At 40.7% G+C, this 144,179-nt stretch overlaps 1 protein-coding gene across 4 annotated transcripts; it reads right to left on the reverse strand.

Annotated features, from left to right (window-relative positions):
- Nucleotides 1-43,311: 43,311 nt before the first annotated feature.
- Nucleotides 43,312-119,831, reverse strand: SLC1A3 (solute carrier family 1 member 3). Of its 4 annotated transcripts, XM_058564217.1 has the most exons (10): nucleotides 119,731-119,831; nucleotides 117,911-118,182; nucleotides 97,451-97,588; nucleotides 60,460-60,664; nucleotides 57,609-57,651; nucleotides 54,288-54,580; nucleotides 51,701-51,934; nucleotides 50,954-51,148; nucleotides 47,458-47,592; nucleotides 43,313-45,652 (listed from the first exon to the last, which is right to left on the reverse strand). In XM_058564217.1, exons 2-10 carry the CDS (start codon nucleotides 118,089-118,091, stop codon nucleotides 45,448-45,450), a joined length of 1,629 nt encoding a protein of 542 aa, XP_058420200.1. In that variant the 5' UTR covers nucleotides 118,092-118,182; nucleotides 119,731-119,831; the 3' UTR covers nucleotides 43,313-45,447. The 4 variants fall into 4 exon arrangements, with proteins under 4 accessions (XP_058420202.1, XP_058420203.1, XP_058420204.1 ...); XM_058564219.1 differs by lacking the exons at nucleotides 97,451-97,588; nucleotides 117,911-118,182; nucleotides 119,731-119,831 and adding an exon at nucleotides 97,005-97,071 and having other exon boundaries at nucleotides 43,312-45,652; XM_058564220.1 differs by lacking the exons at nucleotides 97,451-97,588; nucleotides 117,911-118,182; nucleotides 119,731-119,831 and adding an exon at nucleotides 84,915-85,497 and having other exon boundaries at nucleotides 43,312-45,652.
- Nucleotides 119,832-144,179: the final 24,348 nt, after the last annotated feature.

Here is a 144,179-nt window from a genome sequence, read left to right on the forward strand (position 1 = left end):
GGAAGTCAATTTATACAAAGTTTGTTATCACGTTTGGTCACAGCTGTGGCAAACTGGGGCCTGATCCTTTTGGGACCATCTGAGAGCCATGAAGAATGCATCTCAGAATTGTCCACTCAAGGGACACAAGTTGGGCAGGCGTTCACAAGCTCCCGTCCTTGACTGCCCCCAGATGTTAACTCCCTCCCACTGCCAGGTTTGCACAAGTGCTGGGTGGTTCCCACAAGGGTCCCAGGCCATGTCTGAGAAGCTCAGGCAAGATGCAGCAGAGGTGAGATACACTCAGGAAAATTGGAGTAAAAGGTTAGGTCCAGAGTATGTAAAGTGGACACGACCAAGTCCAATACTGGAATCAAAAGAAATGCCAGTTGACAGAAAAATGGGCAAGTCTGCTTCTCCCTTCAAACCTCAGATATCTTCCCTGTTTGCACAAGTAACCACTGGAGTATTCTTCAATTGCTTCTGTGTGGCGTTGGGTAGCCTCACTGGTCTCTTGGTTTCCTGAACTCTGATTGCATGTAGTCTCAGTAACTTAGCACTTGATGACATATTCTCTTCCTTGTCCTCCAATTTCTTTATATGTTTTAATCATGTCCCTCTTCCCCACAAGAGACATTTGTCTCCTAGGGTAGCTTGGGATTGAGTCTTCTAATTCTTTTTTATCCTATCAGCATCTAACTGCTCAGGAAAAACCTGTTGACTTGAACTCACTTTACAGATGATAAATCCTTTCTCTAGAAGCACAATTATGTTTTCAGAGGCCTGTGGAGTCTTCCACTCCCTGACTATATTGAGATCCTCACCAATTAATGGGGCTTGGAAAGCAACATCTTTAACGAGGGGCAGGGAGCTGGGAGCACGATGGCAGTGCCTCCGGGTGTTGTAAGGTTTTCATCAGCAATTCATTCTGCACTCTTTGTATTTGGTTTTATTCCAATTGCTTCACAGCCAGTAGCACTCAGAAGGGACATATATTTAGACTAGACTTCAGCCTCTTGTTGAAGCTTTCTGTATATAATGAAACACAAATGCACTGGTCCTTTCTCTGCCTATCCTTTTCCCTCTCTGCTTTAGCCCTTCCCAGCTACAGATCCTGAGCTGGGTATGAACTGTGACTAGGATCTGGGGTGGATCAGTAGGGAACGAGTATTTGTTGGATTCTTTTAGATGGCAAAAAAAGGAACATATCTAAAAAGGAACATATCTTCAGTATTTCTTAGTATGAACTTGGAGCCACTTACATGAGAAGTATTCATGGTTGCCACATTTAGCTGGGCAGGTTGTGCACTGCACAACTCTCAGGAGGCATTCCATCATAGTCAATATGAATGTGTCTCTGGGGGTGTGTGGTGAATAACCTGTGTGGCCACTAATAGTGGCCCTATCTGAGGCCCCATTCCAGTTCTACTGAATCAGAATCCCTAGGGAGGGGGACCAGGAATCTGTCTTTTACCAAATTTCACTGATTCCTATTAAAACTAAAGTTTTAAAATCACTGATTAGGAGATAGATTTTAAGATAAGCATACACCAGAAAGAAAAAAATGTGGGAAATTATCTTAGCACCTATGCCGTCACTGGATCCTGTGCTTCTTAGGCTTAGCTGTTCAGCTGGCTTCATGGATAACTCAGTGAATCTTTGCTATTCAGAGTATAACAGCCCTGCTGGTGATCTGATCATCTTTTCATCTCCTTCCAAACAGCCCTCTATTGCTTTCTTTTCTGTGTGTTTTTACATTCCAGCTTCCCCAGAGAGAAGTTCTGATCAGGCTGGGTTGTCACCACCTAATATGGAGTGCTGCATTTAGGTAGCATCTCAAGTCAAGTTATCTCCTTGGCAACAGGTCTTGCTCATGTTCATCTTACGTACACATGTATTGCCTTTGGCCTGGGCACTGATTTTTGGTTCAATGACCAGCAGCTATGGTGTCTTAATGAAGAGAGAACTACCCATGAGCACTTTCCTCTGAAGGGAGTTGTAGGCATGGCCAGCATCTAGTGCTTCATTGTTTGTTAGGACAGGAAAGGGCTGTAATTATTCAATGCACTATCCAGATGCCATGTCCCATAATAATGAGAGCTAATATGTATTGGGTACCACCTTATGCCAGACATTTTTCTAAGCACTTGACTAGCAGTCATAATTTAACTTTCAAAAACAACTTTGTGTGGTAGATGATATTATTATCTTCACTTTACAGGTTGAGAAATTGAGGCATGGAACTTGCTCAACAGTTTGTATATGGCAGAGCCACAATTGGAACCTTCCCAATTTAGCAATGAAGCCATTGCTCTTTACGACTATGTTGGGGTCATGACAAAGGATCATTGCGTGTATGTGTGTGTGTGTCTGTGTGTGTGTTGGGGGTAGGACAGTTATAAAAGGGAGAATGCAAGGCACAAATTAGGTCAGAAAGGCAAGAATATGCAGAAAGCTCCATTGGTGTGTGTTGGGGGAGGTAGTTGGAAGACAAAGACAGATAGATGTCACAAAGCAATAAGACACAGCTGGGCTTGCCTTGAGGGCCAGAGAGGATTCTGGCATGAGATCCTGAGGGGTTTCTCTTACTCACTTCTTCTCTGACTTCTTAAAAAGGAGTAGAAATGGCATTTAATTGTCCTTGGTTCCTTTTAAAAATAATGCCGTATTAAATACCTTCCTTTGGAGCCATAAATCTCCACCCTAGCCAGTACCCGCTGGGGCCTGGTGCTACTTGATAGACAAGCTTTGAGTATTTAGGGTTAGACAGGAAAGTTTGAATTTGAGTGCGTTTAAGAAAAGAAGGTGGAGGGCGCTTATCTGTACATTGCCAAGGAGCATAAAGTTTGTGGTAGGAATGTGGGAATGGACCACTACTCCACCCTGAAGAATACTCTTAAGGTGCAAGCCTGGAGCAGCTATTCAGCTGTAATTCAGTCTCCACTAAAGATTGAGGCAATTATTCCAGTAATTCAGGAGGAAGGGGGATATTGAATTACTAGAATAATTATCTCCGTTTTTTTCTTCCCTTTTTTGTTTGCGGAGAGAGATCTGGTCTGCTCACGTTAATGCGTGCCGCATTGCTGGGTGGGGGCTGTTTCCTAAATCCTTAACTTTTTAGTAAAACACAGTGATGATTAAAATATCATTTTTGGGGGCCCATGTGGGCCTTGGCGAGATCTCCTTGGTACTTCTGAAACTGAAACTTTTTACCTTTCATTAGCTACTTTTTTCTTTCAATCAGTGGCTTAGGAAGTAACAGGGAAAACGACGAAAATAGGAGAAAATAGCTATTTAGTGCCTGCCATTCTCAAGTCACAATCAGTTTCTTGGGGGTTGAGACTGATTTTGCAAAGTTCTGATTGAAGACAGGGGGATGGACAGGATGGTCTTTGCTCTCCCCAATTCTGAGCAGGCTGGTGGGCTGTGCAAGGGGTAGGTTCTGGCCAATACTTGGCACACTGTGAACTGGGTATTTATATACCCAAAATCAATAGGTCTTGGTGCTGAGAGCAGTATTTGAAGGAGGGGGTTGTAGTTCTCTGGGTCAGTTGTTCCTCTGAGAAACACTCACAAAAATGTTCTCTGTTTCAGGTAGAACGATTACTCCAGAGACTTTAGGAATTTCAAGACAACTGACTTCAAGATAGGAAAGGGGAAATCTTAGAGAAGATAGACTGTTCATCCCTACTGGGAGTCTTCTGTAAGGCACATTGTTGACTTCAAGGCAAGAAGCCATGAAAGTGTGCCTTTCCTTGAGACAGTGAACTCTCTGTTTTCTTAAGTGAATGGAAAAAAAGGGGTGTTTTGGTTCCTTATATCAGTTTCCAGAAATGAGTCAGTTGTACAATGTACTTCAATCTACAATGCTACCTCGTATAACTTACTGTTACTCAGATGATTCAGAAGACCCTCTGGGATCTCATCAAGATAAAAAGCTAATATTCTGCATTGCAGCTGTGTGGAGAAGCCATTTCCCAGTGACTTCTAGCAATGAGTCAGAAAAATAAAAATAAATACCTTTCTCTGTTATAACATATTCTAAACCAATCATTCAATCAGTTGGTATTTATAGTTTACCGGTAACTGTCAAGAGATTACATAGGTATGTGGGGAGTATAAAGATGTGTAAGCGGTGGACTTATTGGCTGCAAACAGAGTTACGTCTACATAGATTCTTAAGACTAGAACCCAGTACTGGGGGTTTGTGGTGGGTTTGGTAGATCTGCCCCCACTGTCCACTCCACCTACCTTCTAACATGCCTTCCTGCACTGTAGTGGCTGGAAAGCCAAATACCGCATTTCCCAGACTCCCCTGCTGTCAGGGCTCTGGATGTGATTTACGTCCAGCTGTTACATTGCACTGGTGCAAGGTTCGGAAGGCAGATATGAGGCAGAGGCCATGCTCTTGCTGCTTCTGCTTTTTCTTTAAAAGTTTGGTCCTGGAGGTATTTGCATTTTCTGTGGCAGCATTAGCAGAAGTTGGTGGGTGTTGAAAGGCAGGTCACAGGGAGGCCATCCTGCAGGTGGGGATTAAAGCAGGTGGTTTGGTGTGGAGCCAGCTTCCTGTCCGTGAGCGCCTCCACACCGTGGTGGCTTCCTGACTTTGGCAGTTGTGTGTTTAGGAGGTGGCAGTTTCCTAATATTGGGATAACCAAGAGCTCCCTTGGTGACCCAGGTCTACTATGTGGCTTTGGGAGTTATTTCTGAAATCTTAACCTAAGTCTGTTTCCCTGGTTCTCCTAATGATTCAGTGAGCTTTTGAATACCCTATAATAAATCCTTTCATGCTTCAACTTGCTAGAAATGCTTATGTTCTCTGCAATTGAACCCTGTCCATGACTGTGATTGGTACAGGAGAGTTATAGGCAACAGACTCTAACGAAATTGGAAGTCTGGATTTGTTTTTTCTGACTTGATTAGATTTTTTTTTTTTTTGCTGAGGAAGATTGGCCCTGAGCTAACACCTGTTGCCAGTCTTCCTATTTTTGCTTGAGGAAGATTTGCACTGAGCTAATATCTGTGGCAATCTTTCTCTATTTTGTGCGTGGGTCGCTGCCACAGCATGGCTGCTGCCAAGTGGTGTAGGTCTGCACCTGAGAACCAAACCTGGGCTGCCAAAGTGGAGAGTGCCAAACTTAAACACTAGGCCACGGGGCTGGACCCTGGACTTGATTATATTTGAAAGGAGCAATGATTATGCCAGCATTAGAATATGGAGCACTGGCAGTACATGACATGGAGTGGTGAAACAGTTACTTAAAATATTGGTCACTTGGAATGAAGTGCCCAGTGGAGGTAAGGCTTTGGTGGACTGAGTGCCTGCTGCCCATTATGGTGAAATAAAGAATACAAGCACTGTGGAGCTGGGTGGCTATTTCTACCTATATTAGAGAACTTAAAGAAAGAAAATAATATGCTCAGGATTGTAAAATTACTGGCATGAGGCACAATCAGAGGATCAAAGAGCTCCTATGAATTTCTAGAAGAATCATTTATTTCGTGTAGCTGCAGGGCTGATACCTTCTAACATTAAATGCCATCTCATCCTGTGGGTTGATGATTAAAAGATAATCTGAGCTCATAAAATCACTTGTTCTCTTATGCGAAAGTTCAAGTGTTGATTGGGGAAGAGTGGAACCCTGAGAACCGGGACCATTTGGGTGGGTTCAGTTGAACCTAAGTACCAAGATGCCCACAACTCCATTGAACCTCCGTTGCTGGTAGACGCATCTCCTCCTCCTGTCTGATAAGGCTGGTCCAGCCTTGCTTCGAGACTCTGTAATGACCTTGCTGAGAGAGTTTCCTTGCAAGGGGATGCCAGTTTTTCTCCTGTCTCCATTTCCCACCGCTTCTTGTTCTAGATCTATAACAGAAGGACAAGTACAATGTCTATCTTATTAGGCAAAGGTTTACACACCTGAGGAATTGCAAGAGTTTTCTTATTTACATTAGCAAAAACATAGGGAATAGGTGTGGGAATGGATTACAAAATCTAGGCCAGAGAGGAAGAAATTTAATTTTAAATCTTAGTTTATTGGTGTGGTGCATTTTCTAAAGAGTCTAGATTCATTGTTTCAGTTGGTGCAGCTGGGAGCGGTTGTAACTCTTGGCCTGTCTGATTGACTTGAAATGGTACTTAATGGTAACCCAGTGGAAGGAGACTGCAGTGTCAGAAGTTCATAATATAAGGTAGAGGGAGGGATCCAAACAATTAAGGAAAAGGACTATTGAAGTAGGCATGTCACGTATGACCCAGTAACACACTAAGGGGGCCCACAGGATTGAGAAATAAAATTTTGAGAAGTACGTCCTTGAAAAACATTGCAGTGGAGTCCCCTGTAAGTCAGAGGTGAAGGTAAGAGATGCTGCTTTTGGAATGGACATTTTGATTGCGATGGGTCTCTTAAGATCCTGGAGTGTCAGAGAACGGGTAGCAATACTTAAACGCCAGAAGCAAGGTGGAAGCAGCTTCTGGCAGGAGAGCCAGACGGCAATCTGATCATTGCTGGTAGTTAATTGATCATGAGTCTTATACGGATGGATAGATGGCTGGTCTATATCCACTTGATAGATACATAAGAAAAAATACCGTATATCTGGAAAACACAGGCCCAACTTGAGTCACAATAGTGGAAAGTCAAAGGCCTTCACTCAATTTCCAGACCAGTTTATAAACCCAGAGCCATCAAAAGAGGGGGAGACCAGGATCCTGAGATTCTATCAAGAAAACGACTATAAATCTTCCTCCTAGCCTTCCTCAGAGAAACCTGTAGCTATTTAATAACTGAACTCTGCACTGGGAAAAGAGAACCACCAAGACTTTTGAGGGCTTATTGGGTTCTAGCTTTCATTAACGTTAATCTCCTAAGACTCAGAATACTACTGTGGTTCTCTAGAGGTGATAAATGGAATTTGGGTCTGAGTTTATCTCTCAGTGGTCCCAGCGGGTTTGTGAAGTCCTCTTGTAATGATTTCCCTTACTCTTAAATGCACAGTTGGAGCAGGCATTTCAGCAACTAGAGAATTGCCACATTGGCTTTGTGTAGTAAAGTCTATTAACCACGAAGGGTCAAGTGGAAGCTGGAACTACCCCTGCCTATCAAAAATAGTAAACCAAAAACAATTCCGTAACCCTGAGGAAATCACAGAGAGTAGTCCCATCACAGATGGCTTAAAAAAAGTGCCGGGATGGTGATTCTTCTCATATCTACATTTAACTCATCTATTTGGCCTCTACAGAAAAACTATGGGTCTTGGAGAATGACAGTGGATTACTGTAAACTTAATCAGTTGGTGACTCCAATTATATTTGCAGTTCCAAAAGTCAAATTAACACAGTTTCTAGCACCTGGTATGGACCTGTACATTTGGTAAATACTCTTTTTTTCTTTCCAGTAAGTACAGACCACAAGAATTAGTTGTCTTTACCTCATGGAGATAGTAAGATACTTCCCTATCTTATCTCTGGCCTATGTCAACTATCAGATTCTCTGTCATCTTTCAGTTTTCAGGGGCATTGATCATCACATCATGCTATACAACATCATCCTGCTCCACTATATTGATGACATCATTCAACTGGGCCTGGTGAAAAAGAAGTAGCGTGAGTTCTTGGTAAGATGCATACACGACAGAGGATATTTTAAAAATCATAAAAATATAAGGGTCTGTCCCCTCAGTAAAGTTTACGGAAGGCCAATGGTCTCAGGCGTTTTGGGGTATCTCATCCACAGTGAAAGACTAGTTGTTGCACTTTCTGCTAAGAAACAAGCACAAGCTTGGCAGGTTTCTTTTGGAGACAGCATGTACCACACTTGCGTGTGCCGCTCAGACACATTTACTGAGTAACCTGTCAGGCTGCCAGTTTTTTGTGGGGCCCAGAGCATGAAAAGGCTTTTCAGATGGTTCAGGCTGCAGTACAAGCAGTGCTGCCACTTGGCCCTAATAATACAGCTGATCTAGTGGTGACTTGTGAAGTGGTGACTGGGCGTAGGAAAAAACCCCGTTCTTGCCAACTATGTGTTTCTTCCTTGTGAGTCTCCTTTGCTTTTACATGGACACTTCACTTCTGACACTTCTGGTTACCAAATGTGGGGAGGTTTTTTACCACAGCAAGCAATTCTCTGCGACACCAGCTGCGTGTTCTACAATTTAAGTCAATTCTGACACTATCTACCCAGAGATAACATCAGGTCCCACAGATTGCCAGCTCGATCCCACAAGACTGCCCCCAAACACCCACTTCAGATGTCAGTCGCAAGCCCGGGTTGTCATCTCTGCTTCTGACCAACTGGCCATAGATGGGAGATTCCAACGACCCCTTCCTTAGGTTTGATTAATTTGCTAGAGTGGCTCACAGAACTCAGGGAAACGTTTATTTATGCTGAACAGTTTATTAAAGGATATGATGAGGGGGACAGATGGAGAGCCTGATGAAGAGATACATAGGGTGAAGTCTGGGAGGGTCCTGAGTGAAGGAGCTTATGTCCCTGTGGAGTTGGGGTGTGTCACCCTCCTGGTGTGTATGTGTTCATCAGCCTGGAAGCTCTCCAAATCCTGTACTATTGGGATTTTTATGGAGGCTTCCTCACATAGCCGCGATCAAGTATTAACTCAATTTCCAGCCCTTCTCCCCTCTTTGGAGAAGTTGGGGATGCAGAAAATTCCAAGCTTCTAATCATGGCTTGGTCTTTCTGATGACCAGCCCCTAGCCAGGATCCATCCAGGAGCCCATCCAGAATCACCTCATTAGAACAAAAGATACTCCTAGCGCTCTTCTCACTTAGAAATTGACAAGGGTTTTAGAAGCTCTGTGACAGGAACTAGGGCAGAGACCAATATATATATTTTCTATTATCTCACATAACTGGAGTGTCTTTATCAGATGAGGATGGTGCATGGATCCTGTAGTAAACGTTTATAGGAGTACTACATTACATGTCCCTAGGGTTTTGGAGTGAAGTCACGCCCTATATGTCAGTTGATTACTCTCCCTTTGAGAAATAGGCCTGACTTGCTTCTCATGAAACACCAAATGACCATGTGACCTGAGCTATCCATCCTGGGCTGGATGTTATCTGATTCACCATGCTATAAGAATGGGTCTTCTCCTTCTCCATTCTTCAATACTTCATCATTAAGTGGTCTTGAAGGCACAAGTATGTTGCATGAACAGAGTTCTCACACTCCCAGGGCATTACCTATTGCTGCATTGCCCTCTCCCTCAACCAATACCTATAGATTCTTGGGACCCAATGAACGAGTTACCTGAGAAAGAAAAAAATCAAGCCTGGTTTATGGATGCGTCCATATGATATGCTTGAGTCAGCTGGAAGTCAACTTCTGTAGCATTACAGACCACTCAGTGGTGATCTTGAAGGACAGCAGGAAAAGAAAACCTCTCAAAGGGAAGAACTTGTCAATGTTGCTTGAAAATAAAGATGTTCAGAGGTCCAGGTCAACACAGATTTGTTGGTAATGGCTAATGGGCACTGGATTAGCTGGGTGGTCAGAGATTTGGAAGGAAAAAGATTGGAGGACTGGTGTCAAGAAGAACTGGGGAAGAGGTATGTGAACAGAACTCTTAGGATGGGCACATAATATGAGGATATGTGTGACTCGTGTGTTTGTTCAGCGTGGGCATGTTTTGAGGAGAAGTTGCTGAAAAATAAATTGGACACATTGACCTGTTTTGTGGATGTCTGTAAGCCTCTCTTTCCAGTCTGACAGATCATTTTCTCATGATTAGATTCCAATTATGCACTTTTGGCAGGAAAACCACATAACTAATGTTGTGTCCTTCTCAATCAGAACATCAGGAGGCACATGATATCAATTTGTCCCATTCAATTGGAATTTGAGATTGCCATTCACCATTTTGGGCACCTCACGCAAATGAACCAACGGGCCAAAGAAAGGTTATTACTATGTCAACTGGGTGATTAAGCTCAGTTATCAAGAGGAAATAGGATTGCTGTTGTATGATGGGAGCAAGGAGAAGTATTCTCGGAACCCAGGGGATCCTCTGGGGCATTTCATGGTAGTGCCATGTGCAGCGGTAAAAGTTATATTAAATTATGTATTTAATGTGTATATTTATTTAATTTATATATGTAACATTAACTTTTAATGGAAGACCACAGAAATCTGGTATAATCAGATTATACCAGGAATAAAGGAATAAAGATCTGGGTGACTCAACCAGCTAAATAACTTGGCCCTGCTGTGATGCTGACTAAGGGCAAAAGTAACCTGGAACAGGCTGTGGAGGAAAAAAGTCGTAAATGCCAACTATTGACATGCAACTGAAACTAGAACTATCATAACCACGAATGATTTCTTCCTTGCTCTGTTAGGTATATTTTATATATATTAACCATTTTCCTTCATCCCTTTCCCTTGTCCTTACAATTTTATGAATAATTTACTGATGGTAGTTAATTTTTTAAGTTAATTTATATATTATGGAATATCATGGTAGAATTGTGACTGAACTAGAGAAGGAATGAATATCACCCAAAGATAAAATGCAGAGACTTATGGAACCTTGGGTCTCCCCTTTTGAGGGCAGGTAAGTATATTTTTTTTGGTACAGGGACAATTATGTTAATATTGTTCGGAAGTTTAAATACAGAGAGAAGGTAAATATGGATGTTGAATAGCTGGAGGAACAGTCTATGGCATTTATGGCAGATTGGTGCTCAATATCCATTCAAGCTTTCTTCTGTGAACTTTCCTGATCTGTAAAAGTTAGAAAGTAAAAAAATTATTTTACCCAGACTCTCTTGCAGCTAAGATTTTGGATGTCATTTAGGCTGAGCCAGTCAAACACACTTGTGCAAGATTTCAAAGGCAGAAGTGGAATGGAGGCTGTACATCTGCTGCTCTGGCTTTTTTCTAGAAAGAAGTCATGGAGTGATTTTTTTTTTTCCTGTGGCAGCATTAACATAGATACCAGTGTCTAAACTCAGTTGGTTTGAGTACTAAGAGGCCGAGTGTGGGGCCTCCCTTCTGTGGGTGTGTGTCAGAGCAGGCATGGTGCAATTTCCTGATGTGGCAGCTTCCTGATCACAGTGGTGTAGTGTGATTCTGGGGCCAGCTGCTTCCTGATCACAGAAGAGGCAAATCTCCTTTGGTGACCCATTTCTACATTGTTGCTTTTTGTTCCTGAAAGCTTGACTTAGAGGCTATTTCTTCAGCTTTCCCAATGATTCAGGAAGCCTTTACAGTAAGCCTGTAATAAGTATTTTTTCTGCTTAAACTAGCTACAGTGGGTCCTGTCCTTTGTAAGTAAGCCCTGATCAATGTAGAGGGTTAGGAGCCCACTGTCCTGTGACAATATTACATGAGGAGCAAGCAAGGTGCAGGTGTGGCTTCTCTACCACTGCTTGTTATGCTCTCTGTTTATTCTGGAGAGAAATCTGTCAAAAATTACATGCCAGGGGCCAACCACGTGGTGTAGTGGTTAAGTTCGCGTGTTCCACTTCAGCAGCCCCAGGTTCGCAGATTCGGATCCCGGGCTTGGACATATGCACCACTCATCAAGCCATGCTGTGGAGGCATCCCATATACAAAATAGAGGAAGATGGGCACAGATGTTAGCTCAGGGCCAAGCTTCCTCAGCAAAAAGAGGAAGATTGGCAACGGATGTTAGCTCATGGCCAAGCTTCCTCACACACACACACAAAAAGCAAAAAAATTACATGCCAGTTTATGTCTTTTATTGCTTTTATGTCTTTTATGCTTTTATGTCTTTCATCAGCTTTTGATTCTGACAGGAAACAGTTGTGGTCTGAAGAGTATGAGACCAAAAACTGTCAAGACATTGAGGAGTTAATGAGGATGTATGTCACACCTTCTATGTCAGTGGCTCTCAAACTCACCTGCACATTAGAATCATCTGGGGAGTTGTAAAAATTCCTGATTCCTGGGCTGGCCCTAGACCAATTAAATCAGAATCTCTGGATGTGGGATCCAGGATTCAGTATTTTGAAAGCTCCCCAGGTGATTCCAATGTGTATCCAAGGTTGGAGAACCACTGCAGCCTGGGAAGAGAGGTGAATTCTCAGGTTACATATGAGTTGCAGTTGGGGAGAAATAAAATACAGTTATGCACTGTGTAAGGACGTTTCAGTAAAGATGGACCGCATATACAATGGTGGTCTCATAAGATTAGTACTGTATAGCCTAGGTGTGTAGTAGGCTATGCCACCTAGGTTTGTGTAAGTGTACTCTGTGACGTTTGCACGATGAAATACCTAACACTGCATATCTCACAATGTATCCCTATCGTTAAGCGACGCATGCCTGTACTAGTAAAGTAGCAAATTTACCATCGCACAGTCAGAAATCCAAAATGGGCTCCCTGGGCTAAAATCAAGGTGTCCGTGGGGCTGGGTTCCTTCCTGGAGACTCTAGGGGAGAATCTGTTTTCTTGACTTTTCCAGCTTCTAGAGGTTGCCAGCATTCCTTGATTCTTGTTTCTCTTCCACCTTCAAAGCCAGCAAAGGCTGGTCGAGTCTTTCTCATGATGCCATCTCCCTGGTTTTGACTCTTCTGCCTCCCTCTTCCACTTTTAACTACCCTCTTATTACACTGGGCCCACTAGGATAATCCAGGTTAATCTTCCCATCTCAAGGTCAATTTATTAGCAACTTAATTCCACATTCAACTTTAATTCCTCCTTGCTGTGTAGCCTAACATAGTCACAGGTTCTGGAGGTTAGAATGTGGATATCTTTGGAGGCCATTACTCTACTTATCATAAGGAAATAAGGGATGAGGGCCCTGGGAGAAGACATCCTAGGGATTCCTTCTCCATACTTTTTGAATAAGAAGAGGCAATTGGAGAGGCCAAGGCACTCAAAAACTGGTAGACTAATAATTCAGACCTGAGAAGAAGCCCAGTACATCGTATACTCATACTTCTGTAAGAACCAGAGTTAGCCAGAATGGATTGCTAAGAAGTTAGGTAATAATTTGAGATTGTTTAGTCTTGCCACTTCTTACCTATTTGCAAAATTATATTTAAATGATTTGAAACTTCTTTGCAACTACCTGGAAGCCTGGCTGTAGATAACAGGAGAATACATACATGCAAACCTTTCAATTTGCTCATATGTGGCCCCTTGTTAGGAACCAGGAGGGGCCTACCACAAACAGATGGTCCTGCTAGCTAAATATTTTCCTCTTTTTAAGAGCCATTTGATAGTAACTATTCTAAAATGAAAATTATTCTTTTGGCAGATGTCCTCCAAAATTTATTGCTTCATCTCTAGTAACTGCTGCTGCAGGCTAATTCACCCAGTTCCTCTAGGGGCACCTGGTGCAGCTGCTTCATCCAGGCAGGGTCACTGGGAAGCTGGTGCTCATGAGGGTATTTCTGAGATTTTGTTTTTTGACCTTGTTGAATGATTGGTAATGGCTGCTTTAAGCATAGTCCATGCCAAGTGTATCAGAGCCATGATCCATGGCATAGAATTCCACAACCTTAGCATTTATCTGTTGCCATGCTAGATTGGACCCTGTATCTCGAGAAAATTCCTGGCTTGGTCCACGGGGACCCTGCAGATGCTCGCTTTGCCACTTGCTCATCTGATCCCAAAGGCATCTGGATCCACTCTTGACCAGCATCTCACACTATCTACACACCGGGGCCTTGACTGGAAACTAGTGATCTGTGTCTTCCTGGGGCCACACTAAATGGGGATGGGGGTGGAGTTAGGTTGCAATAACAGGAGCAAAGTAGGGGATCTCTGGCTCACTGGCTCCCGTGGTCCAGACGCTCAGGCGTTCAGCCTCACCTTTAGTGTGCTGTTGCCCTACAGTCCTCCGTGTGAGGCCAGTGGCTCCTGCCGTTCCCTCCTCTCCGGGCCTGAGGTTGGCCTCCTGGGCTCTGGTTCCTAGGTTGTTGCTCTGGCTGCCTGGAAATTTCTCTCTGTAGCTAAGTTTGAGGGACAATTATAGGCCTTATGTAAGCTTTGTCATGGGCTTTCCTCAGTCTCGACTTTCTATTTTTATTTATATTGTCCCTGTGCTGATTCTTTATTCGTAGTTTATATTATGTCATAATATTATTGTAGGTGTTCTTGTTGAAAAGCTCTTCAAATCCTCCGTGGACTAATACAGGACACAAATAAGTATGTAAAATATTAACTCTGACGTCCCTCTCCCCATCGAGAGATTAGTGATGAATGTCAGCAGTGCATTTTACTCCTCTACATCGAAAGGGCTGGGGGGATGGTACAAATGTCGCCTATTTCACTATGTGGATCAAGGGAGGTCTTGGTTGCCTGGCTCAGAAGACAGGAGCTTTACCCAATCAGGCACATTTCCAGATATTCCAGATAGGCAAGTGGTCTATGAAACTATAACACGCCAGTATTTAATCTCAGGACTGAGTAGGTGGAAAAAATTATCACCAGGGTCTTTCATTTTTGAAAAAAAAAAAAGGAAAGAAAGAAACTAAATATAGCTAACTGAATTTCTAATCTTGGAAAATGTTTTCTGACATAAAAAGTATACAATTTTAGCTCAATTGGCAGCATCTAATAATCAGATAAAAAGGTCATTTTGGATTGTGCATCTAGAATAAAAGTTATCCTGAGGAAGACTTGTAAAACTTGTCTGTCTGATTCTTGGTCTCTCTTTCTCTCTCCCTCCCCGCCTCTTACTGTGCATTCCTCCTCATTTCTTCTCCTGCCTTTGCCTAATACCTGAAGGAGTTTCCATGGGGGCCCCACTGTTGTGCTAATAATAGCGAAAGCTGCTATTTATCAAGCCTTTACCACTTGCCAGGCTCTGTGCGAAGCACCCTGGATACATTACCTCACTTGTTCCTCCCAATAGCCCTCCAGGAGGATGGGCATAATTGTGTAATGAGCTCGGTCATACATGGTGTTTAATAGCTCCATTATGTCCTTTGTCAGCGTGCCAAATAACAAAGTTATTGGTATTCTTGATTTTCCTGCTTGGCTTAAAATGTATTGGTAAATATGATGCTGGCTACAGAAAGGAACTAGCAGGCAGACTATGGGGAATTGGAATTATGCTTTATATGTTTTTTTAATCCTTTCCCTGAGCAGCAACTACTGGTGGTAAATGAAAATACTGGGAGCCCTTATTTCGTATTAATTTAACTGCTTCCTTCCCTGCAGTAAAACAAATACTGGTGAGATTGAGCAAGGATTAAGAGCCTAAAATGTAAGAAAGTACTAAGTTTTGAACTTAACTTCTCCCGATAGGCTCAATATTAACCATCATTTTCAATGCTTAACCATATGAGAAAACAAATACCAAGTCTCTGTACTGCATATTCTGCAGGCAAGACATTCCAGGCTGTCTCAGAAAGGTCTGACCTTTGGGGTTGGAGCAAATGAATCAGGAGAAGATGGCAGGTCAGTGAAGGCTGGGATTTTTTTTTTTTTTTCCCACCTCCTGGAGTATACAGCACCTTCCTACCGTCCTCACTGTCTTAGTGAACCCACCTGTGTGCACTGTTCTCCAGAGTTCTTCGGCTTCCCAGGTAAAGCCCAATAGGTTGCTTTCAAAGTCAGAATCTGGGGCTCCAGGGACGTGCAGATGTTCCCCAGTAGGGCAGCCCGGTTCTCACACTGGGGCACAGAGCCAACTTGTTGGGGCATGAGGACACCGAGGGAGCACAGTCTTGCATCAGATGCCGAAGGTCTTTCATCACATTGCTCTGACAATGAGGCTGGAACAGCCGCAGTTGAAAACTGATGCAACAGGACGGAAGGGGCTGGTAGCACTGGGAGTTGTTACCCTTGCGAAAGACAAGACGGAAAGGAAAATTAAAAACAATATCTTGAGGTGCTGAATTTAAATTACCAGCTGCATGTTACCTGAGACCATCCCACATCTTTTAAGATGACCTTAAAGGGAATATAATTATGTCACTTAGAGAGAAAGTGATGAGGGATGTTAGAGATTCATCAGAACGTTAGCCTTTCTAAGTTTCATTAACATGAATAAGGTCTGGACAGCAGTTTTATTCTTGTTCTTGTCACTAATTTGTGAATGAAATCTTTAATGTTAAAAAAACACAACTTACTGTAGTGGGCTAAATAATAGCCCCCAAAGATATCAGGTCCTAATCCCTGGAACCTGTGAATGTTTCCTTGTTTTGAAAAATTCTTTGGAGATATGATTGAGTTAAGGATCTTGAAATGGAAGGATTATCCCAGGTTATCCAGCAGGCCCTACGTAATCACAGTATAATCCTTTTGAGAGGGAAACTTGAAATACATAGAAGAGGAGAAGACAATGTGACCGCAGAGGCAGAGATTGGAGGGATGTGGTCACAAGCCAAGAAATGCTAGCAGCCACCAGAAGCTGGAAGAGGAAAGAACAGGATCTCCCCTAGAGCCTCTGGAGGGAGCATGGCCCTGCTAACACCTTGATATTGGCCCAGCCGTACTGATTTTGGGCTCCTCACATCCAGAAGAGTAAGAGAATATAAATTTCATTGTTTTAAGCCTCCAAGTTTGTGGTAATTTGTTACAGCTGCTGTAGGAAACTGATACACTTCTTAACTTGAACCTAGTGAGTTAGATTCTTAAGTCGTGAGTATTGGTCTCTCTACTGAAAAATATGTCAGTACCTATATGTGCTTGTAGAGAAGGAGACACAAGAAATTGGCAGCCATGGTTGCCTCTTGGAAGGAGCACCAAGAGAATAAAAGTCTAAAGTAAGAGGCAGACTTACTGTTCATTTTATACACTCTGATTTCACTTGAAATTTTTTCAAATGCATGTGTTTCTTTTTTCTAAAAAATAAACTTTTAATTTTAGGATAGTTTTAGATTTACAGAAAAATTGTACAGATAGTACAGAAGGTTCCCATATACCTACACCCAGTTTCCTCTATTTTTAGCATCTTATATTAGTATGGCACATTTTTCACAATTTGTCACAATGAACCAATATTGATATATTATTATTAACTATATAACTATTAATAACTATTAATAACTAATAACTATTAACTATTAACTAAAGTCCATATTTCATTCGAATTTCCTTAGTTTTTTTTTTAATGTCCATTTTCTGTTCCAAGATCCCACCCAGGACACCACATTACATTTAGTTGTCATGTCTCTTTAGGCTCCTCTTGGCTGTGACAGTTTCTCAGACTTTCCTTGTTGTTGATGATCTTGACTGCTCCGAGGAGTATTGGTCACTACTGACTACTAGTCGGTAGAATGTCTCTTAATTGGGATTCGTCTGATGTTTTTCTCATGATTAAACTGGGGCATGTATTCCTTTTTCAATTAAAAACTAGTTAATAGAAAAGCAAATATGTTATTAGTACACTAAACATACTTATGTAGATTATTGTGAGGATTAAAAGAGTATATGTGTGTGTATATATATATATATAAAATTTAGAAATTGTTTAGTGTTTAGTACATGCTGCATAAATGTTATCTATTACTACTACTGCTATTATGAGGTTATGAGGTTAAAAGGTTAAAAGCAAACACTAAAATAAATGTTTGGATGAAAAGATGTTAGGTAGGATAATGTGGTGAAGTCAGAAAGATCTAGGTTACAATCTCAGCCTCATCACTTGCTAGTTCTGTGATCTGGGGCAAATAACCTCTCTGAGCCTCAGTTTTGAAATCTGTAAAATAGGGATAATAACACCTGCTTAATAGGGTGCTGGTGAATATTAAGAAAGAAAATATGTGTAAAACTCAAATGCAGCTACAATAAATTTTGTATTGTTCTTAAGGTGAAGATTGGAAGATAAACTAAAAACAATGGATTGTAACTAATTTGCTTGTAATACAGGTAGTGTACAAATAAAGCAGCCAAGTTATTGCTTTAAGTTAGCTGTATTTATCAACATCTCTGCCTTTCTAATGGTAATGATTTATCCATCAAATACTTACTTAGTGTCTACTAGAGGTGAAATTCTGTGCAACACAGAGTTATACAAGACACCGTGCTTGCTTACAGTATAGCAGGGGCAGAAACAAAATGACTCATAAGCGAAGAAGAGGAAGGGGTATTCCTGGCAGCTGGGGCAGATTTGTCTTGAAATAGGTGGCTAGAATTTTTATACTTTATCTTCTCTTGATTATCAATATATTGGATGCACACTGCAGAAAATTTGGAAAAGTCTAGATAAGTAGAAGGAAAATATTCAAACATAATTCTATTTTGGTATAGTTCCTTCTGTTGCCTTTAACTGTGATTTAAAAAAAAAAATTGCTGAGATTATATTATATATACAATTTAGTACCAGTGTTTTTCCACCTAATATATCATAAACATTCTTTCATGACATTCAAACTGCTTCTTAAAGAATCATTTAAAAGAGTGGCATAATATTTCCTTGTGCTAACAGGAAATAGGTTTGGATGTTGTGAACGAGATACAAAATGATAGTGGCTTAAACAAGATAGAAATTTGTTTCTCTGCTGTGGCAGTCTGAGCCAGTGTGATGGCTCTACCTGGTGAGGTTGCTGAGGCTCAGGTTCCTTTCTTGTATTGTTCTGCCATCCCCAGGTGTGGCCCTCATCTGCAGGGTCCAAGATGTCTCATCACCATGTTTGTGTGAAAATCAGAAAGGGGGAAAAGAAGGTGGGGAAGGCACACCCCTAATCTTTAAGGACACAACCCAGGTAGTACACCCATCATTTCTGTTCACGTTCCATTGCCCATACCTAGTCATGTGGCCATAACTAGCTGCAAGGAAGGATGGGAAATGTAGTATTTACTCTAGCTAAAACCAGGGTTCCTACTAGTACTTTAGAAGGAGAAGACAGATATTGAGTGTCAGCTAGCAGTTTCTGCCACGCTTTGTATGGCTGTCTTCCACTTATATAAACCACGTACTGTTGCTACCATTTTCTTTTGCTTTAATGATAAATCTTTAATGTTTTTGTGTTTACCAAGTGTCAGATGTTTTACATATTAGATCATTTAAGCCTCACAATAATCTTATAGGAAAATAATATTATCCCTATTTTGACTTGAGGGAAGTGAAGTTAAGGAATTTGCTCAAGGTAATACAATTGGAGTGCAGAGGATTTGAACCTAGAGTCCATATTCTATAACCACCACAATATGCTTGTCATCTTTGACCAGGTACTGATGATTTTCTTAGAGAAGATTTCTAGAAGAGGAATCACTGGGTCAAAGGGTTTGGACATTTTTAAGGCTTTTGATGTATTTTTCCCAGTTACTTTATAGAAAATTTGTACCAACTGGCCATTCTCTTCTATGAAAAGGAAAGACGTCCTCCAGTTGGTCCAAAATAAATCTTCCCACCTGGTCCCCTAAGTCATCCTTCCAGCATCTCCCTGGAACTGGCCAACTTAATCAACTCTTGTCACACTAGGTGTGATTTTTCCCCTCACTTTTGCCTTCAAACCTGATAGTGGTGCTCGTAAATGGGCAGTGGTTATTTTACACACATTGACGCACTCCATGGTGTCCAGCCAAGAGTGAAGGAACTCATCGCATACTTGTTGAATGAACTTAAGTGACACATACTCCTGTGGTATGTAAGCCCAGTGCCTGGTCATGGTAGGTGTACAAAAATACTTCTTACGTGAGTTTACAGGCTCTTCCCATGTTGAAAGGAATCTTTCCTTGCCCCTGCTACTTCCGTAAGCAGCTACCCCATCACAAGCCTTTCTTTCACAGCCAAATTTCACAAAACCACAGCAGTAAAATTTTCAGCACTCCTTCCCAACCACCCCCCAACTTCCTGTCATCTATCTTCCAAATGCCCTTCAAAGGAGAGTTCTTGGAGTCTCTATGTCAATATCAAGAGAAGGCAGCACTGTATGTTTAATCCACCACTGCATTCCCCTAGCCAAGAGTAGATTCCCAGTAAATATTTATTAGATGAATGACTATATCTAGTGGCCCCTTCTTAATTATAAAATCATGAAATCTTTGATCTAGAAGGAATTCAGCAGCCCAAAGCATGGTACAGGCTTGAAACATAAATTGCTTTAGGGAAATGCACATATAGTTATAACAGTGCTGTCAGCGGGGTGGGGAATGAGATAAGGAAATGAAGGCAATTTCCATGGTTTACTCTGTACGTTTCCCTATCATTCAAATCTTTTACAAGAGAGTGCATTCATGTACTATTTTAAAAAAACATGTAAAATGTGAGAAAGAATTTAATATATCTCTTTAAAATAATTTAGAACAAGTAATGGCTGCAGAACCCAAAACGGTTTTTCTAGCATATTTCTAGGATATAGTTTTGATTATTTGAGATTGACATGAAGGACCAGAGTCTTCCACAACACAGCACTTGATGTCATGATACCATCATCAGACACCCAATATTAGACTATAATGGACCGTGTGGGTCTTACCCAGTGTCGACGTAAATAAACCATAATCAATCTATAAATCAAAGTTGGGGTGAGTTTATTATGAGCCAACTTTTGAGGACCATGGCCCGGGCCTTCCTTCCGTAAGGAAGGAAGGGCACCGAAGAAGTGGGGTGTACTGAGCAGCTGTATACCGTCAAAGAGCATGTATCACATCGGATTGCAATGTCCCTTTTACAAGAGCCACAAGATTGTCCTGCCAGATTGTCCTGCCAGAATAGCTATTGATGGACACAGTGGGGAGCAGGTCTGCTGTCTCGATGGGCATGGCTGGTGTCAGGTCTGTTGTCTCGAGCTGGGTGGTCACAGGATGAGTGCAGCAGTCAAATCCTAGCCTAGGGAGAAATGCTTATCCTTAAGGAAATGTCAATGTGGGGGAAGTTACATCCTTGTCTTAAGAGCATTTACTCTTCTCTTTGGGACACAGGAAAGCAGATACACAATGCAGGCGACAGGCCCTTTTGGAAAAACAAACCCAGGCCGAATTAGTTTTACCCCAAATGGCTTCCTCATGTGCTCCAATATATCCTACTGCTTGCCATTAATTTATCACCAGGATGGCCATTTTATTGTCAAATACACGTTTATTTCAGATTTCTAACACTAATACAAGCTCCTCCCTTCTTTCTTTCCTTCCTCCCTCCCTTCCTTCTGCAACAAGTGCAGGGCTGTACTAGGTACCACGTGGGGTATAAACAACATAAACTCAGCTCCTGCTTTCAAAAAACTTACATATTGGCTTGGGAAATAAAATAAATGAAAAGGAAGCAGATGAGCTGTTATATAAAAGATAACACTGTAAGCCCAATACGTATGTGATTAAGTTCTAAAAGTGTAAACCCATAGGGAATGTTACGAGGTGTCACTACCGATGCAGATTAAAACAGAGCTGACCACACAAGTGGAAATAAAGCAGAACTGTACTCAACTCTTTTTACTCCCTTGATTGTTCTGAGTGGTTGCTTCAATGTTCGTTACCACCATTTTCAAATTGTTACTATGAAATTAACTGGCAAGTGTTTATCTTTAACATAAGAAGTGTGAATGGATTCCTACCAAGTGATTTTGCCAATAGTTCCCATTTCTGCTGCAAAAAGTGGTATGCTCAGGCTTGGGCTGTAACATGTCCACACTCACCTGTCATTTGGGAATGCCTTTCTTGGGATGCGACGTGCCTGATATCATACAGCCAGTACGAGGCAGAGTCAGGAGTTGAACCAAGCAGTCTGCCCTCAAAGCCTGTAGGCTTAGCCACTGCCTTCAGGAAAGGGAAGGGAAACTAACTCCTGTTGAGTATCTACTACTAACAGAGTAACTCTACTAACAGAGTGCCAGGCACTCTGTTAAGCACTTTCGCATACAGTATTTCATTTAATCCTCAAGAGAATACTTAGAAATAGCTGTTATAATCCACAGTTCTGTAGATGAAGACGAAAACAGGCTCAGAGAGATTAGGTAAGTTGCCTAAGGTCACACAGCTGGTAAGTAGTAGAACTAGGATTTGAACCCAAGTCTTTCTGACTCCAAAGCACATGCCTGTTCTATCATTTCAGGTAATAATGATAAATATCTTTCAAAACATAGTGGTGGGAGACTAATAAAAAATGGTGTTTGCCGACGCTGGGAATCTACAGCCTCTGCTAGTCTAACTCCATATTGGGCTTGTGTTTGTCAACAATTCCACTCTGACATTTCCCTCCAATCCCTGTTATTTCCCTGCTGGGGTCCTTTCCTACCCTGTGGTCTGTTTTTTCTTCCACTCTTCAGCCATTCAAATATTCTTGTTTTTAATTTCCGTTAGTAACTCCTTGAGCACCCCCATAGCTCTCTCATGATATGTCTCTTTGGCACTGTAACTTGTATTAAAGTGGTTTTGTAATGTGTATTTGTTTGGCTTGACTTCCCCACTGGTTGCTCATAGAGTCCACTGCAATGCCTCCTCGCCAACTTCATTCCTTTTGTACCACCTCTCCCAGTTCCCACTCTTCACTATCAACCTACGGTGTCCCGAGCTCAGAGATAACTCAAACTGCCATGATGGCCATGTCCTGTATTTGTGCTGTCCAACATGGTAGCCACTAGCCACAAGTTGCTATTGAGCACTTGAAATGTGGCTAGTGCAACTGAAGAATTGAATTCTTAATTTCATTTAACTTTAAATAAAGTCCACTAATTAATTTCAATAATTGACTTAATTTATTTAAATTAATTTAATTTTAAATAACCACCACCATATTGATAGCATAGGTCTCCAAACATGGAACAAACAAGCTTCTCAATCTGAAGCTCAGACTGGAGAACAGGCTTTTGCAAGCATTCCATGGAAGTGTGTCTTGAGTACAGAAGTGAGGGCTGATGGAAAGCTATACAATTCATCTCCAGGCAGGTTGTTGCTCACGTCTGTTCTCAGGTTGTCTTGAGCAAGTTATCATGCAATCAATCCATGGACTAAATGTGTAGACACCACATTGTCTGTTGTCTATAGGGTGGCAGCTCCATTAAAATAACACTCCTGTCTGTAGGGTAAAATGGGGAGGATTCATAAGTGGTCTGTTATTGAATTGCCCTAAAATCCCTTGAAAGGCATTGAGATGCTAACTGGAAAAAATTCCTTCTTTTTTCCTCCTTTTCATTTCCGTCAAATTTAATTTTCTTGTTTTCTCTTCCTGGACCTCTAGTAGCTGTCAAAAATGTATTGCTGGGAGCCAAATTTGTCATTTCATCTTTGGCAGTGGCAGAACTTTGATTTTTCTTTCTAGGGGCAATGCATTTCCACTTAGAGGATAGCTAAGTGAAAATGCACTTCTGAAACAAGATTTATTCTGCTGGCTACCTTCAATTTGTCAAAAAGACAAAAATCTCACCAGCCTCACTTTATAATAATGCCCTGAAATTACTTGGAATCATCTTCCACCTACTTTTCTTGTCTCTGTTATCTAGTATATGTGGCACGGAAGAAGAAAATGAACACATTTACAATTTAATGTTCTGCTTACACATGTATTGTCAAGGCTAATTGTTTTAAGGAAGGTGTCTTGTCTTTCATTCAAGTGATCAGTGCCCATGAGCACAAAAGAAACAATAGTAGAGTTTCACAAGTCTTTTTCATAACAGAGTTCCATCCTTAACCCTTTCATGTGCTGACACCAATAACTAAAACACAAGTCCTGACTTCAGCAATGATTATCCTTCAAAATAGAAAGATGAATGGCACATTCATTAATAAAATTCTTTGAGGTTCCTCCATACTCTACCCAGTTAGAAAGACAGGCATTTTTTTAAATCTTCATTTACAAAGAAGGAAACTGAGGAAATTAAGGATTTTTGCTTTCCCAATCCAACTGGGTATCAGCAACGTTGAATATTCAACATAACTTTTAAGTCTCCTAAATCCCAGCCCCATCTTCAAAGCACACAGGCATCTCTTCAGGCTGGCCATTTGCTCCCAACACAGACCTGAAGTCTACTGCTTGTATATGTGATGTGAACAATAGATAATGAGAAAGCAGAAAGAGATTTTTATTGTCTGCACTAAGTAGGTCAAGTAGAAAAAGAAGAATACTACCTCATCCTTGCCTTGGCAACGTGACCAACATTTTCTTCTCTCTGGATTCTTCCTCCTCTCCTCACCTTTCATCCGTATCATGGGCAGCCTCGTCATGACAACGCTATTACTGGGCAGCTCAAGTGCACTGTCACCCAAGAGGGTCTCCTGGAGCTCCTACTATGGACCAGGCGCTTTCCAGAGCTGATCTTCAATCCTCTTGTCAAACCTGATAGCAGGTGGCATTTCCATTTCGCAGACAAGGAAACAGGCTTAGTGGGATGCAGTGAGTAGCGTGTGATCCAACTGATAAAAGGTGATAAGAGCTGAGCTCAGAAGTCCTGTCCTTTGATTCTAAAGCACCACACCATGCTGCTTTACTGTAGAGAATAAAGGCTCACTTCATGGGTGTGGAGCCCAGGCCTCATGGAGATTCCAAGTACCATCCTGTTAGAGAAGCAGAACCCTAACCTGGAAAACCCTGTGTGGGAGGAAACCTGGCCTAGGCTTATGTGGTAGGCTGAATCATGGTCACCCAACAATGACCATGTCCAATCCCTGGAACCTGTGATTATGTTACCTGACATGGTAAAAGGGACTTTGTAATGATCTTGAGGTGGGGAAATTATGCTCGATTATCTGGGTTGACTCAATGTAATCATAAGGGTCCTTATAAGGGGGAGGCAGGAGGATTGGAGTTAGTGGTAGGAGATGTGACAATGGAAGCAAGTGATTGCAGTGATGGGAGGATGGGCCATCAGCCAAAGGATGTGGATGGCATCTAGAAACTGAAAAAGGCAAGGAGATAGATTCTCTCTGGAAACCCCCAGAAGGAATGCAACCCAGCCAACACCTTGATTTTAGACTTCTGACCTCTAGAACTGTAAGAGAATAAAAACTGTAAAAGAATAAATTTGTGTTGTTTTAAGCCACTAAGTTTGTGGTAATTTGTTGCAGCAGCAATAGGAAAATAATATAGCTTATTAACAAAAAGAAGACAGTCACCTAGGGCTGGCCTGGTTGCATAGTGGTTAAGTTCAGAGTGCTCTGCTCTGGTGGCCCGAGCTCGCCAGTTTGGATCCCGGGCGCAGATCTACACCATTCATCAAGCCATGCTGTGGTGGTATCCCACATACAAAATAGAGGAAGATGGGCACAGATGTTAGCTCAGGGCCACTCTTCCTCAAGCAAAAAAGAGGAAGATTGGCAACAGGTGTTAGTTCAGGGCCAATCTTCCTCACCAAAAAACAAAAACCAAAAAACAGTCACCCAAAAATTGAGTTGGCCAATTGCTGTCCTCATTCATTGGAAACAATGATTCCTGCCCTTTTTTTTGCACAACATCCCAGGAGGGCCTCTTATATCAAAAGTGTCCTGAAGTCCTCAATTTTTAAAAAGTTGTTGACTTGTTCTTGTATTAAATATGTTTGTTTAGATTGTATATACATGTATGTGTATATATATAATATGTGTATACAGATATATACACACAATATCAACTACACTGCTCAAAGACCCAGAAGGTAGTACAAAATTAAGAGAGTTTGGTTTCTGTGATTTCATAAATGAAAACAGTATGTTGCACAATATCATGTATCTTATAAAACAGAACACAGTGCCAGGCTGGGAGGAGCTTACAATGACGGATAGCTGACAAGCAAAGGTGTTAAAGAGAGAATATCAGAATTCCATAAACATTGTGAATGCCTGATTCAGGGAAAGTATATTGCATCTAGAGGAAAACCACCTTTCAGCTACACTGGTTCTCAACCAGTGTAGGAAGGGTAAGGTACTTCCTAGGGGCCGTTTTGAAATGTGTGAAGGTATTTTTTGTTGCCACAGCAACAGGGATGAGAGGGTTGGAAATGAGGAGAGGTGGTGGGGAAGGTAGAGGAGTGGGGAGCAGCCAGCACTTAACGTCCAGGGGTCAGGGATACCCAATGCCTATATTTCTCAGGGCAGCCCCACCTGATGAACCGTCTCACCCAAAATGACTGTAACACCTCTACTGAGAGACACTGCAAGGGAGGGGATAGTACTCAAATAGATGGTAACACTGGCCATTTGGACTTCATCAGATATATACATATATAGTGTTTACTCTGTGCCAGGTACTGGGTACAATGGTGGAAAAGAAACACTTTTTGCCCCCCTCAAGAAGCATATAGTTTGGTGGGGGACAGATCACATTCTGCCATGACAGCAATAACCCAGGAACAAGGGGAACAATGCAGAGTTCCAGGAAGGCTTCCTGAAGAACATGCTGCCTCCCTCCAAGTCAGAGTTGGAATCAGCAAGGAGAGGGTGGGCAGAGTAGTTTGGGGTTCTGGGGGACAGCGGGGTAAAGAGATGAGGTTCCAGGCGAGGAGCAGCATGTGTAACTAAGGCCTGGAGTTAAAGAGCACAGTGCATCGGGGTAACACAAGAAGTTCAATCTGCTGGCCACCTCGATTCTGATCTGGGGGAGGACTGAGACACGAGTCTGGAGAGGGAAGCAGGGGTCTGATAATGAAGAGTCCTGAAACTCTTTTTTGAAGTTTGGACTTTATCCTGGGGTTATGAGAAGCCATTGGAGAGTCTAAATCAAGGGAATGACACCCCAAGTCAGGGATGGCGCCATTGAATTGAGACCTTTGTTAGTGTCAGTTCTTCTGTCACCTGTCTTCAGACACTGGACAGGAAATCCACTGAGAGTTACCTGGGCTTTATCTGTTTCTCTCTCCTTGTGGTTGCACTCCTGTACAGTCACAAATGCTCCCTCACCCACTTGGCCATGATCACTACCACCATCATCAACCACCTGGTGACGGAGTGCCTTCTGTGAGCAGAGGCTGCTCTGCCTTCGAGATCACAGGCTAGTCTGGGAGGCTGGCACTGTGTGGAGGAGCGCTTATGACCAAAGACTCTAGAATCAAACTATCTGAGTTGGAATTCCAACTTCACCATTTGTTAGTTTTGTGACTCAGGCAAGTTATTTAACCTCAGTTTTCTCATCTGTAGAATGAGGATAATGATAACTATCTTATGGGGTTTTAATATAGATTAGATGAGACAATGTATAGAAAGAGCTCAGCACTTTATAAGTGTTAGCTATTGTTATAATGGGAGGCAAAGAGGCAAATTTAGCTCATAGGTTAAGAGTGTGTCCAGTGGACCCACACAAACTATTGAGTTTAAAAATTTAGTCCCACGACTTGTGGCCTTGGCAACCTACTTAAACTCATTGCATCTCATTTTCCCCTTTTCAGTAAAATGGGTGATGATAATAGTCCCTATTTCAGAGGGCTGATATGACGATTTTAACCACGCAAGTCTCTTAGAACACTCTTAGATTTCTAATTTACTAGAACGCTCTTAGATTTCTCTTAGAAATCTCCTGGTGTATAGAAAGCTCTCCATAAATCTTCGTTAGTATTATTATTATTATTATTTTGCTGAGGAAGAGTGGCCCTGAGCTAACATCTGTGCCAATCTTCCTCTATTTTGTATGTGGATCGCTGCCACAACATGGCCACTGATGAGTGGTGTAGGTCAGGGCCAGGAAACTGAACCTGGGCAGCAGAAGCGCAGCACCCCGAACTTAACCACTAGGCCACGGGGCCAGCCCCTTCGTTATTATTTTAATAGAGTAAGCCAGGCAAGCAATGATGGGAAGGAAGTAGGACTCTAGGCTTTGAAGGACAACTAGTGAGTGTGTTATATAAAATGATGGAAGGAGGAAGAGAACCAATATTTTTTGCATGCTTAATAAGTGTCTGGAACTTAACATCAAAGGAGTTGTCTTGAGGGTTAAATAAAATAAGATACCTTCACATCCGCTGTACGTTGTTGTTTTCTTATCCTGATTTTGCAGCTGAGTCTTCCAGAGTTTAAGCAGTTTGCCCAGGATCTCATGATAGGTGATGGACCCTGGCTCTGTTTGATTCTAAGTCCCTGTTCTTTCCCTCCACCTTGCTGCAAGGAGAAGGGAGGTGATCCAGGAATGGTGTGGGGACATGAGGAATCAATTCAGCTGCAGTCAGGGTTGGTACCTGTCCCCAGGTTGATGCTCTCCTTTAAGTTCAAGATACTGGGGTGCCGGCCTCTTGGCGCCCACCAGATGTCACTGCTAACAAGGACTTTCTCCCCTTGGTTCTGTTTCCAGAGCTAAGAGCCAGAGTGCACTTACTTCTTCATTAGGCAAGCAACACAGGCAGATACAGCTAAGAGAAGTCTAACCTGGTTGTGGAGCCCACCTTCAAATTCACCCGAGTGGAGTGATTTTGGAGGCTGGGTCAGAGGAACACACGTTAGTGGAGCCCAGAACTGAACTTGGACAATGTGTGGTGGTAGAACTCTTGGCTCTTTAAGGTAAAAGTCCAAGTCATCATTTCCTATGGAACAATTTGTATTTGGAAGATGAAAGTTCCTTGAGGGTGGTCAGCTGGGGAAACCAAAAGGCACTCAAACCCTTGGATTCGCGAGGCAAAAAAGTCATTGATTGATTATTGGTTATTGATCAGCAAATGTTTGGAACTGTAGCTTTAAACTTTTTAATCATGAAATGTAATTTACTCACAATGCAAGCCTATACACACACACACTTAAAATAAAAATTTCCTGAAGCAATACTTTACTATAGGTGAGGCACTCTGATGTTTTCTATTCTATTCTATTTTTTCATTAAAAAATGCTAGTTGGGACCCACCAAACTGACGACCCACAGTTTGAACAGCACTGACCCAGGAGGTTATCCCATAGTGTGTTTTAGATGAGGTCCTGGGTTTGTAATGCTTAATCAGAGTTCATTTCCAGGGTTAGAATAGTCTAAGGGGAAAACTGTTGCTGTGGGTGTGAATCTGAATAAGCTACCTATTGTCTGAAGCTCAACTTTCTCGTATATAAAATGGATATAATAATGCCTCCTCAAGGGACTGTTGTACGGTGCCTGGATAACAGGCTTTCAGCATATGCCTTCCCTTTCTGTTCTTGAAGGCTTCTATAGTATATGTGGTTAGACAACTTCACAATTTAACTAAATGAGGGCATTCTGATGTGGAAGGGGGATTAATACTAAACCAGTGACTGGAAATCCTTAGGAATAGAGTAATCCTGTGTGTGTAGTTCAGGGGTAATCTTACTCAACGGCAGAGTGCTGGAATAATGTCTCTTCGAGGTGTGGGGAGAGGGAGACGTGTCCAGTTTACAGCAGTGCTTTCACTGGAATTCCCCTGTCTGACCCTTTCCTAGTTCTTATCACGTAAACTTTATTACTCATTTAATGATTTTCCCTGCTAAGATCTATGCTTGGCTGGTAAACAGTAGGTGCTCAAAATACTGTGTAATTATGCACAATTGTAAATGAACTTGGGACTAGTGGGTCAGACATCCCATATGGAGAATTCTAGCCAAGGAGCCCTGTGAGGTGCTGAAGGAGGGACAGGGAAAACTGACTTTAAAATTTTCAAGGTAATGAATAGTGATCGTTGGGGTACTGTAATTTGTTTTATAATGGAGCTGCTTATATACATTTTTTTCAGTCTGCGAGAGCTTCATACTTACGTTACCTGAGGAGGAGATTGATTTCCTAGCACTTTAGCTCCTCTGGGCTCCTGGCATAATAATCCATACCACTGTTGGCATTGTTTTCTTGTGAGGTATTTATATGTCTCCTCCCCATTAGATTGTAATGCCCGTGAACCTGATTTATGACAGTAATGCCCGTTGTTTGTCATTACCTGCTGTATGTGTGCATAAGCACCTACCATCGCAGCTATTACGGCAGGGTAGGTGCTGTTGTGTCTCCATTTTACAGATAAGGGGACTGCGGCTCAGAGAGGGTATAAAACTTACCCAAGGTCACACAGTTCACAAACAGTAGAATCAGGATTCAAACTCATCCTTCTAATGCCAGAGCTGGGGCATACCCACAGCGCTCATGGCACCTCCCTTCATGGCCCAGACAGCTGCTAACTCAGTGCTCGGCATGTTTGCAGCACTCCATACATATTGAAGGTTGGTTGGTTGACAGACCCAGAAATTTGCAGTGTGATTCCCCACAGACAAGTAGGAGTCTGAATTGCCATGTCCACGTTGGAATTGAGTGTTCCAGCATCCTGGGCCTGGCCTGCAGGGGCATTGCTTCAGAGCAGAGAGCTAGGGGGTTAGTGGTGCAAGTGATGACGCCTTAGGGGGAATGGAAATGGAAAGCCAGTAGGCTATCTGAGTCCTCAGTCTGAGGGCTAGGGAGACAGAGAGAGAGAGAATGGGAGAGAAAGGGAGAGAGAGAAAGAGAGAGATTACATGCAATCAAGAGAGAGCGGAGGATAGAAGAGAAAGAAGGCAGGGAAGTGGAGAAACCCTCTGAACCTCACGAACAGCCCTAGACTTCCTAAAGGACACCTGCAAATTCCCACCAGGATGGGAAGGAGCAGGGAAGGATGCTCCTCCTGGCTCCAACAACTGCTTGTGTTACAACTCAATCCAATTTGGCCTGACTCCATTTCAGCTATAGATCATCTTCATAGACGTGTGAAACTTTAGAGCTGGGAAGGACTTTAGAGATTATTTGCTGCCATCCTGTGGCAAGATCTGTCTCTTTCCAGTTAAAGCCACCCTGGACACATAGTGTGAAAACAAAAGTGAAAATAACATCAATACTCACAATAGCCAGAGGTGAGAGTAAAAATACTTTACAATTGCTAAAGCGTGGATGCTGACTAATCAGAAATGACACAGCAGTAAATAACTGGTGTGCTGTACTGTCGCACTGGTTTTCAGCCCTGGGAATAGCTACAGCTTATTGAGCATGTGTATGTGCTGGGCATGAGATAAGTATTAGCTAACGAAATCCCCGTAAAACTCTGTGATCCCAATGATACTTCACCAGAGGAGGAAACGTTAGGCTGGGAGCACCTGATGGCAAAGCTCACGTTCAGGCTTAACCACTCTGGGGTGACTCATTGTCTCATAAGCACATAGCTGGGACAGGGTGGGAACCAGGAAGCACCTGCTTGGGGTCTGAGAGTTTGAGACATGTGGGTAAGGGAGTCTTTTCTGTTCTGCTTAGATCAACTCCTTGATTTCCTCCTCTGAGAGATGGTTATGGCCATCCTGGTCTCTGATTCCCCTTAGGGCAGACAACGCATAGTAAATGGTGATCTTTCCTATGTCAAGGTTTTCCTTGATCTTTTTGAGAGTGGATTTGAAAAACACTTTCATTATTTTTACTTCAAGCCTTCTCTCCACTTCAAGAGGACTCTTACTTGAGCAGAATGGCTGGACTGGACCAAGACATGACCTTCAGGGCTAGAGGCCCTGGCCTGGGTTCTTTTCTAGTATCTGAGCTCTACGTCTCCTCAGCCCTTTCTCCAACGGGGGTCCTGAGTCTTTTCTCTCATGGGCCTCAAAGTGCAGCGAAGAGGTCCAGCGTGACCTGGCAGCGTGAACTGGGGCAAGTCGCAACCTCACAGGAGGGACAAATGGAGAACATTGAGGGGAGAAAAGCCTACGCCAGACATAAAAGCCCCAAATAGTTTGAATTTCATAAATGAATACATCTCAAAGGGAGAAATAAGGACTTCTTAAGTAGAAGTGAAAAATCAGTCTTTAAAAGACACTGGAAAAATCCATTGAATGAAAAAGAACCACAGTGAAGGTTTCCCTGCCACTAGGCCTCATTTTTCTATAATAATAATATTTATTATAATAATTACATAATATTCTGGTGGAAAAAGTTGACATGATTTTCTCTTTTGCTTCTCTGAATATACTTTCTGCCAAGGGCCCTCATCTGCCTCAAGAAACTGGGATAATTACAGCAGAAAGAAATTGATAGTATTTATCTTCTGATTCTCAAAATAGGATCTTATTTCAAGAAAATAGACTTGAAAGCAGGCATTGTGAAGAGCGAAGATTTTCTAAATTCTCTCATTTCCTTCCTTAGCTTATCAAGACCTGGGCCAGGTGAACCAGACCCTACGATTTTCATTGGGAGATTCATGCAGGAAGAGAAGTGGGTGGTAGAAAACCCATTCCTTCCATCCATGAGGTGGCTGGAAAAAGAAGGGAGGCCATGAGACAAGTTTTCGTTCAAGAGGGCAGGTGTTTCATAAGCTGGGAGAACCCCACAGGCAGAGAGCTCTGACCCTCTCCTTTATTGTGCGTGGCTGCCCTGCACCAGCAGAGGGTGTGGTTTGCATGACTGAGACCTCTCTCATTTCCTGTGTGGTACGGACATCAGGTTGAGAGCCAGCAGGTCTGACAGGAGCCCTGCCTCGGTGGGAGTGAGTTCCAGGGCTGGATGAAGAATGTGGAGAAGAGGGGCGGGGGCAGAAAGTATAAGGGATTACACTGAAGGATGCCCAGCTTTGATATGGAAATTAGTGAGTTACCCAAAGGAAACCTATTTAGATGGGCAAAGATTGGGATTGTCAACCTGGAGGATGAACAGAGAAGTCAGAGATAAACTAAAGGATCTCCTGCCTCACAGGCCCCCAGCGGCATCCTATCACACCTAGAAAAAAATCCACAGTCCTCACCGTGGTCTGCAAAATCCTACCTGAGAACCTTCCCTCAGCACCTCTCTGAATCACTCGCCTTCTCCAGCCACCCTGGCCTCCTGGCTGTTCCTATCATGCAGTTCGCTCCTGAACCTCGGGGGGTGGTCTTTCCACTGGCTTTTTCTTCCCTTCTAATCCACAGCCTTGATCTCTCACTCCATTCAGGTCTCTCCTCACGCAGAGCCTCCTCAGGAAGCCTTCCATGACTACCCTATTTAAACAGTACTGTAATCTCTCTCCAGACTCTTACTGGCGTTATTATTCTTCATAACAACGATTACAACTTGACCCTATGTCTTAGTCATCTGAGGCTGCCATAACAAAGTACCAGACTGGGTGGCTTAAACAACAGAGATTTATTTTATCACAGTTTTGGAGGCTGGAAGTCTGAGATCAGGGTGCTAGCATGGTCAGGTTCTGGTGAGAGCTCTCTTCCTGGCTTGAGTACTGCAGCCTTCTCCCTATGTCTTCATGGGGCCTTTCCTTGGTATGTGTGCTTGGAGAGAGAGAAGGCCGCCAATCCTGTTGAATTAAGTCCCTACCTTTATGACCTCATTTAACCTTAATTACCTCCTAAAGCTCTGTCTCCAAATACAGTCATGTTGGAGGTTAGGGCTTCAACATATGAATTTTGGAGGGGACACAATAAATATTCAGTCCATAGCACCCTTGGAATACACAGTTATTGGCATGTAGCTCCATGAAGGGAGGGACTTGATCTCTACATTACTAAGTCTACATTATCCATTACTGTGCCTGGCACACAGTAGGCACTCCACAAATATCTGTTAACTAAATAGAGGAAAGAACTGCATTTTCTCTGTATATTCCAGTGGTACTGTGAACAAATTTATGACCCTGTTATAATAACACCCCAAACAAGCACCATTTGTCAAGCAGGTACATATGTCAGTGACTTTACCTCTGTTTCTGATCAAAGCCTCAACAATCCTAGAAAATAGGAATGATTATCATCAAGATGGGGATGAACAAATTGAAACATGGAGAGGTTAAGTAACTCATCCAAGGTCACACAGCTTGTAGGCAAAGCCAAGATTAGGACACCAGTCTGTCAACTCCAAAGTCCATTTCTTTTTAGACCCTAAATCAGTGGTTCTCAGACTTTGGTGGGCATCAGAACCACCTGGAGAGGGCTTTTTTTTTTTTTTTAATTTTTTTTTATTGCAGTAACATTGGTTTATAACATTGTATAAATTTCAGGTGTACATCATTGTACTTCTATTTCTGCATAGATTATATCATGTTCACCACCCAAATACTAATTACAACCCTTCACCACACACATGTGCCGCATTATCCCTTTCACCCTCCTCCCTCCCCACGTCCCCTCTGGTAACCACCAATCCAATCTCTGTCTCTATGTGTTTGTTTATTGTTGTTATTATCTACTACTTAATGAAGGAAATCATACGGTATTTGACCTTCTCCCTCTGACTTATTTCACTTTGCATAATACCCTCAATGTCCATCCATGGTGTCACAAAATGGCTGGATTTCATCGTTTCTTATGACTGAGTAGTATTCCATTGCGTATATATACCACATCTTCTTTATCCATTCGTCCCTTGATGGGCATTTAGGTTGCTTCCAAGTCTGGGCTATTGTGAATAACACTGCAATGGACACAGGGGTGCATGTGTCTTTATGCATTGGTGTTTTCAAGTTCTTTGGATAAATACCCAGCTGTCGAATAGCTGGATCATATGGTAGTTCTATCCTTGATTTTTTGAGGAATCTCCATACTGTTTTCCATAGTGGCTGCACCAGTTTGCACTCCCACCAGCAGTGTATGAGAGTTCCCTTCTCTCCACATCCTCTCCAACACATGTTGTTTCCTGTCTTGTTAATTATGGCCATTCTGACGGGCGTGAGGTGATATCTCATTGTAGTTTTGATTTGCATTTCCCTGATAGTTAATGATTTTGAACATCTTTTCATGTGTCTGTTGGCCATCTGTATATCTTCTTTGGAGAAATGTCTGTTCAGGTCTTTTGCCCATTTTTTAATTGGGTTGTTAGTTTTTTTGTTGTTGAGATGCATGAGTTCCTTATAGATTTTGGAGATTAAGCCCTTATCAGATGTATGGTTTGCAAATATCTTCTCCCAATTGTTAGGTTGTCTTTTCGTTTTGTTGATGGTTTCCTTTGCCGTGCAGAAGCTTTTTAGTTTGATGTAGTCCCATTTTTATTTTTTCTATTGTTTCTCTTGCCCGGTCAGACATGGTGCTTGAAAATATGTTGCTAAGACCGATGTCGAAGAGCGTACTGCCTATGTTTTCTTCTAGAAGTTTCATAGTTTCAGGACTTACATTCAAGTCTTTAGTCCATTTTGAGTTAATTTTTGTGTATGGTGTAAGGTAAGGGTCTACTTTCATTTTTTTGCATATGGCTATCCAGTTTTCCCAGCACCATTTGTTGAAGAGACTTTCTTTTCTCCATTTTATGTTCTTGGCTCCTTTGTCAAAGATTAGCTGTCCATAGATGTGTGGGTTTATTTCTGGGCTTTCGATTCTATTCCATTGATCTGTGTGTCTGTTTTTGTACCAGTACCATGCTGTTTTGGTTACTATAGCTTTGTAGTATATTTTGAAATCAGGGAGTGTGATACCTCCAGCTTTGTTCTTTTTTCTCAGGATTCCTTTAGCTATTCGGGGTCTTTTGTTGTTCCATATAAATTTTAGGATTCTTTCTTCTATTTCTGTGAAAAATGTTGTTGGAACTTTGATAAGGATTGCATTGAATCTATAGATTGCTTTAGGAAGTATGGACATCTTAACTATGTTAATTCTTCCAATCCAAGAGTATGGAATATCTTTCCATTTCTTTGTGTCTTCTTCAATTTCTTTCAGCAATGTTTTATAGTTTTCGGTGTACAGATCTTTCACCTCTTTGGTTAAGTTTATTCCTAGGTATTTTATTCTTTTTGTTGCAACTGTAAATGGGATGGTATTCTTAATTTCTCTTTCTGCTACTTCATTGTTAGTGTATAGAAATGCAACTGATTTTTGTATGTTGATTTTGTATCCTGCAACTTTACTGTATTCGTTTATTACTTCTAAAAGTTTTCTGGTGGATTCTTTAGGGTTTTCTATAGATAAAATCATGTCATCTGCAAATAGTGACAGTTTCACTTCTTCCTTTCCAATTTGGATCCCTTTTATTTCTTTTTCTTGCCTGATTGCTCTGGCTAGGACTGCCAGTACCATGTTAAATAGGAGTGGTGGCAGTGAGCATCCTTGTCTGGTTCCTGTTCTTAGAGGGATAGCTTACAGTTTTTCACCATTGAAGATGATATTAGCTGTGGGTTTCTCATATATGGCCTTTATTATGTTGAGGTACTTTCTTCTATCCCCCTTTTATTTAGAGTTTTTATCATAAATGGATGCTGTATCTTGTCAAATGCTTTCTCTGCATCTATTGAGATAATCATGTGATTTGTATTCTTGATTTTATTAATGTGGTGTATTATGTTGATTGATTTGCGAATGTTGAACCATCCTGCATACCTGGAATAAATCCCACTCGATCATGGTGTATAATCTTTTTAACGTATTGTTGTATGAGATTTGCTAGTATTTTGTTGAGGATTTTCGCATCGATGTTCATCAGTGATATTGGCCTGTAATTTTCTTTTTTTTGTGTTGTCCTTGTCTGGTTTTGGTATCAGGGTAATGTCGGCTTCATAGAATGAGTTAGGGAGCTTCCCCCCCTCCTCAATTTTTTGGAAGAGTTTGAGAAGGATAGGTATTAAGTCTTCTTTGAATGTTTGGTAGAATTCACCAGGGAAGCTGTCTGGTTCTGGACTTTTATTTTTGGGGACTTTTGTGATTACTGTTTCGATCTCCTTACTGGTGATTGGTCTATTCAAATTCTCTACTTCTTCTTGATCCAGTTTTGGAAGGTTGTATGATTCTAAGAATTTATCCATTTCTTCCAGATTGTAGAATTGGTTGGCATATAGCTTTTCATAGTATTCTCTTATAGTCTTTTGTATTTCTGAGGTGTCTGTTGTAATTTCTCCTCTTTCATTTCTGATTTTACTTATTTGTGCCTTCTCTCTTTTTTTCTTGGTGAGTCTAGCTAAAGGTTTGTCAATTTTGTTGATCTTTTCAAAGAACCAGCTCTTGGTTTTATTAATTTTTTCTATTGGTTTTTTTAGTCTCTATTTCATTTATTTCTGCTCTGATTTTTATTATTTCCCTTCTTCTACTGATTTTGGGCTTTGTTTTTTCTTTTTCCAGTTCCTTTAGGTGCATTGTTAGATTGTTTATTTGAGATTTTTCTTGTTTGTTGAGACAGGCCTGTATTGCTACAAACTTCCCTCTTAGAACCGCTTTTGCTGTATCCCATAAATTCTGCCATGTCGTATTTTCATTTTCATTTGTCTCCAGGTGTTTTTTGATTTCTTCTTTGATTTCTTCGTTGACCCAGTCGTTGTTCAGTAGCATTTTGTTTAATCTCCACCTATTTGTGGCTTTTCTGATTTTCTTCCTATAGTTGATTTCCAGTTTCATACCGTTGTGGTCAGAAAAGATGCTTGGTATTATTTCAACCTTCTTAAATTTATGGAGACTCGTTTTGTGGCCTAATATGTGATCAATCCTGGAGAATGTTCCATGTGCATTTGAAAAGAACGTGTATTCTTCGGTTTTTGGATGGAATGCTCTGTATATGTCTACTAGGTCCATCTGTTCTAGTGTGTCATTTAAGGCCAATGTTTCCTTATTTATCTTCTGTTTGGATGATCTATCCATTGGTGAAAGTGGAGTGTTAAAGTCCCCTACTATTATTGTGTTACTGTCTATTTCTCTTTTTATGTCTGTTAATAATTGCTTTATATATTTAGGTGCACCTACATTGGGTGCGTAGATATTTACAAGTGTTATATCCTCTTGTTGGATTGTTCCCTTGATCATTATGTAATGCCCTTCTTTGTCTCTTTTTACAGTTTTTGTTTTAAAGTCTGTTTTGTCTGATATGAGTACTGCTACCCCAGCTTTCTTTTCATTGCCATTTGCATGGAGTATCTTTTTCCTTCCCTTCACTTTCAGTTTGTGAGTGTCTTTAGGTCTGAAGTGTGTCTCTTTTATGCAGCGTATATATGGGTCTTGGTGTTTTATCCAATAGCCACCCTATGCCTTTTAATTGGGGCATTTAGTCCATTGACGTTTAAAGTAGCTATTGATAAGTATGTACCTACTGCCATTTTTTAACTTTTTTTCTCAGTGTTTTAGTAGTCCTTCTCTGTTCCTTTCTCCTTCTATACAGAATTGATGGTCTCTTTAGTTTGACCTCTGTCTGAAAGCTCTGCTCTTTAACTCCCCTCCTCCCTCATTTTATGTTTTTGATATCATATCTAACCTCTTTTTTGTGCATTTGTATCCATTGCCCTCTTATCATGGAAATAGATAATTTTTCCTATTTGTGGTCTTCTCTTTTCCCCTTAAATCAGTGAGAGGGCTTGTTAAACAGATTGCTGGGCTCTACTTTCCCAGTTTCTGATTTGGTAGGTCTAGGGTGGGATCTGAAAATTTGCATTTCCAATAAGTTACCCGAGCATGCTGACCCTGCTGGTCCAGGGACCACACTTTGAGAATTACTGCTGTACGTTTCAAGTTCCTTTTTCCTTCAGACTTCTGAACTATTTTCTGTCTCTATAGCTTTTGCTTGAGTCCATCAGTAACCAGTTTCCAGTAAATGCTCTGTGTTTCCATGCAGTCTGGTCCAGTGTGGCTGTCAAGAGCCTGGAGAAAGACCTTTGCCACAGGGTGGCAGCAGCATCCCAGGTACAGAGTGTTTGGCCTTGCGCTGGGGACAGCTCATTAGCACACCATCGCCTGGGTTCCCACAGAGCAAGGGCCTGACTGCCTCTCCCTTTCCCCTTGGCAGCGAGGAGGATGGCGGAAGGGGGCCTGGCGGAGGCGGAGGTCGTTGGCACACAGAGGGCCAGTTTTGTTCTCTGGGAGACGAGGGAGTAAACTGGGTGGTCTCCTCAGAGTGTCGAATTGTGCCCTTCACAAAACCACCATGCAGTGCAGGGCTGCTGGGAGAGCCGAGCCGGACAAAAGGCCCCGGAGAAGACTGGCAGAGGCTGCCGGTCTGCCCCGGGCGCAGAGGCCTGGGCCCCTCAGTGAAGAGGCCTGGCAGTTTCTCATGATGCCCGTTTCCAGGGGTGACGGGCCTCTGCAAAGCCTCCCTCCCAGAAGATGTAGGTCTGTGGCCTCCTCGGGGAGTTCCGTCCTGCTCACAGTGGGCCCAGATGGAGCTGGGAAACGCTCTCCCCTCCTCCAGCATCACCCCCACACCCCTTCCTCCTTCATTGAGCTGGTTTTGTTCTAAATATCTTAAGAATCTTCCTAAGTGCCAGGAACCGTGCTGAAAATTTTACATTATCATCTCTTTAATTCTCATTACACCCTCATGAAGAAGATATCATTATATTCATTTATGATGAGGAAATTGAAGTTTAATCCATCATTTGCCAAGCTTAGTTGACCACAGAGCCCCACTTTAACACCTCCTCCAATATATGGACACCTGATGTGAAAATTGGTTTGGAGATTGTGGGCTTCATCAACCCCTACATGTACAGATGAGGACTCTGAGGTCCAGGGAGGCTGAGTGATTAAGCCAAGGTACTACAGTCGGTTAAAACCAAGTGAGAGACGAGAGCTCATCTTCCTTGTCTAGGTCTGCTTTCTACTCTACCTGCCCAGTGGAGCTGTGTTCAAACTACCATCACCACGAAGTCAATAGATTAAGTTCTAGGGTTAACCAAGACGGTCCAGGGGCCCCTGATGAAATTGTCAAGAATTCAGGTGGAGGGCCGGCCTGTGGCTTAGCGGTTAAGAGCTCACGCTCCGCTGCTGGTGACCTGGGTTCGGATCCCGGGCGTGCACCGACACACCGCTTCTCCGGCCATGCTGAGGCTGCGTCCCACATACAGCAACTAGAAAGATGTGCAGCTATGACATACAACTATCTACTGGGGCTTTGGGGGAAAAAATAAATAAATAAAATTATTAAAAAAAAAAAAAAAGGAATTCAGGTAGAATAGGTGTGGATTCAGCCCAGCACTGTGTCCAAGTTTGGATTCACCCGCCACTCTGAAGCTGAGGGCCTCTAGGTTTCAGGAAGCGTGAAGCTATTTTTAGTCTAGCTGTGTTAGTTTTCTACCTCGTGTGTAGACTTTCTCGAATTTGTTTTCTACTTCTTTGGCTAACAGCTCATCATCAGCTTAAATGAAACAATGCCTCACAGAGGCACTGTAGTGCCAAGGCACTGGAATTTGGTGACAGTTTTCAGACTCGTGTTGCTGACAGAATCTTTGAGTGCTAAGTTCTCTCCAGGGCAGACCCATCATCAGTTCCTTTTGTGGCTGAGCTGACTCCTAGATGGTCTTTATTTTCTCCTGCTCTATCTGCAACCTCTGGCTGGCTGCCTTCAGGCCTTTTTCTGATCCTCTGAACCTGCAGAGTTGGAAAAGAAATCCAATAGTTGTCAACTGACACCATCTTCTATGAAACTCACTGCTCTCTTTAACATGACTGTATGTATGCAATTATTGGGAAAGAGTTTATGATTTTAAGGGGCATATTTTGTACTCCTTCTGTGGTAACAATTGGGCCCGGCTGTTCATATCCTTCAGCCTTGGCTTAAAGAAGAGGCTTTTGTGGGAATGATGCCCATCCATGGAGACCGGAGTTCCTTGAGGAGACTTTGAAAAATGCCTCATTCCCAACTTTATGACGACTGGAAAAGGATGTTTTTTGAATAGCATGATATGAAAAAAATATGGGTGCTTTTCTAAAAGGAGCACCCAAATGAAAAAAATGTGTTCATCCTTGGAAAACAATATGTGAATGCCAAATTTTTCAGCCCTGTAATGCATTACAGAAAATATTTTATGTTTGGAGTGGGGAGGGAGGGCAGGAGTAAGGAGTGAGAAAAGGAAAAGAGAAAAAATAGAAGAGAAGAAAAGAAAAACAGATGTGAATCTTAAAATATTTCAAGCATGGATAAGTGAAATGCTGTTTAATTTATTAAAGACTGTTCTATGAAGTCTTGAAAGTGATTGATCAGGCTTTTAAAGTTTAGCCGCAAGATTTAAAAGCACATAATGAGTGATAACGTCCCCAGAGCAAATAAATACTAGGCAATGTCCCAGATCTGGACTGCCTTTTACAGCACGTTTTTGTCTGCAGAGAGAACTTAAAAATTAGGATGATTATTTTTAATCACACAAACTCTTTCACCTATAATATCTACTTCATGGGAGGCAAACATAAATTGTCTTGAATTCTTCATTTCACTTGTATGTAGGGTTGTCAGATTAACAAATAAAAATAAATGTTGCCTCTTGAGATATTTTGGGACATACTTGCACTAAAACACTATGTGTTATTTAATACATATACTAAAACATTATTTGTTACTTATCTGAAATTCAAATTTAATTAGGTGTCTTGTATTTTATCTGGCACCCTTTCTTGTATGTGTAGATTCAGTAAAATGTGACTGTTTCCAAATTGAAGGGTGAGACGGCAGTTTTGTGGGCATAATGAGGGAAGATCAGCTGGAAAATGTTACCGTGCCGCTTTCTGAGTACCTGTCTGTGCCTGGGAAACATAAGCGATGGAATGGGAAGGTGAAAATCCAGAACAGGATGGCAAAAAAGGAGGTGGGAGCAGGGAGAGGGAGGGCACTCTGGGCACAAAATAGAATACCCAGAAAGGAAGGGGCTCCTGGGAAATATTACTGGAGAAACAGGATGACCAGAGGGAAAAGACAAATGGGGTAACTGAAGAATTTTAAACTGCTTGATGACTTTCAGATACTGATCCTCCCTCTGTTCTGCAGGCCTTCGAATTCCGTAAATGCTTATCCAAGAGAATTTTCTTTAAGGGGAAATTCAGTCCCTCCCCGCGAAGAGCCCCGGGGTCCCTCTGGTGGCTATTGTGGGTATCGCTCTCCCAGACCCTGCCTCATGTATACAGAAGGTTTCTCATCGCCTACTTTCTCGCTTAAAATACTGCCCATCAACTTCCTTCGCTCTTTCTTCCTTGCTCTTTTTCTGTTGGCTTATTATTCAGAGCCTGCCTTCGGCGAGACACCTCCCAGCTGCTCTGGCCCTTGGTAGCAGGCCACATGGAGCTGGTCATTGTTGCCGCAGTTCAGGGACCACCCGGGTGGGAGAAGGGGCAGCGCATCGCCGGGGAGGCCGGATGACTGACAGCAGCCTCGGGTCAAGTGCCCAGCTGGCTGCCTGGAAAGAGAGCTAGGCTCCCCGCCTCCCGCAGGATCCTCCTCACTCCGCTCCCATCCAGCGGAAACGAGCCCTTCCTCCAAGTTCCCTTCACCTTCAGACCCATGCAATTAACAGCACTAAAATCTCTGTTTTCAGCGTGATGTATATGAATAAGGGCTTACAAGAAAGGATTTTACTGAGAAAGTGCGACTCCAGCTTGGGAAAGGGAATCCTGCTCGGGGTGGGACAGTGGTGCTGAAGGGATAAATATGGAAGGGGAGCACATAGACCCCCAACTTCTCAAAGTGTAGGATTTAAAAAATTTGTTAGGAATGTACTTACTTAGAAACATTTAAAGAAATATTATACGGAAAAATTTTCATAGTTCCATTTGTGAACAGATCTGTGACTACCACACATAGGGATCTATGCTCCCTTCCCCATCATCTTAGTCACACCCTGGCAAAACTGTCATGTCCCTCAACCATAATGCAATGCCATCTCCACAGATCTTCCACCTGCTGATGACCAGCTTCTCAGGCCTGCACTGTGGAGGGAGGCAAAGTCCAGCGTCGTAGGCTGCAGAAGGAAAGGAAACTGGTGACTGCGAAAGGAAGCCCTTCCTAGCAGTGGATTGATCTTTTGTGGCACTTCCTTGAATGCTTCCGTGTCCAGAATGTCCCACATATGTGCAGATATAGATCCCCTCAGGGTGGCCAGAGCTGGCTGGTTTGGTTCCCTCAGGCTGTGAGCAGCCTCCTGCCATTTCCCCAATCAGCCATTCGAATATCATAGACGCCTTGAAAAAAGTTAGGATGGATTGATCAAACAGTGATTTGTAAAATCTTTTGGTCAAAAGATGGAAATTAAAGTTTTGTACTCTGGAAAAAGGCAAATGCACAAAACTTTCCCCACAATGTCAAGGGCTATATGAACTCACTGAAGTCTTCACATGGATCACGTAGGGTTTGTGGATCCCACTTAAGAGCCTCCCCGCCCAGTGGCTGCCACCTGCAGGTAGAGGGTCAGATTAAAGGGTCTCCAGACACAACTTCAATCTGGGCATTCCTTGATATTGCCTGCCAATTCTTTATTAATAAGCATGATGGAGTAAGTTGTTCTTCATGAACAGAATGGTTCACTAGCACAATGGCTGTTTCTGAACTATCCCTTGAGATCTCAGTCAGCTCTTTTCACAGATGGCAGTAGTAATCACATAGATAAATCTACCTAATTTGAAGGTCAGACAGGAAATTACTTTTTTGGAAGAACCAATGGAGGCATTATACTTTTCTAACCCCAACATGGAAATGATTCAATTTATCTGAGCAATATGAATCTGATGTGGACAGGTAAGTGCAGGCTGTTACAGTAAAATGCTTCCCTCACCAACTCCTGTTTCTAGCTCCAGTCCTGGGAGTTGGGCAGGGAGAGCTTGTCCTTACTTATTTTCTTGTGACTGGCTCCTCCATCCTGTCCTTCCAAAATTTTACCTAGTAAAATCCAAAAAAATCTGCATGGTATTCTTCTTGACCATTGCCCTGAGCTCATTGCAATAACTTTATGAATGGAAAATTAATTTTCCTTCAGGGAGAAGAATAACAACAACACGCAAAGGTATAATGTAAAACTAATTTTTTTCTTTATTGAAAATACATCTACAAAGTAATGCTTCTCAGTCCACACTGGGTGCATACATATGCAGAACCCGTGATGGGCTGGCGAGAGGATCATCCTACAAGGCCTGCTTTCCATGAGAAATGGTTAGTATAAAAAAAGATCACATCGTGTAACAGAATTAATTTGACATGATTAATTTTTGCTCTACTGGCGTCATAAGATGACAGCCATGTACATTAACTTGTAGTGTATTTCCCAAATAGAGCCTTGACATTAAATGGTTACTCCACCACAGCCTACTGTTAACTTTTGTACACACATAATGCTCAGGATCCCTATAAAAATATCCCTAATTGTATATCAGAGGACGTCGTCTAGATTTTCAGTCTGTTAGCATAATTAAGTTCATTCTTCACCATTTTTAGTCAGAAACTCAAACCGTAGCTGGTACTGTCTGACAGCTCCCACTTCACGTCTTTGACTGGATACTCCTTAGGAGGTAAAAAATTAATCTTCTCTAAATTTGGGAGCTGCCTCGCCGGAAACTAATGCCCCTGCTGTTCCTTTCTTGGAACCACACTGCCAATGTCTTCATACTGATTCATCTTCTACCATTTCTCTCAGGGACATAAACAAAACAAAACCAAACCCCACTCCAGCTGAAGGTTTTGAATGATTTGGTAAGTGGAATTTCAACACAAAGAAGTATCTTGTTTCTCTCATTCTAAGAACTTTTGAGTATAGTCAAAAACCTTTTCAAATAAGAGACCACCCACCCAGCTCACAGACCTCTATTAGAGAGAGAGATCATTTATCTGACTTGTTTAAAACATATAAGACATAACCTTATATTTTGATATGCAGACTTCCTGGGGGAATAATTTTGAACTGAAGAGAAAAAAATGTTTCTGGTTTAAAAACAATGAACCTCTCCTTTTTTCTTCTTCCTTAAAGATGACCTATAATCTTGGTGTTTTAAAATCCTCTCTTTATAATGTTAACCATGCTCCATTCTTTCCTCGCTGGCTCTCTAGTGTTCCATAGTAAGACCTTGAGCACCCTTGCTAGTAGCTAGTCTTACGTTTTATTTTCTAAAAGTCTATCACCAGCTGAGGAGTGGTGGGAGACATCCTTCCCAGTGCAGTCCCTTCAGTTTGGGAAGAGTAGGAAAGAAGGGAATACTTCATCTGTTGGGAAGAACCGAGCAGAGTTTCGTGAATAATTCCACTCCTGGAAGGGCTTCCAGCCTGGTGACTCGTATAACTGACATTTTGGACACAGGACCTGATAAACCACACAGCCATCCTGCTCCTACTTGGAAATGTTCACTCCCAATAAATGTCCTTTCTGAAAGTCCCACACTCCCTGGAATGATACTTCCTACAGGATATTCCGAGGGAAATAGAGGGCAGGCTCTTCCATGACGCCATAGCATGTCTGGGCTAGAAGAGGCTATGTAGGCACCCAGGGAACTTACTCATTTTATAGATGAGAACACTGAGGCCTAGAGATGAGACGTAACTTGCCCGTGGCCACGTGGAAATTTCACTTTATGTGCCTCCTCACAGCTGTGCTAGGTGTGTATTCATCTTGTCCTGCTACTAATAAAATAAAGGCACAAATCAGAGGAGAAAGGGAAAAAACCCTTCTCCTGTCCAACCGATAACCGATTGTAGCTTATCAAGTTGTTTGATTTGGATACTAAAACTGAATTGTATTCCGAAGGATTTTTAAATTTTGAAAGTTGATTTAAAAGCATGTTTTTAGCTTACTCTTCATTTGACTCTTTAACTTATTTAAAAAAAATCACATTTATAGGACTGTGTGCCCCATAAACTTGTAAGATCTGATCAAGACTATTTTTGATCTCCGTACCTTATTAGATAAGACTAACATGACATGACTTAAAAATTTCAAATGTGGGATGAAGACTATACTTTTTGGCTGCTGCAAGATCTTCCCTTGTTTTTGTATGAATACTTCCCAATCCTATCAGAGTAGGGAGGAAAAGGGGGGTAAGGGGTTTACTGGAGAGAATGAGTTGTAACAAGATGGAAACATTTCATAATGGTTTTCAAACACCTGGTACTCAAGACAGCATCTCTTTCTGTTAGTCTACATCTTGGTTTCACTGTCGATGGGTTTCTCAGTTTCGCTGTCCTGGGCAATCAGCTGATATGGTTTCTTCATTTCGTTCTCTTCAATCACTGAGTTACCCATTTCGACATCTCGGTTCTTCAGTTCATGTCGTGACAAGTGCTCAACAATGCCGGCTCCAAGGGAGTCTCCTAGCACATTGGTGGTGGTGCGGAGGCGGTCCCTGAGGGAAGGGTGGGGAGGAAGGAAAAAAAATCCTGTGAACATCACGTGATTTCAGCTCAGATTTTGAACCACCGGCTAAATCTTTGGAGGCATCTCTTAAAATTTTGCTTGGTGTATCCACCAACTGCATGATTACATAATAGACATATAACGTTTGTAATAGTAGTTATTAAAAGTTATAAGGACATATGTAGATTATGAATTTTCGCTTACTAGTTAGAGTACCAACAGTGGGAAATGACCCTTCCTTTTCTCTTTCTATTTAAAATTTCTCTTTCCTATCACTTACCTTCCTTTATACCAGCAGTTCTCAAAGTGTGGTCCAGGGACCCCTGGGGGTTCCCTGAGGTCAAAACTATTTTCATAACAATGCTAAGATGCTATCTGCCCTTTTCATTCTCATTTTCTCATGAATGTATAGTGGAGTTTTGCAAGATTAAAACAGAACACAAAAGATATCGTGACAGATTGAAAGCAGAAGTAGTCAGCAGACTCCAGCCGTCTTGTATTAAACCAGACATTAAGGAGATTTGCAAACATGTAAAATGATGTGATTCTTTTCCCAAAAGTTTTGGTTTGGAAAATGATATTTTTTCATAAAAATGGTATTTATATTAACATGTAGTGAATTTAATATTGTAACCTTTAAATGAAATGGAAATATTAAACATTTCTAAGTTTTTCCCATGTGATAAATATTGACAGATATAACCCACATAGATAAAAGCTTTTTGAATCTTCAATAATTTTCGAGTGTAAAGGGGTCCTGAGACTAAAACCTTTAAGAACCACAGCTTTATACTATAAAGTGCTCACATCAGTTGAGTGTTGACCAGGGGCCAGACAGTGGGCTGAATGCTCTCCATGCATCATTGTATTTAATCCTCACAGCACCACCAGGAGGTAGATGACATTGTCATCCCTGTTTTACAGAAGAGGAAATCGAGTGGTTGGGTAACCTGCCCACTGTCACACAGGGAAGGGACACAAACACAGATTCAAGCGACTGTGGAACTCCTGCTCTCCACTGATTACCCTCCCCCTACGTATCATGCCTTGAGCATACTGTTGGACTCCTCATGGCCATTAGATCTAGTGAAGTCAACATGTGTTGACTCCAGCACCTTCTGTGTCTTTCTAGGCACTGGCTTTGGGCATCCCGGGGAGAAATTTTTTGAAAGTGGAAGGAAACTTGTGAGAGCAAAGAGGCAGAGACTATCAGCTGGAAGGGTGAGGGAAAACGGCAGAGGGACGGGCCCTAGAGGTCAGAGGTACTTTTCTTGGAACTTTCCCCAGAGCCAAAAATCAATTCCCAGACAGTGACACTAGCTTTCTTCCTACAGTCTGCATGGCCGCCCCTCTCCCTGTTGGGTTCAGATGGGAACATCTGGGCTGCATTACGCCATTGGAATGGGAAGCACAAGGAGGAAGGGCCTGAGCCATCGTGTGAGGCCTGCTGTTCTGTTCAGCTGCCGTGGGGTTGTGTTGTGCAATTCAGAAATGGCCTTGCTGATTTAGGTTGACTGTGCAGACAGGGGTTTCCCAATCCTTGAATGGCTTTATGGAGTGAGGAGTGTAGCAGCCAGATGTGCCCCACGGGCTGATAAGGAAGTGAGTGTGATGGCGTCTGGGGCTTGGTCTCTAGATAATGGCAGAGACCAAGCAATGAAGACAATTTAATTACAGTCTAAGCTGCCCCTCCTGGCGGAGCTCTTTTGGCAGGTGTGCCAGGCTGCCTGGTGCCCTAGAATGACAGTGGGGGCCCCTGTAACAGCGAGCCGGGACGCAGCTGAGCATACTCACAGGAACCAGTCCACTGCGATGATGAGCGTGATGTCGTCGGTGGGCAGGCCCACAGATGTCAGCACGATGACCATGGTGACGAGACCGGCCTGAGGAATCCCAGCTGCCCCAATACTGGCAGCCGTGGCTGTGATGCTGTTAAAAGAAGTCCCGGAACAGAAAACATTTGTAGAAATCTCCCCAAATACACAGTATACCCTACAAAACATGCCTGGCGGCAATGCCTGACTTGCCAAGTTAACAGAAGAAGATGTGCTTTAGAAAAATGTAAATGTGATTGTAAAAGACCCATTGAGCTAATAATCATATTAACTGATATACATCAAGCGCATATTCTGTGCCATATGATATGCTGAGCATGGCTTATCTCATTTGATCCTCACAGCAACCCTTAGGAAGTTGGTCCTATTATTTTAACCATTTTTGAATGAAGAAATGGGTGGCTACATACTTTTCCATGTACTTGAAAGTATTTTATAAGGTCTAAAATGCTGTCAAGGGGCCGGCCCCATGGTGTAGCGGTTAAGTGCACACGCTCCGCTGCTGGCAGCTGGGGTTTGGATCCCGGGCGCGCACCGACACACTGCTCGTTAGGCCATGCTGTGGCGGCGTCCCACATAAAGTGGAGGAAGATGGGCATGGATGTTAGCTCAGGGCCAGTCTTCCTCGGCAAAAAAGAGGAGGATTGGCATGGATGTTAAGCTCAGGGCTGATCTTCCTCACACACAAAAAAATAAAATAAAATAAAAATAAAATGCTGTATAGTTACAATAATAATTTGTCTCTAATAATTTCTCTATCCAAGTGGAGGATTGTCCAGACACTGAACTTGTATGATTAATGTGGTCAGAAATGAAATCAAATGTATTAATTCAGAAACAAAATGATTGATGAACGAAGTTCTCTAGCACTATAAATATTTTTTCTGGAGGCTGTGTGGACCTGGTTTGTAAGACACATAATCTGTCTGGGACTCAGTTTGTTAAACACCTATTTGATAGGGGGATGTGAAAATGTGAAAATGTTTTAAAAATAGTAAAATATTACCTAGATATAAAGTGGCATTAATAAAGTCCTAAGTCTGTGGCAGAGACTGTTCCTGGCTCCCCCATGTTGTTCCCATTCTCTGGTACTAGAATTTTTAGCTGGTATGTGGCTGCACAGAATGAAGACTACATTTCCCAGCCTCCCTTGGAGCTTAGACTAAGTTCTGGCCAATGAGACATGGATGAAAGTGATCAAGCAACTTGTAGGCTGTGCCACTCCTCTTCTTCCCACTGGCTAAAATTTGGAGGTGATGATGAGCCATCCTGGACCACGTGGATGAGGGCAACACCCCAGGGATGATGGAACTGCAAGCCTTGGTCCCTCACACCGTAGAACACCTACAGCCTTGAGGATTTGTGGAGCAGAGCTGCTCCACATGAGAGAAGTACAGTTCTATCTTGGTTAAGTCAGTGTTATTGTTATTAATATTTTTTAATTCTGTCACATGCAACTGAACCTTTTTCATACCTCAGGGGTTTTCAAGCAGTATGCCAAGGTATGCCCACGAATGGGTTACAAGTGAGCTGAGGTACTAATCTCCCAGCCCCAGTGTAGCCAGACTGGGCCCGGGGCCCCTAGAACCCCCAGACCAGTTGTCTCTGGCCATGATTGGCCTCATCTTTTTTATCCCAATGCATTCTACAACTATTATCATTTTCCAATAACACAAAACATATATAGTCTAACATACCTTATTTCTAAATAAACATATATACACATACAACAAAATGTGGGGAAGCTGATAGAGATTAAAAATGACTAAAGTGACATCAAAACCAAATGCAAGCCATAAGTCTGGATTTGATCTTGGTCTGGGGAAAAAGCTATGAAAGATATTTTTGGGACAACTGGGGAATTTGAATATAGGCTGGACAGTTTGGAAGTATTTTTAAGATTCTTACTATTGTAGTTATGTAGAAAAGTACCCTTATTCTTAGGAGATGCATGCTGAATCATGTACAAGTGAAATGTCATGAAGGCAGAGGAAGAGAAAGGGGAAACAAAAATGGCAAAAAGTTAACAATTGTTGGATCTAGGTAGAGGATGTTTGTTATAATATTCTTTCAACTTTCCTATATGTAAGACAATTTTTATAATAAAAAGAAGCTTTGAAAGAACAAAAAAAAATCCAACTTATTTTGATCTCGAAAATAAATTGCTAATAATAATTAAAACACATACATGCACACAATGAAGAGCAGGGTCTGATCTGGACGTGAGGTTTCAACTTTCCATTACACTTATTTATTGGTCTGTTGTGCATACTGACTTGTAGTAAGTAAAAAGAGGGAATTCTATTCACATATGCACATGGATATGCATCGACTATCTCTAGACAGACATAAAAGAAACTAGCAAGTAACAGTGGTTGCCTCTGGGAGAAGGAAACTAAGAGATTAGGGGAAGGTATGGGAGGGAAAATTACTTTTCACTAGACACCTCAAATATAATAGTTAAAAAAATAGTTCAAACACACAAAAAATAGTCCACAAAAATCAAATTCTCAGCCTATTTATCAGTGTGGTCTTTCATTTATTTTATACTGCCTAGAAATTAACCCAAGAGAAAATGTTAATCCAGTTTTTCAAGTGTATTTTTATTTTCTAATACTGTCAATAAAAGCTAACATATTTCAATGCCTTTTAAAATTGAAGTACAATCTAACATTTGTTAAAAAGAGAAATATCCATACTATGTATTCTGCAGATTTTAAAAAGAATGAGTTAGTTATACTTTTAGATGGTATATTGATAAATAAGCAAATCAATCAAGTGGCAAGCAGTATGTATGGTATGATTTCATTAATTACAAAAAAAAAGTGTGTGTGTGTGTATGCATGGGAAAAGGTCTTTATACACCAAAATTAACAGTGGTCACCTATAGAAAGATGGGAGTGATGGTGGTAGACACGTTTCACTTTTTACTTTACACACTTTCATTTATTAATGAATGTACACATCTGTATTTTTAAAAAACCAATAAAAATATCTAAATATCAAAAATAAAACTATTCCCACAAACCCCAACCTCCTGTTTGTGTGTGATCCCCTTCCCAACCAGTTGCTTCACCCAATCCCTGATCACCATCTCATTGTTTAAAGTCATTCTTTTTTCTTTTTTTTGTGAGGAAGATCAGCCCTGAGCTAACATCCATGCTAATCCTCCTCTTTTTGCTGAGGAAGACCGGCTCTGAGCTAACATCTATTGCCAATCCTCCTCCTTTTTTTTCCCCAAAGCCCCAGTAGATAGTTGGGTGTCATAGTTGCACATCCTTCTAGTTGCTGTATGTGGGACGCGGCCTCAGCATGGCCGGAGAAGCAGTGCGTTGGTGCGCGCCTGGGATCCCAACCCGGGCCGCCAGCAGCGGAGCGCGCGCACTTAACCGCTAAGCCACGGGGCGGCCCTAAAGTCATTCTTAAGAAAAAGTTGTGTAGAACTTTCCTTGTACCTGATGGTAATAATCTGTCCAAAGTTCAGGTCAAAGTTGTTAACTTGAGCAATGAAAATGGCGGCCAAAGCCTCATAGAGGGCAGTCCCATCCATGTTAATGGTGGCCCCTACTGGGAGCACGAATCTGGTGACGCGTTTGTCCACACCATTGTTCTCTTCCAGGCACTTGAAGGTGATGGGTAGGGTGGCAGAACTGAGAACAGTAAAACAGGGCAGGTCAGCTGACATCCTGATAGTTCAGACAGCATCTGTGAGTTTGGTACTTCGGACAGAGAGTTCCTTCCTCTTCCCTGTCCCAATTTAAAGGGAACTAAGTCAGCACTTATATAAATAGGAGATCAGGGTTAGGGACAGTATGGGTCCCTTCACTGGGTCATTTGGCACCTCTCCTGCTTCTGGGTTCCTTCGTGAGGCATCACTTGTGATTATTTCCCCATCACACAGCCTGTGCTGAGTCACTGTGCCATCTCTCCCTCAGGCAAAAGTCAACTGGAAGAGGGAGATTAGAAAGGACAGGAAAGGATAGCAGATTTCCATTTTGTCCCCTAAAAAGGTGCATAGCCAGGTATTCCCTGAATCCCAAATAGGTCTGATTAGCATCAGAAGTGAAAAAGCCAATTCATACGCCTGGAAGTTTAAAACTCAGAAAAAATGCCTCTCCCTATTCCCAACCTGAGGGTTCTGGTTCAAAGCAAAGTCTGAGATACATTTTTCCGACAGGAGTAAACCACACATACGTACATACCTGGACGAGGTTCCTAGAGCCGTGATGAGTGCTTGTAGCAACCCGCCGATAAAAACCCAAGGGTTTTTGCGTGTTACCAAGAAGTAGAGGAGGGGCAGGACAATGACTGCGTGAATGAGTAAACCCACGATGACTGTCACTGTGTACATGGCAAGCTGTCCCCCAATCACACCCATGTCTTCCATCTCAACAATTTTCCCTGCAATCAGGAAGAGGATGCCCAGAGGGGCGTACCTATGTAGAAGCAACACACGCACAATTGGAAGTCTGATTTCCAACAAGCTATTCCACAGGAATTATCAAGTGATAAGAAAAAGTGACAGAGAGTTGATTTCCAAACTTTTCTGCCCAGGATACTATCAGGACTTGTAGAAACTGTAAGACTTTTTCTTTTCTTTTTTAAATATAAATATGGCAGAATTAGGCTTCACTCTTACTCAGAATTTCTCTGGGTCTCAATTTTTTCCTCCTAAACCTGTGAAAAAAGGCAGGTACAGAGATTGTTACCCACCTCCTTTTTCCTAGATAACTCTCCTTTCACCACACCTGGGTCTTTTTTCTGGTCCTCAGATGCCACCTACTCCCCCTGCTTCCTGCTCCCCTGCTAAGTGCTTTGAACTGCCAGAATCCACTGAACCATCATCCAGACTTCTGGGAGCATTTCCCACATCAAAGCTGGTTCCCATGTTAAAGCAAGATGCACACAATGCCATTTCAGTGTTTTAGATGTGCAGTCAGCTCTCTTACTGAATGGCCGGTTTTATTATTTTTTCCCATATTACATACCACTTACAATATTACTTAGTGTTAGTCTTCAAATAAACGCTTTTACTTAATTTACTCTGAGGAAATTTTATGTTATAGTGCAAATGAAAAACTAGTACCATTTGCCATAAACAGAAGGCAACCATAAAATAAATTGAGAGCTATTAAAGTTAACAAGGTACATGTATGTACTACCACAACCAGGACATAGGGGTTCTAATTAAGTTATTACTACCGCCATTAATTACTACTGCTACCGCCATTTGTGATCTTTCCCCTGTGGACTCAGTAAGAATGAACTACTGAGACACAAAATGACTTGTACATATTGAAACAACCTCAGTTGCTTAAAGGCCGGGCTGCCGGCTTTCAACTCGCTTTGTCTGATGTCTGCTGTAAACTACAACCTAACTCATGCAGCCAAAAACAGAGAGGCCAATCCCCCTTAAGGAGAAGGGTCTGCTGGGAACTGTGGAGGATTTATTTCAAATTGAAAAATACAATGCTTCTTTTAAAAGTCCTTTAAAAACAGAGGCCAGGAAATTATAAGAGTACCTGTTTTCAGAAATGTAATAACTCAATGTTGAAGGTACAGCTAGAAAAGCTACATGTGAGGTTCATTCAGCGGCCCTGAATGGGCTTCTTTCATAAAAGGGGTGAAAGGTGGAGGCATTTTAATAATATGAAGATAAATGTCCACTTTCAGCCCTGCCAGGATTTCAAAGGAGGGCCCTCAGGATTTCAACTGGGGGCCCCCGTGGAGACCACATTCTGATCAGTCTTTGCGCCCAAGTTCATATCCATCTTGTACAAACTCCTGGAAAATGGATTTCTCTGGGCTTTAGTGGCAATAAAGACAAAGGATATTTTTAATCATGTTGGTGAGTGTTTTTCTTAGAAATGGATGCTTTCCTGCCTCAGGTGCCAAGAAGGAGTCGGGATTAAGAATAAAGGAGAAAGGGAAAGCAAATCCCACGCGAGGCCTAAACCAATCAAACGGTTCTCTCTCTGCTGGGGGGAGTTTACTTTCCAAGGTCAATGTTCCTCTTTGGATTTAGTCTTTTCCTTTGTCTCTTGCTCTCAATTTTATTTGAAGGAAGTTTTGTTATAAATTGTGGCTTGATACTTCCCATGAGTCCTTTAGGCATGCAGCAGAAATGCCTTTTACATATTTTTCTTAGGGCTGAAGTGGAGGAGAAGAGATCTCAGTTTTTCTGACCGTCTAGGGGCCTCTATGTTTGTTTTTCTCTCTACTAGAAACACTCTTCTTTTGGCATTTTGTATGGCTGCCTTCTCCTAGTCATTCAGATCTTAGCAAAAAATGTCACCTCCTCAGAGGCCTTTGTGCACCATCTGTTTTATTTTTTTTCACAGCACTTGGGACTAACACATATGGTTGATTTGTTTATTTTATGTCTCCTTTAAAAGAATGTAAGATCCAGGACATCCTTGTATGTTTTCTTCATTGCTATATCCATAGTGCCTGGTACTATATGCTTGGTTATAGCAGACAGTCAATAAATATGTATTGAATAAATAACTAAACAGATATAAAATGGAGGAATGAGGAATGGGATCCCATTAGCACTGGGGTAAAGGAGTTGATACTTTTCAAAAACAAGAAAGCAAACTTATTAAGAGAGGCTAGTAGATAGGTTCAAGGCCACTACAGGCCCAGGAAGTCATTGATTTTCTTGTGCTTACCCACCTGAGAGCATTGCAATTGGCCATCCTGCCTGGTGGCATCTTCCTCAGTACAGAACACATGCTAATGGCAACAAGGATCTTGTATATAGCATACATAGCAAACGGAAATACATACCACATTATCACTGCTACCAATCTCATGATGGCTTCGTTAAGAGAATCAAAGAACTCTCTCAGGGCTTGCCCCTGCTCCTTCATGTTTCCAATCACAAAACCGAAGCACATGGAGAAGACAACTAGTCCCAGGGCATTGACCCCATTCACAGACCCTGGAACTGGGACCAACTCTTCTGTGATCCTTGTAAGGGTCTCCATGGCCTCTGACACATTGTTTATCACAGCACCCAGGAGCGTTTCGTTGGACTGGATGGGCACTGTAAAGCTTCTCTTCTCATAGTTGGTTTTAAACTTAAAAGGAAAAGGCACAACAGGGATTAAAGGTGATTTTTGTTTTCTTCTTTGTACTTTCCTGTTGTTCCAATTTATTATAATGATATACATTATAATAGTGAGAGAATAGTGTTGTAGAAAGTATCTGTCTGTCTATCTATCTACCATCTATCTAATCTCTGACAAACCCCTACCACTTAACTCAGCACAGACACACATACACACTGAAATACATAACAAATCACAATAGAAAAGTGCTATCTGGTTGAAGATGCTGGACTAAACATATACAAGTGCTTCTGCTTTCTTCTGAAACCTCCAATAAAATGACTATAATGAGCCTTAAAAAAACTATATTCACGATAGTCCATTTACTCTCTATGGGATCATGCTATAGTATCAAGGACAAATCACCTAACATCCTTCTTCTCATATTCCACAGCTGAGAAACAGGGATAACTGTGCTGGTTCTACCTTAGGGTTGTTGTGACAATCAAATTAAACAGAATACATGAGAACATATTGTAAATTTTAAAGTACTATACTAAGGTTGGATAAGGGTGCTCAGTAACAAAGCCCTTCAGGGACTAGACTTAGTTGGAGTTTCAATAGATATTAAAAATGAAAAATCCCCAAACAACAGTCTTCAAGGCATTCCTGATAATATCAATTCTTAAGAATAGGTGCTTGATTAATAGTTGATGATAACAACCCATGTCTCAAATCTATAGAAAAGTTTCTCTTCTTACTCAAGAAATGGTCTTTTCCCCATAGCTCCTGCATGGACGCCCCAGACAGAAGATGCAGAGTATATTACTGTGGCCATATGAAACAATTAAGCCCATGCCTCTATGATTTTTTTTTGTGTGTGTGTGAGGAAGATCAGCCCTGAGCTAACATCTGCTAATCCTCCTCTTTTTGCTGAGGAAGACTGGCCCTGGGCTAACATCCATGCCCATCTTCCTCCACTTTATATGGGATGCCACCACAGCATGGCTTGCCAAGCGGTGCGTTGGTGCGCGCCCGGGATTCGAACCGGCGATCCCCAGGCCGCCACAGCGGAGTGCGCGCACTTAATCGCTTACGCCACCGGGCCGGCCCCTTCCCCCTCTATGATTTTAACGAGAGCAGCATTCCTGGTCTTCATGTTGGCGGTAGTAAAGCATCAAAGAGAATAATAATGTATGGATGTTGACTGGATCTGGAGTCTAGGGGAAGAAAGCACAGCTGTACGTGAAGTGCTGGGTCGTTTCTCTACCAAGAGTAAATGGGAGACTTTCTTGTGCAGTGGGAAACAACTATTCCCAAACAAGGACTCAGCTAGCTGTCAATACTGTGGACACATCCCTGAATAATCAGGGCTACTGCCGGTAATTTTAAGTAACAAAGAAACTGGCCCCTCTTTGTGTCCTAATTCAGTCAACTCTCCAATCTCTATTCCATTGCAGTGCTCATGTATTTTATGGATTATCTAGGGTAGATTTTCAATCCTGATTAGCTTTTCCTATGCCTCCTCACCTTTCCCCTTAGACACAGTTTGTAGCCTACGCAGAAATTGCAACCTCATTTGCACTCTGATCTAAGACAAATAGATCTGGGAAGATACATTAGCTTCTCCTTCAAAATCCTGTAAATGCAATCCAAAACCAAATACAATAAATCTGCTCGAGTCAGCACTTTTCATAGTGCTGCTAGAAATCAGCATTTTTGATGTTGTCCAGTGCCAGCTGACTAACTGGAATAGTCAGCACTATGGTGCTGGGGTTGGCTGGTCAGATTGAAAGGGGCTTATTATTTACGGTTACAGTTGTTTTTGAATAAAGAAAGTTAGATTTTGGCATCTTAGGCTTTTTTTTTTTTTTTAAAGAAAGGATTCTGTTTGAATTTTGCAGTGTGTGCTGCATTATCTATTAAAAATAGTCAATAAAATTTTTAAAAAGGGAAAAAAAAGGGTGACATATATATAAAACTTGGTCCTCCACGAGGTCGAGGTATTGTTTTATTTATTTTATGGATCCTAAGCTGAAGGGTTAGGGACTTATGACAAGGGTGAAGTGGCACCAGCTGGAGAAATGTTGGGGAACTATTATTTAACCCAGAATGTTTGTTTCTCTTTTAATATATTAGGCAACAACGTCTTTTTATTCAAGGGAGGTTAGAATGAATTTTACTAATTTTATCCCCTAATAGTAAAATGTATTTATATTCACAACACAGGAGCCAAGAGTTGCTTGGATATGGGACTAAAAGGAACTGGACCTCACTGTAGCCTCCAGGTAGGTGTCTCTTCCCCCTGGATACCCCTTTCCAGGAGGCAGAATGTTGGAGCAGAAAGCGGATAGAATTTGGAGTCAACACAACGGATTTGAATTCTGAGTCTGCCATTTACTGCTTGTGAGATCTTGTGCCTGTTACCTAGTCTCTCTGAATTATCACAGATGAGTTGCCTCATCAATGAAATGAAGATAATGGTACCCATCATATTTAGGTGAGAACTACATATAACATTAGTGCTTGGCACATAGCAGGCATTCAATAAATGATGATGCCATTCCTTTCTGATATGGTTACTCCTTTAGAATCCACAAGACCCCTTGCAGACTTCTAAAAAACATCCCATTGATTCTTAAAATCAAACCCAGAAACTTGAATAATCTCCCTAATCTTTAAAGCAAGTTGTAAATGTATCTGATATTGGAGTTTGCTTGATTGGTGGGTTTTGTGTGTGGGATGTAAGGGCAGGAAGAGGGAGGGAGTCTCCTGATTAGCCTTCTTAATAATTAACACAGACTCAGTGAGCTATTCGTATGTAAGACATACAGTGTCTGGCAACTAATAAGCCCTCAATACAAGGTAAGCCCCACCCTTCCCCTCCCTGCCCTAAATTCCCCAGAAAACCCTAGCGCTTTCTATCTGGTTGGCAAGAGAGGTGTTTCTTACCGCAGAGAAATGGAAAAAAATGAAACAAAATAAAAAAGGGGTTCCACATTGTTTGGTATTCCAAAGAAGAATTTCAAAGGTGAATTAGTGGCTGTGGAGTGTTTACCTGTTTAAAGCAGGCTTCCACCAGATTTGGAGGGAACATATTCCTGCAAAGAAAATGACGGTCACTTGAAAAATTTCCCAAATAATAAGTTTGCTCCTTAAATACTTTTTCATTGTGTCTAAGGTAAAGAGTGCATTGAACTAAGCAGCAAATGAAAAAAGAGAAAGATTTTGGTGGATTTTATGACTTGAAATGGGACATATGGTCATCCCCAAGTATGGCCCATGTATTTTTTTGGGAAGTCCCAAATTCAACTCATCTGTCCTCTCGTCAGACGATGGAATTTTTTGTTCAGACGTTATATCATCAACCCTGCTCCTAGGAAGAATCAAAGTGAGAACAGAAATACCTTTTGTCAAAAGTATTCTGGTTAACTGAGGTATTATTCAATAGTGGGCATTTTGGTATTGTGCCATGTGTCTAGGGACCAAATGTTACAAACCTAATATCACAGTAGGACTGTGGAATTTTGTTCTCCACAAAGTCCTCTCAAAGGCCCTCTGGGGGATGGGATCTTGACTGTGAATTGCTTGAGCTTTTGAGGCTCTTTGGTGACCGAGGGGGAGATGGCCCACAAAATTTGACCTTGAGGCCCTTGTGGCAGTGTTTGTCATTTCCTTAGAGCAGTATTTGAGTTTATGGAGTTGAGGGGGATAAGTGGCAACACTCTAGTTGGGGAGTCTCTAACCAGCTGTGTGACCTTGGCCAAGTCATGGCACCCATTTATGTCTCAGATGACTCATCTGTTAAAGATGAGTTTCGATTCAACTATCATTAGGGCTCCAAGATTGAAGACTGCGGGAGAGGGAGACAGGACCCAGACAGTTGTACAGCCTGAGAGTCCAGCAGTTGTACTCTATCAAAGTCATATTTTAAGGTTATAAACTCTTGTCCCTTTCTTCCTACTGCCTAGACCATCCTGTTTCCTTTTCCTTCCCATCTATGCTCTATGGGTCTGTTTCTATAAACTCCTGAGTTCAGGAGATTCCAGGATAAATGCTTAAGCCAAGTGACTGGGTGGCAATAGGTTAATCATACAGGTCACTGGGGCAAGGGGGAGCAGAAACACACAGCGCTCTGATGGATCAACCAGACAGGGAATGACAAGATCCCAATTCTTCAAACAAGGAGTAGAAATTATAAAGAAAGAATATAATAAAATACTCCTAATCCAAACTACCTGAGGGTAAAGTTCACGAAAAAATGGTGAAAAGCCTTAATTGTATGAACTAAATAAAATCATAGTTATTGGGTGACAACTTGGTATGAAATAATGTTATAGGGTGGCTTGTTATCTTCAGATAAATGTGATTAACTCCCTGAAAAAGGCTTTCCAGAAGAGGCCCTGTGGGGCTGCGCTACGCTTACATACAAAGGGTACAAAGTCACCCATGGGGGGAATTGAGAAGTGCTGCTGAAGGGACCCTTTGTGCCCAAATCTCTCTTGAATCTACTTGCCACAGACCCATTTCTTGAGATGGCATGTGAAATCAAGTACCTAGGAGGAGTTTCTTTCAGAGGATCAATGCGGAACCCTTTAGAGTAGGTATCTAGATTTGGCAAACCAGTCATTTTGCAAGTAAGTTGTAAAGAAGGGAGGAAAGGGCTAGGTTTGAGGAGGACAGGATGGGTGGGGCTAAATGGTGGGAGAATGCTAAGCAGGAGGGGATTCTAGAGGCCTGAGCTGGGATAGTTTCCATTTGTTCTTCTAGATCGACTGTTCATCCTGCTCTGCAACCTGGGAGGCTGACCCCTTGGAATGTAGCCTGTGGGTTCTCTTGCCTTTTGGCTTCTGTTGGGTTTGTTCAGTAGGATGTGCTGAAAGAAGAGAGAGTGGATGTATATATTCTTCCAGCTCTCTCTTTGACAGGTTGGACAGCAGCTCCCTCCCTCCAAACTAGAGCTATATCTCCTAACCTCAGGGCCCTTTCCCAAGGCTGTAGCTCTTCCCGAGTTCCTGTAACAGCCCATTCCTTTGCCCCTCAGAGCTAGGGGTGGCAACAAAACAGCCTCCTATTGCTGTTAGTCCCCTGGTGCCTCACCATCCTTCGTAGGTTCCCTTAACCCTACTCGTACCTTTGCAAACCCTTTTCAATGATCCTTTTGAAAATGCAATATGCTTCCTGCCAGGACCTGACTGATGCAAGGGCAGGGGTGTAGAGAGAGCAAGCAGGAAGGTGCCAGGATTGAACTTTAGCTTACTCCACAGTTCTGTTTAAGACCAACCCTATCACCAAGTCTGTTTCAAGCATTAGATAAAACTCATTTGTAATCAGTGTATGGTTTGTACATAAAACAATGCTAAAGAAGCCAACTTTTAATATTTTATTACTGATCTGCCAAAACCTTTCTTCAGAAATAGTACAAAAGGAAAACCTTGGACCAGGTATGACCAGACAATCTCTAAAGTCCCTTCTGGAAATAAACTGTTGTGTATAATGGATGATGATACAGATCGCAAGTTCTGAATTAGAAGGATCCAATGAACAGGCTATACTTGAATAAAAACTAGCTGTAAAGAGAAAGATTTGAGAAAAGTCAGTTAAGAATTATTAATATTCCAATGTGAGCTGCACAGTTGAGAGGAGAACTGTGTAATCAGATTCTGAATCCTAAAAGCAAGGCTCTCAAAATCTATATCCTCTCCTTGCTCTTCTCACCTCTTTCACATGAGGTCAGAAAACGGATCCTTACTTTAATTTCTGTCAGAAAGAAGTAAAGATGTGACCTTCATTTCAAGCTTGGCAAGGCTGGTTCAGTAGGACACCTCTTCTGGGTTTGATTAGCTCCTCAAAATAAGAGGGGTTGGGTGTTCAAAATATACCCAAAGGATGGGCTTGCAAGGACATACCTGATCAAGTCCAGGAAGGCGTCTGCAGCTGTCACTTGTACAATTTTGCCTTCTCTGTGCATATTTTCCTTTGAGCCCTTCCCAGGATGGATGATGATGACAATGATTATGCCAATCACCACGGCAATGATGGTCGTAGTCATGTAATAGACTACAGCTCGCATTCCCATCTTCCCTGATGCCTTACTATCTAGGGCCGCCATTCCTGGTGAAGGTAAACAGAAGGAGATTTTCAGGGAGTCAGTCCAGGGAATTCTCCAGTGGAAGGTAATGGGAATAGTATTTCCGTCTACACTCCCTTACCCCTAGCCCACCCAGCAATGGGATTTTATACACGTTATGAGAACTTGGCACCAAATTTAATCAGGGCATCACAAAAGATGATGAGAAGTGAAGAGAAAAAGCCATAGAATGGCTAGGCATCAGCTGTGTCAGTGAACACGTGATCACCCTTTTCTGTCCCAAGAGTTAATTTCACGTGACTCTCTATTGGTTTGAAAGGGCAATCAAATTCTTTCCTAGCTTACTACTAGTTGGAGAAGCTACGAGTGCGAATAGTGAGTTTTGTGTGTGTGTGTGTGCGCGTGTGTGTATAAAGAGATACTTTAAAAAAATTTCTAGCAACATAATCGAAGCATGTCTCAAGTTCAAGCACAGTGGTGACTCACAGATTAACTGCCATTAAATTCTTTCAAAAGAATTATTATTTTATACATGTTCTTGGGAATCTTTTTTTGATGTTTTTACGTAAAATTTAAGCTATTGTTCTGATCACTTACGGATTTATCTTCAATTTGCATTTAAGGTAGACATTGGGTTATAAGGCCAAAGTTCTCACATAGCTTCTCTGCTGTTTCATTTCATCTCACCTGATCAAAATTTTTAAGAAAGAATTATTTTGGTGGGGTTCTTCCCCTTTTTGCACCCTGCTTTCCTCCACCTTTTCCCACAGGCCTGGAGTACCTCATCTCATGTTAAACATTCTTCTTCCCTTCATTTTCAGGACAGCTTCACAGTCTACCTCAGGCAAGGTGTTATCTTAGGTAAGAAAGGAGGCACGGCTTTGAAGATTTCCCTAATTGCTCTAGCAAAGGGAACACATCTCAGAGCCTCTTGGGATGGAAAAAAATCAGAAATGACACAAAACTCTCAAAAGATCAGATTATCTATGTTAATATGGACTCTTCTGTTTCATTAGCTATTTCTTCACTTTTTTTTTTTTTTTGGTGAGGAAGATTGGCCCTGAGCTAACATCTGTGCTCATCTTCCTCTATTTTGTATGTGGGACACCGCCACAGCATGGCTTGATGAGCAGTGTGTGGGGCTGCACCCAGGATTCAAATCTGCGAACCTGGGGCTGCCAGAGTGGAGCACATGAACTTAACCACTAATCCACAGGGCCGGCCCTATTTCTTCACTTTTCTTCCTTTTTTCTCCTCCCTAATCTCACTAAAACTAAAATCCAATCATAGTATAATCCAATTATAGTTAAATGGACTATTTTCTATTTAAAATTGTGCTTCTATAAATGTATTCAAAGGTTACATTGTATTTTAATGATCTGTATCAGATTCTAATAGTGGTTTAATATTTGGGTAGTGACCCTGTTCATACCAACATATTTAGAGCAAAGTAAGGTATTGAAAAAAAAACAGTGCCCACGATTGCCAGATAACTGGCTGTGTTTGCCCAAAAATCTTGATTCGATGGTAATGAGCTTAGATGGGAACTGAAGCCAGGACATTCAATTTATAATTTCATTTGTATCTGAATCATATCATTCATAATTTTCATAATAAGCACATACTTAGTACCTGTTACGTTCTTATTTTTAACAACCACCTATAAGGCAGATTTCAAAGCACTTAAGTAACGGTGTAAGGTTTCAGTTAACAGTAAGTAAAAGGGAGTGGGAACTTAAACTCAGATCTTATTAACTAATTTTAGTGTACTTTTATTTTAGTACATTAATTTCACAATAGTGAAACAGTGACCATTTTAGTGCACCTTCTGCCCCTGAGAAAACCAACTGCAGCCCGCACAAAGGAGGAGGCCAACTTTGGCTTTAATGCATGAAATTAGCTTCTTTTATCCTTGCCCTGGGTTTCTTGAAACCCAGGGTTAAGTATCCATTTATTGGGATGGTGCCACTTCAACGCTTCACCAACATTAAAAATGGGCTAATCTGTTGTCAATCAGTGTCCCATCCCCCCATTTTCATCCTCAGATCTGAATCACATCTTAAAATATCTTGGCTTTCCAGTACTTGACATAATTTCTCTCAGAAGGGGCCCACTCTCTTTCCCATCATTGCCTGAGCTCGTCACCACTGAAGCCTGCAATTCTTCGGCCGGTGAGTGGTGTGGGCACAACAGGCCGGATATCTCTGCTAGGGGGTACCAGGCAGCAGTATTTTCTTCCTCCGAGATGCTTTCTTTCCCTCTCGCCTTCTATTCTGTGGTGCTGTTCCGTTCTCACGCCAACTCTTCTCTGACGTTCCTGCCCACTATTCTCGACCTATAGCTATTCAGAGACAGCGCTAAGTGGTCAAGGCAGAGCACTGAAACCAAAGTGGCAAACAAAGAAGGAGGCTTCAATCTCCCTCCCTCCCACCACCGGGGAGAGAGGAGGGAAGTTGCCCCAGAATCAACAGCTACAGGCAATCAACTCTAGGAAACAAAGTTTATAGGTGTGTGTATGTTTCTAATGAAAACCAATCTGAAAATATTTTCTCCACACTTTCTAACTGTGAAATAGCTGAAGACAACCATTGAGGCATTTTTTTAGCAATGTGCCCAGAAGGAGAATCAATAGTGAAATGAGAGGCCTCACCAACATCTCATTTTCCTCTGAAAGAAAAGTAAGCAACAGTTGCTACTATTTCAGCGAAGGAAGAGGTGGGAGTATCTTCATGAAACAATTCTCCATGTAGGTCCTTCCACTAAAAGGGGTCTGGTGTCTACCTCTGCTCTCAGTACTCCAGCATTCCCCTCCCGCCTCCCTCCAACTCTAACCACTCCCCTTTTCACTGAGACAGGCTTGTAAAACCAAAAGGACCACCAGAAACAAGGCCACACACTGTCATCAGGGCAAACCAGACTCTGACCATCTCCTTTCCCCAGCTTCATGAAATTTGAGACAAAGCTCTACGCCAGAGACTACACATAAGTGTCAGAGTATCCGGGGGCAAGGGTAAAGTACTAAATCAGTTTGTAGAAAAGGGAACTTTAGCAGGAAGTGCCCTAAATGTTTGGGAAGGGGAAAATTTTCATTGAGGCTTTCACTTTAAAATATGTGGAATAAAAGGGCCTTGGGGTAATAGGGAGATAGGAGGTTACTTGGGTCTGCAGGGCCTTGTGGGAGTGTGTTACAACTATGCATTCATCAAAATACATAATTGAAAAAAAGATTCCAGAGCAAGTAGTACAGATAATGATCTTGCCTGGTCTCTTTTCCTTCATTTGATCTGGGCTTAGCTAAACAGCCCCATTCAAGACATCCTGACATCTTTATTATGAAAACAATCTACCATCAGAATCGAGACCCTCCTGAAACCAAAAGAAATACTATACTGTACTATCATTACAGGGACCGTGATGGTTCTTCCAATTACAATGACAGGTTTTTAAGCTTTTATGTTTTGTATATTTTGAGTTAACTTTTGTGCTGGTCCACTAACTCACTCACTAAATCCTACCTCTGATCAATGACATATTCATCTAATTTCATGACAACTGTATGTTGTAGATATTGTTGATACCATTCTAAAGGTGGAGATACAAGATGCCAGAGAAGTTAAGTAACTTGTCCAGTGTTGCATAGCTAGTAAATGGCAGTGGCAGGATTAGAACCCACACTCTCAAGGGAGTACCCTTTCTACCATATCTCTCTTATGGACAAGCTAGGAGTCACCCACATTTCATTTGATTGTTATCTACACTAGCTTTCTCTAACTTTCTTGCATTGGAGTGTAATATTGAGATGAGCCATCTGGCTGGAGGAAAATTCTATGGAGAGAGGGAACTGTGGAAAAACTCTGACACTTTCCTCAGCATTCCCCACCCTAAGGGGAAGTGGGTAACATTGGTCACCAGAAGGACTAGTTGGAAAACTGATCAATCATTACAAATTCCTCATCATTCCTAGAAAAACAGCCCAGAGCATGTTCTAATGGAGTGTGGAGGGCCATGGATACTTGCTGGCTGTGGGCACATAAGCCTTATTTTCCTTTCTAAAATCAATCCATCAATAACCAGTCATCAAGAAAGCAACCCATGAATCATTTCTGCAAACCTATCACATATTCACCAATTAGTTAAGCATCTATAGGAGACTGAACAAGATGTTTTCTAGAATGTAAAAGATTAATATTTTGCTCCAAATAGCTGGCAGCAGTCACTCTGAAGAGAGAGGAAAGAAACAAAAGAGAGTTTCTCGATGCAAATGGGTAAATATGCATTTACCTTTTTATTTACGAAAACAGTCTTTTGGTAATCAGTTTAGCACAACAAATATGCACCAAATTCATGTTTGTTTTTTTTTTAAGGGTGGGGGAGGGAGTGTTTCATAAATATGTATGTGGAACTCTGTAAGTCTGTATTGTAAATTAGATTTCTTTTGGTATAATATTTGGTATGACTTCTTGAATAAATGAAATATGTATTCAGCCAAGTATTAAAGGATAACATAAATAATGTCAAGTTCCCAAGGCTCTATTATTTGCATGGATTTTATTCTCCCATCTGCTAAAAATCTATGTCTTATACATTAATGTGTCTCACAGTATACTTCTCCCAATAATTCCCATCTCTGGTTTTGCAACAAGAACTCTAAAGAAGAAGTCTTCTGTTACAAATTGTCTTTCCACTCATCCTCATGTTGCTTCATTGTTTTTCCAGGACCACTGGACCAGGCCCAGAAAGAAAAGGAAAGGAGTGATGGCAACTGCTGATTCAAGAATATTGTTCTGTTTCAGCTTTTATTTTATTTTAGATGTACTCATTTTCCAATGGGCTTCACAAAAACTCATCTAATGAAAGCCGCCTGTTCTCAGCCCTCCTAGAATTTCAAGATGGGCAAATTTACAACAAGGAAATCAAGGATGAGGTCTAATATGTACCGTATTCATTTGAATACAAAGTGATGATTTTTTTAATAAGAAACAAACTCTAAAAAATACAATATACTTCATATGTGCAGATTGAAAAATGGGCTCTCGTGTCCTAAGGCAGCTGCCCACTGCTGGAGCCAGGGCACAGTGGAGCCCTCATAAAGGAGAGGGAGCGAGAGTGCCAGAAAGCTCAGGGGAAAGGCGGGGGTGGGGTGGGGGGTGAGTATGAAGCAAATCACTTTAAATTTCTGTCTAAAACTATATTAATTTTTTTTCACTAAAATATTTTCTTTTGGCCCCTTTATAGACTAGATTGTAAAAAAAAAAAGTAAAGTTCTATGATTCTGTGGGTTCTGGAACAGAAAGCAAATCTTTAAAAGTTAGGTTAGAAATTGTCAGTAATGAATGATTGTATCACAATTTTGAGTCACAAGGATAAGCAGGTTATAGCCTCAGAACTTAATCTAAAAGACAGTATTTCAAACTACTTAAGGCCAACCTCAGGCATTTTTAGAAGCACATTCTTTTTTTAAATTATGGCACAGTGATTAAGAGTTTGGGCTCTGAGGTTAGAATACCTGGATTCTATTTTTGGCTCTGGTACCATATGACCTCTGTAAGCCTCAGTTTCTTCATCTGTAGAATGGGAATAACGGAAGCTCCCTCATAGGGTTTTCACCGGCATTAAAGGGTCTTCCATACTGAAGGCACTTAGCATAGTACTTGGCACATAGTAGGCATTCAACAAATGTTAGCTATTATTATTAATTAAGCAGACAAATAATAAACGAGCTCCTTACTAAGTGTTATTTGACCTCTCTAAGCCTCCATTTCATCTAGACAAGAAGCTAATAATACCGACATTGCAAGCTTAGGGAAAACTTACATAAAGAATCTGTACAAAGTAGGCCCTTGATAAATGCTAGTTAAGATCATTATATGCCTCTCTCTACTGGAATTTTAGTGCAAAGAGAGCAGAACCACCTGTTTTATTCATTAATGTAGCCTCAGTTCCTACAACAGTGCTTGCACAGGAAGGCACCCAATAATTATTTGTTGAATAGTCATTCTTAGCACCATTATTATTGTTATGCTGGTAGAGGTCACACACTTTTTTTTTAACATTTAAAAAAAGGTTAACATTTTTTAACATTTATATTAGGTTGCTGTATGAACGACAAGTACTAAAAAGTTGCCTTTGTTTAAAATACTCTGAAATTCTGACTCACCAATTTTGGTTGCTCTTCCCCCAATTAACCCAAAATAGTGAGGGTCATTCTATCTTGGAGAATGAGAGACAGACAGTGGGGGACGAGTGGTCCAGAATCACCTGGATCTGGGAGGCCCTTCACAGCACGGTGTCCCTGCTGGTCAGGAGGGGCAGGAGGCTGGAATCCCTCTGCTGAGCCCCAGCAGGAGCACCCACCCTCTTTCCCTTCCCTCTCCCTCTCCCACTCCTATTTTATTTTCCCTCTTTTGCTGACATGATTCACTCTTGCAGATGAGCCTATATAAGTAATTGCTATAGTCCTATCTGTCCACATGTTAACAGAAGAATGAGTGAATACATGAAAAAAGAAACTCTGAGAAGGGAATGGAAGAGGCAGTGGGGTCCAAGTGCTGATGACACAGGTCATGAAATCAATGTAGGGGGTCATGATTAGTATTTTTTATTTATTTACTTATTTATTTATGAGAAAGATCAGCCCTGAGCTAACATCCGATGCCAATCCTCCTCTTTTTGCTGAGGAAGATTGGCCTTGGGCTAACATCCTCTATTTTATATGGGACACCGCCACAGCATGGCTTGATGAGCGGTGCATCAGTGTGCGCCCGGGATCTGAACCTGCGAACCCTGGGTCAGCTAAGCAAAGCACGCGCATTTAACCGCTATGCCACTGGGCTGGCCCCATGACTAGTACTTTTATCTATTAATGAAAGAGAATAGACTAGGAAATATTAGAGTACATCACCTGTGGTAAAGGTAAGTATTATTTTGTGAAACTTTTTTCAGCTGTGTGTGGCCAGGTTACAATGTAAAATACATTTCTATTTTATTTGTAAGTTCTGGCAAAAAAAACAAAAAGTTTGCAAATGCAGGTATATACCCCATTCAGTTAATAGCAGAGACTTTAAAAAGGAACTATGAGCTGCGGTCTTCTCTTTCTATCATCTTCGCTTCCTAGGACCTTGGGCTGTCCACCACACCCAAGAACTTGTTTCATCTCCCTAGTGGAGACCAAGGGAATGAGGGTGCTGATCTCTGGTATCTGGTCAATTTATGTGAACAAAAATTCTACAGATATTGTAACAAGGGAAAAAGTTTTAGAAAAGGTTTGCTTCATGGAATTTTAAGCAAAAAAGGCTTTTACTTTAATCAGTGATTCTTAGTGAAGAGAGTCAGACCATCTCCACAGAGAGCTGAGAGCGATTTTGTGGAATTCACAGTCAATTAAATCACAAGTATTTTCACATGGGTTTTCATCCTGGCCAAAGTTTCCTTCCCATTACGGCTGTTCATAATATCACAAAATTTGACATTTCATTTGCCTATAACACCCCTTAGTTTTATGAGGTTATATTGCATGAGAATAACAAGGAAGCTTCCTTTCAAATTTACTGCTTGTGGTGGCGTATAATTTGTCAGGCAAACTGATTTTTTGATTTCACTCTTAAAACTTGTCAACAAAAGTCTTTCTTTAAGCTCCAGTGTTCGCTACGAAAATGAAGTGTGGAAAGGAAAAAGAGAAATGTTCTCTTTTGAAAGATTTAAATAGAAAAATCAGTGGAGCAGACAATATTAGTGGCAGAAAAAGTCACATAAATCACCTTTTATCCTCAGTCTGGTAGGACTAAGCAGACAATCCCTTTTCCCTGGCTAGAGTCATCCTTTCATCCTTTTCATACAGTTTCTCCTTCACCAGTGAGGAGCAACTGAGGCCCATCTTCAACTGCTGCTACCTCTAATATCAGAGCTTCCAGCGGCCTTCTCCTTAACCTTTGGGGTGGAGACTGCTTCTCCTGGGTGACCAGCTGGTGAGGTCCTCTGAGTGGTCAAGCTTTGCTTTTCTCCTCGCTAGTCTTAACCATCCAATAGACTCCGATTACAGCCGAAGAACACAGTCTTACAATCCTTCAGTAATGTGGTCTGCCAGAGGACCCGCCACAGGGACTTCCACTCCCAGCAAGGTCTCAGGAAACTGTCAGATGGGCCAGCTCTGAAATTCACTTCTCACAGGCCCACAGCTGCTGGCGCAAGACCCACTGAGAGGTGATTCAGATACCCATTTACCCTTCACATTAGCCCATCCTTTGCTCACGGTATTGGAATGCGCCACACAATATGCTTTTTTGAAGAGGAACCAAGGAGTAATTCATCTTCTTTATGTGTGCTAAGCAGAGCAAGAGGGAGAGGCAAGCGGGACCCATGATGAGCTGAGGAGTAGTGATTAGTAACAGCTGACAGCCTCAGACCAAGACCCTTTCTTTGGTTACCTCATTGTAACAGCCAAGCACAAAGGAATGACTGTCCTCTCGCCAAGATTTAGAAACCCAGGACCACAGAAACTAGCAGCTAAAAGAAAATACGTGGGTTGGACAGTAGGGGAAAGGGGCTGATCAGACCCTGCCTTGGTTATACCTATGAAGCCTGGCCTTGACAAGAAACCTCTATCACGTGAGACAATGCGCCAACACGCGATGGGCCACCAACAAGCACCCACCAGGAGCACTGATGTGAATGGGGAAAGTAGGTGACTTCACCCACAGTAGAAAGAGCATGCAGAGAGCAGCAAATTGCTTTGGTTTAAACAGAGGAAGTTCTTTGAGGGCCAGAGCTCCAGCCCCCTGTGCCTTTTTTCCCAGAAGAATCATGATTTACAACCAACCACTGGATGAGTGGTTTCCAAACAGCCTTCTTACTTTGGATTGTGTTACTTGTTGTGGAAAAGACCTTTATGTTCTGGGCCCCCAGCAACTTTCTCAGGAAGGCGATGATCAAGACAGCATGTTTCCTAGCTGGCAGAATGCTGAATGGGACCAAATTCCACAACTGGGCCAGACTTGTCCGAAGTTAATCAAAAGGCATCTCAAGTTGACTGCAGAACATGTCAGACTCAAGGGGTGCCCTTTCTTCCCAAGGGAAGCCTGTCCCTCACAGAAGAAAAGGAATTGAAAGCCTCATAGAAATTGAAGGCAACATATAGACATTAAAAACCAATTCAACCTGGCCCTGATTCCTAGAAGAAAAGTTGAAGCAGGAATGGACTCTAGGCCTTGAAAGGAGGCTGGGAAGCAGCGAGTATTCCTGGGGCCACACTGTGTGACCCAGTGTCCCCTCCCACCCCTCCCTCCTGCCCCATTTCTTGCCATCAAAAGATTCTGGAACTGTAACCCAGCCTGAGAACTCTGAAATGAACTGATGTTAAGTTTGTTTCTTGAAACTAAAATTAAGATCATTTTAAAAGATATATATCTTACTAAAAAAGGAAATATTTGAGAATAAAACATATTCACCTCAGCTATTTTCTAAACTAAATCCAGAATGTAGAATCTTATACACTATATAAAAGAATAAATTTTTAAAAATTCAAGTCCACCTTTTGGCCAGTTAAGAGAGTGTGTAAAATTCAGTCTTTGGGGATAGAGTTGGGTTGAAGCGAGGAGGAAGAGAAGATTGTGGAGATACGAGAGTTGAGAGAATGACAGGAGAAGAGAGAAAAGAGAAAGGGAAAGAAAGGAGACTAAAAAGCAGAGAAGTATGGAATGGAGAAAAAGTTCAGTAGGTGCTTTTATCTCAGTCAGCATATTTCTTGGACTGTGGCCAACACACCCTTTTCAGTTCTGATTAGTTTTCTCAGCATTTAAAAGTTCATCAATTGTTCTTATCTAATCTATAAAGGAATAGTTGCACCCAGGGAGTGGGAGACTATGCTTCCAGCTACCTGACCCAAACAATAAAGCAGTATCACTTCACAGAGTCAAAAAGACTGTTGTAAACTTTGGAATTGGTTGGCTTCCCTCATCTCTGCTTTATGCATAGTAAGAGAACATTCTCTCATTGGAACATGAAAAGCTGCATTTTTGCCCCCAGAGCCATGGAATTGAATTATTACTGATAGATTCCACAAGTAGTGACACAACACTTTCACAGCTTTTTTCCATCTACCGAAGGGAGATGTTTCTGTGTATTCTACTTTAGTTTTATAAAATCTATGTACATAGTTTCTATGTGCTTCTCAGTTTTATATTTTGATGTCTTTTTCAAGCGGTATTTAGGAATTCCCAAAAATTCTCCAAAGAAAATTATGGGCAGCTCCTTACATCAAATTTCACTTATCTTGAATAGACTTCAGGGATCCAGCAGTGTGTCAAAGAAAATATGTGGAAATGGCATTTGGTTGATTTGAGACTGATGTTGCATGGATTGAACTGGTTCTTTAACTTGGAATTTAGGAACAGGGTGGGTAACAATGCAGTCACCAGTGTTTGGAAAAAACACAACTAGTGGATGGGTATCTTCGAGTAAAATCTGGTAATACTAAATGGCAAAAAAGAGAGAGAGGGAGAGAGGGAAAGAACTGGAGACATTGTTGTTAAAAAGGAATATGGGATAAAAGATTTATAAATAAGGCAAAGGAAAGCAGGGTGCAAAGCACTGATTTCAAATGAATGAGTCAAATGTCCACGACTGTCCCATCACAAATAATGCAAAGAGGCGGTAATGTAGTGAAGTTATATTAAGGGTAACTTGCTTCTTTTAAAAATGGGTATATTAACTGCTTCTAGAATTAAAAAATTTTCACTTATTCATGCATTCATTCAGCTTTTATTAAGGACCTTCTCAATATGCTGGCCAAAGACATGATCATTAGGGCCCTCATGTATTTAGTATAAGTAAGGCAAAATATATTATTGTGAAACAAATGAAATTATCTAGCAGAGAGATTTGGAATGAAATTGGGAGGAAACTAGGGAAATGGGTTGGTATGTATTGAAAGGAAATGGTTGTAATAAACTCTACGTTTTGCTTGCTTTGAATCCTGGCTCCCCCACTTATTAGCTGGTGACTGGTCAAGATACATAACCTCTCCGTGTCTCAGTAAATGAGGGATAACAATATTATTTATTTCATAGGCTTGTTCTGAGGATTAAATGAGTTCAACGTGTGATGCTTTACAACAATATCTGGCACATAAAGTTAGCCGTGACGATGGTGATGTTTTTGTTTTTGTTTTTTCAAGATACTTTTAGCTCTGAAGGGCTCCTTGGAACACCACTGTAAAATGCGAAAACTCCGTAAGAAAAATTAGACTCTACACTGCCAGGCACACATTAAGTGCTTTATCTCATTTAATCCTCCCAAACAACCTGCGAGGTTGGGACTAACAATGGTCAATCCCCATTTACAGATTAGGAAACAGGGGGGTTAAAGCCTTTGCTCAGGATCACACAGTTGGTAAGTGGCATTGCTGGCATCTGAACTCAAGTCTTTCCGCCTCCAGAACCTACTATTTCATCCCTACACTCACTGCCCTGGAGAATCTTTGTAAAATAGTCTTCTTTGCATTGGACTTGTATCAATTATTGATTTGCATTTGATTCAACTCATGGACATTCTACATCAAAGAAGAAAGATAGAAAACTCAACCACGGATAATTACACATTGTAAAGGCCTTGGGTAATTCCTAGAACTTCCAGGTCTCTTGGTGAAGCTGCAGCATCCCCTCCCCCCAATTCTTTTTAGAGTATCAGTTATCAAACTTCCTCTGAGCCCATCCATGATGGCGCTCACCATCACCTAGGCTAGCTCTTCATGGTTGGGCAGCTTTGATTTTTAAAAAATGGTACTTAGAAAGAACTGAATTCTGGCTCCTTATGACACTTTTCCCCCTGAGATAAATTTTTGCTTCTGGAGGAACACAGAGCAAATCTGGTTCACATTTATCAGAGGGACATTGGTCTTCTTTTCTCTAGACTAAATACCCATCATTTCTCCATTGATCCTCATGTGTCATTATTTCCAGATGCTCACCAACCTGTAATCCTTCCCACTGCCTACCAGTCAGTGCCCTCATGCTCTGGTCCATACTTTCTTTTCTCAGCTTAATTTCCTAGTAAGGCCTACCCTATTCTTCCAGGCAACCTAGACTACTCAGTATTCCCTAGACGTGCCTTGAGTTTTCCTGTCGCTGCGTCTTTGCTTTTAAGGCTTCCTCTGCCCTCGTCCTCATTTCCTGTGGAAATTCTACTGGTAGTCCAGCCCCTGAATTCCCACAGCACTTTCTTTGTGCTTCTTGGCTTCAGAGTCTGCTTTGTTTTACAGACATGTATGTACCTGTCGAGCTCTCCATTTAAATTTTCAATTCCTTGACGCCAGAGACTGGCAATGTCTCTTCATATCTTTATTCCCCACACCGATTAGCACATTGCCTGTCCAAAACAGGTGTCCAATAAATGTGTCTTGGATTGGATCAATACCCTCTTAGTAACTACTCTGCTTTGTCAAAGTCACTCTTGAATGTGCTTGGAAATAAACAAATTACTCCTGATGCAGTGTGACCAGCTTAGAGTACAGTGAACTATTAATAATTCTACAGAGGAAGCACACGACTGTATTCATTCTTTTTTAGCCACCACATCCTACTGTTGGTTCATATTAAGCTTTTAGTCACACGAACTGCTGCCAAGCTCAGTCTTTCGCCATCCTGCAGTTGCACAACTGCTTTTTGAATCTAAAAGCAGAAATGTACATTTGTCCCCCACTCAACTTCATCTTGTTGGTATCCATCCAGCATTGCAGCCTATTGAAGTCATTTTGAATTGTAATCATAGGCATATTTGGTAGAAGCCATTCTTTTTGGGCTTACATCACCTGAAAACACAATGTAGGTGCCTTCTAGGTCTTTAAGTTGTTGATAAAAACATGGAACAGGACAGGGTTTTTAAAAAGTACATTAGGGTACTTCACTAGGTATCTTTCCAGGTTGACAGGGAGTCCTAAACACTCTTTAGATCTAAAGGTTCAGCCAGTTTCAAACCTACTTCACTGTTTTATTAGGTTCTATTTTATTGTCAGAGGTATTATGGAAGACTCAAAAATGTTCAGAATAACCAAAACAAATTGTGTCAGGAATTCCATAGCCAAACATTATTATAGGAAGGGAGTATTTTTAAAATAAAAAAAAATTCCTTGTAGTACATGGAGCTATTACAAGATGTTTTGTGAGAATACAGTAAGCTTGACTTTGTAATTTGAGGAAACAACTCTCTTTTCCTAAAAGAATCATTAGTATCAATCTAGAAAAGTGTATGCTGATAAATATCTTTCTCTACTAAATAGGAATTGTAATATCATTTGGGTAGAGGTGTAAATACATCAAGGATTAATATAAACATAAATTATTCATATGAGAAAGAAATAACATAATTATTTTAGGCCTCAAGAAAGTTCACTGGATAACTCATTGGCAAAAAATTCTGGATGTGCTACAATGATCATTAAAAAGTCCATTATTTAAAGGTATATGCCTTTAATTCATCTTCATTTTTATTCATCTTCATTTTTACTCTTTCCACAATAACATATAAGCTCGTGATTTTCCAGGTTATAGTCCTTCAATTATAAATACATACGATGGTCTGTATTTACTGCTATATGCCCAGTGGCTATCACGGTAGGGACTCAATAGATATCTGTTGAATGAATGATGAATGACAAAGTCTGCAAATTCAGCAGGTGAGAATAATTAAGCAACTGTACTCAACCCGCAAATCAATGAGTTATTTATGTAACATTTCCTATAACAAGGGCTCATTACTGCAACTAGTGCTGGGATGCAAATATACAAAGAGTAATTCCTACTCACAAGGAGTTCTTTTGTTGAGTAGACAATCATACTCTCATCAACCAACAGACAAGTCGTGTTCTCACCAAATAATCAAATGTTCAACCACACATGACATAAAGAGTTAAGTGCACAAGTATTGGAAAATATTTAGCTCATGTGGAGAATAGATTTTATCACAGGCAGTAAATTAAGGCAAAAGATGCATGTTATCACTATAAATTGATCCAGTACAAATCTAGAGGCCACACTACATCAGGGGTTGCATGGCACCACAGAGAGGGGGCTTTAGTGACAAACAGATCTGAGACTGAACCCAGGCTCCGCCACTTGCTAGCAGGGAAGACTTTGGGAACTTTCCTCATCTGTAAAATGAAGATAATAATAACAACAATGCAGAAGGGATAACAAGTATGTATGTTTGATGCCCGGCACGTCTTTTATACTTAATGACTAGCAATTATTATGCAGGTGAAATAAAAAATGTCACTGACCAATCAAAGAATAAATCTGCAATCAAGATGATCATTTTACCACTTTAAGTTGGAAAAGAGTAAACACAATCTGAATGGCAATATCAATGTTCTCATATGTTTTCAGCTTCAGATGTAAATCTCACATTATTTAGCTAATTATTGAGGAGTTACCATGTTCCAGGCTCTGTCCTAGGCTGAGTAAACCATATAGCATTGTCTCTAATTTGCACACATTTTAATGCTATGGAAACTTGATTGTAGAGAACACAATCCCACAGGAAATTGCAAACACCCCTAGAAACCAAGTCTATCATCAAAAAGCCAAAATTAAATGCCTAAAATTGGGGCTGAGTCATGGCTGAGGACCTCCAGGTTTAGAGAATGAGGCCAAGAAACCAAGAGGCTCAATGATGTACAAAATGACACCACTAGTTAGTGGTGAGGCTGGGACAGAATAACAGCTTCACCACGGCCTTTTGCAAAGTGGTTTAAAGCTTTGCTTTAGCACACCAACTTGAAACTGGTTACATCTAAAACAAATGAAGTTTTTCCAATCTTGGAAGGTCATGAGCTTTCCTGGCAAGTGGGTTTTTAATTCTAACGCAGAAAAGATAGTGACTTCAATTTCTTACTCAGGGTTACCCACAAGCAGTTTTCTCATTCAGAAACATGGACAAGCTGCAGTAAGCATGACTTAGGAAACAGCAAGTCAGCTGAAAGAAGGTGAGGGAACACACAACACACAACACAATCTCTGAACCTGGCTACCACTCAGCGACAAAGCCGAGGCGTGGTCAATGAGAACGCCATCAGATGCCCTGGCCCAGCACTGAGGAAATGATCCTCTCTGGGCAGATCCTAGGTGCACAGGCAAGGAAGGGCCTTACACCTGATACCCTCCAGCAAGGGAGCCAAAAGGGCCTTTGAAGTTGATGTTCATAGTATTGAAGCAGAATCTAAGAGTGGTAGTAATCACTCACATTAGTCCAGTGCCTAAAATTCACACAAAGCGTGCTCACAGCCATGATCTCACCGAGCTCACCTTGGGGTCCTCCATGTGGCATGGATGAGAAGTATGTCTATTACTATCACAACTATTATTTCCACTCCATAATAAGTCTTGAATGCCGAAGCGACTTTCCCCACAGTTAGTCAGTGCTGTGACTGGTATAGAAATTAGTCTGGTTGCTCCCAAGTTTGTGTTCTTAAACAGAAAACAGAGATAGTCACAGAAAAATGCAGCCCGGGTGAGTCTCCTCTTCTTTGATCCTCTGCACTACTCAGCTGGCCCCTCTTCAACTTTTCAGATGTAAACATCTTGCCTTTGCAGAGGAGGAGGATCCAGGGCCTGGAGTCTGTTTAACGCTCTGTGACTTCCTTCTTCAGCACCTAGCACAGCTGACTGGAGGAGCTCAATACTGAATGAATTAACAACCTCAACTGGACAATAGCTGCTGTGCATGACTCAGAGCACAAATGCAATGAGGACAAGGAAGGGAATGAAGCATGAAAACATATGGAGATGCTGTCAGGACTATTTACTGCGTAGCCAGTGAAAGCACAGAGCCATACAAGGTTTGACAGGGAAAATAAAGGAAACGGGGCAGTCTGTGCCCCCTGAGAAGTGTACCGACAGTCTCACCAAGGCCACAGCATGTGAAAATGCCTCATGAATCCCTGTGGAATAACTTCCAAATAAGTAGAAATGTAAAATATTTCAAGTAGGGAGATAAACTGTAAAGGAGTGTGGTAAATGGGATAACCACCCACGGGGAATCAGTACGCAAGATGCACAAACACGCCCCTTCATCTACCACTGAGTGCTCTGAAGCATGAGCACATTCCCACCGGCTTATCCCACTCACTGCCGATTTTCCATATGCATAAACAATTTTCTGTATGCTCCCTAACAGCCCCTGGAGGGGCTAAGAACCCCCTCAGAAGTGGATTCTGTCTTCTGATGTTAATAAGAAAACATGAACATTTTCCTTTTTTCTTAATCACCCTTGGTTCATTTGAGATAAATTTATTGAGCACTTATTTTATGCCAGGCGAGAGCTATAGATAGAAGTACCACCTCACGCTTGTTCTCAATGCTCCCAGGCCCATGGGGGAGCGTAGCATTCCGGCAGGCGGGGCAGGGTTGGGTGAGCCTCATACCAGAGGTTGGGAAAGAAGGGAAGAGTGTGTCACAGATGAGAGGGGCCCTGGGGAACTACAATAACCTATAAGCTGGATTTCTGACAACACTTGACTCTGCTGTTGGGCACAATTGGAAAAGCACTTTTGGAAAAAAGGAGCCATTTTAGTGCCAAATCAGATCTGCCTGTGCATGTTTACCTGATTGCATGTTGAGAGCCAAGGATTTAGTAGTGATGTTGTCAGAACCAATAAATAGGTTAGGAGAACTCGTGAAGGGTAAACGTGGAGTCAGAGGTTAGGTATTTATGTGAACACTGGAACACATCGAAGGCATAAAGGCTGTTGAAATTCTAATTATGAGACATGAAATAACCCAAATTTTGAAAGCTAGTACCCCTAACAATGCTGCCAAACACCTAGCATCTGTTCAAATCTATTATGAACCATTTCCTCGGGAAGGGAATGTGAAAGAATTGCAAGCAGCTGTCCAGAAGTGTGCTAGCAGGGGATGCCGCTTCCACACTGCAAATTTATGTGCGAACTTATTCATTAGTAATACCATTACTGATCAGGGGATGCTGCAAAATGGACAAGGAATTTAATCACAAAGCACATGTGACATCAATGCTTCTAAGAGGTCATAAGACAATTTAAGAAGTACATCTTAGTCTCCACTTTCATGTAAAAGTGGAAAGTCTCCACTTTCATGTAAAAAAGTATTAGACACTGCATAACATTTTTTAGAGAGGTTAATATAAGAGAGAAGAAGGGTCAAAGTTCCAAGGTGACCTAGCTCCTCCTGAAACTATTCCACTGCCTCCTTGAGCAGTAACAGACCAGAAAATCCAACATTTGGACTCTAGAGAAATATTGCACCAATTTATGTGACTGACTTTTAGAAAGTCAGAAAATGCATTTAAAAACGAGCCAGCAAATCAATCTGACTTCTCACTTTTTGTTTACGAAGCTGTACTTATGCTCTCCAGTGGAAGCATTTCAATCTTCAGGACCCTCACCCTAACCATAGCAAAGCCTGCAATTTACAGCAGCCACGTCAGCTTCTCGAATTCAACTTTTAGAAGTTTAAACTTTATTTTTTTTTTCTGGTGCCTAAGAATCGTTCTTGGTGAAATTTTCTTCCACTGTGCATTTACATCACAGAGTCACTGTGGGAGGAGAATAATAAAGCCATGTGATACAGCAGTGTTAGTAACACATAGCTATATTGGATTACTTTGTTTTTACTCAACATTTTAGGCCCAGTTCTTGCTCCCTGGGTAACTCTGGGAATTCTCCAGAGGCATACAGAAGACGTGAATCTAGCTCTTTGTGTCTGCAACTGTACACCTATTATTGATGCAGAGGATGAAAAGAAAACACCAAACACACATTGTTCTATTTTTAAGCTGTTGTACTCAGTTCCAGGGGAGGGAAGTATGCCCTTTCTCTCCTTGAAAGTTACCAAGAGCCAGCTATTCTGCTGTAGTGTAAACTCAATTTCCAAACTTTGAAGACAGATGATCCTAAGTACTGAGGGAGAAAGTATGAAGTGTGTGTGTGTGCGTGTACACACATACCAGTTAGAGCTGGGGGTGCCAAAATAAATCTTTCCTTACATCCGGAAATGCCTATCAGGGAAGTGAACTAGCTGGCAATCAGAAAACTCCCACGTAACGCTCACTGTTTTAAACGGCACACACTCTCATGTCCTAGGGCAGAATTGCATGCCATGCCTTCAGTAGGCACTCCACCAAAAATTAACTGAAAGATTGAATCAGTGAATCTTTCCAGGAAAAGCATGGCAAAGCTCTCTTTGCTTGTTTAAAAAGAAAAAAAAAAAAAGTCAACCACATAAATTGGTGCAATATTTCTCTAAGTCAAGAGTCCAAATGGTGGATTTTCTGGTCTGTTACTGTTCAAGGAAGCAATGGAATACTTTCAGGAGGAGCTGGGTCACCTTGGAACTTTGACCCCTCTTCTCTCTTATATTAACCTGTCCCAAAAATGTTATGCAGTGTCTAATACTTTTTTACATGAAAGTGGAGACTTTCATGACACTTTCTAAAATAACTGAAGACTCTCTGGGATCTAAGAAAATGACGTTGCCAGCCCCTGGGGCTAGAGTGCCAAACAAAAGGGTCCCTGCTTTCATGAAACTTACAATTTGCTGGAGGAGGTGGAGAATGACAATGAGGTCACCTGATTACACTGCCCGGGCAGGAAAGTGACATCTGAGATAAAACTGGAGGGTAAGGAGGGGCTTCTGGTGAAAGGTAGGAGAAAGCAGTCCAGGCAGATACGGGGGTGGGGGTGGGGAGGTGGTAAGAAATGACATGGAAAGAGCTAAGCAGGAATCATACAAGACATGCTCAAAGTTTGACCTTTACTCCAAAAGCAATGTGGGAGATAAGCTCAAAGGTGAGTTTTTGGAAGATCGTCTTTGTGTGAAAAAGCAGGTCAGAAAAGGGCAAGTTCCTATGGGGAGTGGGGGAAGGCAGGGAGACTAGATAGACATGGAGTTGTTGCTATAGATTAGGAGTGAGTTGGTGTTGTCTGGACTAGGGTGTGGGTTGTGGCCACAGTCAGAAATCAGAGTTAAGGAGGTAGAACCAACAAGTCTGGGAGTGAGGGAGGAGTCGCAGGAGGGGGCTAAATTTCTGACTTAGCCCCTAGTTTCTACATTTCCTTTGATTTTTTTAAATAAAACTTTTCAATAGTTTTCCTACTCTTTCTTTCTAAATCTAAAATAGCTGAGTTCCCCTCCATGTTTATGTCCTTTCACCAAGAATAAATTTATTCTACATGCACTCACCATCTTCATAATAATGAACCAGCTCCATAAAATCTTGGTAACTTAAAAGGGGCCAGTGGCTTCTTCCTAGGCGAGGAGGAAGGCTCAGAATTATAGTCTTTACTGTGTCTTTAAGCTTAACTAACTCAATATTCTTTGGCCAACTGAGTTTTACCAGTTCCTAACAGCTATGGTTACTAAGGCTCTCCAAAGCATCTTTCAGCTATAGACTTCCAGTGCTTGTGAAAGTGTAAACTCAATTTCCAAATTTTCACAATCTATCTGTGAAGCTCTTGACCAAGAACCAAGGTCTGAGGGACAGAAGAAGACATTAAAACACAGTAGGGAGATGTAATCAGCAAAAATCCAGACTGTGGACAACTAATTTTACATGACAAACAATCTGGTCTCTTCATGAAACAATTTGCAAAAGAAAAAGGTGGGAAAAAGAGAGAGAGAGAAAGAAAGAAAGAGGGGGAGAGAGAGGAAAGAACCTAAGATTAAGAGATTTAAAGGATATGGAAAACAAATTCAACATATAAACGTGGCTTGACTCAAGCAAACTATGAAAAGAGAGGGAGAAAGGAAACGGGGATTGTTGCAAACTCACTGGATAATATTATTAAGGGATTATTGTTAATTTTTAAACAAGTGATAATGGGCATTACAGTTGTGTTTAGGGAAAAGAATCCTTCTCTTTTTAGACATAAATGACTCTAACAGAAACCAGCCTTTCCCTCAGACTACAGAAAGTCCTTATCTTGTATCCAGGAGACAAGGCCTTTACCCTCATCCCAGAACTACAGGTCACAGTAGAAACAGTGGACAAGTTCGCCCAACATTTAATCTATTTTCGCAACCTGCCTCTACATAAGAGTTAGATGCTCAGAGAAAAACAGAAAGGTAGGCTGACATTCCCAAAGTCTACGTTCACATTTACCCAGCTATTTATTTCTGAAAGTGAACTGAAAGTGAAATCAATGTTCCTAAAAGTTTGAGTCAAATTTTAAATGCACTAAAATAATCTATGGTGGAGCGTTTTACAATTCATTATTTTTGGAAAACTGACACAATTATTCTCAATTGGGAATGCACAGCTCCCTCAAGGGTTGGATTGAAGGAAGCGAGCATTGGTATCAGAATAATCTTTAGAGTCCTTTTAAACCACGCAAGTTTACATAGCTTCTTCTGCTCCCCCCACACCAATAAAAACAAAATAAGAGATTACATTAGCTACTATTAATTATTAAGAGTGATTTTTATCCCTGAAGTATGTTGGGACTGGAAAAATTTTGAGAACCATTGATCTGCACTTTTCTTTAGGGTATTTTCTCAAAGTGAACTGTACCTTGATCTTTCAACATAGGAATTGTTTTAGAACAAATCTGTTGGAATGAAGAGACAAGAATATTTTTCTTTTTAACAGACAGATAACAAGCTGCAGAAAGGCTAAAGCTTTGCTCATTATGTCACTTTTCAATCTTGATCTTGTCAACCAACAGAAGATAGGATTGTGTTTTTTCTTTGGGAAGCCTAAAAAATAGGAATTTAAGCCAATTGTCCATTTTCATGATTGAGATAAGGAAATTCTCAGAGAAACTTTTACCCATGAACCAATCAGATAAATTCATTCAGCTAGGATTGACTTATGATTTTTATAATTAAACATATACAAGGAATATAATAATTGAATTGTACAGGTAGGACTGTTCATTATAAGTAGTATAAAAGTATATATTTGTGGTGTTTCTTTTGAATGTTTTTTTTCGTTTTCATATTTTTTTCTTCTATTGAAATCTTACTAAGCCTTGAACCACAGGTCATTAATGCAGTTAGAGTCATGAGAGATCAAATCCTATACTTTCCTCCATTGAATCTTTTCACAATGTGTGTGGTTTAAAGGAAAAATAAAGAGAATGGTTCTTTCTAATGACCAGTCACACACTGGGCCTGTTCATGACTAAAGAAGTCCTTCTCAAGCCTCTCCCTGATGAGGCTGCACTTTCTGAGAGAGGATTTCAACTATCTGTACATGTGGGAAGTTGGTATCAGTCGCTCAGTGTCACAAGAAAGCCAGGGGGTTTATCCTACAAAAACATTGCGATTGTGAACAAAGCCCATCGAAGCCATAAATACTTCCAAAGGCAAAAGCTTGTAAAAGCCAAACTCTCAACTATACAGAGGAGGAGCCACTTTGAGGTGTGGCACAGAATGCATTTGGAGGTTGTCCAAAGATCTAATTATGGGGGCAAAAAATGGTAGATTAATTTAAGAACTGTGTTCCAAATTATATTAGTCACCAGTAAAGGTTTCTTACACACATCTCAAATTTCCTTGTAAAGTTTCTAAGTTAAACTTTTGAAACTTATGTTTGTTGCTCAGAGTGGCATAGTCCTGTCTGTAGGCAAAATAATTGAACATACAAACCTTTTAAAATCTCCTTTCAACATTGAGACAGTGCAATCATTATTTTTTTTATTTTTGTGAGGAAAATCGGCCCTGAGCTAACATCTGCCAATCCTCCTCTTTTTGCTGAGGAAGACTGGCCCTGGGCTAACATCCATGCCCATCTTCCTCCACTTTATATGGGACACCGCCACAGCATGGCTTGCCAAGCGGTGCATCGGTGCGCGCCTAGGATCCGAACCGGCGAACCCCGGGCCACCGCAGCAGAGCGTGCACACTTAACCGCGTGCGCCACTAGGCTGGCCCCTGCAATTGTTATTAAAGACTTAATAATGGAAACGTATTTAGCAGAATGAAACACTACTTCTTGCACATCTATGTGCTTGGTCCTCAAAATAAAGGATAAAAACAAACAGAATGGTAAGTTTAATGCTGATTAGTGCTCGCTTCGGCAGCACATATACTAAAAATGCTGATTAATGCCTTAATTGAAAGAATATTCTAAATGGTCACATAGAAATGCAGAATAGCTTTCATTAACCCTAAGTCTATAATGCTATAGAAAATTATGGATGATTCAAATAACAGGACCCTCACTGTCCTGCTATGCTCACTACAAACTCATAGCAATCAAAGCCCATTTTAGCTTCCTCCACATAAAGGTTGGGATAAATTAAAAACAAGAAACAAAAAAGCCATGGAGTTACTGTGATAAACAGTGCTAAAAGAAACTGTTCTCTTTTAAAGTATAATAATTGTTGCGACTGCTGCCTTTTCTCAAACACTGATTTCAGTTATAAAAATAGAAGAAAATGGATGACTGGAGTCGGGATGTTTGTTAAGGAAACAGCATTTCAGTCAAAATTTGACCAAAATCTGCCTTTTTTCTGGTGCTGACAAAAATCTCTTTCCATGAAAGAATCCTGATTTTATCTTAATTTTTGTATGTACTCTTTGGTGTGAGTAGACTGACGGGTAGATTGGCAGGAATAATGTGCCAAAGTAAAATTGATTAAATTTGCTTTAATACATTTGATCTCTCTTTCTTTCCCAAGCAAAGTTTGAAATCATTTTGAATGCCAAAGGGAATGGTCTACTTAACAAAAGATATATTTCAATTTGAGTGTATACTGATTGAATGTCAAAAGCGAAAACATTTATTTGGAAGGATCAAGTGTGCTTTGCTCCAAGGAAACTCATGGCAGCTAATTTTGCCTTTTGTACATTGAAAATAATTAAATTATTTCATTCAAGTCCTCTTAGTAAGTTACATCATGACCGGCATGTGGCTGAAAATAGAAATTGGTTAACAGTGAGTGTTTGTTGAGTACTCCCAGGACTCAGAAAGTATTCTAAGAGGAAAATGATCAATTTAGATTCTTACTTGAAACTACAAAAGAAGAACTACACATTTCCTACAGGGTAATTAAAGAAAACAAATGAAAACCTAAGAGTCATGCAGAATCAGGAGACTTCCTCTGCATCTCCTGTGTGTGAGTATGAGGTGGGTAGATCTAAGTCCATTACAACTCGCAAATATGTATTTTACATTGTGGTGTCATATGGGACCTATATTTTATTAGAATAGACACATTTTGGCTAGTGACACCAGGGCTGTGGACAGAGATGATTTCAATGAGGAACATCCCATGGGACCAATTCTACCCCTGAGCCTCAGATCTCAATAGCACAATGAACATGGGCTGGATATGGTGTACTTTTAAACTTCTGCCCACACCTCTACTTCCCTCACATAGCACTACTTGTACTCCACTGAGGCAGCAATTACTTGTACCTGCAAAATTTCAAGGATTCTTTTTTCTCAAAAACATCCCTTTGGGCATTATTTGTGAGTATTCTCGAAATAGAAATATTGAAATAGAAAGTTTTCAAAGACTTTGGAACTACTCAGTGGAATTTTCTCCTTAAAGAGACCACAAATACAAGGCCACAAATTGTTTTCCTTCTAATACTCAAATTCCATTTCCCATTAGGGGGGTTAAATTGTCATTAGCAACATGAACAAACAGTCCGCACAGTGCTGTGCCAGTGTGGCAGCTACTGAAGAGCTTGACCGTACAGCTTAATCAAAGCGGAGACGCACTGTCTGCCTTCATGTAGCTTGCACCTCGAGAGGAAACGCTGGCCCTGAGCCACCAAAAGCAACTCCCAGGGCCAAAGAACAAAGCCAACACACATACATACCAGAGTGTGGTTTTGTCCAACCACAGGGGGCAGACATTACTGAACAATGTCTAACATTTAGATTTCCAAAAAGCTTGGGATATTTTGTTTATTTTTTGAGGATTTTAATTTTATTCCCCTTGTGTGGATTTCAACACAGAAACAGCAGAATAAACAGAGGAAACCAATTGTTAGCGAAAAGAAGCTAGCCCTTGTTATCAAGGATAGTCCATGGAATACTCTACCAGTGTTCTTTAAAATTCCAGAGTTCACTTGGTCAGACCAGTAATCCATCCTGTCTCTGGCAGCAGCATCAATGCTGCCCTCCTTGACATCAACTTCAAAAGATCCAACCATCCTTAGTTTTCCCTTAACAATATAGTTTTGTTTCTTTAAAGAGTGTTCAGTAGCTTAAAACGAGCTTACACTAAGGACTCTTGGGGAGTTTTCTTTAATGAACACAAAGAAATGACTTGTAATTAGTCTGTACGTTACTTACATATCTGTAAGAGGATGTCAACGCCAACGCAAGAAGTTCCTTGGGTTGTAGCTCTATTTAGGCATAAAAATTAGCAATAATCAGTTCCTCGAGAAACTAGTTCATCAAGTAAAAGTAAAACTATGCTGGGAATTCAAGACATGAGATGGAAGGTGAATGAAACAACCCTAAAATTACTGAGAATGGTCAGTTGGCAAGCTTCACTTTGATTCTTACTGATGGCCAACAGGCAGCAGCAGTCATTCTTCAAAGATGCAGAGTTCAAGATTTGGATAAGAGGTTTTACTAGTGCTCTAAAAAGGGGAGTGTCCTAAAAGAATATGACTTGAGGGGCTCTTGCGATCACACAAATGCTGACACCTAAGGAAAACAAACATTTACCTTCTTTCTGAATTGAAGATAACTGACCTGGAATTACAGCTCATAATAAAGAGAACTATAATGAATATATAATTCGATAGTATTGTAAAAGACCTGAACAGAACTTCCAGCAACAGGACCATTCTGTAAACTGAGATGTGCCAGACAACTGAAGTAACTCATAAAATCCACTTCTCACCAATGAGATTTGTATCAACTCTCCAGTCTTAGCATCCACATTCCTTGGAGGGAACTGAGTATGTAATCCAGAGGTCCTCTTGCTTCAGTCTGTCTCTTCTCCCACCCCCACCCTCACCCCCAAACCACAGGGGCAGCCAAAGAATGTCTCCATTTGGAGAGATTATCTCTGCCCTCAAGAACTAACATTCTGGATAACCCAAGTATCTGTACCACACGCTTCCAAAAGTGAAATCCAGGCACAGAGAGAAAACCATCCGACTCAAGCAGAGGATGATGTCCTTGGAAAGCTTTGTGTAAAAACTCTAACTGTGGTAGGTTAGACTGATAAGGAAATAACCATTTAGAATGCCCCTTTCAAAAGAACTGACATTAAAATGTTACACCTACCTTATTTTTAAAAATGTATAATTGTGTTAAAAATCATATAATGTAAAATTTACCATGTTAACCATTTTTAAATGTACAGTTCAGAAGTGTTAAGTATATTCACATTGTTGTGTAATGTCTTAATTTTTTAATTAACTTTATTTTAATTAACTATAACTGAAGAAATTAACATGTATTTTAATGTAACAAAAAGTTATAATTGATAAGTCTACATACATTTTAAGAGATTTCAATAATCATTTTAGTATAGCCAAAGATTTAATATTTGACTTTTATCTTTTTTTTTTTGTGAGGAAGTTCGGCCCTGAGCTAACATCTGCCAATCCTCCTCTTTTTCCTGAGGAAGACTGTCCCTGGGCTAACATCCATGCTCATCTTCCTCTACTTTATATGGGACGCCGCCACAGCATGGCTTGCCAAGCAGTGTGTCGGTGCGCGCCCAGGATCCGAACTGGCAAACCCCGGGCCGCTGCAGCAGAGCGTGCGCACTTAACCGCTTGCACCACCGGGCTGGCCCCTGACTTTTATCATTTTTGAAATGTAATATGCGTAACTGAAATTCCCCAGACTATATATCTTATGACTACAAAAGTTTAAGCTAAAACATGAATCTTTTACAGATAAAAGCCAAAAAAAAAAAGAAAAAAAAAAGACATAATAACCAGTGTTGGCAAGAATGTGAATGTGAAGAAATTAGAACCCGCATACGCTGCTGGTGGGGATGTAAAATAGTGCAACTACTTTGGAAAACAGTCTGGCAGTTCTTCAAAAGGTTAAATAGAGTTACCCTATGACATAGCAATTCTGCTCCAAGGTATATACCCAAGAGAAATGAAAACATATATGCATGAATGTTCAAAGCAGCATTAGTCAAAATACCCATTTTTTTAATAGCCAAAAAAAAAAAAAAAGTGAACAACCTAAATGTCCACCAACTAATGAATGTATAAACAAAATGTGGTATGTCCATACAATGGAATATTATCTGGCCATAAAAAGGAATAAAATACTAATGCATGTGACAATAGGGATGAACCTTGAAAACATTACGCTAAGTGAAAGAAGTCAGTCACAAAGGGCCATATATTGTCTGACTCCATTTATAAGAAATGCCCAGAATAGGCAGATCTATAGAGAAAGAAAATAGATTGATGTTTGCCTAGGGCTGGGAGAATGGGGTAACTGGGGGGTGATGGCTAAGGAGTGTGAGGGTTTTTCGGGGTAATGAAAATGTTCTAAAATTGATCGTGATGATGGATGTACAAGTCTTTGAAGACACTAAAAGCCAGTGAATTATACACTTAATACGGCTAATTGTATACAGGTGAATTTTATCTCAGTAAAGCTGCTAAAAAATAAGTGTCATCTTGAAATAAGATAGTCTACCAGTACCAAGAAATAATTTTAGGGACTTCATATAAATAAAAGAACCTCTCTCTCTATTGTAAAAATAGGTTTCTATCATTCTAATGAAAAAGAGAAGGTCAGTGGTGGATGGCAACAAGTATCTCTCTAGCAGTAGAAGGTCTGCTCCACAATGCTATATACCCACGTCTCACATTAGGAAAATGTACTTATGTGATGGATACAGCATTTTTCAGGCACTTGACCTCACTTAGTAGTTGTTAAGTTAGTGTTCAGATGTTTATCTAACGGGAAATTATATAGTGACTTCAAGCCATGTTCCCATAGAACATCTGTGTTCTGTAAGATAACTCAAATGTTTTCTTCTAAAATCAAATAATGATGCCATGTGCCCAATTCAGAGGGAAAAAAATGAATAGATTAAAGTTAATAGATTGAATTCTCTCAATTTTAAGATTTTTCACTATAAATTTTTCTTAAGCCTTTTTTGCCTTCCACTTGTCTGAATGCTAGCAGAAAAAGGGTTTGAAAACTATGAAATATTATACCTAAATGATATTAGAAAATTTCAAGTTGTCAATCATGCTTAGATGTAACAGCTTATACTGTTAATGGAAATATGCTTATAGTTTTGCTCTTGTACAGTGTAAGAGCCATATTTTTTTATAGTAAATGTGTTCCTGTATCATACTATAAAATTCAATATTTAAACATTTTTGAATGCACCCATAAGAGTGTTATGAATTTTCAGTTTGTTATTCCTAAGTATGTTTAAGAACTACTATATTAATGTCTGGCTCTAAGACTATCTTCGGGTCCATGCCAAAGAAATGCTTCCAGATATGTTATTAAGCATAGGCCCAAGATTCCAGTATAGAAGCTACTAATGTTTCCATTTTTTTCTTAAGTATTTAGTGTGTAGGTTAGGTATGCCGCTATTAAGGATTTTTTTGTATGTGTCACTATATTACAATTTGGTAAGGTTTTGTGACATACTTTTAGGAAGTTAGCTTTAAAATAATGAAACTTTAGCACTTAGCACAAGCGCCTTTGAGAACAATGCATTCAAATTACAGCTTAACTAGAAATCTGGTTAAGAAAGCTTAAAGTACAGAAACAAATTCTGGAAAAGTTGTAAATTAAAAACAAGTTACCAACAGTAGAGTCATGGTCAGACTACAGTACTTTTCAGAGTTGGAAGGACTTTGGAAAAAACAAACATACAAAGCTATGCATGCACACAGACACACTCATATGGTGTTATATTGAAAAATTGTGTTCCAAAATTTCATAGCATGAACATTTTATTGCATTATCTCCCACTGAAGACATATCATACTCTGGCTGCAGGAGGGTTTAGGTAACTAATATAAAGTACTGGTACAGAAGTTTGTTTCATAGATGGAAAGAAGTAAAGAGCTTGGTTAGCAACACTTTCTTCAAGTGACTGACAACTCTTGGTGTGTGTGTGTGTTTATGGTGGTAGGACATTAAAGAAACATAAAAGATGTTTAAATCATCTTAAAATATTATACCTGTCTTATGTTTCCTTTGTTTTTAGAAATGTAACGAAATATCTGGTATTTGCTTCAAAATAATCCAGTGGTGGGAGGGAGTGTAGGTGGGGGAGGGGGCCCAGGGGTATTATAGATGAGACAAGAGTGTGTGTGTATATAGGCAGATTTTTTTTTTTTTTCCCCAACGGTACTGACAAGTCCTGGTAATATGGATGCCATTTTAATAGGCTGGATCTAAGAGACGCACAACTATTTTGTTCTTCCTATAGAACTCTTCCCAAAGAGTTCTTCACAGAAAGTCTTGTCTGGCTGTAGAACCTTTCTCTCCTTCTCTCTCTCTCTATATATATATGTCTCTCTCTCTACATCTGTCTCCTTCTGGTAAAAACTCCAGCATCTTTTTACTTGGCTTTGCATGTTATGTAAATACTTTATGTAAAGTAGTCTCCAAATAAAAGAGAAGTCTTTTATAATGGAATGCAGGTTCCCAGTCATTTCCAGGGTAAGCAGTTCTCCTGGCACAAGTCCATTCAAATCAAAGTCAATAGACTGGGTGTCTGTGTGTGTGTGTGTCGGGGGGGACACTTTCGTGTTTTGCTCTGTATATTTCTACATTGTTTTACTCGTACAAATAGTAGGCATTCATTTTATTTAAATGACTTTAAATAAAATTGTATGGAATAAATAATGAACCTAGGCCTCCAGGGGCATGTATTAGTAGGGGCCAGGGGAAAGCCAGGGAAGGCTTCCTGGAAGAGGGTGTGTGAGAACTAATAAGGATCTGAACTAAATGGTGACATCTCCAAAGACCAATTCTAGAAAAAGTGTAAAGTGGTGGTTCCCACCCTGGGTGCACAGTAGAATCACCTGGAGAACTATAAAGAAACATCAATTCCCAAGCCCCATTTTAGGCTAATTGATTGAAGAATTCGAGGGGCAGAGAGGGAGGAGGTGGCATCTGGGCATTATATTCCATGTTGCGTAATTAATCTGAATGGGACAGTAAAGACTCTCAGAATGTGAACTCCAGAAGTTAGAAGTGCACAGGATGGTATCCCACTGCAGAAGCACCCCACCCCTGCCCCAGCCCCCACTCACTACTTCTAGTCCTTAAGCACAAATCTCCAATCAGAATTCATCAGGCAACTTGCTCTCCTGGAAACCATTACCATATCAACAGAAGAAAAGCATCTCTTTCCAACGCCTCCCACAGACCTGCAGTTCCACAGTGGTTTGAAGGAAATTATCAAATTGGTAGCATAAGGGGGAAAAAATCTTATTTTTCTTAAAGAATAATTTAATTTTAAAGAAAGATTTTATTTCATTTTTTTAAAGAAAGATTTTTATTTTTGTGAGGTAGATCAGCCCTGAGCTAACATCCATGCTAACCCTCCTCTTTTTGCTGAGGAAGACCGGCTCTGAGCTAACATCCATTGCCAATCCTCCTCCTTTTTTGTTTCCTCAAAGCCCCAGTAGATAGTTGTACGCCATAGTTGCACATCCTTCTAGTTGCTGTATGTGGGACGCGGCCTCAGCATGGCCGGAGAAGCAGTGCGTCGGTTCGCACCCGGAATCCGAACCCAGGCCGCCAGCAGCAGAGTGCGCGCACTTAACTGCTAAGCCATGGGGCTGGCCCTAAAGAAAGATTTTAAATGTTCTTTCCTTTTTATTTTTTTAAAGAAACTTTCAAAAATGTCTTACAAACCAGAACTGAGCAAAACCATAGGCCTACTTGAAGCTGCTGAAATTCACAGATAAGAATTCCCAACTCGAATAGGCCCAAGCCCTCTGGAATGTCACGTCTCACACAGAACTTTGAGTCTAGGGCCTCTGATCTTTCAACTCAAGATCTGTCCATTTTTACCACAAAAATTTTTCCACAAATATTCAATTCTGAGGGGTTAGGTGACCACAGGCTGACCTCCTTTGAGCCAATGGTTTGTTGCAGCTGATACAACAGCTGACACAACTTCAGCTGGTATTGCAGAGGGGTGGGTCCTGGTGACTGTCCCTACCCAGTCATGTGACATCTGGAGCACTGGGTTCAATTCTGGGAACACAATAGGGATTGGGAGAGGAAACCAGGATGGTGAAGGGCCTAGAAGAATTGGGCACATGAGAAGAATTGGGACACCGAGGCTGTGCTCAGGTGCTCTCATGAAACCCTCTGAAGAACCATTGTCCTCTATTACTCCATATGGCACAATTAGGACCACAAGGTGGACCTTATGGCAGACAGACATCAGCTCAACAGTCTGGACCATCTGAGAATGGAACATCCAGGCGGCAGCTGACGGCCATCTTCCAGGGGTGCTGAAGAGGGGATTCCCGCTCTGGGAGTCAAGTCGCACAGTATTACCTCTACGTGTCTTCCAGCTTGGAGAGCCTCAAGTCTCCCAGCTCCCCTCCTGAGCTGAGTGGCTCCCCTCTGAAAGGGAAAGTTTCTGTCGTTGAAACCCTGTCAGGAGCCTCTTCTCTCTGACTTTCCATCTGTGACACCACATTCCCAGGGGTTACTTTGCTGGGAACCTTACAGGGCCCCACCTCTGGCTCTTATTGCATTTAATATTGAAAGGGTCAGGTGTGAGGAAAACAATGCTGGACAAAAAAAAAAATGCTCCTTCTTCCCTGATGGTAGAGTTGTTCCCTGACAAGAGAGCCTGAAAACTGGAGAGTCAGGAAAAGGAATGGTCGCATTCCTCATTCCCTTCTTTGTTTCCTAGCTGGACTCATCCTCCCTGGTTCACTGTTACCCTGTGATATCACAATCACAGGTCTATCTCCTGACTAGACTTTGAACTCCCTGAGGTCAAGGACCTTGTCTTCTTCATTTTGATATCCTCACGTCCTAGAAAAGTGGCTGGTACATAAAAAAACCTCAACAAATGCTTATTGAATGAAACTGTCTGCAGTGGAAAGGTAGACATTTTCTGGAATGGCTAGACTTAAATGACTTTACCAAAACCCAAATCCACTAAAAAAAAAAATTAATTGCCCAGATTTCCTTTCTATATGATGCAAAAAAGCCCAGTGACCTCTCAGATGGGTCTTCCCACTTTATCCTACAACCTTCCTCTCTAGATGGACATGACTTACCTCCCCTCCCATGTTTGTGAACAGACCTAGAGAGAAAACAAAGAGGAACCAGCCTGTTGGCTTCAAATGAGCTGGGTTGAAGCTTCCTTCTGGCTGGCTTGTTTCCAGGCCGCCGTGAAGTATGTTTGTGTGTTAAGACAGCGACTTGGTTGTCTTGAGTTTTGGTTAGCCAGAAAGGCTCTGCTCACAGCATGTCAGCAGCGTGTGGATTTGCTGTCGGGTGGATTCCAGGGTGCCACACACTGGGGCTGAGTTTCTTAGGAAAGACTGGGCAGTTGTATAATGAATGATAATATTTAGAATTATGCAGCTGTGATAAGGTAATCGTATCCTGGGCCGCTGGGCAGAAATCAACCCCCTCCAGTGATGAGGAAGGAATTCTCTCTGGCTCCCAGGTTGTTATCCGATTAACTTCATGGTTTCTTTAATTTACCTTTAATAGGAAAGCAATTGCTGCAAGGATCACAGACAAATGGGACACGTGGAATCTGGAGGCTTAATTCCATGTCCCTGAACTGAAGCTATCTCTTCTTGCTCTAGAATTTTCATTTATACGACGTGGACCACCAGGACACTCTTACTGCTGCTGCTCTTACTGTGCCAAGTGTAAATTCTCACAATACGCCATGACACAAGTACTGTTATCAGCTTCATTCTCTAATCAAAGGGAAGCGCAAAGAAATTCCTCCCCACCAGAGATAGATACTTTCTTTTTCTTCAATAAAATGTATGTGTGAGGGAAAGAGGATAAATCTACAGTCCTTTTCCTTATACATAAGTGCCTGGATTATTTCAAACAGGCCTCAGCTATACACCAGAGCCATGGCGATGAATAGTTTAAAGTATTAATTTTTTCCTAAGTGATTTTGGCTCTCATTTTTGCAAGCCCTTAACAAACCCGTCCCATGTCCAAGAATTAAGAATTGTCTAGTTCATTTTTTGCCCTCTCATGTTAAATGAAAGACAAAACTTTAGATTACTCTTATTGTAACTGCCCATTCCTCTGAAGCCAAAGGGCCCTACTTTGAGGTACAACAGTGATTGTTTCTACTTTCATTTACTCAGGGAAAAGAGCCCTTTGCTGGTGACTGCAGCTTCTTGGCCTCGACTATAGTTAAGCTGCACATTCCACTGAATTCATTGGTCTATAGATTTGGAAGGAAGCTGCCTAAAAAATATGTGACACGTCATGTCACAGCTTGTCACATGGAGGAGGGATTACAGGCAGGCAGGTGTTTTGTTTTGTTTTTCTGTTTTTTATTTGTTTGTTTCATTTTGGATACAGGAAAGAATTGTTAGAGTTTTCCAAGGACAAATGGACTGCAAATGTCCACGACTCCAAAAACCAGATTTGGGATCATGTTCTTAAAATCAATCAGATTGTTTCTTTCTTGTTGGGAGTACAGAGGGCCAGCCTTACTCCCTCAAGGTTAGAATTGGAATTTGCCCAGGTATGTTGCATGATTTAAGGGATGCAGGGAAGCTCTGCCCTCTCCACCCTATATACATCTTGGGGACTATATGTTTGTATTTACATATGCCCTGTGCCTCGCTCAGTGTCTGACATAGTGAGAGCTCAATATACAGCTGTTAATGAACGAATGAACATTAAAAGATAAACTTCATTCATTTTTTTAATCTTACCTTCAGTGTGCCCTACTGTGGGCCTCAGACACTGTTGCTACTTTGTTGCTGTTGACACCCCACATCAACCCCTTTTATATGCCCAACTCCACAGAGATTGGTTGTCAAAAGTTATGCTCCCCGTTTCCAGAAAACTAGAGACATGAAAGATACCTTTTGAGCTAAGTGATTGAGGAGGAATGCATACTTAGAATGAGAAAAGAAGAAAGCACTAATTTTCTAAAACGATTTCAAAGTAAGGAGGAGGCGATACTTACGTCTACACAGCACAACCTGAAATGGAGCTTAATTGTTATCCAGTAAATTTAATCAGGCTAAGCCAGCCAAACCAACTCATATTTCTGGCATGAAATATCTAGTTTGGCTGTCTATCCTGACCAAATTAATAGAAACTGGCATCAAAATCCTAAATTTTATTGTGTGGTGTGTTGGCAGAGACATCTTCTTGTTCAAAAAAATAGGTACTTGAGTACAAATCTAGCCATTAGACTTTGTCCCAGCATCCCTCTGTCAGCATTATTCTGCCATTCTGGAATGCTAATACACACCACGGATGTTTGGAAAGATTGGAATTTCAAATGCAGGAAAAGAAGAACATGGCTTACAGGGGCTTTAGGGCTACAACTCACAAACATGATGTTTCAAGTACAAAAACTTAGCTCAGATTTTTCAGAGTTTAAATGTGACTTCCATACAACTAAGTGTACAGAATTTTCTAAAAGAAAACATCTCTTCCAGGAAATGCAGTAAGGGTTTCAAGCATTTCAACTTCTGTCTGCACGGACCCAGGGACTTTTGAACTTAAGAGCACTAAGTCTGTCAAGCATTTTCCCATTGGGAAATACTTTCTATGGGAACATGACCTCAGAGTTCTTATTCTGGTGTTCCTGTCAGGTGCAGAAAAGACCAGTACAGCTATGACACAACATGGTTATACCCAGAAGATGGAGAGGAAAAGTTTTCATTAGCTATTTGTTTAGCTGGCAATAAATGTGGTGTTTAGTAGCTGATTCCATGTTGAGTTAAGCTTTGGTACAGAACCGTCAACAGTGGAATAAGGCAACATACGAAACCCAGTGATAGCCCAATGGACGCACGAGCTTAGCAGCGCATTTCTTATAATTAATAGCACCCACATTCAAACCTGAGTTCTGATACTGGTAGCCCAAGGGTTGGATGGGGCTTCCAAATCTGCTTTGGCTTGCAGTGTTTTGTTCTGTTAATTGCATCACCATTAAAAAATCTAGAGGTTCTTAAAATTTTTGGATTTCTGGATTCTCTTGAAAATTGGAAGATTTGGCCCTTGACACATGGTAACAAATGGCTAGAGCTGATACTTTTCAGGTCACAATGGTCTCCTTGCCTCCCTCTGTCTACACTATGCTGCAGCTGGATCACTTTCCACTTATCATCACACTTGTCCCTGTTACTTCTCTTTTCCAAGAGAAGTAGTTCTCTGTATCCATGACTCTATCAAAGTAGCAAAACTTTGATAAAAAGTGAAAAAAATGTAGCCTGAAAGGGCAGCTTCATATATATACGTCATCTGCTTGGCCACTGGTGGCATATGAGTTTGCTTTTCCATTCTAAAATAGTGGAGCCTGACTTTGTTCCCTCCCTAGGCAACGCATTCTCTACTAACATCTCCCAACACACACAGAGGTCCTCCAGGGATGTGTGTAATTTGCAAAAGTCCCCCCTCCCTCCCATTCCCACTGAGTCATACCCCACTTTGGTTTAGAATCATTGTACTTAAAACGCTGAAGGAAATTCTTATTGAATCAATCATTCATTCCAATTGATCATAAGTATCTAAATTACCGTGTAGCTTGGAAATTACTCCTTTGAAAAGGCCTAACACCTCAAAAAGATCTTTGGCAAACTAATTTATGCTCCTTGTCTTAACACAGTCCTGGAAAAGAACTGAGACTCTCTTAATGGTCCCAAGTGGCAGCATTCCCAACTTGCAACTAGGCTACATTTTAAAAGTTCATTTTATATTGGTTTCTTGCAGCTTATAATTCCTTTCTCTTTAACAACAATATTATAAATGTTGATGATTTCTCCAAGGTTTACCCAAAAATTTCTTTTTAACCACGCAAAAGGGATTGCATCATGGTGTTTTTTCCTGCAAAATTACTCAACAAAAGCTCTTATTCCTTCAATAAAGTTGACGTATTAAGTATTAGAAAATACCAGGAAATGCTGCTTCAAGGCAACTGTCAACTAGAATTGCTACTAAGGGGAAGTAATATTTTCCCTAATTGTACCTAAGGAGGGCTTTCCTCTTATAAAGGGTAACACAGTGGGTTTTTAGCACAATTACCAGAAAGCAGAAATCTCTAAAAACTGGTCCCACCCTTAAAGAGATAGTATAAAAGGATGCAAGACCCCTCAGTTTGCACCCAGGAAAACTGCAGGTACTCAATTCAGATGCCAGTCAGTAGGGACAGTGAAGAGAGACTCCTTGCTTCACTAAATAAAATGGCGGATATGAGTGCTGTCCTCTAAATGCTTACCGCGAAGAACTTGTTTCCCAGAAAAATGGCAGCACATGGATAATAAAATGAGGATGTGCCCTCACATCAGCATTAATCTAGCTTCTGTGATAAGAACTGTGGCTGTTATGATTACTCCTGGTCAACAATGGGCCAGGCCAGTTTCAAAAACAAGTACCCCAAATCATCCTGTCTACATGATTGTTTTACGGGCAATTCATTCCTCCAGTGGAGCTTCCTGTACATGCAATCACTTGTTTAAAGACCTGGACAAGTGGAAGCCAGCAGAGATCTGCAACGCATTGAGGAAAAATCTGACATAGTTTCTGTCCAAGTAATGGCCAGCCCTCCAAGGTATGTAGTAGTCAGAATCTTGCCCCATGACTTTTGAGTTGTACTATGAAGTTCTTATTACACAGATATCTTGAAAAGAGATTATAAATATCCTTGAGAACTCCCTGGGAGGGGAAAAGATGCTCAGAGCCAGCTCACATAAAGGCCGAGTGATCTGCCTAAGTGGGGACAGTGAGCTAACGGTGGAAGAGAGAACAGGGTCAGTAATACCTGAGTTCTGGGCTTTAGCTACAAACCCAGAAACCATCCTGCTGGGGCAGTGTCTATGGACATTCCTTCTCCAAGTCAGAGATGTGCTGTGGGGAAAGAGAAGAGTGGGCAGGAAGGAATGTACAGTAACATTTTTCTGCAACTTCTTGGCTCTGTTTGTTTTTACCAATCACATGTATAAATGACTCTAACCATTTCCCATGTAGGAGTAAATTGTTATCTTGCTGTCATAGAAAATAGAATCCTATCCTGCAAAGCTTCCACTCGTGGAAAATCCAAATGTCAACTGACAAAATACCTGGATGGGGAAGTCTCCCACCCCCTCCCCATTCTCCCACCAGAGTAAAAGGCCACGGGGGTGGAGGACAACTGGAGAAGGAAATGAAATCATGCGGGTTCACCAGGAAAAGACAAAGTGTTGGTGGCAGCAGAGTTGGTGAGTGTGTTGTGGGCATTACCTCTTGATGAGGCTTCCAAGAAGGCTCCCGCTCAAGTCCTGGTGGCTCTGAGAACAAGCATTCTTGCATCAATAGCTAATAGGCTGTCCAACCAGATGTTATCTGGGTGGGATAAGAGGGTGAGAAAACAGACCTGTTGTACGCTGTTGTCAACTACATCGCTGTGGTCAGAGAAGGCTGGTTGTGTAGTGTTTAGCAGAGCACCTCATTCGTAGTGAGGCAGACCAGACTACGTGGCTGTTTAAATCCGTTTCCTCTTGTGATTGGTAAAATACGAGAGTTATAATCATTCATGCATTACTAAAGCCTCCTTTCCATCATTTTGAAGGAAGTTTTTTTTTTCTAGAACAGAGCATGCATCCAGCAGAAACCTAAAGCGTTGGTTTTTCTAAGCGATCTTTTGCAATAAGCACACTTAAAAAAAAAAAAAAAACTGCATATGGTACCTGTGACGAGACTGGAGATGATAAGTGGTAACACCAGCATCTGTAACATCCTCATCAGAAGTTCCCCAGGAAAGGAGAAGTACTTGACTTCCCGGTAGCTCATTTTATATGGTCGGAGGGTAAATCCAAGGATTGTACCTGAAGAAAAAAAAAAGGAGAAAAATTGAGTCTTTTTTGAAACGGAAGTAACGTTCTAGAAAAATGAGCAAGTATTTGGCTGGTAATCACTCCTGTCTGACAAGAGTAAATTTATTTAAGCAGCAAATATTTGTGCCGCTTTGGGACCAAGGGGTGTGCCTATCTTTTCAGTCGTAGGATCTGGCTGAATCCAGGGTTTCACGTAGAACTTATAGAAAAAATTTTCCTGGTTTTAGCAAATGAAAAATTTCTTTGTCTAACTTAAATGCAGTGGAACCAACTTTGACTTGGTTCTGTACAGAGTTACAAAGATTGGGGCATAACTAGGAGACAATTCATGTATACATGAACAAGGCAATATAGGGACAAAAAGTCTTATTATAATGAAATTCGTTTGTAACAACAGATGTTAGAACTGCTAGCATAACTACCTATAAAGGGTAGTGTAATTTTATTTTTTTCTAATTAACAAAACTCTTGTTCACATTGTTAATACATTTTCATCATCTCCTGGTCTGCACACAATTGTGTCTACACAGTCTTGATATCGCCTTGGCAACCATTTTGCACAGACTTGTTAGTTGCTGGCGAGAGAAGACTCCAAAATGAGCAGAGACTTTTTTCCCAAAAGTTTTCCTTGAAAACTTAGGGGAGAATAGGGGGAAGAGAAAGCAATTTCCCTTCTGCTCCTGGAACTTTAAAATATATTTTTAAAATGATGACTTTCTATGTAAATCAAATTATGCATGATACCTTTTGAAATGTTAGGAAATTCACAAAGGTATTGAATAAATTTACTCCCTCTCCCCTTTCCTTAATTTACTTTTCTTGCCAAAGGAAATTTACTTATTCCATTATTGTAGACATTTTCATAATTTTTGCCCTACTCTTACTAAAAGTTATGTGAGTTATAGAGAAGTACTGAGTTCTCTAGAAGCTAGAGGTTGGAGGAGGGGAAGAGAAGACTGGGTAGACACACGGTTTTCCAAAGGAAGGAAGCAGTCCTTTGAGGAAACGGAATCATCCTAACTTCTTACGAAATGGGCTTCTTCTCTTGTGAAATGGGGCACAAAGTTCATTTCAAGTGTCATTGCAACTCCAATGTCAATTCTTGGGTCTCAGCCACCAAGAAGCATCCATTCTTTAATTACATACTGTGATATTCCAATTAAGAGTCTGAATCTATTTGACTAGAAAATCCAGCTGATTCAGTTTTCAGGGCCTTCAGGAAAATATTTATTGTTTTTTTCCAATGTAATGGTAATATATTCAGGAGAGAAAAATTGATTTGGAAAATGTAGAAAAGTGGAGGCAAAAGCCTGCCCATATAGGTTTTACCACATAAATAGCAAATAGCTAATGCTTACTGAGCTCTTACCACGTGCCAGGCATTGTTGTCAGTGTCCTATTTGTGATAGTAAATTTAATCCTCACAAAAACCCCAGGAGGTAGGTACTATTTTACCACCAATCCACTGATGGAGAAATCTAATCACAATGCACCTAAAACTTGCCCAATTCCAATAGCTACTCAATATCAAAGTCAAGCAGCTACCCAAGTGGCAGAGCTGGGATTTAAACTTAGGCAGTTTGCTTTCAGATTTTACATTCCTGACCACTTCACACACTTCCTGCCTCTCCAGTAGAGCAGAGACAACCACAGCTAGTGATTCAGTGAGTTTCTTTACAGAATGTTCCCATACAGAGTTAAATATATGGAAATCACACAGAATATACTTTTCCATATATGGTCACCATAAACTCCACTTTAAGGCCTCATGATGTCAGATCCAACGACTGCATCAAAATTTACCTAATACAGCCTTTATTGTTGAACATTTAGATTGTTTAGCATTTTTCACTTTTATGAAACACCATGATGAATATATGAAGGCTGTTTGATACTTAGGAATTTTTTTTAGTGTAGATTAGAGAAAGGGAACCAGAACATTAAAGAATATGACTACCTCAAGTCATGCTATCAAATTGCTTTCCCAATGGATTGGCTCAGCAGTTTAATGCTCCATCAGTGAATGAGAAGGCTTTATTTCCTATCCCTCCAGGAGCAGAGAGTATTATCATAAAGAATTGCTATAAAAAGCAAAATCTGTGAATGTGATGACTAAATAGTATGTATTTCTCTTTTCTTTTGAATTTATTTAATATCTAATGATGATCATTTCTCTTAATTGTATTTTCTCTAAGCATTTATTAAATCCTAATAGTTTAAGAGTTTATATGTGTGTATGTGTATGGATTTGGTATAGATTCTTTATATAATAAAGGTAATTACCCTTTGCCTATGTATAAAATAATATTTTTATAACTATTTTTCTAATTTGCGTGGCATATGTTATTATGTTAAAATGTACAGGTGTTTTGCATTTTTATAAAATAACGTTTACATATCTTTTTATTAGGTGATTTCTTCAAGAGTTATAAACTTTAACTTCCCTCTCTCTCCCAAGTTTGATAAATCTTTCATTGATTTTTCCTTTTTTGATTGTTTGCTTACTTTGTCTTAAAATATTGAAACTTTAACCTTCCTGGAACTTGGTTTGGGGAATGCATTTAACTCCAATTTTCAGTGTGCATCAACAGCACATATGAATTATAAAAGGCTCTGGTTGTATGTGGTTCTGTCCTGCTTGTTCATATAAAGGCCAAGTCACACCGAGATAAGTGCTTCATCTTATAATTATGTAAGTAAATATATATATAATTAAATAAATTTATTTAAATAAATTAAATAAAAATATAATTAAGTAAGTAAATAAATAAATATTTATAAATTTTAGTTCCAAGCAAATGTAATTTCACTGGAATTGATTATGTTTTCTGATCTTTATTTAAATGCATTTAAATATATTTCATTCGATTGTAACAAAAAATATGCACAGTAAACACAAGAAACTCATTTTGGTCATCTGGAACTTGAATGTATCAAGCTATTAGGAATTTTAGATATCCCTCAAGTGACAATTTAAGACCAGGTTTGCTTTTACAAGCTCATTTCTAAGTTGGCTGCTATTAGAAATGTATTTACTCATATACAACAATATTTCCAAGGGTGGGTAGGATCCTGGCAAGTCCAGAAAACCTATTTAAGTTATAATTTAGAAAAAACTGAAGACTAGCTGCTCTACTAATGATACAGGTTCTAAGAGCAAGAGATAAGTCAGTGTAGATGAATGAAGGGATTATTCTTTCTAAATAGTAGGTGCACTTGATCCCATCTCCCAAAGTCTAACCTGTGCGAACACTGGCTCTACCCTCCTCTCTACAATCACACCAGCTGTATCCAGCCTCTTTCTCTCCTTGGGTGTTCTTGGTACCTTTTCTTCTCTTCCTCCATCAAACCCTGCATTTACTCAGTGCAACCAATTTTCATCTAGGTGTTAGGAGGGAAAGTAAACCAGTTCAGTGAATGAATTCTGGGCAATGTGTGAATGAGAAAGTCTTTTAACTCTCCAACCTGCCAAATAGGTATCTAACAGAGCAACAGCAAGACAGTTGAGGAGGCAAAATCTCAAGAGGTTGTGATATTTTTCTTCTGTCTTCTTCCAGTCAATTAGCAAGTCTTGCTTGGAAGTGTAGCCCTGGCATCAGCTAGTCTAGGATGTCTCAGGTTTTTTATAGTCTCCAATACATAACCCACATTTTCTAAAAGCTCTTCTTTATAGTAGGAACAGCAGAGAGGAGACATCATCTATTTTTTTTTTTACTTTTTTTTTTTTTTTTGTGAGGAAGATCAGCCCTGAGCTAACATCCATGCTAATCTTCCTCTTTTTGCTGAGGAAGACCAGCTCTGAGCTAACATCTATTGCCAATCCTCCTCCTTTTTTCCCCCAAAGCCCTAGTAGATAGTTGTATGTCATAGTTGCACATCCTTCTAGTTGCTGTATGTGGGATGCGGCCTCAGCATGGCCGGAGAAGCGGTGCGTCTGTGCGCGCCCGGGATCCGAACCTGGGCCGCCAGTAGCAGACTGCATGCACTTAACCGCTAAGCCACGGGGCCAGCCCGACATTATCTATTTATAAGGGATAGTTTTAGGTCAAACGGTTTGAAGAGAGGAGTTATTTAGAGTGATAGCACATTGCAAATATACTTTGAATCAGTTTTGTCCCTGACTATGCTTTGGTCTGTTTACTATCTCTGGGTTTACCAAGTGAGCCATCTCTGCTCTTGGGAAAGAGGAGATTATGTTGGGGAAGTGGATTTACTGAGCCCTTACTATGTGTCAATGGTGGCATGATCCTCATCACAACTTTATGGGGTAGATATTATCATGTCTATTTTAAAGATGAATACAGGAATGCTCAGAAGTTAGTTAACTTGCTCAAGGTTACAGAGCTAGTAAGTGGTTGACCTGGGGGATTCTAAACAAAGCCCAGTGCTCTTTCTATTACACTTTAATGCCTCTCAAACACAAACACATCCTTGTAGCCTGGGCCTGAGGACAGTTCTCAAAAGAGCCTTGCTCCTGAGTCTTCAGCATCTCTAACCCCTAAATCATGGAAGCACTTGAATAATAATCTTGGATCTGCTAGTCATGTCCTGGAGGTACCCAGCACGTCTTGGAACCCATCATAGGTCTTCTTACTTGTTGAGGACCTCAAAATAGGGTTATTAGTACCAGGTCACTGTTTAAAATGGTTACACTAAACCCCTTTTTATGGAATGCTTTAACTACACATTTAAATTTATTAATTAAAATCGCCTGCCTTTTCCCTCCACAGCACACTCTAATTCTTGGAAACCATCAGTAACAAAGGTGGAAAGGATAGTACATAACAACATGCTTCAGGTTCCCGTGCTTAACGACAACAGCTAACAGTCTCCAGCACATGCAAGATGCTAAGTCCTCACAAGCACATTACCTCACAGATACCATGGAGGCCAGGGCTAGTAATACCCACAACTCACACATGAAGAACCAGAGTCATTGAGAGGATAGGTAAGCTGCCAAAACCACACAGCTGGTACAGGTCGGAGCCATGGTTGATGTAGAGAGGCGTCAAGCTGCTTCCCCAAGGCCAGGTGAGTGGCTGAGGTGGATGTCACACCTGGCTGTCCAGTTCCAGGCCCAGACTCTCCCCACTATGCTGTACTCACAACCTCTCAAAAGTCTCACTACTAATTTAAAGAGCCTATGTTAGTACACAATATTTTGCCTCTTTTTGTTCTATTTTGAATTAGGCTAACTAAACATAGAGCTTGAGTTGGGGAAAGGTTTTGTTGCTTTTACTTAACAAAGTCAACATCTAGCTCTTTTCAATTCATTTGTTGAATAAATAAACAAAAGACGTTTTTCTTCATCTTTCTGCTCCAACAAACAGGCAGCGTTAGAGGTGAAGCCAGTGTGATAAGGTCAGCCAGCTATCAGCATCAAATTAGGAAGAATTGCTCTGAATGAGAAAATTGCTTTTTTGGGTAAGCAGTTCAGGTTTCTGATTACATTCTAGCCCAGCAATTAAAAAAGCCTTCCCTGAAACATGTTCTTACAGCCTGATGCACAGACTTCTCAGAGCCCTCTACACTCTGCCCTTCTAACCAATTAGAGGTAGCCGGGCGAGTGAGTCCTGTTTCCCTTTGGTACAGCAGCTCACTGCCTCTGCAGAGCTGAGCTCCATTAGTGGGCACTTATTTGAAGCACATTGATTGATGTTCCCAGAGCTAATAAAAACCTTTATGGCTACCAGATCTTTAATGCAAAAGAACAGATCCTTTATTATTGATTACTCTGCAAAAATAACAATAAAAATCAGAATAACCTTCCAGCAGGATTTGTTAGAGCTGAAGCAAACTTTGCAAAGTTTGCATCTTGGTGACATTGTATAATACACAGATGTCACGAGCAATACCCAGATCGCTCACTCTCTGTAAACCATCTTATATCATTCCTGCTTTAGTATTTTAACAAGAATCCAGGAAATATCTTAACTAGAATGTTTATAGCGATCAAAATGAACTGTGCTAGTTGGATGCTATGAACAAAGATGCGTTGTTATTTAAATACTTTCTCTCGCCCTAACGTGGAAAGCTCAAGAAGGGAGTCCTTCAGGGATTCACCGTTTCCCCTGGGGAGTCTACACAACAAACACTTCTTTGGAAGATTAAATATCACTTTGCTTTCTAAACTAAGAAACAATGTGCACACTGGAGCCTCAGAAAGAACACACCATGGGCTTGCTTTTGAAGGCCAACACCCAAACAAGTTAAAACCTAGACCTATTTTAAGAATTTGGTCAATATTTAATCTGATAAAATTATTGAAAATATTAAGAAGCCAGAAAATATTTCAGAGTAAAAGAATGAAGCACAATTTGAACTAAAATTTGGACCAAATCACCACTTCGCTTTTGGTAAATGTTGGAGTTTGAAATAGTAAAATTTTACTAACGTTTTCACTCTATCTCCAAAGTCTGTCATGAACATATTGGCAGACCAAAGCCTTCTAGAATTTTCACAATGCAAAATTCTCAGAAAAAGAGATGATGCCCCCAAAGAGCTCACATGCCAAAAGAGAATCTAAAAGTAATAGTGGCACTGATCATGAGAGAAAGACCTCACGTTCTGAGGCCACCATAAGAAAACTACCAAATGCCCACCCAGGATGAGCCAACTAGCTCTTCTAGCACTTACACTGCAAACCAGTCAGAAGGACATTCAAAGTCATACCCAGAAAAAGCTTGACCTTCAGATCTTTAACCAGAAAGCGGACCATGCTGTCCACTTGTATGCAAGATGGCTCAAGGTAAATAATAATATCAAATATTTTTGTTGATAACACATCACTGGTTTTATGTGACAAAGTGCTACTATTTCCCAGGTACGATTTTTTCATTTATGTACCAAAAAAACAAACCTAGCACTACTTTGTCTCACGGTTACAACAATTTAATGTATGATGTAACAAAATCACAGGAGTGACATCCATCATCTTTGCCATATTCTATTGTTTAGAAGCAAGGCCACAGATCCCGCCGACACTCAACAAGTGAGCTGCATATGGCAGTATGGGGTCTGTCTAACCTGAAAAGGTCTCTAGGCCTCCTCACCAAGCTGCTTCTAGTGTGGGGTAGACATACTCACAGAGAAGATGCTCTGCAGATATAAGGTGAATGAATGATGCTAGGATTCTAGTCCTAGCCCTGCCTTTAACTCTCCAGGGGACCTTCCCTATGCCTCATTTTTTTTCTTTTCTAACTTATTAATGAAGAAGGCTCCAAGATTTAAACATCATCCTCTTTCTTGCCTGGACTACTGCAGTAGCCTTCTAACTGGTTTCCCTGCTTCCACTTTGCCCCCTGCCCCCCCAATTACAGTCTATTTCCAACATAATACCAGAAGGACCCTTTCAAAACCTAGGTCAGAATGTCACTCCTCTCTGCTCCCTCCACTGGCTCCCCATCTCCTGTGGAGTGAAAGCCTAAGGCCATGCGATGGCCGCACCTGGCCTGCTTCCCCAACTCCACCATCCTCAGAACTCAGCCCCTACTCTTCCCCTCCCTCACCTCTGTTTCAACATTTGCCTCCTTGTTGTTCCTCTATCACCTTAGACACGATCCCACTTTAAGACCCTTGTACTGGCTCTTTCCTTTGCCTACAACACTCTTCCCAGATATTCACAAGGTTTACTTCCTTTAAGACTTAATTCAAATGTCATCTTCTTAATGAGGCCTACTCTGAATTTTCTTCTCCCTTAGCTGGCTTTATTTGTTTCAGTAGTTATTATCACCTTCCAAAATACACTATGATTTTCCAATTTATTATACTTGTTTATTGCTGTCTCTGCCTGTTGAAATATAAATTTCCATGAAATCAGGTTTTTTTGTTTTTCTGTTTTGTTCACTGATGTATATTAAACCCCTAAAACAGTTCCTGGCACATAGTAGGTGCTCAATATATTGTGGAATGAATGAACAAACAGCATGACTTATTCTCTTTCAGATAACCAGCTGGTGTAGAACATGTTTCCTGAATGGAGGAATCACTGCTCTCTGCTCCACAGTAAATCCTATTCCCCATGGCACTCTGTGAGCAATGTAACCACAGGCCCCCCAGGACCAGTTCAACAGACCCCACCCTATCAACAGAGTAGTTAAGAGTTGTCTTTTGGGAAACCCCTTGTCCAGTTCAGGCCGGTTGAGATTACCAACCCATCAACTGCGCCTGCACAAATGCACGATAAGGGACCTTTTTGATGTCAAGGAGCTAAAAACACCACCCTCAGATCATGGTGATGCTTTGTCCTATGAAGAGCCATGAAGCTTGACGATGCTTGCACAGATCATCAATTACCTCACTTCTTACCTCCAATCATCTGTCTCCACACTTTAGACTGCCCTGCCCTTCATCCCACAAATTGTGCCTCAAGCCCTGGATCAGGGAGACAGATCTGAGGGCACACGCCCCCATCTCCTTGCAGATCAATCTTGCGAAATAAAGCTACATCTCTTTTCCCAAAAGCTGACGCCATAATAATTGGCTTTTTAAATGTGCATCAGGCAAGAGAACCCCAATTTTGTGTGGTAACAATAGTAGCAGACACTAAGGAACATCCCCTCTCTTCCAAACGGTGATTGCTCTCTCATGGTGTGTGGAACTGGGTCTTGACTGAACTACAGTTTCTCTTGTGTTTAGGTTTCTGGATTCACAAACCGGGAGCTTCTGATCCCTATTTCTCTCCCAAGGCAGGTTTTTTTAATATGAAGGAAAGCAGGTGTGATGCTGTAGAAAGATCATGGGCTGAGAGTCAGAGATGAGGGTTCTCGGCCTGATACTGCCAGTAAATTATGCTTGTGGATACCTTACTTAAATGATTTAATCTTCATATAAGACCTACAGGGTTTAATACCACCAGCTGATAGATGAGGAGACTGAGCCCTAGAAAGAATAAGACATTGTCCAAGATGACATGGCCAATAAATGATGTCGACAGAATGGGGTTTCAAACTTAGATCTGTCTGTTTCCACAGCCCATGTCTTCAAATCACAAAATCTCTTTGGGACTCTTTTTTTTTTTTTTTTAATTTGAAAAATCGGGGGGGAGGGATAGATGGGAACAGGCAGTATCTAAGATCCTCTTAAGTTTTAATATTCTTAGCTAGATGTTCTGAGTTTAAAAGAACCATGTAAACCAAAAGCATTATAAATCTTAGCTGCTTTATTATGAATTTATCTTGTTTCTTCTAATGAATTCTAAAGTCCTTGATAGTGCTTATAAAAGCATTTAATAAGTCAAAAAATGCTTTATCAATTTGGCCATTACAGTTATTATAGCAGTGACAAATAAATGAAAAGCAATAGGATATATTGGGGTATATGAGGAAGCCATCTGGTTAAAACTAATTTGGCCTGACCTTGTTTTTCTAAAAGGGGCTAACGTGGTCTGTTGAGCATGCATTGTATATCTGCTTTAAATATTTACTATGTCCCAAACAAGAATGATGCCCCTAAAAATAGGGATGTAACTTCCCCCCATATCAGCATTTCTTTAAGGGTAAACATCTCTCCCTAAACTAAGGATTAATTACTGACCTGCTGTGCTTACCTTGTGACCACTCACCTTGTGACCACTGACCTGCTGTAATCACCAATCTGCTGTGCCAGCAAAGCAATCTCATGACTACTGTAAAAGGGACATTCCTATTATATGTGATGTATGCTCTTTGTTCCAGGATGCTATAGAACCACTCTGTACACTCCACTTCTTCAGTGCCCTTCTTTCCTTGGGGAAGGAAGACCCCGGGCTAATCCTCAGATCTGGCTCATAATAACTTCACCCCAGTTTTGATTTACAAATTGATTATGGATTATTTGTGTCAACAGCAAGTATGCAATAAATAACTATTTGAGAGATCATAGGAAAGTTTTTATTTCAGAACTTGGCTAGATTGTGGCCCAATCTGGAGATATCGTAAGCTTGTCTCATGCCAGCCTGATGAAGCTGGTGGACATAATGTTCTATTAGTCTATTTTTTACAAAGAGGGCAAGGGCATAAGGGTGAATTTACCTTCCCAAGAGGTCTGCTGGTTCCTAGTCTTTTGTTTCAGCCCTAACTTCCAGGCATTTCCTGGTGAGAAGCTACTCTGTGGTTGAGGCAACATTTTAACCCTCCCCCACTCCTCTGTTTCCACATCCTCCAGAGATTTGGGCCCTGGCTTGGCTCATTCTTTTGTCCTTTGGTATTTCCTGTTGCTGAAGGTGGGAAATACCTGCTCCAGCCTTGTTCCACCAGTGATGCCCAGAGGAACCAGCCCTGGGTCACTGATGACCAAGCAGGGTGCAGATGTACCTCAAGTTCACATGGCCTGCAACTCTGACAGATAACTGGATCAGAAGAACCTTGGAGTTCTGAAAAGCCTGGTGCTTTCTTCCTAAAACTGCACCAACATAAGCTTTGTGAAATGGTAATTTAATTTAGAAATAATCTTACAAGTCTGTTAAATGTCCAATCCATTGTCATTAAAAAAAAATATTCTATTTTAGAAACAGCAACTAAAATCATCAAAACCTGTTTCCTTGCTTTCTGGTAAAAGAAAATATTGTTATGAGTGAGTAGAAACCAGAAATGAAATGAAACATTTAAAATTTCCAACTTTCCCCTCTGCCTTTTGCTCGTGTGTCAGGCCACACAAATTGCAAAGCCCACTCATCCTTACCCCTGGCAGGGGCAGCAGTGGGGCTAACTCTTTTATAAATCCCACAATTTAGGAGAGCAAATTACTACAACCTCTACGGGGTACAAATTAGCAATACTTATCAGTATCCCAAATGTGTATACCCTTAGTCTCAGCAATTTCATTTCTATATCCCATGTATTTCCCAATACTTTACCTGGGTGAAATAACTTTTGTACAAGATTATTCATTAAGCATTTAAAAATAATATCTAAAGGTTGGAAACAACTTAAGTGATCAATTGGGAATTGCTTAAATAAATTATGGTACACTCATACAATTCAGCCCCAAGACAGAATGAGGAGGCTCTTTATGTGCTAATAAGGAATGACACCTTATTTGATAAAGTGAATGATAAAGTGGAAAAAGTAAAGTGTAAAGCGGGCTATATATACTATGCTACCATTTGTATACCAAAGGCGACAAAAGAATAAATCTGTACTTATTTTTATACTCATAAAATAACTCTAAAGGCACATAAGAAACTAATAACAAGGTCAAGTGGATCCCTGGGGGACGCCAGTGGGTGGGATACTTTCATTTTATATTCTTTTGTACTTTTTGATTTGCGGCAATATACATTTATTTATTTCACAAGTAAAATAACAAAATAAGTAAAAAAAATGGCCCACGATTTTTTTCTTACTGACTGAATTCTATTCTACATCATTTCTGTTAGACGCCTGCATCTTTCCAAAAAGTCACTTCGGATCTGGCTGGTTTCTCCTCAGTCCTGCTTTAATGTGCTATAACAATGAGTTTACTTAATTTGGACCATGGAAAGGAAAGTCACTAGTTGTGCTCAGATTTATAGTGAGTGGATCACTTTCCGATCAAACAGCTCTTTTTTTGGAGACAAGGAAGTGAATCTGAAAAAACTTTGAACTCAATCGCTATAGGCTCATGTGCTGCTTCCACCAACGAGCCGTTGGAGTTACAAGTGTACCAAAGCCGAAAACTCACATTGTAAACCACTTGGCAAAGGTAGTATGCTCTTTCATCATCCATTGTATTGTGTAAAGCATTGCAATGCCAGAACTTACACAGCCCTGGGACGTTCACTGAATTTCAGCTTTGTTTACATGACTACTTCATTTGCCTTAAGAAAGCAAATCGAAGACAAAAATAAATAAATAAAAAAGAAGACAATTTTGATCATAGGCAGTCTCTTAAAAGACTCATAATTCCCTTCTTGATGGCTTTACCTTCACATCCATCAACAAGCTGAAGACACAACCAAGCACATGTAACCCTGAGGTTTTGCCTTCCTTACTTTAAAGATGGAATTTCAAGTGTTGTAATGAGTCTAATAGCAAGGGCCATCTTTTCAGGGTGAGAAGGGCAGCAATTGTCCATCTCTACTCTCATTAGGGGTAAATGAGCTTCATCTTACAGGATTCTGAATAGAAAGGCTCTCACGAATAGGTCATTGTTTTCTCTCTGAGAAGCAGCGGCAGTCTGTGGCCTGGAATCGCTGTTGGAGAACTGGAGAAGTCTCGCCGGGGACAAGAAGAATGGAGTTGCCTTCTCTGGAGACAGGAACTCAGTCTTGAAATTCAAAACTTAAATTGGCTTTCAACTTATTGCTCCTAAATCTACCTTTGATCTTTGATATGATACACAGAGAAAAAAAAAGGAGTGCCTTTCCCCTACCTTATCTTAATTCATCCAGGGTATATATTCCTTTATCTAGTTTTGGGGTTTTTATTCTTCTCTTTTTGGTTGCAAAACTGCTTGAGCACATCTCTTGATTGGGTATAGCGATGGGAATATTCTCGGTCTAGGGACTAAACTCTGGGCAATTTTGATAGCACTGAAGCTTGACATCAAACTCATAATTTTTATATTCAGTGAGCACAATGGCTACATTCTGTGCCCTGAAGTGTTCTGTGTGTTTCCTCATCTTACAGCAATGATACAGCTCACCTAGCTGCCAGACCAAATACTTGATGAATGATACCACCCCAGTGTTCCATAAATATCAAGTACTCCAACACCTGGAATGTACAGCTTGGAAAAGATGGAGCTTACATTCCAGTTGCCTCTTCCAAACAGTGTAGGCTCTTCACAACCTTGTTTACTCTAAAGCAAAAACAAACGCCCACAATTTTCCTCCTCTGATTTATGAGATGAGTAGAAGACTGAAGGGCAGAGTGGCTTCTGCAGAGGTGTACCTCACTTGTGTCCTCAAATGTTGATTAGGAAACATTGATCATCACACCCAGAGTCAGGAACTTGACAGTCCTCAAGGATTCAAAGCAAGAGAAGGAGGTTGCTTGTTAGATGGGGAAGAATGGGTTAGAATGGGTTGGGAGATATCACTATGGGGAAAAGATCCTTGGAATTGTACAGTTTCATGGACTGGAAAGAATCACTTGCGTATCTTATTCCATATATTCTGATGCTTTAGAGGAGGGCAATTAGACTTAAAATGATAGAATTTTGGAGTTGGAAGCAGACATTAGTCCAAATGTACTTTGCTGATGAGGAAATATGAGGCCTAGAGATTTGTCTTAAATCATAAAGTGAGTTAGCTGATGGCAGAGCGGGGTCTGTAACCAGGACCTTTAGACTCTCGGTGCTTTCTCAGCTGCATTCCAGACATTTGCAGTTACTAATTAGAAGGGGGATCGACTGGCCATGGCCTGCTATAGAGTGCAATGGGAAAGCACTTTGTAAACCAACACCGCAACAATGGAAGGTATTATTATTGCAGGTAATTGTTCTAAACACACCTGCTTGTTTGATTACCTACTTGAAAGAGAAACAAATTTAAAATTGTCTGCTCAGTTTTCTCATTATCTGAATTAGCAGGAAGAAAATAGAGCAAAATAAAATCTAGAGACAATCTTAGAACGTTAAGCCTTCTACCTCCTACTTCAGAATAACCTTTACCAACTCTGTTAGAAACCAGCAACATTTCTTCCAAGTTTTCAGAACCCCTCATCTTGCCTGCCCTCCCTCTGACGGGGGTGGCAGTTAATGAGCAGTAGACACGGAAATGCTGGAGAAAAGGAAAAACCAGGAAGGCGGTGAACTCTCAGATGGATCCCAACAGGTATGCACAAAAACGCACTATTGAGTATGTTAAAACATTTATTGAAAATATTTTCTCAGCAACTTCCCATTTTCCAGAGAGAGATATCTACTGTCAGGCACTCCCTCCATTAAGCAGTCTGTATTGTGATAACAGCTGTCTGGGGATTACTTTCTGCTTCGGCTCAAGAGGCCAGGCAGGTAAGGAACAGATAAGGACAGTATCACTTAACTCTGAGGCTTTCATCTCTGCCTTTCAAAGCCCTTTACAACCATTAAATCTCTTCCTACAGCTCTCTTGACTCTCTTCTCTAGCTGGGGAAAGAGAAGCCACTTCTCTTAGACCTAAACCAGGTGACCACTTTCTCCCCTTCCCACTCCTTGTCCTCCCCACATCCCTGGGTCTCAGTGCTCTAGCAGATCAGCATCATCAAATCAGTATGTATTTTCACTTGATGCCATAGCAAAGATGGAAGCAAAAGACGAGTGGTTTACAGTTTCTATGGACACTTTATCTGCCAAGCATTTAAGGAAATTATTTAAGGCCACATGGTTATATGTGGCAGAACTGGGATATAAATCTTGGCGGAGAGGTGTTATAATTATTCTGTTTTGCACATGAAGAAACAGAGGCTCAGTTCCAGAACTGAGACATAAGCCTAAGTGTCTAACTCCAGAATCCGTAGCTCTGATCCACTCCCGTATACCATACTGGACTATTCCCCCATGATAGGAGCCAGCTCCCTGAAACGCTTTTTGAGAAGGTGGAAGAGAGGGCTGCGATCCAAATGTGCCGTGAGTCAGGTATTTGCTATTACTGTCCCTGACAATTTTTCTGTATTTCTGCTCCCTAGAGACCCTAGCAGACTAGAGTCTGATTTTTCTCTGCTTCGTCTTCTCAGAAGGCCTAACTCTTCCCTCCCAGCCCTCTGCCTGGGGAGCCTGTGTGAGTGACAGCAAATAGCTGAACTCTGGTAACACGGCGGGGGAAGGCCCGCCTCGGGAGCCACCCTCCCCCCAGCTTCCTGAAGCTCCCTCCCTCCTTTCCCATTTCCAGGAAGTGTTGAAGAAATCTGTTCACCATTCTTTGAATTCCTGATGTTCAACCTGTGTGAAGATGCCTTTCTCTTGTAAGCTGTGAGGATGTCAGCATGGGTGCCAGAGTGTGCTCACACCACTAACTCAAGCAGTTGGCTAGTTTGGTCCCACTGCCACTCACTTCAGTGCAGTAGCTGATAGTTAACCACATGGATGAACCCGTTTGGCTGAACTAACTGACTCAGCTAGATAGTGCATATGTGTCTGAGGCACAGAATACCACTGTGGTATTTCTTGGAGATGATTGCTTTTAGTCATAAAGAAGGGCCTTAGAATGAATTACTGTTCTGAGAATAGACTCACTTACAAAGTCATTGATCATTATTCATTTAACATTCAAAGACAGAACATGTCCTCGTTCAGTCTGGAGATAATATTTTCCAAATCTCTATTTACACTGAGCCTCTTGCCCTGTGTCTCCACTGTAGTGGCATTCCACATCTCAAACCCAACATATCCCAAACTGAACTTATTACACCCCCTCCCCAATCTTCTTCCTGTATTCTACCTTTACTGGTGGTACCATCACCACTCGGTCACCCAAGCCAGAAATGGGACCACTGACCCGCAGTCCACCTTTTCTGTCAACTCTCTCCCGCAATCAATCACCAGGACTCAGGACTGACCCTTGTAATGAGATCTCAATTCAATCTCTCCTTTCCATCCCTCCTGTGGATGGTCAGTGCACCGCCTAGCTAGCTGCTGTAATAAAACAAGAACAGACATTCTACGAGGGCAGGGACCAGCACCCAGAACAGCATAGTGGATAAGAGCATGAACTTGGAGCCAGAATGGTGGATTTGAGTCCCAGTCAATATGCATCAACTGTGTGATAAGTACCTGAGCTTCAGTTTCCTCATCTATAGAATGAGAATAAAAATACCTCCCTCCCTGGCTTGTGAGGACTAAATAAGGCTAATATGCTAAGAACACTTACAACAGTGCTTGGCACAGTGTAAGCGTTCACAATAAATATTATACATGTACCACAGATGACAAAACCAAGACTCAGAGCAGATAAGTTGCCTCCTTTAGGATCACACTGATATTAAATAATACAGCTGGCATATGAATCCAGGTCTATTCTTCATCAAAAGCCATACCATTTTTTTTCCACATGGCACATCTAGGGCTCCCATTGTGGTTGTTAATAAGAAAGTGGAACCTCTAAAGTACCAATAGAGAAAGACATCATATATTATATAGAACAGTATGCATAATATGATCTTATTTAAAAAAATGTTTAGAATTAATTACAAACTTCTCTATTACTACCTCTGAATCTTGCATACTCCTTTGTCATCTCATTTTTCATCCATCTCTCCTACTAAACTACCTGAGGGCAGAGATTCCCCATTGCATAGCACAAGGCCAAATACACAACATGCAATATTAGTTAAACTGCTGAATAGCATCAAATCTTTTTTTTAAAAAAATAATTAACTTATTTATTTAGCAGATAATAGATAACTGTACATAATACATGAATGTGGTAAAAAGCATTCAAACTATGTAAAAACTTATTTAGAGGAAAGTAATATTCCTTCCATCCCATTCCCCAGATATCCAGCTCCGATTCCAAAAGGCTGCCATGGTGACCAGTTTCTTGTATATCTTTCCAGAGATATTACTGAATTGCATTGAATTTTAGTGCAATTTAAATTTATTGCCAAAGAGTATTAGGGAATGCTGGGAAATGCTTTATACACATTTAGCCAGTAAGTTTTCTTTCCTGAAAAGTCACCAGTTTCTCTCCAACCCATATAACGGACTAGCTAAACATAAACTGTGTGTGTGTGTTAAGACTAACAGCAGAGAAAGGTGCTTGTGAACTCCATTAGGTAAAACCACTATCTAATCCTATGCAATTCTATTGACAGATTCCCTCGTCTTGAAGCTGATCTTATGATCTATTTCTTCATAATTCTATGGCCTGAGATTTCATTTTTATCATGCTATTCATTCCCTAGACATGGAAAGAGTGGCATTCAGTGGCATGAACATGACAAAGGGCCTTCCCTTTCTTTCAGGGAGATGCCTGAGGTCACTCTAACACAACTTACCACATTTTGAAATGAGAAACTGCTTCCTGGAGGAAGAGACAGTAACCACTCTTCTCAGTGTGGCTTTTGTCAGACAGATGTCTACAAGAGCCCTGGAAGACACTTTATCTAATGCATTATCTAATAATGAACTCTCTTAAAGGGACTTAGCACTTTTCTCAAGTTGCTAACCTGCTCCTGTTACATGGACTTCGTCATAGCATGGCACATTCAGACTTTGACATCACTTAGAAATGACATTAGAAATGTCATTACTGGGCCGGCCCCGTGGCGTAGAGGTTAAGTGCGCGCACTCCGCTGCTGGCGGCCAGGGGTTTGCGGGTTTGGATCCCGGGTGTGCACCAACACACCGCTTGTCAGGCCATGCTGTAGCGGCATCCCACATAAAGTGGAGGAAGATGGGCACGGATGTTAGCTCAGGGCCAGTTTTCCTCAGCAAAAAGAGGAGGGTTGGCATGGATGTTAGCTCAGGGCTGATCTTCCTCACGAAAAAAAAAAAAAAAGAAATGTCATTGCTTAGAAATGACATAAAATTGCACAAGTGGTTCTATGCCTGTGCTTGTAGAGGAAGTGGTATTGAAATAGTTACAATTCTCTGCTTTATTCGAAATATATGGATTCACATGTCTCTACTCCTCCTCCATAATATTTTACTAGTTTCCACTTCCACACATTAAATGCATTTCATTTTATTTCAAAAAGACAAAAGAAAACAGACTGAACAAAAAATTCACCCCAATATACAGATTTTCCCAGTCTTTTTTTCACTAAAAGCGATCAAAACCTAAGAATTTGAAAACTAAGTAATAGCTATAGTTCTTCTCATCTCATCTTTGGGGAAAATAGCTATTCTCTTCTTGCTTGCTAGCATCTTTCCAGTTTTTTCCTATGCTGCAGTATATTAATTAGAGAGTTGATGTCCAGACATGTTCTTTCCCTATTATTTCTTTTAGGGCTGATGTAGACATGGTACCCAGTGACAAGCTAAATGGAGTCTTTTTTTCCACTGGACCCTCAATGGAGGATGTACCAAGAGATAACTGAAGGGTTCTTCCTTCTCTTCTAAATCTGTTTGCTACTAAGTTGTCTATTTGCAATTCCAAGTCCTTGATGCAGACTCAGGGGTCTCTCTGACTGTCAATGAGCTCTTTTTATTTGTTTCTTTGTTAGTGCCTTCTTCTTGTTATTTCTACCTCCTCAGTTTCCATTAGTAAAGCCAACCACAAGGGCATCCTGCCAAGTTATTTACTCCAGCTCAGCCAACTCATTGCAGTTCTCACAAATCTTAGGAAAGTCATCATTGGGCTAGGAAATGATCCCAGAACTCATAGAGAACATGGACTCTTAAATCCTGGCATTATCTTCCTTCTATTAGAGATGTTATTTCTTTGCAATATTTATATTCTTTCATCCGTCTGCTGTCCATGTTCAGGTTTTATTACTTTCCATTTCATTATTCTTTAACTGAAATATTTCTGTCCTAGAAATTGAACTCTTGTGTTTTGAACACCATTTTGAGTAAGTGTTTCTGCATCCTTTCCAAACATACTCCAGTATCACTGAGCTCTATTATTACACGTATAGGATTGCAAAATAAATGGATATTTGTTAAATAAATGAGAGGGACATGGCTTAATCATTTGTAGGAGAATTATAAGTTTTCTGCTGAGTTTAATTGGGTAAATCATATAGTAAAATAGCAACACTATGTGAACGCATCTAGCATTGGTTGCTAATTGGCTTCTACCAAGACATAGCAGCATTCCTCTTCCTGGCATTTCTCACAAGATGTCAACTAAAGGCAGGATGGCAGAGAGGTTAAGAGAATGGCCTCTAGCACTAGACAGCCTGAGTCTGACTTCCAGCTCTAGCATTTACTAGCTGCATGACTTTAAGTTGCTTGATCTCTCCATGCTCAGTCTCCTCATGTATCAAATGAAGAGCATAGTAATCATACCTACTCACTCACTTCATAGGCCTGTTTAAGGATGAAGTGAGCTAATATATTGAAAAGACCTAGAAAGTAGCTGAAATAGTACTATACAAATGCTCATTATTCGTTGCTACTGCTTGGCTTGACAATGACTGTAATTCAAAGAAAAAAATGAGGTGAGCATACTGCATTTTACACTGACTTCCAAGACAATGACATGGTACTGAAATACTTCTTCCAGGAATGTATTCAAACCTGGGAACCTACTAAAGAAAGCCATTACTTCTGTGAGTCTATCAGGATAATTTCTCTTTGAACACCTCTAAACTTAATCAAATAGTCATTAATCACCAACAATTACTAAAAGGAGCCAAAGATGTTAAAATGGAATATATCTAAAGTTCTGTGACAAACTATACTCTTCTGCTGTATTCCTAGTTGTCTGCAATTTACAAATCCTATTTTTTTGGATAAAGTTATATTTATATTTATATGCTGCAGAATTTTCTTAGTTTTTCTTGTCATTACCTCTTTATATTTGATCGAGATCTTGGCAAACTCCAAGGCAGAGATTAAAACTGTACATGAATGCCTTTTTTTTGGTGGCAGATTAGTAGATATTAAAGTTAGAGTGTTTTTTACAACATGACATTAACTTATCTGTTTCCAGCCTAAGGATTTCTATATTGGTTCAATCAAAGATTCCAAATAAGTAGTTTTTTCAGCTGTATTTTAAAGTAGGATCAATGCCACCCATAAGTTATAAACTATAATTTCAGATACCAATAAATCCAACAAAACGATAATGTTTTATTAGTATAGATTACTTTCAACAATGTTAAATTAGTAAGAGACTGAAATGTTTCAAAAAAGGTATAGCTATTCACGGCAGGGGCTTTGAAGCAATGAATGAAAGAGATCTGTGTTAACATTTTCCCCAATTTACCTTTCCCAGTCACTGGATGAGAGAGTGCAAATACATAAAAGATTCAGCCTCTGCGTCTAAGTGTTGATACTCAGCTTCAAGTCAACATCAGTAAGGAAAGAATTACTATTAGGGACCTGTATCTCATTTTGGATATACTAATTATATAAACTAGTTTTAAGTGAAAAGTGACATTGTATAATGATCACATTTTGGCCACGTCTAGCGTGCTTGCTTGTTTTTATTGCTATTTAACTGCTCAGGCCTAATGATTAAATGATCATTCTTTTATCCTTACATAAGATGGGAAAACATTTGATTTATTTCCCTTCTCCACATAATCAACTGATTTGCATAATGCCTAATGATGCTTCTTTCAGACTCCCATGTGTTTACCATATATTGCTCCAAACATGCCAACAAACTGTCATTTAATGGGAAAAAAATCTTGAAATTCAGAGAAAAGCCTGGGCTATCATTTTGAATACCAACAATCAGTCCATCTGATAATATTCCCAGGCAGCCAGATGCCCCAGAGAAACAAGATCCAGTTTTTTTTTGGTTGATATCAAATGACTTACCCACAATGACAGCGGTGACAGTGAGCAGCACAAAAGCATTCCGAAATAGGTAGCTTTTAACATCTTCCTTTGTGATGTTCTGTACTTTCTTCTTGGCCAAGAGCGTGCGTTTACGGACTCCTTGCTGGAATCTCTCCATCCTGCCCCCCATCCTGGGCTCTTCTCCATTATTTTTAGTCATATTTGACTTCTCCAGGAGTTGTCTCTTCTTTGCACTTCGATGTCTTGGAACCACCCCCAGAAAGCCAGACCTCTGGTGTTAGAGAACACAACTAGAATGGGAGAGAAAGAGACAAGAGTTTCAGCCTGCAGGAATGAGAAATCAGTGAGCTCCACACTAGAGCAAGCTGTTAGCAAACCGCATCATCTCAGTAGGAAGCAAGGGCTGGAAGAAGCTCAATGCCAGGTTTCAAGGCTAGAATGTACATATTTTACTGGACCACGTGTGAAAAATGGGCATAAATTCAGAACAGATGAGCAGAAACTTGTGTTCTATTTTTAAAAAGTTGTCCTTCCCCCTCCAATGAGGCTATAAAAGGGTTGATCAGAGCTGAGTGTGACTGAGCACCCCTACCTCAACCCTACCCGCCGCCGGAACCTAGCGAGTGCTTTGCACAATGTACGCCCTCAATAAATTTCCAATTGAATTGAATGCACAGGAAGTGCTGAATAATTACTTAAAGACTTATGCTGTACATGGTGAAGGCATAAACAGGTCAATAAAATGAATTAAGACATTGATATTTCACATTGAATCTTTCTGTAAGTAACTATTTCTGCATTAAGAAAAAAACCATGATAATATCAACCAGTAAATATGGTAATAAAAAGAACACAAGTACCCACAGGAATTGGGAAATACATTTGACTATTTTACAGGGTAACTTTTTAATTTTTTCCATGAAATAAGCAAAGTACTCTGGGCACATCTATAAATGATCTGAAATCATAATTCATTTTCATTTTTATTACAAGTACAAAATAGCATTTGTCTTTGTGGCAAACATACTGGAGTCTTCTGAGGAAACTCTCACTTCTAAGCATTTTACGATTTAGGATTTCTAGAACAGATGAGGCTATGAATCGAATTTTCATTCCAAACATTACAGTGTGGGGTTTCTAGTTTCTTTAGAGTGCTCTTAGGTTATTCAAATATATCTAAGTAAATCTCTCCTCGGTGGAAATCAGCTGTCTTGAAAAATTAAGGGATTCCTCCTGCTGCTTTACAAGATTTCTAATGCATAATCTTACCCATGGTCAATCCAACTAAAAAACGGTCATGCCTGTGGACGTATCTGGCAACGCAAGCAGCCAGCGTGTGCCTCCGTGGGGGTGGTAACTGGATCCAAGTGTGGAAAAAAAGACTTAGCAGTTTTGACTTTTAAATAAAATTGCAGGTTAGGGTCAGTGATAATAAGACCTACAACGTGTTTAAGACTTCACAGCAGATTAAAAGTTTAGGGAGAAGTGAAGCAGGGGAGACGCGAGAGACTAGATTTTTTTTTTTTTTTTTTTTTACGCTAATCTCTGATTCCCTTTACCAGTCACTTTCAAACAGACCAGCTCAGCCTTGATTCTTTTCTAGATCTGGAACCACAATCTGCCCTCAATCCACTCTGAATGACTCAACTCCAAATTAAGAGAGGACACGGCATAAATAGACACCACGCGCTCATTATATTAAATTACTAACGTGGACTTTATCTACCAAAATGGCTAGCTTTTACTCTCGCTACTCCTCTGCCTGGGAAACAACATACACTGGCAGAGAAGTGCAACGAGAACTTAAACCCAGCGGGAATACAGGACGTTAGGCTTACCTTTTTTGATTTTGTAACGGGTGGCAGATACCCCAGGCAATGACAAGGTGAATTCCCCGGCAGGTACAGCGGAGTAACTAAATGCAGCGAGCGACGCATGCATGTGCTCTGAAACTGCAAGTTACTATCAGGGCAACTTAAGAAAAGGGGAGGAGTCTGTGCCCGGGAAAAGGGGAGTGGGGAAAAATGAAAACACCACGGGGAAGGCGGGGGGAAACCCGAGGTTTCTGGAATATTGATGAATCTTGGCGCACCAGAAGCGTGCTTGCTGGCTTTTTTTTTTCCTCTTTAGACCACTCTCACGCTTTGTCAGTTCACTTTCATTAGCAATGCAAAACCGGGGTCGGGAAGAATTGAAGAATAAAGCGCACACACACTCAGAAAGCTGGAAGTCTTGATTAGAACGTTTCAAAGCAGACTGTTCTAAGGCTAAATTTAATTATCTCACATTATTGCAGGTTTCCCCTCCTTAAAGAAACACGACAGTGTGCTCTTTTGCCTGGTTGTACAACTGTTATGAAAGAGTCCCACTTTTTAGAATTGGGGAAATAACTAACATTTCTTGGGAAGACTCGGAACACAATCAAGTATGCAGAAAAAGAATGCTAACTATAATTCTCCAAACTTGCCCAAAGTTACTCAAAATACAAGATGAGACATGTCTGTATTTTAGCAGTTTAACTCTATTATAACAAATCTAATTGAGCTCAAACTGCCTGCATTGCAAAGACTAAAAAGGTAAGAAACACAAAGAAAGCAGGATGTCTGCTAAACTATACAGTAAAAAGCATTGTAAGACTAAGAGTGTAAGTGCACACTTGAAGTTTTGTGATTTGTAAAAGCAAAGTCACTGTGCAGATAGATGTCTCAATTTTAAAAGATGCTAAATGTCTCCCACTCTCCCCCCGACCCTATCATTTTTGGGAATTAGAAAATTCTAATTGCCTTGAGAATATAACTTGTGCTTCTAGTCCACTTTCCGTCCTTTAAGAAGGAAAATAGATTGTGAAAATAGATTTTTAAAAATTTAGAAAAAATTTTTGAGCCTGACTCAGCTCCAAAACTTAGAATTTGTTTAGCATGAAGAAAAAGTTTAAGAGAAACAAAAACCCATACCAAAAATTACAGCCAGAGTTCTGTATTCCTGTTCCTTAAATCTCATATTCCCCAGGCAAAATCTGCTTAATTCTTGTGTCTGTTATCCAACATGAAAGTATATCTTTTCTGCTCATTAGCAAATCCAGGGAGATTCTAAAGACATGTCTCCTGCCAGCTTCAACTGTTCCAGGTACGCTCTTTTGAACAGATACTAGTTGGAAAGCAATGGTGAATGATGTAAATGCTTTAAAATTACAAATTAGCAGCAATTATAACAACTTTAAAATTTGGCATTATTTTAAGAGTTTATTGGAAATATATACTCTTGACAGTCCTAACTCTCAGCAATCTTTCTCTTCCTCTGATCTCCTAGGTCATTAGCATCTGTACCACATTGTTTAACACTTAATTTATACTGTCTTCTACTGTTCCTTTCTTTTTAAACTCAAGTTAAATTTTGGCTTCTCAACTAAATTTTAAGTTCTTTGAGGGCAAGAACAGATCTTATGCCTGAGACATAGTACAATGAAATAACTCTTATAAATGGATGGCGTAATACAAGGATATGAAACAAAATGCTTTTCAACTTTCTGTGTGAAAACAAAACTACTTGTTTTTATGTTGGTGCTTCTGGCCTAGGTGGATGGAGCAGATGTCATTTCTCAATACCCTGAATACGTTTTAAAGTATTTATTTACTACACTAAGTCCTAGCTGAGCCATGGGTTTAAGACCAATTTGTCCACATTTGTGCAAGTGACTTGTATTTCGAGAGAACTTAAAAAAGAAATCGTTAAATGATTTTAAATGGAGTTTCAAGCCAAATGGATGTCTGTTTTTTAATTCTGTTTTTTCGTAGGCAAGAAAAGGACTAGAAAAACCACACTTTGGTTAGCACAGAGATGAGAAGGCCCTAGTGTCCCTTCTTTTTTCCTTTTTTATAATCCCTAAAACTTGGTTAAAAACCAATTTATTATTTTAGCTTGCACAGACATTATGGGAGTCTGGTGTACCCTTGGGAAGGGAAGTAATTCACCACTGAAAGTTTTGTTGGCTGTAATAAAACCTAATGAGAAAATGAGATGCGAAGAGTCTCAGTTCAGAGTTCACCTGAATTATAAGGTTTTAGTCTGGGGGGAATATTGGGAATTGCTTCTTTTAAGAACCACTTTCTCTTTTGGAAAGCTATAGGAATAATGCCCTTGGGGCAATGTAGGTTTACTCAACATGTATTTCTGCTTTTTCCCTGACCTTATAAATAAGACCCTTGAGTGTTAAACATTTTTTTCCTTCATAAAAATACTAAATAAGTGAAAGATCAAGAAATTATGAACAACCCTCTGTATGCTGTATTTCATTTAAAGCTGCTCTGGGTAGGAGATGCAGAGCCAGAGAATCCTATTAATTTTGGTATTCCAGAGTGAAAAAAAAACCACACATGGCAAATGCTGCTCCTTTTGAAAAATCTCCCAAGAACTTTCTTTGAACATACTATTATAAAGTATGTTGTAGGTAAATTCTTTTTTTTGAGAAAAAATGTCACTATAACAAGAAACAACCAAATCCACTCTATCCTTGAATGGCCTGTTGCCATTCATTAGTTTAAAGTAGAGGGGTCACGATTAACAAGTAAGCACTGTAACATAGTACAGAACAGTCAAATTTTAGCATTTAAGATAAGGTAATTCTGGAATTTGAGGAAGAAAATGGATTAGAAAAACTTTTAACCTTTTAAATGTTTTCCGCTTTATTTTTAATTTCATGAAGGATTTTGTCATTCTTTGTTCAAATAGCTTGCACGTTAGGATCACATAAGGAGTGTCAATTCTCCTTTTACAATTTGGAAATTGTAGAATGTTAAGACAATGAATGGGACGTGATTTGGTTTAGTGGAAGTGCTAGAGGTGGTAGAAGTAGAAGCAATACTTGTGGTAGTTGGTGTTTTGTCTTAAAGTTTTTCTTTCTTAGGTTTGAATGTAAAAAGCAAAACAACAAAAAATCTGTGGTGAATTCTGATTAGTTGGATTTTTAACTGACTGGATTTATCCTAAACCCACGTGAAACCTGAAAAGCCCAACTATAGAGGTGAACTGTAATTAACCTTTATCATATTCATTCATTCATTCATTCATTCAACAAACCTTTAGCAAGTACTATGCTCCAAATCCTAGTCCCTTTCCTCAAAGAGCCCACAAGCACACATCCATAATTATTATGCAGTGGGCAATGGGAGGGCCCCACGAAAAGTTAGGGGAACTCTGTGTTGAGGCCTATTTACTAGGTCTCCCTAAGAGACTGAGAGCTCCTTGAAGGAGCTGTGCCTGGTTCAACATTGTATGTACAGAGGACCCCAAACGCGAAATTAAAGAACTTGAATTCTACTCCTAGGCAAGAGAGAGCCACGGGATTTAAGCGCAATAAATTAAAAAATTAACTTTAATTTTAGATTGATGCAAAGCCTTTAAGTGAGTAAGATGAGTTAGGAAGCTGAGGGGGAGAGGGGGCGTATACACACTGGGATAGTTCACACACATTTAAAAAAATAGATTTTGTTGAAAATTACAATCTCACAGTATCGAGGCCCTTCATGGGATAGGTTGGCATTGAGTCGAGACTCTTCCATTAGATGAAGAGTGTACTCTCCAAGTCACTTGGCCTGCCCACTTCACGTGGTTTAGTTACCAGTGTGTTCCTCTAGGACGTTCTAATGTTTTGAAGGGGTTTAAGAAGTGGTCTGAGCCAAGGGCACAGGCCCAGGGAACTCCAACATAAGGAGGAAGTAGAGCAAGAGGGGCCCCCTAAATAGATCTGAAAATGATGAGAAGGTATACCAACCATTTTATCACAAGTTAACTAAGAGCTGGACATAATGGTGGTTTAAAGAAATCTAACACATTTTCTCCATTCTAAAACTAAAGAGAGTCTGCTTTTTAATGAAGATTTCATAAGTATTATTGCTATTAATTATGACTTATGTTGTGGAATGGCATTTTTCCCAGTTGCTCAGCATGAGCCAAATCTCTGAAGGACCAGAATATTGGTTTAGTTGGGAAAGATTTTGTAGGTTAATTGGAATTAAAGCCTTCAGCAGAGTGTTAGCAACAATAACAGTCAACATTTTTTTAGGACTTTATAGTTTTATAAGCACTTTTACACACATTATCAAATTTAATCTTTGTGACAATGCTTTGAGGTACATTCTATTATTACTGGTCCAATATCCAGATGTTGACACGGAGTTTCACAGGGATTAAGCAATTTGCCCAGATTACAGTCAGTGAGTGACAAGAGTTCTTAACATTTCTGGGAACTTTGGTTTCTCATCTTTCTCCAAAAGAAGTCCCTGACAGCTTTTATTAAAGACAGATAGAAAAGAAAGTAAAGAACATGAAAAGGAAGGCCTACCGTCTGTTATTTCTTCTGGGAAGTCAATCCTAAACTTCTCCTCTTCCTCAAATCCCTGACAGCGTTCATTGCCCCTCCTATGTGCTCCCAAGGCTCCTGGGGCTTAAATTTCCAGAGCCATCACCACCCTGTGCTGCAACTCTCCCTTTCTAGACTGTGGGCTCTTTGAAAGCAGAGCCTGTGTTTGTGACTGCTGCGTACTCAGTAACCAGCACAGAAGGTGCTCAGTGAAGAGTTGCGGCATGAATAAATGGACACAACACAGGCACAAATATGAGAGATTTCATCAATCCTTCTCCAATTCTAAGGTTTAGAGAAAGGACATCAGTAAAAATCAAACTTAAAAAAAAAAAGCCAATGAGTTCCTCTTTCACTCATTACAATATAAAATAGATCCAAGTGGGGCTGCTCTAATTGAACTGATGGGGGGTAGGGGTCAGAACCTACCTCAGTGTCCCCCTCTTCCCTCCGCCAAGTAGGCCCCTGAGGCACCTCATCAATCATGGATTCCACCTATCATTCTTGAAAACAGGGATGAATGAGGAAGTCAAATCTGCTTGTGCCATGATTCCTTAGTGCCAGGTCCAGGTTTAGAACTTGGGTCCCCCCAGTCCTGCTCCCATCATGTTTCAATCACTAAATCACATCTTCCTCCCCTCCCAATTTTGAATGTCTTCTGTAAAATGAGGTTAGACTAGATTATTTTTCTCAAGTCGCTTTCCCTATTAACATTCTATGATTATAAATCATGTCATGCCAATAATGGGCTTGCCCTATCCACTTTGGTCTATTTAGCTAAGGACACAAATTTTATATGCGCTCAATGATTAATGGCTTCTCATTAGATCTCTCTGCCACAAATTAAACACAAACATATAAACAGTCACCAAAGGGAGCTTGTTGAAGGGCAAGGGTTTTATGAAGCAGAGGGATAACATGAATCTTTTATAAGTGTTTGGTGGTATAGAATCATAATTACAGCAATCAAGACAGATACACATCTTTTGTAAGGAAAGAAAGTAATTATAATTTAAAAGCACACAGCTCAAAGTTGCCATCACAAAAACGACTATTATAGCAACTATTTCGCGTTTGGACATTTTTTTGGCAGGAGGTCTGGGCATTGTTTATTGTGAGTCAGAAACAGGCACTGAGAAAATATGCAAATTTTTTGAGCAAGAGAAAATGCAGCTTTGAGTTGAGAAAACAGGATGAATGGTGGAAACTGTCTGGGCCTTGAACACAAATCAACCTTGGCGGCTGAAATAATTTTTGGTCATTGGATGCTGTTACAGTAATCTGGTGTAAGGTCAGAATAAAGTTATTTTATGCTTTAAAACATACATTCAAGATTTGTGCTGTGCTCTTGAGTCAAAGTCCATCTTCTGCTAATGCTGTGTCTACGGATTGATTCTAAGTAGAAAGACCAGGGAAGAAAGCCTCCCGAATGCTTACTGATCCCATTTTCCTTGGCCGCGCAGAATTGCTGTCGCCTCTTGAGGCAGTTCACCTCTGGGTCACAGAAGAGGCAACGGCGATCCTCCTTCCTCACCCAGCTGCCTCCCCACACAAGATCACACCTGCAGAATGAAATTACCTCAGGGTGACCAGTTCATTCCTGTCAACAGGCCTCGGTTGTAAAAGGGTATTTCTATTAGCATTGCATAAGTCCAGTTAGTTCTTCAAAGTCTCTTAACATCAAAGCTGAAACTAGGGGAGATGATATGGCAATGGGGAAAAATACACTGAGACTGTGGTTAGATTGTAAGCTTGTGCAAATATTGTGGTCCTCTCCTCCAAATGAAAGGTAAAACAAGAACTGGGGTTCAGACTTTTTAAAAACTCTTTGTTCAAATAAAATCTCATGATGAAATGATCAGTAATATGGCACATCAAGGATAAGCCCAATGTGAGGGTCACTAAATTTGCCCTTCTTCTGGCTTCCCCTCCCCCTCCCTCTTCCCTTGCCCCCACTGCCAGTATCTGGACCCTGAGTGGGTTCTCAGGGCAAGATATGGAAATGACTGTATCAGGTCACCTGAAGAACTCAAATTCTAAGAATAATATTCTCCTAGGCTGGAATAACCTCTGAGGAAAAGGTAAAAGGCATAAAGTAAACCCTAAGAACCCCATAGTATTAGTGATGCCTCAATTAATAAATTGTATGGAGGCATGACTTGTTCTAGTAAATTCAAAACAGTTAAAATGTGTGGGGGCATGTGTTTCAGCTCTCAGGCCTAGGCCTAGGGGGGTGGGTGGTGATGAGACAGACTAGACTGAGGGACTGGTCATATTTTTTATGGCCTGTGACCTAGCTAAGCTCCAGGACAGATGTGGGAAATGAAGCACAGCCAAGTTAATGGTTTGCCCAAAGTCAACCAAGTGAATGTTAAAGTCAAAACCAGAACCCAGTGCTGGCTCCCAGCCCTAATCATTTTCAGAGAAACATATTGTCCTATGATACCAATTACATTGAAAATCTGGTATGATTTGATTCATTTATGAGGCAAAGGTTTTCAAATCCAATGTTATAAAGCTATGCTGTCCAATATGGTAGCCACTAGCCACATGTAGCTATGAAGCACTGGCATGTGGCTAGTGCAAACTGAGATGTGCTGTGAGTGTAAACTATACATTGGATTTTGAAAATTTAATCCAATAAATGTAAAGTATCTCATTAATAATTATTTATATTGATTACATGTAATATTTTAGATATTGGGTTAAATAAAATATATTAAAATCAGTTTCATCTGTTCTTTTTGTTTCTTTTAATGAGATCAGTAAAAAATTTTAAACTACATATGTGACTCACATATATTTCCACTGGAGAACACTGTCATATAGTGATTTCTCTCTTTTTTTTTTTTAAATAATTTTATTTATTTATTTTTCCCCCAAAGCCCCGGTAGATAGTTGTATGTCATAGCTGCACATCCTTCTAGTTGCTGTATGTGGGATGCAGCCTCAGCATGGCCGGAGAAGTGGGGCATTGGTGCGCGCCCAGGATCCGAACCCGGGCAGCCAGCAGTGGAGCGCGCACACCCAACTGCCAAGCCATGAGGCCGGCCCTAGTGACTTCGCTTTATAGAGGAATCCTTGTGCTTGATAAAGGAGTCCTTGGAACTGACAGAGCTAGCAATCCCCTCTCCAGCCCATTCTCTCCCAATTTATTTAAATAGATTAATGTGGTGAGGATATTGTGGTCTATGCTCTGAGGTTTAATGCTAACGGCAATAGTAATAATAACAAAACCAGCCACCATTTATTGTCTTTTCTATGTGCCAGCATTGTGCCAAGTGCTTTACATTTGCCTCATTTACTTGTCACAACAACCCTATTATTATTATTTCCCCTTTACCAATGAAGGAATTGTGGTTCTGAGAGAATCAGCAACCAGCCAAGGTCACGAGCTGGTTAAGTGTTTGGACTGGGATGCCACCCCAGGCCACTTGCCTTCAAAGCTCAGGCGCTTGTGTGCCACACAATTCTGCTTTGGCGGAACTAACACTCCCAACGAAAATACTGCCCTCAGAATTCTACAAATTCCCACTATGTTCGAAGGCACTGGAGGGACGGTGGGATACAGAGAGAGGGGGAAAATAATTGCAGTCCTCAAGGATCTTACAATTGAGCAAGGAAAACACATGCGCAATGAAATATATGACAAAATAAGACCTGATGAGAGATTAAAAAATGAATTTCTCTAGACAGGAGAGAGATTAATTCCAGTTGTGGGGAATAAGGGAGGGTTTCATGGAAGAGGAAGCATTTCAGAAGGAACTCTAGAGATGAGGAAGTTTTTTCCACAGTTGGAAATAGCTGGGGAGAGTCATTCCAAGTGGAAGAAGCGGCAGGAGCAAAGGCACAGTGCTTTGTGAGGAGACCAGCAAGGACTCCAGATGGGCTATTAATACATGGCAAAAGGTGAAAGGAAGGACTGAAGAGATAGAGCATACCATGTTTTGGACAAGTAGAGGAGTGAGAAGTAAGAAAGTAGAAACGACTTATTTACCTTGCTTTCTCGACAATGTGGTAACAGCATTTGTTGGGTTGAGAAACAGTCTTTAGGTGCAACTTTCAAAACCAAAGGTAGCTTTGTATTAATGCACTTTGTAGAATACTAAAGTCTTTTTTCTAGAATCTAGCATAATAAGCAAGAATACCAATCACAACAAAATCAGCCCCTAAGACCTTCCAAGAACTACCCAATCTTCATAAGCCAAAAGGAATATATCCAAATGTAACAAAGACACCCTGGGACTGATCCCTTGGTGGCCAACATTCTTCCATATTCCAGGATCTCTATCAGCAGAAACAGAGTGCCTTGTAATCCCCAACCCCAATCCACACTCTGGTCAAAATCCTAGTTTTCTTCTATTCCATTAGAGGAAGGCCTGTCTCTAGGGCAATAGATTCACCAAAGAATAACAATTGCTAACATTTACGAGGCAGGCAGAAAAGACTGGAAAAAGCAGCTTTCACCAGATGTAGAAGAGAGTGAAAAATTTTATTCGATAATGTGTTGGAATCCCTTTTTAGGTATTTGCTGTGTTTTTCAAATGTTTAAGACAGAACTCGCTCACGCCCTTGACACAGTAGCTGGAACTCCCCTTTCTCTAGGGCTGATTATACTTGTGTCTTTCCTCCGCCAAATCCAATAGGACTCAGAACTTTCACTGCTGGTTCTGTTTTCAAATTCTTCTGGGAAATTGGAGCCACCAGATGAAGCCTATTGTTCTGGGAGAAGTTTATTGATTAAAATGTGGTCGCAATCTAATCCCAGCCCAGGGTTTGCCTCAAGGTTAAAATGTGTGTGTGGGGGGGATGGGATTAAGGAAAGGATGCATGTTGAAGGGTAAATTTACCCCAGGTTAACTACCCTTTGCACCTTTTACTACAAACTCAATATCATAACCCAGCACTGAGTGAATCCTACTCCTTCCGGAACTAGCCCTATTCCAGGAGGCACTTACTGTTAATCCTGGAGCTACCCCTCTGGCATGCCTTTTATCTACCAGGACTATCTAGTTTTTCCAACTTCTTACCACAAGAATTCATTACTTCCTTGCTGGCCTTTTAGAACTGTTTCCTTGGGTCTTCTTGATGAGATCGCGATCTTTGAGATATTGGGGCTTTATGGAAGAAGGTTCTCCCTTCAGACTTGTCTTGAGTTGCTGAGAGCTTCCTGGAGAATTAAAAATGCCCATCGACTGCATGAACTGAAATTGGTGTGATTAGGGTGAGAAAAGGGAAAAGAACAAACATGACAGTGGTCAAGGGCACAAATAATCTTCAAAAGGAAAGAACAGGGTCTGACCAAAGTTGGGATTTTGATTCTCCTTACAAAGCCAGTGTAGACCAGAGGAAGGCTCCTTTCTGATCTTTCTCTTAAGGTTGATTTAACATTTTCAGATCCCTCAGCTCCACCAGCATGAGCTCTACAGATTTTTCTATCTTATTCTAGTGTCCCTTCAGTCCTTATATATATACAGGGCTTAGACTTGATGACATAGTTAAGTAAATTTTTTCGTTTTAAAATGTTTGAAGACTTAGGTCTCCAAAATGTTTTCTCATCGCAAAAGAGTAAAAAATATAAAGTAAAATGTTAGTGTTGCTCTTCTGCACTCCTTCACACTCCCAACCTTCAGTCCACAGTCGACAGTTTATTTACTCTTCATACAGCAAATGTATACTGAATCCTGACTCCGCGCCCAGCACTGTTTCAGGAGCTGTGTGAGTAAAGTGGTGAAGAAAGGAGAGGGTGTTCTGCCTCTCATGGAGCTTCATTCTAGTCGAGAAGAGACAGACCCTAAACAAATGAATGCTCGTTGCTTCAGGAAAGGGCTTTGGGTCTCACTCTGAGTGGGATAAGGTGACATAGTAGGGCTTAGCTTGGTGCAGAGGAGTGAAATGGCCTTTTTAAAAGGCCAACTCTGGCTGCTGCTTGGAGACTAGTTAGAAGGTTACTGGAAGAGCCCCAGTGAGAGATGATGGTGGCTTGATTAAGGTGACTCACCAGAGAGGTGGTCAGAAGTGGTCCCATTTGGGGATGTATTTTGAAAGAATTGTCAGGATTTGATGATAAACTGGACGAAGGGTATGAAAGAAAGAGAGTAGTGAAGGAGGGAACTAAGGTTTTAGGCTTGAGCAACTGGGTAAATAGAGTGTAACTGAAATGAGGTGGAGAGCTCAGGTTTAGGTTAGACGTAGGTGACCAGAAAGTTCTGTTTTGGATCCTCTCAGATCTCTGCATGGAGATGTCCAGGTGGCAAAGGCATTCAAGAGAGGGGAAGCTAGAATTCCACATCTGGGATTTGTCACACACACATGGAATTAAAAGCTACAGCTCTGCATGAGTGTGCCAAGGGAGTGCATGAGAGTGCACGAAGACAAAGGAGAAGATTCATAACTGGAATGGAATGGAATAACTAAAAATTAAATAGTCAAAGTTATTTTGTTGAACATTATACATGCTAGTACACCAAACACTATTACAAAGACTGGAATGATATCTAATGGAATCTCTATTATTCTGCCTCATATTGTTAGCCAAATTTTTATAAGCCTTTATTGGCTCAAAAAAGGAGGACACCAAGGTTTTTGGCCAGAGAAACTGGAAGACTGTAGTTGTAATTTACCAATTTGGGGAAGACCGGGAACAGACTTGTGTGGGGTGTGGTCAGGGCAGGAAATCAAAACTTGAGATAATCAAGTGGAGATGCTGACTAGGATGTTAGATATGGGAGAAGGAATTTAGGGGAGAGGTCTGGTTTGAGATTAGATTTGGTGTTATCAACATCTAGATAATGTTTAAAGCTATTGTATAGTTTATTATTAAAGACATGAATGTCATCTCCACAGGGGGTGAGTGTGGCCAGAGAATAGATAATCAAGAAAAGATAATCAAGGACTGGCCTGGGGGGTTCTCCAATGTCTAGAGATGGAGGAATTGGAAGAGAGACAGTGAGGTAAGGGAGGAAAAAGCAGAAGTGTTGTCTAATATGCCAAATTATCTTAAACATTACAACTACTTAAAATATCAAACAGTCGCAGATTCTTTTTAAACTTAACACAAGCGTAGAGTACCATAGATTTGATTTACATCATCTCTGTCTTTAGTTCTTAATCTCCCCAGGATTATAGATACTTGCCTGCTAAGAAAATAATTATGTCATCCAAATAATTTGGAGGTTGCTTTCCCAAAGGAATATTTTGGAATTATGTTTCCAGCCATACATTTCCAGCTAATCAGCGTTGCACACTGACCAGAGATTTTGGCTGGGTGTGACATGAGAAGTTGCAGACATCAGAACATGGCTTCTCAATCCCTGACTGAGTTGCTGAGGTGCTCTTTAGAGTCTCTGCGCCAGGAATCCGAAGGGGAGAGGGTGGAATGGTCACATAATATAACCCCCAGGGGGTTGAGTTTCTTTACCTACCATTCAAGTCAGGTTGGAGTCTTTGAGTAACCACAGGGGAGCTACAGCACAAGACTGGACTTGTCATTTCTTTATCTTCTGAGGTTGTGTCAAGATCTTTCCCTGGGATTCTGAATCTGGGGTTGGAGGAGCCCTCCAAAGGGTCTTCTGTGGATAGAACCCAGTGATCTGTGAATTTGGATGGAGAAAACATTATGATTTTGTTTTCATTAGCTTTTAATTGAAATTCAGCAGTTTCTTCAATTATGAATGTAGGCAACAAACTCCATTAGTATTAGCAGGACCTGGACTTTGTCATCAATAGAAATCACAGTTATTATCATACCGCCTTACCTTTGTTTCAGATATCTCAAAATGTCATCTATGCTCCTCAAGACTTCAAAATTGCAGTAGTTATTAGACCTGATGCTATATCTTTTTTATTGTGTTAGTAAAGAAGCACATATACATATAACTATTTCAATATAATTGGTTCCCTTTGTAATCTTTTGCATTTTATTTTGTGTACTTATATTTTTCATTTTATTCTGAGAAGGGACTTCATTAGACTGCCAAAGAGGACAATGGTTCAGAAAGGTGGAGAACCCCTTCTGTCGCTGAACTTGTGTCCTGTGTTCTTTCCATATACTTCCCACTTCTTGGCAGCAAACCACTCTTATAGATAGTGTGATAATAATCTACTGGATATCTTGAGGGTTTGGTCAATGACATTGTCTTTGTTCATTAGGTCTTTTCTCATCTGAGGTTTTAAATTTTAGGTAGTGAAGTCTGCTATTGTTACTTGTTTCTCCATGGCTTTCAGGTTTTGAGTATTTCTTGGAAAGACCTTCTCCACTCCAAAGTTATAAAAATACTGTACTGTCCAATGTCTTCTTCCAACATTTTTATAGGGTTTTGGATTTGTTTTGTTTTTCATCCAGCTCTTTAATCCAATTGGAATTTGTTTTTATGTCTGCTGTGATGTAAGGATCTAACTTTTTAATTTGTTCTCCTGAAATGGTTGCCAAATATTCCAACATCATTTATTGGATAGTCAATCTTTTCCTAATTTACCATATTTTTTTAAACAGCTTTAATATACAGTAAAGTCTACATATTTAAAGTGTACAGTTTGATAAGTTTTCACACATGTATACATACATGAAACCATCACCACAATCAAGATAGTGAGCTATTTTTACTTAGTATAGTAAATTTTATTTATTTATCTTTGAATAGTTAATACAATCATATCATTCAAAATTTAAAGTCACAAAATGTTATGCTGTAAAAAGTTTCTTTGTTGCTCATACCCAGTCTGAGCCCCAATTGCTCATTTCCCTCTCTAGAGGCAATCAATGTGATTAGTTTCTTTTGTATCCTTACAGAGATATTTATTTATGTAAATATTTATTTTTATATATAAATTATACCTCAGCAAAGCTGCTAAAATATGATAAATGAGGAAAATATTGACTATTCAAAAATAGATGTATTTATGCATATATAAGTATATACATGTACTGTACACACACACACACAGATACAGAATAGCATATTATACACATTGTTCTTCACCTTCCTATTTTTCTCTTACTAATATATTTTGGACATCATCCCATATCGGTATTTAAAAAGATTCTTCGTTCTCTTTTACTTCTAACTAGAATTCTGTTGTATGCATATACTCAACAAATATTTATTGAAAACATACTAACTGTGAAGCACTTTTCTAAGCTCTCATGTATCAGTGACCAAAACAAACAAAAATCGTTTCCCTCATAGAGCTTATAGTCTAATGAGATTTATCGTAATTTATTTAACCATTTCCCTTATAAAGCATATTTATATGGTTTTCAATCTTTTTCTATTATAAACAGTGCTACAGTGAATACCTTATATATGTTATTTTTCACATATGCCAATATATTGGTAGAATACAATTCTAGAAGAGGAATTTCTGAGACAAAAGGTATGTACATTTGTAATTGATATGGTCAACTTATTCTCGGTAGAGGATGTATCAATTTGTACTTCCAGCAACAATGTATTGATAGTACTGGTTCCTCCATGCTTTGCTCAGTGCAGGTTTTTTATTTTTGCCAATTGAATATGCAAAAGAAGACAGGTCATTGGAGCATTATTTACATGTTTTTTCTTTCTTTTTTTTTTTTATAATTTTATTTATTTATTTGTTTTTCCCCCCAAAGGCCCAGTAGACAGTTGTATGTCATAGCTGCACATCCTTCTAGTTGCTGTATGTGGGACGCAGCCTCAGCATGGCCGGAGAAGCGGTGCGTCGGTGCGCGCCCAGGATCCGAACCCGGCTGCCAGCAGCGGAGCCCGTGCACTTAACCGCTAAGCCACAGGGCCGGCCCTACGTGTTTTTTGTGATGAATAATATTTGGTACATTTTCATATCTTTAAGAACCATTTCTATTTCATATTGTGTGCCTGTTTAACCCTATTGAGTTGTTAGTTTTTTCTTGCTGATTTATAGAATGTATGTATTAGGAAATTTTGGCCTTTTTTCTGTGATTTAAATTTCTGATATTTTGACCAGTTTGTCATTTATCTTTCGATTGTGGTGATGATGGATTGTGCTACATAAAATTTGATTTTTATGTAAATGAAATGATCGATCTTTCATTTTGGGGTTTCTGGGAGGTTTTCTGGTACCCAGAAAAATTTTTCCCATTGCAGGATTATAAAAAGACTTAAATGATTTCTTTTTGAATTTTTGTTATTTTATTTTTTGACTTTAAATATTTAATATACCTAGAATTATATTGCCATAAAGTAAGAACCCAACTTAATTCTTTTTCCAGATGGCTGCCCCAACACAATTTATTAGATGATATTTCTTTTCTCCATTGATTTTATTTATTTATTTTTCCCCCAAAGCCCCAGTAGATAGTTGTATGTCATAGCTGCACCTCCTTCTAGTTGCTGTATGGGGGACGCGGCCTCAGCATGGCCGGAGAAGCAGTGCGTGGGTGCGCGCCCGGGATCCGAACCCGGGCTGCCAGTAGCGGAGCGCGTGGACTTAACCGCTAAGCCACAGGGCCGGCCCCCTCTCCTTTGATTTTAAATGCCATCTTAATAACTACTAAATTTCCACATATATTTAGGTCTATTTCTTGACTTTCTACTCTGATCCATTGGTCTGTCTGCATATTCAATGTGCTAATATCACAGTTTCAATTATTATAGCTTTATAATATAAAGACCTTATTTTACTACTCTTGTTTTTCACAATTATCTTAGCTATTCTTGCTTCTATACTTTAACATCAGCTTATACACTCTAATATCTCATAATTCTAATATTTTGTTGGGATTTTCCAGGGCACCTAATACATAGTATTTCTTTTCTCTGTCCAGGCTCTGAACAAACTGAGAAAAAAGGTAAAGAATTAAGCATATGGGAAATCAAAATACTGTATAACCTTTATTAAAGACCAAGGCTGAGTTGGATAGCTAAGTACGACCTCCAAATGGGCTTGTGAGCTGAACCTCAGACCTGGGCAGATATGCCCTCCTGAGTCACAGGCAGGGGGTAGCATGATGACTATAGTTACGAGTACTGTATTGTTTATTTGAACGTGACTAAGAGAGTAGATCTTAAAAGTTCTCATTGCAAGAAAAAAAATTGTAACTATGTGAGGTGAGGAATGTTAACTAAGCTTATTGTGACAATCATTTCACTATCTATACGTATATCAAATCATTATGTTGTACACCTTAAACGTAGGTAACATTATATGTCAATTATATCTCAATAAAACTGGAAAAAAATAAAAATGAAAAGGTTAACTGATGTTCCACTGACTTGGTTTACCCAGGAAGTAGCAGGAGAAGTCTGGTATAATTTGGATAAGTCCCTGATCACAAGATCACAGGTGAAAAATCCCTCCCACAGTGATATCCTTAAAGAAAGACATTCCTCTTCAGCTCAAACTCTGGGTTCTATCCACAAGACACTTTGGAGTGCTCCTCCAACCCCGGGTTCAGAATCCCAGGGCAAGATCTTGACACAACCTCAGAAGATAAAGAAATGCAAAGTCCAATCAAGTGCTGTAGCTCCCCTGTGGTTGCTTAAAGACTCCAACCTGACTTGAATGGTAGGTCAAGAAATCAAACCCCTGGGAGTTAAGTTATGTGACCATCCCGCCTCCAACCCTTCAAATTCTGGACAGAGAGACTCTAAAAAGCACCTCAGCATGGCAGTCAGGAATTGAGAAGCCAAGCCCTGATGTCTGCAGTGCCCAGCTCTGAAAAGGTCACCCAGCCCATGCCCCAGACCAAGAACTTGGTCTGGGGATGGCACCTTGAGGTGGGAACTGTCCAGGTAAGAGTTTTGGAACCAATACTCCTTATGGCCTGCTCACTCCCCCCAAAAAGAAGGAATGGAGCCAAGAAGATCTACCTTATTCTTCCCAAATTTGCCAAAAGGGGAAGAGGAGGAGTGAGGGAGGGGTTGGAAAGAGGCCTTGAAAGTTACCCTTCCATAGGAAGGGAAACTGAGAGTTTCCCTTCTAACAATGTGATGCTGGTAGGAGTAAATTATTATCCCACTTTTTAAGATGAGAGACATAATACACAGAGATATTAAGAAGAGACACTGAAGCCATCATCTTCTACCTCAGTTCATTCCACATGCAAAGCCTTTCTTGTCTTCAAAAAATCCCCTACATTAATTGTGTTGGTATATTTTCTCATCCCAATGTAAACATGAGAGAAATCACAGATAAATTTCTCCATTGGTTTTTTTCTTTTTCTTCATTGAAATGATTTACAAATAATCCTTAATACAGTTTCACAGAGAAATAATCCTCAATCCAAACTTCAACTCTTTCCAGTTGGGATTCTGTCATTGAGTTCAACTTTTTCTGGTGGTACTTATTTTGGGACAGCATCATCTATCTTTCTTGGCATCTGTTATATAGCTTGGCTCTGACTCTCTTACCTCAAATTAATGAAGCCTGAAGTGATGCCAACCAGCATGCATAGTTTCCTCTATATAGTGTGTTTTTCATGTCCTTGTTGGTGTCTATGGGATTACTGCCATAGACCCTACAATTGGGGGAGAAAGACCCAGAATCTTCTCTTATTTGCTAAACTTGAAGCTAGAATAATCCAGGGCCAATCATCTATCCTATACCCATTCTACTCCTATCCCATGATATCTGGTTACACTAAAACTGACCACTAGTAGGTCAAACATGTCTCTTCAATGATCACCTTGCTTCTCCTAATCTACTTGTTCCTCTAGGTGGTAGATCCATTTTAGCCCTCTAACCCCTGCGCCCCACCCCTGAGCCACATGGCTCTATGGAATTCCAGGGCAGGGACATTATTCCAAAACATATGTTCTGAAACAAAATAATGCTTACTTTTAAATTGGTATGTTAATATGATAGGTGCGTATAGAAAGAGAAAGAATAATTTTAAATGTACATCATTATTGGAATCAAAAGAGAAGAGTGAATTTTTTTTTGAATGTACTGATGGAAAAGAATTCAGCTTTATTGCACAACCTCCCAAAGAACTAATGCAAGTCATGATTACAACAAACTTTTATGGTCTTTCTCTGTGTGTGTGGTTATTTTTCCTTTTTTTTTTAAGTTTTAAAAATTATTCTCAATCTTAGAGCTACTGAGTTCAAGCACACTCCACTGAAGAGCTTGTTAATGTTCATCACAGCATCTGTGTTGTATTTTGGGAGGTCCGTGGAACTTAATTAGAAAGAAGCTTGGCTTTAATTTCTTCTTTTAGTCCCCCCACTTGAAAAAACAAAGCCTGGCTGTTTGAAGACCCTTTAAAAAAATCATTCCTTAGTTTCCTCTTGATTTGTGTTTATTGCTAAAAGTTTTCCCAGGGGAGGGCTGACGGCAACCCTAGAACAGTTCAGGCGTTCTGTTCTATTCCTTTTCTATTGAAGGGCTCCTGATAAGAGACCTGAAGAAGGGAACACATTCAACCCTCACAGCAGGACGTCAGTACTTTATAATAACCTCTCCCACAGCCCCAAGCTCTCAGCACTATTCACTTTGTACTAGTAACTTAACACAGCACAAAGGAAGACTTTGAAAGTCCTTGGACCCTCACATTCCTGCTGAGAGCCCAGGATGCAGGATACTGCACAGCAGTCTTCAAAAAGCCCCCTAATTTTATTTCCATCTCTGATTTCTGGGCCAGAGTCTTCTGCTTGAACAAGGGGAAGAACAGCTGTGTAAATAAATACAGATGACTGCAATAGGCTGAATGCTTTCCCCGATTGCCTGCTACACTCACATGGGCTTTCTGTCAATTGTGTGTGGGACAGATAAAGACATGGACCAAAAGTGCTGCAATATATGGTATTCTTCAGGGAGAAAATTGTCTGGTATTAAGCACTCAGGAGTGTGTCCTACATAAAATAGGGATGCAGGGCTGCTGGCTAACCAGACACAGTTAGCTGTATCATAGTATTGTAGTTAGGAACTTTCAAAAAGCCTGCTTTCCTAAAACCAATCAATCATGCATTCAACAAACATTTATTGAGTATCTACTACATACAAAGCATTTTTCTAAGTGTTTATGGGGACACTTGGCAAACCTCAATGAGGTCTGTCTATGCCTTTAAGTCTGTGGATCAGAGCAAAGGAATAAGTAGTGATTAAAAGATAGGAGGGTGGGGGGAGGGCAAAATGGACAAAGGGGATCCATTGTATGGTGACCGACAGAAACTAGACTTTTGGTGGCGAGCATGCTGTAGTATATACAGATGTCGAATTATAATGTTGTACACCTGAAATCTATGTAATGTTATAAACTAATGTTACCTCAATTAAAAAAAAAAGTAAAAGTATAGTTTCTGAAATCAGCTGGCCTGGGTTTGACTTCTAAATCCATTGCCTTCTGGCTGTGTGGCCTTGGGCAAGTGGCAAACCCTTTCTGACCTTCAGCTTCCTCGTCTCTGATATTATCTTCCTCATAATATCATTGTGAGGATTCAATGATGTGACGCACAGTGTCTGTCGCATAGAAACCTCTTAATATAAAGATTAGCTAGCATATTAGATAAGGTACCGACTAAGCTACTGTAGCAAGGAGACCCCCAAATCCAGTGGCATAGCATAAAGGCTTATTTCCTGTCCAGAGCTAGGAGGTCTGCGGCTGTAAGGGTATCTCTGCTATTTTCAGTGTGTAGCTTCATCTCTAAGACCAAGATGGTTGCTCCAGCCTTTACCACATCCCAGCCAGCAGGAAAGGGAAAAGACCAGGGGAGGGCATGCTTATTTCTTTATGGGTATAACCCAGAAGTGGCCCATGTCTTTTTTGGTTACATCCCACTTGCCAGAACTTAGTCATATGATTGTGTCAAGCTGCGTTAGAAGGTTGGGAACTGTAGTGTCTAGCTGGCCCTGTGCTCAGCTAAAACTCATAACTTCTGCTGTGTAAATGGATAAACTTATATTGATTAAAAGTTCTCCACTATGCCCACTGTAATCCAAGATTATCTTTGGTAAGGTTAACCTGCTTGTTCAGCCTTAAAACAAGATTTTACTCACCTAAGGTCTCACACAGGACCCAATCTGGTTTCTAAGTCGGACGCAGTCCAACTCTGACTGCTTTCCGGACCCTGTCTGGAACAAGAAATGCTTAAACAAAGTCTGAAAGCTCATAATGCAAAAGCTGCAGCATTAGGATCTGAGAGGGCCTTCCCCACCACCTCCAGAGGCAGAGAGAAAGCAGCGAGCTCAAAGGGTTCCCCGGGTACCTATGTCTGGTACCTATGTCTTTGCTCCTGGGGGCAGTTGAGGGTCTCCTTCACTTCCCTCTTTTGATACTAGAACTGTTAAAAGATACACTGAGGCATATTAAAAATTTTAAGAGTTTATTTGAGCGAAAATCGATTCAAATCAGGCAGCATCCAATCTAGCAGAGAGAAAGGAGCTCTAAGGAGCTGTACAGAATGACAGACTTTTTTTTTTTTTTTTTGGTGAGAAAGATTTGCCCTGAGCTAACATCTGTGCCGATCTTCCTCTGTTTTGTATGTGGGACACCGCCTCAGCATGGCTGAGGAGTGGTAGGTCCACGCTGGGGATCTGAACCCACGAACTCAGGCTGCTGAAGCCAAGCATGCTGAATTTAACCACTACACTACACCATGGGTCCGGCCCTCAGGATGACAGACTTTTATAGGTAGAAGGGAGCAGCAATAAGGAAGTTTTACGAGGCAAAAAAGCAGGTTGGTTATTGCAAAGTTGCTTTCCTTTAGAGAATGGTAAGGGTCTATCAGGCATCAGGTGATTCCTGATTGACTGGTTTAGACATCCATTTCTGGGAAAGCCGAAACTATAATTGTCTCAGGTTGGTGACATGGGGCTTAACATAAGTGACTCCATTTTGGGCCTGTTGTCTTGTTTTTAGCAGAGGCAAAACCTGAACCACATGCCTACATCCTGCAAGGGGCTGGTTTCCAAAGGTAAAAGGTGGGTGTGGTAGTTTTTTTATGCTGCATAACAAAGTACCGCAGACTTAGTGGCTTAAAAAAACACATTTATTAACTCTTAGTTCTGTAGGTCAAAAGTCTTGGAGTCTCTGCTCAAGGTCTTAGAAAACTCATGTCAAGGTGTTGCTCAGACTGCATTCTCATCTAGAACCTGGGGTCTTCTTCCAAACATATGTGGTCATAGAAAGTCCAGTTCCTTGTGGTTGTCACACTGACGTCTCTGTTTCCTTGCAGGCAGTCAACTAGGGGCCACTCTCAGAGACTGGAGACTGCCTGCATTCCTTGCCATGTGGCCCCTTCCACCTTCAAAGCCAGTAATGGAGAATTCCTCTCTCACTGAGTCCTTCTCTTGCGCTTCAAATCTCTCTGACAGTCTCTGTCTCTGACCTCTAGATCCAGACTTAAAGAGCTATCGATTAGCTCAGGCTCACCTGGATAATCTCCCTATTTTAAGGAAAATTGATTTGGGACCTTAATTATATCTGAAATTAATATTTGAATAACTGAGACTTCACAGCATTAGTGTCTGAATAGCTGGGAGAAGGTGTGTGCGCACCAGGGGCTAGGAATCTTGGAGACTATTTTAGAAGTCTACCCACCACAATGGTAAATTCCCCAAACAGAGGAAGGAGTAGGGGCAATTTAAATGCTGGGAAATCAAAAACTTTACAAATGTCTCCCACAGGAAGAAAGAGGACAAATGAAGACATAAGAAAACTATAAGGTAAGCATCTGAGACTGAAGTTATAAATTCTACTAAGGAGCTAAATAGTGATGGACAAAAGGAGCGTGGAGCAGTGTTGAAAGCCTAGCAGAGAGAGGTTAGATGCAGAAAATGGCAATAGAGGCCCTTAATGTTATTAATGAATTTCTTAAGCAATTAACAATGCATATAAAAAGATGAAGTTGGAGAAATTGAATGGAGGTGTTTGCGTAGCATGTGGATTGGCAAGACAAGCAGAGCATTGGTCATGGAAGCAAAGGATCACGGTAAGAGCATCACTGCAGGATGAAAGAAAGGAGCTGCAGGTCTGAATTCTCTTTCTTGATCTACAAGTGCAATGGATAATGTCCAACCCTTAGCAAGTAGCATCTATGATTTTATGCTGCAGTCACAGGATCCCACTGAGTGGGAAGAGAAGGGAATGATGGCGATAGAGTTGAAGAACAGGGACTGGCAATCACGATGAGGACAAAGATTGGGTTCACTGGGATTTGATGGAATAAGAAAGTGTAAGGGCAAGAGGTGAGGTAAGAAGTTGATTTTATGCTACTTTCCATAAAATTTAAAAACCTTACGGCAATATACTTCCTTTCTTCTCTCCTTTTCTTTGTTCTATTATTTTGATGGATTTTACTTCTCCATACGGTATAAACTTCACAATAACTTTCTTTTTTTAAAGTCAATGATCATTTAAAGAGTTAAAAAAAGAGACATAAATGTCTTTTATATTTATATGCATATTTACCATTTATGGCACACTATTTTGCATAGGTTTACATTTCCGTCAGAAATTATTGTCCTTCAGCCTGAAGCACTTCCTTGAACATTTCTTGAAGTGCATATCTCCTGGAAATGAATTCTCTCAGCTTTCATTTGTCTGAAAATATCTTTATCTCAACTTCATTTTTGAAGGTTTTTCGGTTTTTTGATATAGGATTCTAGGTTGACTTTTTTTTTTTTTAACCATTTAAACTTGTAAAATTGTTGGTCCATTTTCTCCTAGCTAGATCTTTTCATCTTCCTTTAACGGAAGAGGGGATAGATTTGTTCTGTTACGCAATTAATTTACCGGTAGATCAGCTTCATCATTTTGAGGCTTCTTTTTAAGCTGTGTTAGGGTAAGTCTGGAGTAACTTTGACTCTTGGGTTAGTTTGGCCTTAATTCTAAGGCAGGCCCTTTATGGAGTTGTTACTGGCACATTGGTCTTTGTCGTCCCCCAGGATGGAAACCAAGAGTGACAACAAACGGGAGTAGAAAAGTAAAAGTTTATTAGCTTGTGCACAGGAGAGGCACAAGGGAGCTGGTGCGGAGAGGAAAGGGGCGGGTGACCGGTCGTTAGGGAGCGGGATTGTGGGGCTCCCCAAAGTCTGGGGAGGAGGGCCTTGTCATAGCATGTAGAGGTGGGGTTGTGCTTGCGCCTGCGCTGTCATGTAGCATGCTACTACATGCGACACATGTATCATTAGCATGCTAGCTCTCCATTCCTGGGTGTGATTTTTAGTATGGTAATGGGGCTAAGGTCACCTTCAGTGGACTCCTGGGTGCTAGGGCACATGCGTAAGTCTCAGAGAGTCCCTAGGCTGTGGAATGTGGGTCTTGGTGGTCTCTATCTGATTCTCCTAACTTGCCGATTGGATAGGAGCCTATCTTTTAGGCCAGGGGCCTTGCACATGGCCCTGTCTCGTTAGGCTGGTTCCTATCTCCGAGTCTTCAGTGAAAAAAAAATATCCTGAGTATTGAATAGTGTTTCTGGTTTTCTTTGGTCTCATGTAGTATTACCCTATGCATATGCAGATTAGTATTCAATCAAAACGCACGGAGACCCCTAGGCAGATTTCTAAAGCTGTGCCTCTGCGTAGCTCCCTCCTCTCTGCCCTGCACATTTCACCCACCTCAGCTGCCTTAAACTTCAATGAACGTCTTTTCCACTCAGTGAGACTGCTCTGCTCTACTTGCTTTCGTCCTCCACGGTCCAGAGTCTGCCAAATGCCTTCAGAGAGAAATATGGGGTCATCCTAGGGATCGTTTCATGTGTTTCCCTTCTCTCAGGGGTTGCAGTTCTGTGAGGCTGATTGTCCAACACCTAAAAGCAGTTGCTTCACACATATTGTCGTCTTTCTTTGGTAATTTGAGGCCTGAGCACTGGTCTGGTGCTACTTAATCCGTCATTGTCATGCGTAAAATGACCACATTAAAGAAATATTTTAAATAACATTTATCTATTATTTCTTTTGATGTGATGGGGTGCAATTGGGTTTGTGCTTCCTCTACTATTTCAACTAGAAGTTCTACGGGAGGTTATTTGATGAAGAGAAAGGCATATTCAAATTTGTGTGGTGTTAATGGGGTTGGATTGGGAGAGAAGGAAACTACAGCAGAGAGACATTTTAGGACATTTTAGACGTTTTCGGACATTTTAGACATTTTATTCTGCAGCACTCCAAGTAGAACTTGAAGCCTGAACTAAGGTAGCAAAATGTGGATAGGAAAGAGGAGTTGAAGATAACTGAAGTTTTTAGGTGATTAAATCATCTCAGAGAAAATAAACAGCCCTAGATGTTCAAAGATAACACAGAATTTCTTCCTTCTTATGGTGGCACAGGGTATCGCCATGAGCTTAAAGCTTGTTATTGTAGAAATAAAAATGTCACCTAGATGTAAATGTATTACTCTGGAATCATCTTATATGATATGAAAAATCATAACTTTTCTCTTATAATTCATTCTTTATTTTTCAAATTATTTTTGTATTCAGATTTTCTGAAGTCATTTTAACCTACTGGAAAACAAGAAGTAAATGTTCTTTAGGCAGAGATGCTATGTAAGTGGGCAAAGAATGTGGAGGAATGTTCAGTGTGCAGACACAAAGCCTATGGCATAAGGGATGATACACTTAAAAGTAAGCAGGTCCAGAATCCCAGGTCCAGTGGGAAGACCGTATACCAAGTCCTCAGTGTACTTGGAAGCAGAGCCCACACAGGCACCACGTAGACAAAGGCACATTTGTTCACAAGGAGCACGTGTACACTAGCACCACATCCCTTCAGGAGTGGAGGCTACTCAGGTTTTCTGATGATTGCAGAACGATTTAGTGGAACTATCCGGTCAGTGGTCTGCAGCTATGCATCTGAGATTGTAGATGAGAGTAAGAAACAACATTATCTGTCACAAATCGAGTCCTGCTGGATAGGCTTTGTTTTCTAGCCATGGTGATTACTAATTGTGGGGTTTTGGGGGTGGATTTTTCTTTTTGTTTTGGCTATAAAATGTCTTGCATTCAAACACTATGGAAAGGATAAGAA

This window comes from Diceros bicornis, chromosome 20 (genome assembly GCF_020826845.1).
Source record: "Diceros bicornis minor isolate mBicDic1 chromosome 20, mDicBic1.mat.cur, whole genome shotgun sequence".
In the NCBI taxonomy this organism is placed as follows: domain Eukaryota; kingdom Metazoa; phylum Chordata; class Mammalia; order Perissodactyla; family Rhinocerotidae; genus Diceros; species Diceros bicornis.

Coding starts and splice junctions, on each gene's coding strand:
- SLC1A3 (XM_058564217.1), bottom strand. CDS start 118,091: ATGACTAAAAATAATGGAGAAGAGCCCAGGATGGGGGGCAGGATGGAG. Junction 97,589..117,910: donor TGTCACCGCTGTCATTGTGG/GTAAGTCATTTG, acceptor TTTTTTCTTCAG/GTACAATCCTTGGATTTACC. Junction 47,593..50,953: donor GGACAGATTATTACCATCAG/GTACAAGGAAAG, acceptor TTCTTTTAACAG/CATCACAGCCACGGCTGCCA.